The sequence below is a fragment of the Denticeps clupeoides genome, chromosome 2, assembly GCF_900700375.1.
Source record: "Denticeps clupeoides chromosome 2, fDenClu1.1, whole genome shotgun sequence".
NCBI classification, from domain to species: domain Eukaryota; kingdom Metazoa; phylum Chordata; class Actinopteri; order Clupeiformes; family Denticipitidae; genus Denticeps; species Denticeps clupeoides.
The window spans coordinates 3,638,967-3,749,457 of NC_041708.1; the positions used below are offsets into that span (position 1 = coordinate 3,638,967).

Below are 110,491 nucleotides of genomic sequence, written 5' to 3' on the forward strand. Positions count from 1 at the left end.
CGCCTCTCTGCAATGTTCCCTCCACTGATCAAAATACTGATGCTGGCCTACAAAACCAAACATGGAGTAGCACCATCCTACCTCACAGCCCTTATTACACCTCACACTGCACCTCGTATACTCCAAGCCTCCAGAGCCTCCGACCCTCCAGGGTCAAGTGTGGGGGGTGTCAACTGTAGGGCCTGTCAAAGCCCATTGAGACATACTGTATGTGATTTTGGGCTATATAAGAAATAAATGTTGTTGTTGTTGTTGTTACTGCTCGCCTGGTCCCTCCATCTCTGAAGGTAAAAGGCATCTCTTGGTATTAAATGAACATGACACATGGTGAAGCACCTGGTGTGCTCCGCACCCTTTCTTGATCATGGTGTCTCTTCCCTGCCAGGTACGTTTCATAACATGAAACAGGGCAGCCAACTTCATCATATAGCTCTCCAAAACACGAACAAATCATTTTCAAGCCTAAACATTTCCCCTTTGTTATACTTTATTTTTTATGGTCATTCCTAATGGAAGTCAAGGTATGTTGAAGTCAAGGTATGAGGACACCACAGCACAGCATTTGAGGGGAAGACTAAACAATTATCAACTTGTTATATTTGAACATTCATCCATGTTAAAAAAAACAGAAGTATGTGAATATATAACAAAGTGGAGGAAACGTACAAGAACGAGTGAGGATTTCAACACAGTTTATTTTCTGCTTAAATAATTAATTAGATCATCCAGTGTATGTTTTTGTCATACATACAGTATAATACCAGGTCTATGAATGCCGTTCTCATATGAATAGATCAAACAGAAGAAAATTTCATCATCAAAAAAAAAAACAAAAAAACATAAAAAAACCCAAATAAAATGCCCATTTGAACAGCTAGCAGCTTTTCCCCCCCAACCTAGTAAAATTGCTGCCTGAATGATTACAAATGATCGGCTGACAGATAGACTTCTACACCACATAGCCCGGGACACATGATAACAGTTAGATGTTTACAGCGTGCCTATTCTCTGTAATGTTTCAGCAGTCCCACGAGTGTCGGGACCCCTAACTGTGCGTTAGGACACAGTGTACCATTAAGAAAGTTTATTGTCTCGTCCCCCCAAGCCCAATACTGTGAATGATGTGGTATTACACCTCATATAAAACAGCTTTAATGAAAAAAATAGCAGAGCAGTGAGTGTGCACAGACGAAAAAACGCGTCACCTCCTCATCTCCATAATACAGTGCTCGTAATTTAAGAAAAAGAAATTAGGGTAATTAAAATAGTGTGTATCTCATGCAACAAAATATTAGTATTTTTGAGGAAGTAAGTGAACAGAACTATAGCAGACTCTGTGAAGTCTTAGAAGAAAACTCTGTTAAAATCAAGCTAGCTTTTTGTGTCATGTACATTTTTTTTTCAGCTAATAATTACACAAGCCTTCTTTTAGAGTTGGAATATTGGCATTTCATTTCATTTTCATATCTCAAAAACGTTCCTGCCAGTGCATTTTGTGAGCTACGCTTCTTCTGCTTCTTTTTTAAGAATTTATACAGTGTATCTTATATACAAGATGTCCAAAAAAACAGCAACAATCGCCCCAACATCATGGGTCCAGGGGAAAATGTAAGGCTAGTGTAGAAAGTGATTAAAAGTGTCCCTTCCCCCCAAAATCTGCGTTAATCCGATTTTGCTGTTGTGCCGTCTTTGGTCACAGATTTGCTCGGGCGGCACGTTTGTGATTTGCACGCGCCAACTCTGGTCGAGCAGGTAGCCCCAGCCCAACGCCCTCCATCCTCGCATCTGATTGGCTGCTCAGTGCAGCTGACAGAAACGATATGAGTTTGTCATGCTCATGCTAAAATAACACAAACCAGAAAAAAAAATAAAAAATGTCTCCTCGCTCAAAAAAATCATGCATTTAATGCAAAAGCTGCAGACGCATTCTCCTCGCCGACTCCCCCCCCTCTGTTTGGGATTCCAGTGATCTTCGTCCCAGGAACAGAATGATGAGACTATTCTATATCTGCAACACACAAAAAACACCCCGCCAAAAGCATTAACAAGAATTACAGTGCACAAGGTGAAACTCATTCAAAAGGCTTTCTTTGAAATTCGGTCATAGGGATCTCGACCTTTGACCCTCCAAATTCTTATGAGATCATATCCGAGTCCATGCGAACAGTGTTGAACATTGAAGGGCATCGGCCATTCGGCTTGTTTGACCTTTTCACAGTTCACTAGAAGGTCGAGACTACTAAATGAGTGAATGGTCTAGGGAACGTCTCAGAAGCAGGAGACGTACCAGGTAGTGCACACGACGGTTACGACTGACTCTTCTTCTCCTGTTTTCTTCCCTCCCTCTTCGTTCCTTCTCCAGACTGCAATTTGAAAAGATTGACACCGTTAGACGCTGAACTTGAGAAAACGCAACCCAGACGGAACCGGGACGGAAACCTGTAACAGAAAACCACCAAGCAGGTAAACCAGCAAGTCATTAGCACTCGGGAGGTCACGCCAAACCACACACCACTCAGTCTGCTGGGCAGATCTCCGTCTGCAGGTTAATGTGGGCCTTCTAAAGAAACACTTCGTGAGTTTGAAGCATCCACAGCACACCGAGCAACTAGAAAAAGGCGGGTCGACGCGAGCTCCGCCCCGACCTCTGAAGGCCTGGCCGGCTCCTCCTCCTGGCGCTCGGTCCTGCCGGCCTGCCGGCCGCGCTTGCCCCTCTTCCCCCTGCTCCTGCCCTTCTGCTCCGCCGGGGCAGAGCGCCGCACCACCTTCCGGATGACCTGCGGGTGTGGACAGAGCAGCGGTCATGCCAACGCGGTGCCACGCCGCCCTCGGCGGGCAGATTAGGGGCCACACGCGGGGTTCGGTGAAGGTGCTTTGGCGGCGCGGCCAGCATTACTTTTCTGGTGACGACGCTGCCGTCCTCGTCCGTGAACTGCTCCTCGGTCACGGTCTCCCCGGGAACGTTTTTGGCCTGCTCTCCCTACGAGGAGTGGGAACTCATGTTGAAACAGGACTTCGTGCCAAACTCACTCACCTGTTCGTCCACGAACACGGTGGGGCTTTAGGACCACCACCTGATTTATTCCAGTGCAAAATAGCATTCTCAGACAGACTGTTTCACTTCCTTTGATGCAAAAGCAAATTAAGAAAAAAAAAAAAAAAACGCAACATGAACTCATCGTGTCCAGCAGCAGCTAGCTCCACAACCACACGCCACAATCGGACAATCTGACATTACGGTGTTGATGTTCGTCTTGGGTTGACGGCAGGATGAACAGCAACACGGGAATGTCAGATGATCTGTGCAATCACAGTACCGGAATTCGTCGCAGGAATTCCATCTCTGGGAAACATTATTGTACTGTGATTCTGTGATTCTACAGCAAAAAATACAGGCACAAAAAAAAAAAAAAAAAAACGAGTCCAGGACCCTACAAATGAAATGCACACTGTAGCAGTTCCGGACGTGGCACCTCATTTTGCAATTTAGGTTTGCAAAGGCTCCTATCGTGGTAGAGAGCAGAACGACGGCACCGTACAGCAGCGTAAGACATACAGCTCATACTGAGTGGGAGCGAGAGCAGAAACGTGGTGAACGAGCGGCTCAGCTGTTATGGGATCGTTCCATGCCTGCAGCGCACACACACACACACACACACACAAATGCAGCACCAGTGCCCGCTGGTACCTTTAGAATCACCCTCCTCCGATACACCCTCGTGGTGATGGTATGTTCCTCATCGGAGCTGGAAGCATTACCTCTACAAGCACCCTGCTGAAGGCCATTCGACACTTGATTATCACAAAGGAAAGTATGCGTTTTTTTTTGCTGGGTGTTTTAAACTAAGACCACCTTCCAAAGTTGTTCATAAGGAAAACAATAAATGATGTTGAGCTATACTTGTCCTGCAGCGGGCGTGTTCGCTAATGTCCCGCTCATTGGCTCATTGGTTCAGTGCTGATAATCTGCATGCTGGCGTTGGTAGGGGGCGTGGCCACGTGTGTGACATCCACCCACGCACCCTGTGTTCAAGGGGTATTAGGAGGGAAACAGAGGAGAAAAGGAGGCGATACACTTGGGCGTGTTACGTATTGACAGGAGGGGGTTTAAGGCCCCGTCCACACGAGATGGTGTTTTAGGGGCGCCAGAACGGTTATTTTCTGAAACGGATTCTCTCCTCTGCGTCTCTGTGTGGACAGAGCCAAATATGGCTCCACAGCGCATCCCTGATGTATTAAGGCAGAATAATACTTGTTGTTTACTATGTATGTATGTACATACGTACAGCCACAGTCTGTTTTTCTGGGTTCCTTGCGTTGGTTTTTGTGCACATCCTCAAAAATGAATGGAACGGATGCAATACCTGCATAATTTTATAGGGACAGTGTTGCGAGATCTGCACTCAACAGATGACTATTTTAAGATACAGGTATTCATTCATTTATTTAGCTTGCGGCCTCAACACTGACCCCTGCTGGTAAGGAGCAAACACAACCTGACCTACATTTACATTTACAGCATTTACCAGACGCCCTCAACCGGAGCGACTTACCATCAGTAGTTACAGGGACAGTCCCCCCTGGAGACACTCGGGGTTAAATGTCTTACTCAGGGACACTCAGGTAGTGAGTGGGATTTGAACCTGGGTCTTCTGGTTCATAGGCGAGTGTGTTACCCCCTAGACTACTACCACCCCGAACGCGTCAATACATACAACAAAGGTGGCTAACACACATTCGTGGTTGTGCTGCAGAACCTCATAAAGCAACTACAAGAAATCCTCTCCACAGTGGACATTTCTAATGAAAAGACAAGGCTGGAGAATGACAACGCGGAGGAGGACTAGACGAGAAATAAGACGCCAGACGCAAGTTTTTTAGGAGACTGCAAAGCCCATTTTGAAGAAAAGCGTTCTCGTGTGGATGGGGCCTGAATCGTGCAGAAGGAGGAAGAAGGGTGTGTGAGAGCTGTCAATCATTCCTACAGGCTCCTCTGCTGTATAAACGTTCTTCAAGAAAACATCATTCGATCATCTTATTATAATAACTACACAACACCAATATGCAGAAAACCAGCAAGCACTCACTTATTATGATTTTATTTATTTATTAAGACTTTAGTGAACGCACCCTTCTATAGAGCCAGGAAAAACAGGGCCCTTTATTGCTGGGTATCTTGCTGGTCCCATCCTTCTCGTGTGTATCTACTAAATTGTGTGAAGTGCTTTATGAAGTGGGTGTGGCCACAGCACCTGGGCTTGGTGTTCAGATGAAGGCGGCCTCTCCTCTTCCTCTGTGGTGCTTGGTCCCGCAGTGCTGTCTTCCTGAGCATCCCTGCTGGCCTTGGCTTGGCTCTTAACTGCCGGGGCTGGCTGCTCATGCTGTCCGTTCAGCTTGGCTTTGCCTTGCTGATCTTCTAGGGATGAGGTGCCCGGGGTTTTCTGACTGTAAGAGTAGAGGACATTTTAATTTGGTTCCACTAGAGGTTATTACAGTGTAGGACCAGTTGGTTTTGGAAATGAGCTTTTACCCATTCTGTGGACTGTCCTGCTTCCTGTCTGCATCAGAACTTTGCTCTGTGGACGTTGTCATCTGCCCGCTGGTGCTTGAGGCCTCTCCAGACCAACCTGAAATTGAACACATGTCTTTTTCTGCATGCTGAACCTTTGAGAGACCGGCTTGCACTTTCTCCTCCATCATCTCATCACTCCCTGAGCCCTCATCCAGCTTAATGTTCTCCAGAACGGACTGTGTTAGCTCCTCTTCCTCAGCACCACCAGACCCTCCATCCCCTGTGGCCTGGGAGGCCACTTGAGGATGGCTCTCCCCAGCTGTGGCCTTCTCCGCCTCTTCGTCTCTCAGTGCCATGTCCTCCGGTTCTCCCAGGGCTCCATCACGCTCATGATGCTTGGCCAAGGCTGCTGAGACCTCCAGCTCCTCATCCGTGGAGCACTCCTCAGGGCCCCGGACTCCAGACCCCTCCAAGGAGGTGTCCTCGGCCACCACGGTAGGGGGCTGCTCATGCTTGGAGACGAGGCCCATGCTGGAGGTACTGGGCAGGGAAAGGTCACTGGGTCTAACTGGTGGGGTCTGTTGGGGACCTACGCTAGTAGGGCTCAAGCTAAAGAAATCATCCTGCCTCAGCGGGGTACAGGGCTCATAGTTCAATGCTGTGGGGGTCTGAATCTCCAAATCGATGCTGTGGTAACCTGGGGTGAGATAACACAGGGCGACTGAGGTAAACAGACAACCATCAGGGTATGGAACAAATGAAATGAAGAAAGTGTTTTCCATCATGAGTAGACAGATACGAGGTGTTGTAGAAACCTATAATAAATGCTTCAAATGCTAAAATCACTGGGGCAGCTTTATGGCATTTAGGAGTTCAGCCATTAATTCTGATATGCAGAATAGTAGCCGCTAGTATTACACTGTTAATATTCTTTAGTTGGGGGCTTTTTACAATTGTTACGTATTAGAGGTTTTAATTATTAAATGTAAATTTCTGGTACAGAAGGATCAAGGTGTAATATTTTGAGTGTCTTAGTATTCTGAGGAACAAGGGATGGGGAATGAATAGAGGCTGGTGAAGATGGTAAAAGCTGAGCACGGGAAACGCTTGAGGGTAGGGAGCCCTCAGGAATGAGAGCAGGAGCGTTAGAAGGAGTGTCAGGAACTTTCAGGGTCACTAATGGGCAGGATGGGTTAGAGATGAAAACATGTGAGAAAAAAACAGGTTAGAGTGGTGATGGAAACGCAAATTTCTGAAATGGTGAAACATTACTGCTTTTTTCAACATCAACCTGATTAAAATCTCTCATTTTACACCTTCTTTTGGGTGTACTAACACACGTCATCTTTTGCCAAACCAGAAAACTCAAACAAAGGTGTTCATTAGTTATTGAAATGATTTATATTTTCCTCTGGTCTACACCAGACTACAAATTCCAAATATTATTTTATTACAAATGTATGGGACATTCTGAACAAAATTGTACATATATTTTACATACATTTCTCTATGTTCCACAAACAACTTTAAACATTTTAATCAGGTATTTGTTAAAAATGATGGAAATATTTCTTATGCCGGAGCATGGGCTGAGAAAGAGCCAAAGCAGATAAAGCCAGAGCCATTAAAACCAGGCAGGCCGCTAGACCAGAGAGAAAGGGTGTTATTCAGAGGACTAACGCTCGTCTACGCCACGGATCCACGTGGCCTGGAGGTACTACTGAGGTGCCAAGCGGAGGAGAGCATGGTCTGGTTTTGCAGAGGAAGTGAGCAACTCAGAAGGTTCAGAGGATGCAAAGATGCTGAACAGAAAGCTTTCTGTTTTCTTTCAAGACAAGCGCACATTCCACTGTAGCTGTGTCCATGCTAACAGCAGAGCTACATGTTAAAAGTATAACGATGCTGTTGATAGACAAAAGAAGAAAAAGAGCAAGGGTTTAAGCAAGCATGCCACAATAGCAGCTTAGCATTCATAATTATGTTTTCATGTATGTTCTTTTCAATATTACAAAAAAAATACTACTACTGCTACTACTACTACTAATACATTAATATTAATACTGGTTTTCATATACACATAAAACATAACTATTGTTAAAGCATATGAATCAAATCTCAAGCCCATTCATAGAAGCAATGATAATTATTGATTTACATGATTCCTAATAAAGTAATCATTGCTCATATGCCTGTTTAAAATATACAAATTTGTATGTAAAAAGAAAACAACTGTTTGCTTGAGGCTTGAGATCTTAAGCTTCATGCTTATACACAAGAGTCGGAAGATCACGCTGCCTCCTGGCTTGGTTTGATGAGCACCAAATGCCAGGTAAAGAAAATGGCACTGATACCCAGGAACTAATTTAATTGAACTGAACTCTGCTTTGAATCTGCATTTAGCACTAAGACTGGATGGTCTGGTATTTATGAACAGATTTAACAGAGCAGTAAGAGAGGTAGGGTTAAGCTAGATGGGGCTAAACTTTACCATCCGCCTGATCCAGGAAAACTGCGTTATCATCTGCAAAACATCTCGAGCCTGAAATGTTACCATAGTCAAATATAGGCCCTTCCAGTAATGTCACGATATCCATCCGATTGATCTTTGTCAGCGCTGTGGTTAAGGCATCCGCTGGAGGCAAGCAAGAGAAATGCACAGCAAATTAATAATCCTAATTATTTGAAATATATATAAATAAATAAAAATAGAAACGTGACGCTCACTTGTGGCATTTTTACCATCTCGGCTAACCCAGTTCTTTAAGAGCATGAAGCTCTGAGTGGTCAGTGAGTTGGGGTTCTCCACCCGGATGTGATTTATTTCATCAACTGAGAAGCCCATTTCCCTGGCCAGTTCTGCAACGCATTAAAAATAGATTAGCTGTCTCCTCTCTGCCAGACACATGTGCGCAATGCTGCAGTGCAGGCGGCTTGGCTCACTGCAGACGGCACTCCCTGCATCTCCGTATGCCCTGTCTGCCAACATACAATACACTGCATCATCACTTTAAAATGGCCGCCTGGTTGGCATGTTCAAAAATGATCCTAAATATTACAGAGGCCTTGTCTTTGTCTGTTATATAACACTGAGGAGATTTGCTAATAACTTAAGGCAACAGGAGCACAGGCTTGCTAAGGAAATGCAATACATAAATTGTCCTCCAGGTGGCATAGTCACAGCATAGTTTTCTCACCAGTCCAACTCAGGCCAAGATGGTCTGCCACTATGGCCATCCGCAGCTCTGTCCTCTCACATGGACTTTGTGGGCCTGTGGAAAAGTGTGTATGTTGTTAAAATTTGTGCGTGGATAGATAAAGTGCAAATGTAATAAAGAAAGACTGTACCCTTTTCTGGCCAAATAAGGCTTTTAAAACACCCTTCAAAGGGACATAGTATAACTATATATTTGAAAGACAACGTCCAGCGTATTTTATAAAATACAGTGAATATTTAAGACATACATGGTAAACATCAAAATAGCTAAATGTATTTTGTATTAGTAAAATGGACAGTAATGTGACAAGAAATGGGTACATAGACAGTTAATAACAATATGTTTAATGTGTTGTAAGATGTTGTAATATTCTACCGGACAAATAACTCAACTTGGCAAAATGCACCAGAGACAGAATGAAACATATCCCCACAAGTATATCAAAACACAATTCAAATCTATCTCTAAAGCTACAATATGCATACAGTACCAAGTGAACTCAAGGTGTTAAATGAAACTACGCATGCCAGCAACTGTGCTGTGCTAGGAAAGGATTGTGAGTCTGCAGAGCACTGTAAGCTACCCTTGCCCGGCGACACAGACACTGGTACAGTCTACATGGCACTCAACACGAGGCAGTGGACCGGACGTCCTTCCCGGCATGCTGCAGAAACTAGCTGCACAGAAAGTACAGGCCTGGACCCGAGACAGTACACAAAAATGACAATGACAGAATGACAGCTACGGTTAAGTCACATCACAGGCAACCACAACAGCTCATGCACTAAGATCAAGTTGAAAATTTTACAAACTATGCTTGATCTCCACGATGGGGGCCGCGTTGGGCCCCTCAATCTGACTGCCTTCACTTCCATCAGTCCTCCTACTCTTCCTCCTCCTCTCTCTGCCGGCCTGCTCAACATCTGCTCTCACGTCTCTAGCAGACCTGGATGTGTGCGTGGGCTGAGTGGCTTCTGACAGTGAGGTGTTCCTTGACGTGCTGTCTTCATCATTGGACAGTTCTGACTGCATCTTTTTGTCTTCATTGGATCGATGGTCCTTGTGTTTTAATGTCACCCTATTAACCACTGAGGTCTTTCTGAACTGAGCTGGCTGCACCCTTCCAGTCTTAGCAGAAAGGCTAATGCTCCGACTCGTCCTGTCTTTGACAGGTAGTCTGGAGGCCGGCTGTTGTTTTCTGCCTAGCACCTTCACTCCTGAGCTGGTTTTACTTCCACTTACTGCTGACTGCACACTTGCTGGCCCCTGCTCAACCTCCCTGATCGGGATCCTACATTTTGGTTTCACATGTGGAAAGGGATCCAGTCTTCTCCTTACAATTGGTTTGACCACCTGTGTTGGCTTATGCTTACTTCCTATCAAGGCACTGTGAATGGATGATGATGAAGAGGGTTCTCTTATAGGCAGCCTAGACTTGAGTTGCTTTTCGTTAACTTTGCTGGTTGGTGACGTGGGAAAGTGTATGCTTGGAATGATTTTTTCTCCAACCTTGTTTGTGTGCCTGGAGACTGTATGGTCATGTGTGCTAACTTGCTGAAGAGTGCTGGGTTCACTGTCACGGTGAATATAAGTATCTAAAGCACCGAATGCCCCCATGTTGTTGTTGTTATTACAATTCTCTCCTTGAAAACCCTCTCCACTCAATCCTACTCTGTTCTTACCAGACACGTCTTGTGCTATAGATTTGACTTCACCGCCATCCATACATTCAGCAAAAAGTTTCACATCTGCTGGTGCCTCTGTTTTAAAGGTGGAACATAGTACAGACTGTCCTTGGGTCTCCTTTACATTGCACAGGGTGTTTCGTCTATCAGGGCTGATCTGAACAACACTAAACGAAGCTAGAATAGCATCCTCCACTTTGACCTCGACTTTCGCCCCCAACTCAGACATCCCAGCAGTCACTACCCTGCCAGCTTCCCTTTTACCCCCTGACTTGCCCTCACGAGTATGCTCACCAATTTGAAAAAATTGGAGACGTTCTTCTACAAAATCCCGCTTGCTCATGTCAATCGCACCACTGCGAGTCATCTCAAACATCTTCCCTTCGTGGAAGGGGAAAGGGTTTGGCTCACTAGTCGGTGTGCTTTCATCTGTTGGGGTTCTGGGAGGGGTTGTGTCGGGGGTAGTGGTTTGAGACCTGTCATCTACAGCTAGTCCAAAGGGTTTGGGTCCATCATCTTTTATTCTAGCATCAACAACTTCATCATCTTCTCCTTTGCTGGACCAAGGATCAAAGTCCAAGCCCTTGGTTGCAACTGTTTTGAAAGGGGTATTAAATTCTTCCTCTAGTTTGTAACTAAAGTAGGTGTCTGAGAGCTTTTTACGCTCCTTATCATCGGCCCCATCCGCAGATGAGTCTGGTTTTAAATTCTTTCCTTCTTCCACGGGAAGCTTCTCCTCCTCAATAACCTCAAGTTTAGTTTGACTAAAAGAGCGATCGCTTGGCCTCAGCATGCCCTCTGTTGCCCAAATGTCCTTTCGGTTTTCAATGGCTAGGCTCAAAGCCTTTGGATCTTGCTCACTTAAGCAGTCATCCTCATCTTGAAAGTCATAGCCATCAAGGGAGTCAATCTCGGTGGCATCCGTGTCATGAGAAAACTCTGCAGTGGTCGCTATTGAACAGTCCGTTATAGACTGATCGTTACCATTTTGCTCAACATCGTTATCATCTCCTGTTCCTGCCCCGTTGGCACCGGGGTCTTTGTGGTCCCCATTTTTGTCATGCTTCCTGGCTTTGCTCTCCTTTTCTTCTTGTTCCTCTTCCATCTTAAACATGTATTTTTTTGCAAGGGCAGGTTGAAAGACTGACTCGTCATCACTGGAATTGCTGTTGTCTGCCCCAGGTGGCACAGGGGAAGGAGGCTGAATTCGTATTATGGGCTCGGCTAAAAGGTGCTTGTCGTGTTCCTCCTGGAGGTTGACCTCCATCATATCTGTCTCAGTCTCTGGTGATGAACCCTTCTTCTCAGATTGGACAGAGTCTGAATCTAGGGGTGGGGGAGGGGGGAATTCTATGTATGCAACTCGATTGTCTTTAGCCCCTCCTGTGTCATCATTTCTATTCACATCTTCTAGTTTGTCGGGTGGAAATTTCTTGCAAGAAAATGCTTCTTCCTCTGATTCTTCAGACACCTCTGGGATTGGGCTGGGTTTGTTTGGTAAAAATCCAAAGAAGGAATCAGGGGTTCGAGATATAAGGTCATAGCTCACCTCCTCAGAGCTGGGTGTGTCAGGAGTCATGGGACTTTTCCCTGAGCTGTCCATGAAGGAAACCTGTTCTAATGTATCATCATCTGGGCTAACTTGCGGGGAAGTAGGCTGCATATGTTTGAAAGTGTAAATTGTGCGGTTTTCTGAACTGGACACTTTTTTGCTATTTTGCACTGATGAATCTTTATCACCTTGCTTGGCCTGAACACTGACATAGACTGGTAATGTTTTTAGGCCTTTAAAGTTTTCTCTTACTATAGCTGCTCTCTCCTTGCTTTCTGAATGACTAGAATCTGTGATGCTACTTGGCGATGAATCTTTGAACATACTACCTTGCAACGACTCTTGTGACTTTAAACTAGAAAGTTCTGACCTGCCTTGTACTCTAGTTTTAGCAAGGGTTGGTATGTGGGAAGGTCCCTTTTCTGACTGTTTCACTGCTGCTTCTTTCTTAGGTTTCTTAGTTTGTTCATTATCTGTGAGACCTTCAGATATTTGGGAATGTGTTTTTGTTTGAGGCTTAGTTTGCATATGGCTACTTTCAATATCTATTGGTGCAGATTGTCTTTTAAATACAGGACTTGGTGGAAGGTCTTTAGAAGGAGATGTGCTTTTAAATTGCAGCTTTGCTCCTTCAGTCGATAATGAACTCTGGACATCCCCAGCACTGTCCTTTTTTGAGAAATCTCTCAACTGTTCCGATGACCTTTGGATTTCTCTGTCAGTGTGTAAGTCCCCACCACTGCTGCTATGTGTGTGTTTTTGAGGGGCACAGACTGGTGTGGTTTTATCACTTGATAGCTTTTTGGCAGCAGTTGAGGCTCCAGGTTTATTGAGTTGCCCTGAATTTCCTTTACTTTTGTCAGCCTCTGGGCTTTTTTTGGAGAACTTCCCATCTTCAGAGGAGTCTGTACCTTTCGCAGTTTTGGTGAAAGACTGGTAGACTGGTAATTTGCTCTCTGGTAACTTTTTCACCTGGGTTTTTGATTGTGTCAATGGTGCACTTTGTTCTTGTTTTTGCGCCTCAGCTTCAAATTTGAGTCTCACTGAGCTGACTCTGGTGGACTTCACAGGAACAGGTGGAGGTTTCTCGCCTGCTTTTGCTTTGCTGCTTCCAGATTCCTGTTTTGATGTCTCCCCAGCACTCTGGGAGAGAACATGTCTTTCTGGGCTGCTAGGTAAGCTGGCACTCTTCCTTTCAACGGTACTGCCAAACAGCTTTCCCATGGCAAACTCCCGCTGGCTTCCCTTTCCCCATTCATCGACACCCGTCGTCCGTTTTGAAGGGGTTTTCTCTGGACTGCTACACATTGAGCTGGGACCAGATCGGGTCTCACGTGACTCTCTCTTGCTTGGCTTTTTTTCAGGAGACTTGAGCTCATCATTCAGTTTCTCCATTTTGTCACGGAAAAACTGCGAGACCTCACTCAGTTTTTCCTCTGCCTCCTTAACGGTTTGATCCACACGGTCTTCGTACAGAAGCTTCTCTCTGCTTCGGTCTTGCCTGTCCTGGGTGAAACGCATCCACACTGCATGTTTGGGGCTACCAGGCTCTGTGGTATAATGCAATACTGTCAATTTGTCAAATGGCTCATCCTTTTGCAAAACTTTACCTGATTTGTCGCTTGCATCTTTTGATGACTTGAAAATGGACTCTTTCCTGGTGCCAGGTACCTTCTCACCATAATAACCCTCAGCTCTTTGAGTCTCTGTAGCCAGACCATGAGCTTGGTGTGCCACAGAGTCTTCAGTATCAGAATGAGATATATCCAGTTTCTCTGAAAGAAGCATTTTCTCAGCAAACCTATATGATTCTCCTCTAAGTTCTGAAAGCTCATCCTCATGATATTCTATGGAATGCTGACTGAGGAGCTTTAGTGCTTTGTAGGAGTCATCAGCAATAAGCTGAGCTGAACCGGGCCGGCTGTCATCTTCCTGAGAAATAGGCGTATTTACTCTTGATGTCTCCAAATAGCAGGGCAGTGATTCCTCAACAGCAAAGTCGTCATCTTCTGGTAGCACTTCGTAATCACCATCCACCCTGTCCGGTAGCTCTTTTATGCTACGATACTCTGGGTGCTTCTTAGTTTCTCTAATTATGACTTCAGTTGGTTCCAAAGTGTTGCCTTTTTCAATATGAACCTCAATTATTCTTTCTACTTTGGGTTTTGCCTTTGTGTCTTTGTCAAGGAACCGTGGAGACAGCTCGTCTCCTTTGATAGTATCTGGGCAAGTCTTGTGCTCAAACAGGCCAGCAAATTCCTTAGATGGGTCTCTGCCTGACTGAAAGGCTTTCATAATGTCCCGTACTGACATGGTCTCCTCGGAGCCAGAGTCTTTCAGTGCGGGCTTGTGGTAAACCATTCGTGTTGTGGTAGTGATGTGCGTTTCTTCTTTCAGGCACATGCTGTTGCTCACAAGCGAGTCGTCCTCGGAGCTCACTTTCATCTGTAAGGCCTTAACCTTTTCGTTCATGGCAGCTGGCTCTGGCTCGAAGCATGCTGGAGATGCTGTTGCCTCCTCCATGATTGGCTCGCATGGATCATCTGGGTGCTCATAGCTTCTGATTACATGCACTTCAGTCCTAGTCTCAGTTATTACTGGAGGTACCGGCACATCTGTAAACAGAGGCTTAGGACCTGTGCTTTCAGCACTTTGCGGAGCTGAGGGAGTCTTTTCACTCCTTGTTTCAAAGCCACTGTCTGACAGGGGACTTTTATCCTGATCATGTGAAAAATCTTCAGGAGATTCCAAGATGGCATCTGTGCTAACATATGTTTCTGCTAACTTACATAAATCTTTTTCAGAGGGAGAAGACTTCATCCCTGGTGGTGGCATTTTCAGCTTGTGCTCTGGCTTAATGACACGCCGCTGTTTTTCCTCCCCTTCTTTTTTAAGTTCATCATATTTGTACTTGGCATCGGCCATTTTGGAAAGGGAGCTAGCACCAATGTCATTCATTAAATAATCCACCACCTTAGCTAAATTGAGGTCTTTATCAGGCACAGACTGTGGTCTAACTGGGAGGGCTGGGTCAAAAGTGGCAAGAGATCTCAAGGCATTCTGCTGGGCTTCCTCTATTTCATCTTTGGTAAATTCTTCCCATTCCTCCTCTGACACCTTTTCACGTTCTCCTCGCACATCATTAGTGAGGATCTCGCCAACTTTGACAAGGTCCTCCTTTACTCTCTCAACCAGGCTGAAAGGCTCCTCATCCTCCATTTTAGACTCTTTGGCAATCTGTGACTGCAAGCTCTTAGCCATAGAACTGACATCACTTTGTAGGATGGCAGTCATTCTGATAAGGTCCTCCTTCATGTCTGCCACGTCTCGAAGTATCTCCTGGCTGGATGCCAGCGGGGAGGCGGTAGCTGCTTTAAGGGACGTGGGGGACAGGAATAGAGAGGATTTCAAAGACGCCTTTGTTTTGGGCGAGGAAGGCTGTGCAGGAGTGCGTGCCTGCAGTGTGGCTGCTGCTCTGCCGGTTAAAGTGACTTCAGGGGCTTTTATCGCCTGTGGATCAGGTATGACGTTCACCAGGGAATACACAGGCACAGTCATAGTGCTGGAAGATACTGGAGTGGTTGAAGAAGCTGGTGGCCTGAATGATGAATGATAAACCGAGCCGGGTGCACCGGCTCTCAGCGTGGATTTCCGCGGGTCATGATTAGCCGCGGTGCGAGAATGAAACGTCTTTTCTGCCTCGTCGATAGCGGCAGTAACGCTTGTCGTAGCCGCCTGGGTTGTGGCTTGTATCCTCTCTTGCAAGCTGCAGGTCATTCCTGAGAGAATACGGCTTTGCGCGGAGGAGGACAGCGGGTATTTGACGGGTGACACTGAACCGTTAAGCAGAGCCGTTTCCGCTGCGGCAACGGTTGACTTGGCTGGCGAAGAGAGGGCCGAAGTGAAAAGGGATCCTTTACACGACGAAACTGCTTCTGCAGCGGGTCTGATTGAAGACAAACTTGATATGTTTTTTGCACCAGGCAATGAGGCAGTGGTGGTAGAGGCTAAAATGGATTTAAATGGCAATGTGGAAGTGTACATGTTCACAGCTGATTTGGGAGATTCAGGAGGGGTTACGGAAACAGCAGACCCTGCTGATGGGAACGGCGAGGCTCTCGAAGACAACGTGGCAGCAAGCGCCTTCACTGATGCTGGGTCAGTCCCTGTTTTGCCAGATGAAGACATGAGACTTGCAGAAACTGGAATGGGGTGTTGCGCTTGCTGAATGACAGTTTTTATTGGAGATGCAATAGTTCTGTATGTTCGGATAGGAGAAGCCACGTCGCTAACTGACTTGACGGAAGATGTGTTGGAAGCTCCCAGGGTGGATTTGATTGGTGACACAGATGACATTGACCACACTGACTTTAATGGCGAAGCAGATGGTGTGTTGGTAGGTGAGCTGGAGAGGGAACCCAGTCCACATTTTGCTTGCCCAGGGACGGTAATAGGAGCAGTCGACCATGCCTGGTAAGATCTTGTTGAAAAGACAGGTTTGTGAGCGTAACCAGCAGGCAGTGTTCTTGTTGTACTTCGTTCAACTGTTTCTTTAATAAGCAAATGAAATCCAACATAAAATCAACAAAAAATGGTTAAAAACAGAGAGACCAGAGGGAAAAATTGGTCAGTGTATTATAAATGTAAGAGCAATAATTATTGATGAGTTGATGAGACTGATTATGGTGATTGAGCCAAAATGAGCCAAATATGATCCACTGTAAACTCATGGTCCACAAATGCACAGAAGAAATAAAAAAAAGAAAATTTAAATTAGCTCACAGAGTAACACAAATAACACAATCAGCAACTCAACGTTTGAGACGATGACAGACCAAAAAAATAAAAGATAAAAAAAAACAGAAAATGTCAAGACAAATGCACAGAGCCAAGAACGACAGAAAACGCTTCTCTTTTTCTTGACTTTTGATGTGCTACATTCCCCTGTCGCTAACTCTCTCATTCTGACTAAAAGTGCCTTTTATCTGTTTGGTCTTACAAGTTGACTTTTCCCCCTGCAGTTTGGGGTGTTAGGACAAAACAGAAAGTCTGTATACAAGCCTCTTTGCTTCTCAAGTAAAATAAAGGAAAAAAAATATTATGGCAGAACACGGGCTCCAATGCTATTTTATCTTAAATCCATAATATCTCGGAGAGTCATGCAGTATTGAGTGTTCTTGTTGACAGGCAATTCAGTGCAAGCTGTGAGGAACCTAAAAGAAATTCAACTTGCGGCCCTCCATGCAGTTCTGTTTAAAACAAATGAAAACTCTGCACAATCACAAAGCCAAAAAGAGCAAGACTATTTCTGAAAAGAAAAAAAACAAAAAAAAAAAACAAGCAAAATAATTATTTTACTTTGATGTTAGGTTGCAATACCTCAATCAAAGTAAAATATCATGGATGTTGGCAATTTCTCAACAGTGGACTGAGAAGGAAAAATTAAAAACTGTATTTGTGGGCAGGCGCAGCAACACACACACACACAAAAAAAAATCATGCACTGAAACAAGCATGTGAACTTACAAATTGTGTATGGCAAAATGTGCAGACACAACACATATACTGTATATATATGTGCACAGGAACATGTATATGCTAATCTATGTATATATGATCACACAGTAAATGTTCATTTCCAAGCATGTTTTCCCCCAAACAAGTTAGTGAAATTTCACACTCACTCATGGCAGGCTCAGTCAGATAGCTGTAGCGCTTACGTAAGGCTAGAGATGCAAAGGTATGACGTCGTTCGGGTTTTTCAGTCTGGAACAACAACAACAAAAATTCCTATCAGTTCTGCCTCTGCAATGCCGCTATTAACCAAACCTAATCAATGTTCCGGATTTCTAGTCCGGACAAATGCAACCGGCTAATATGGAGGGCTGGTTCTCTAATTAGACGTGGGGGGGGGGGGGGTGGGTCCCACCAGGTGACTGACCAGTTAGTGTCCTCACTCCTGACTCCAGGTAATGCAGGAACAAAACCACCTGATGCCCAAGGATTTTTAGGACTGACCTGAATAGCTGTACAGATTCAAATTTTCTAAAAAAATTTCCCACTCTGCTTATACGTGAAAACAGATTACCTGTAAGGTAGTTTTTAATTTGTTATTTGAAACAAGGGTTCACCGCGGTTGCACTAACTGAGACAGAATTAGTCTTTCATGGTGTTTGATACAGTACCAGTTTCTCTGCAAATTTAGAATTTTGAGCCACATTTTGAATTACTGGCCGTCCGATGAATGATAAGTTACTGCACATAAACATAGCATCAGTGCAACACTAGCATCCACACATCTATCTGGATTTATTTACAGCTACAATAGATATGCTACTTCTAAATAATGGCATCAATTAAAATGGAATCAAGTGCAAAAAAAGAAAGGGGCAAACATGGAGGGGGTGTAACTAAAAATAGTTGCGTTATATGCCAGCATCATGCAGTACTTAAGATGCTTGCGACTAATGTGAAACTGAGCCAATGCAAGGTCCCATCCAATCGGCAGATCTTGTAAGAGTGCGCAAGACACAGCGGCACAGAGCAGAGCCCTCTAAAGAAGCTGCTTGGACACCGACACACCACACGGTCACGTAGGCATGATTATATTACCTCTTCTTCAGGATCTGAATCCATATCCTTTTTGGTTCCCAAGATGCATTGCAGAAACGGGGGTTGGGAGGGGGATAAACGCAATGGAAAGCAGGTAAAAAGAAACATCAGGGTGTGAAAAAGGAGCGTTTGAGAGCACACTCGAGAGTAAGCTAACGCAAAGCCAGCAAGATAACAGAAATAGTACAACAACAAAAAAAAAAAATCAAACATAGCCAGCAATCAGAGCAAACGAAAAGAGCACAGCGAAGCAACCACAAAGTTAGCCACTGGAAAAGCACGACACCCGTGCATCTGCAGCCAGAAGCATACAGCCCAAATCAAAATGGCTGAGTCAGAGGGAAAAGGCCACAAAAAAAAAAAAAAAAAAAAGGCTAGAGAAGGTCTCAAAACAGATAAAAGACACAATTCAGCTATGTTGCACCCTACCGGAAAAAAAGCTGCTCTCTCTTTCCTAAACATGAAGATGACATGGTATGACGGTGATGGCCAATGTGTCCGCTTACCTTTTTCAGCGCTGGCAGTGTGATATTTAAATTGCATACGGCCGTTTGAGGAAGACCCTTAAAAGTCTTGGCTTCTCTGAGGAATGACAGACGGCCACAAGGTTCTTGGCTACTGTCTCTAACCTACAGGTATCCGGAGGAGGCAACAAAAGAATGGTCAAAAAACTGATGCTGAACTGCATATATACTGATCCAATTCAGGCACAAGCTTCTTCCAAAAGGAAATGAGTTCCATATAGGCAATTCAGCATTAAAGCGTAGGACTTGTTGTGCCTTACCTTCACACAGTAGGGGAGTCGGTTTTCTTTAAATGCATAAAAGTTAAACACCAGCTGTTGGCCGGATTTGATCAGGGGAGTCAAATTGCCATAGCAGTCCACATAGATGGGCTTTCCTTCTAAAACCTGCAAAACAGTAAAAAAAAAAAAAAAATTGATGCTTGATGCATGGTCTTGATATATTGAGTTCCTACACTTTTGTTTTGTAATGCAATTTATTAAGATATATTTTGAAGGATGGATTAGAGGAAGCAGAGGAATTAAGATCCCAACTCACCTCGATGTCTTTGCTGCGTGCCACCTCCTCAAAGTTCTCCTGCTGCTCCAGGGTCTTGTCTACCTTATCGTCCGTCATGCAGAAACAGCGCAGGCTGGACTCCACCGGGTCGTTCATCTTGGCAAACACCACAAACTTGGCCATGTAGGGTACACAGATTAACTCCCTGTACAGCTGGGTTGCCAGGCCCACCGTCTCTGGGATCTGGTGGCAGTCGGCGAGCCAGAACCTGTGTGCATGTTACACAGGGTCAGGGTTCGAAGCCCACTGGTTTCCAGTTGTCTGGGGACACTCAAGTTTTGGACGACTGGAACTCACCTGGCTGACACGTTGGTTGTGAAGGAGACAGAGTCATTCAGGAAAGTGAGAGGAGTCGTGCCAGTGATGTCCTCCCACTGTGCTGGTGACGTTCCCCCTGCGACGAAGAAAAGTCACTTCATGTATGGCTCTTTCATTAACAGACTCGTCAAATTAAGGCTGAGAATTATTGAAGTTGTCCTTCTGCAATCTGATTGGCTTAGCCAAGTATAGAACAAACTCTCTCTCAATGTATATCTAAAATACGTGCGGAAAGTATTCACAGCGTATCACCTTTTCCACATTTTGCTATGAAACAGCCGTATTCAAAAATGGAATAAACACATTTTTTCCTAAGAAATCTAGACACAGCACCCCATAAAGTTTACTTGAGGTTTTGGCAAATTTACTCAAAATAAAAAAACGGAGAGGTCTCATGTAGATGAGCATTCGCAGCTTTTGCTCAGTACTTTGTTGATGCACCTTTGGCAGTCTTTTTGAATATGATGCCACAAGCTTGGCACACCTGTCCTTGGCCAGTCTGGCCCATTCCTCTTTGCAGCGCCTCTCAGGCTCCATCAGGTTGGATGGGAAGCATCAGTTCAGAGCCCTTTTAAGATCTCTCCAGAGACGTTCAATTGGATTCAAGACTGAAAGATGAACCGTCGACCCAAGAGCACTCTGGAGCAGGTTTTCATCCAGGATGTCTCTGTACATTGCTGCAGTAATCATTCCATCCATCCTGACTAGCAGTTCCTGCAGCTGAAAAACATGGTATTGACCTGGGGATGAGCAGAGCTTGGATTTCCCAAACGTGACGCCTTTAATCTTTAATCAGAGGACGTCTGGAGCTCTTATGATTGTTCAGTTTAGGTGGCCGGCCAGCTCTGGGAAAAGTTCCGGTGGTTTTGAACTTATGGATAATGGAAGCCACTGGGATCATTGGGATCTTCAAAGCAGCAGAATTTTTTTGTAAGCTTCCCCAGAATTGTGCTTCGAGGCAATCTTGTCTTGGAGGTCTACAGACAGTTCCTTTGACTTCCTGCTTGGATTGTGCTCTGACATGAACTGTCAACTATGGGACCGTATATAGAGAAGTGTGTGCCTGTCCAGTGGTTTTTCCACAGGTGGACTCCAATTAAGCTGCACAAACATCTCAAGGAGGATCAGGGGAAACAGGAGGCACCTGAGCTCAATTTTGAGCTGCATGGCAATGGTTTTCAGGTATCATTACAGGGTGTTGTGTGTAGAATTCCGAGGGAAAAAATTATTTAATCCATTTTGAAATAAGGCTGTAACATAAGAAAATGTGGAAAAGTGATGCGCTGTGAATACTTTCCAGATGCACTACACACACACACACACATACACATTTACAAACTATCCAGATGTGTAGATAATGGCCTCTTGCCTGTGATGCTGCACAGAAGACGCAGGCTAGGGGCGGAGTCACCCTTGTAACCATTGGAGACACCTTCACCCGAGAGAGGTGGTACGGGTATCGTCATAGTGATTGGCTTGTGGAACTTCCTCCGCCGTGGTTCCACTGTCACTATGGGGCTGAAGGTCGCCCTGTTGCCCAGGATCTTCTTCACAGCCTCGTCTGGCACTGGCTGGGCCTGTGGCGAAGGTTTGGAGGGGAAAGCAGGGTGTCCATATTGAATCCAAGTCTATAGACCAGCAAGCCTAGACATGACTCTACAGCATTATAAACCCTGACTTTCACACCTGCAGTCCAACTCTGATCTTCTTGGTGAGCGCCCCCTCTGGAAAGGATGCTTGCACCAGCGGCACAGTCCTGCTGGAAAGCAGCCCTCCCTCCGGGCCCATCTGATTGCTCTCCTGCTTGATCCGCGACACCACTGCAAAGTACTGTGGGAAATCCTTGGTGACGATGCGGCAGATGCGCTTTTTCTCCAGCTCCTCGCCACTGTCCAGTTCTGCAGAGAAATGATCATGGTGACTCAACGCTACAGTAATAATATACTGAATTCACATGACATATATCTTTAATATAGTGTTGGGCAATGATTACGATACTTTAGTTAGTTGAATAAATTGCATTATTGTGCACAACATTCAATAATGTCATTTTAGCAATGAGACATTGTACAATACAATTTTTAGGTGCAATTTTATTTTTAAATAAAAAGGGAATAAAATAAGTCCCAGCAGAAAAACTGCACTATTGCACTAGTTCATTAACCAATGTTAACTGTAGATGTTGTCAGAAAACCAAGTTGTAATACTGGCACACAAAAATAAACTAGGGTGGCCAGATTTGAGCTTGTGGAAAAATAGGGCCGTTTCGTTTCCCTTTTTCTCTTTTCTGTCATTTGTCTTCTGCTCCAGTTCATGTGAAACACATAATGATCAACATATCACCAAGGTTTGTATGTAACTGTTTTCAGAGCTAGACTTTCTAAATAATAAAACAACAATAAAAACTGTGTTAATGCACAATAAAATTATTGTTGCCGTTAAATAAGATGTTCACTTGGCCGGCACCGCCAACACCGAGTTGCATGTGTGAGCAACAAGACTTGTAACTACTTGGTAAATGATATATTGATATGTGAAATCACAATTGTAACGGTCTTTTGTTCAGGGATTTTTCATGTGGTCGCCCTCATACCCTCATCCATGCCATTGAGGAGTGCGTTAAGGTCTTCTGTCCTGCAGTCGTACTGATGCTCCTTCCACGACTCCCCATTCTCGCTCCTCAGCATGATCAGCTCGCGCTCTTTGCCCCGCATCGAGCCAAAATGAGGGATCTCCACTATCACAGGCCTGCAGGGTCAAAAAAAAAAACCCCACACAGGTCTTTTTAGGGAGAACAGCGATCACTCACCGACATGAGTACAGTCACAGAGCTATGAATGCATGGAGGTCGGGAAAGGGATGGGGAGGTGACAAGAGACAAAGGGACTTGCAGAAAAAAAAATAACAAAAGAAAAAGACTGATGAGCTCTGGTCCTCCAGGAATACGTCCGTACAGCGCTGTGGCTGAGAAATTATGTTGCCGAATACACCTCCCGATACCCGTCTGTGAGCTTTCAGCTTCAGCCACCCCTTTATGGACATGAAATAATATACCATCAAGCAGTCTGAGACATGCCACTCAAATAAATCCGATAAATACGATGGTACAGGGCATTTGCACTGGTTTCAATCAAACCAATCTACAATCCACATGTATGTTAGGATGGAGATTTTTATGGCCTTTTGGTAAGACTTACACCGATACAAAGAATAACGTGTGAGACAAACCTACAAAATAAAACCCTGAAATAATATTTAACCATTTCACTGCAGCAGTAGAAGCGGCCCGGGGCGAAACAGCAGCAGGTTTACATAGCAGAACACGGCTTGACCTTCAGCGACCAACCAAACAGACGACTATATTTACTTTCCCTGGGCTATTTTGAGGAATGCAATGTTAATAAAGGTGCCTCCATTTAAAAGACAGCTGTGTGACAGGGCGGCTGAGTTCTGTCTCTTCACAGTGCCTGTGAAAGTCACACTCTTGTCTTATGAGACACTAACTAGATTCCTGAATGACGGACGGTGTGAAAAGCAGGACCTGTGGCACTGAATCAGATACACAGTCCAGACCACATATCACACAACTTTCCATTCCAGCTGCCCAACTAAAGTTTTGTAAGTTTAAAGCTTTAAAAGAGTTGGTTTTAATGGTAGTAAAAAAAATGGGTGTTAGTAGCCTAGTGGGTTAGACACTTGCCTATGAACCAGGAGACTGTAAAGTCCCAGGTTCAAGCCCCACATACTACCATTGTGTCCCTGACCAAGACACGTAACCCTGAGTGTCTTCAGGGGACTGTCCCTGTAATTACAATCCTTTAATATAATGTTCTCTGGATAAGGGCATCTGATAAAATTCTATAAATGTAAATGTACGAAACATAACACATTCTTAAAATTCCTGCATGTATTGAACTGTATTGAACTGAATGTATATAATTTCAAATATACATTCATACATTTTAGCCATGCATGTGTTTCTGGACAACAATCAGTTCAGGTTCATGATGGAAAAAAGTTCTACATTTCTCAGATAAGAGATAAGCTGCTTTAATATTCTACTACTGGACCGGTTTATTAAGTATTATTTTACTGAATGTTTAATTGCAGCTAATGCAACTGCCACCAATGCTATATGTCTTCCTACTAGGAATTAACCATGCATTTTGATAATAATACATTTTTCATTTAGAAATAATACAATTGTATATGCAACTATAATATTTTCTTTAAAAAATATGAAAATATTCATATTTTTTGGCAAAAGGTAATGCATTGTTTTCAGTGGGTTGAGCTTGTGGTGGTTTGGATCCATTTGTGTGTCTCCAAGATGCTGAATAGTTCCCACTGACTATTTAATGTTATATAAATTCCCACCTTGCATCATTTGATATAATTTTTAATGTGAAATAGCCAATTTTCTGATCAGATGTAATCCCCATTATTGCATTTTTTTCTGTGGGAACTGCATGTAGCCTAGCACAGTGAAAATGCCGCCCATAATAAGCTTGGTCCAAATGAAGAGGATGGAAGCTGTGAACGGTGGGATGGGTCCATGCCCTGGCAAGCGCAAACCAGACAGCATAGCCATATGGGGCCAAGCCAACATGATCAGGTTTCAGAGGCTCTCCGGCCATCTGAAAGCACCAAAAAATTCCATGGAGGTGACCAGAAATTAAACGATCATGATAGTAACAATACATATTCAAAGAAAAATTGCATTTGCATGAAGAGTTTTGCGTCTTTTCTAAGCATACGCTCCTACCCAATAAATTTTGTTCCTCGTGGCCCCAGCTGCAGGATTCGGCTAACCAAGTTCTCCCCATCACTAAGCAATGGGAGCTTGCTGGGGAGGTGGAGTTTACTGAATAACGTCCAAGCAGCGATAAGAGACAGGAATTAAAAAACAAAACAAAACAAAAAACGTCAGTCCTGCAGGAGGCCCATGTTCCTGCATGGACTTCACTACACACACAGAGCAACAGAACATCACGTAACCAGACCGGCGCTCCAGCACCATGTGATCAGTCCCGTTGCTTACATTTACATACATTTACTGCATTTACCAGACACCCTTAGACACACAGGGTTAAGTGTCCCCCCCTGGAGACACACAGGGTTAAGTGTCTTGCTCAGGGACACAATGGTAAAGTAAAAAGTAAAGTTAAAGTGGTAGTAAGTGGGGTTCGAACCTGTGACTTAGTGAAGTTCATAGTGAAGTGTCTTATCCACTAGGCTACTACTTGCTCTAATATGCTGACAAAAATCTGGTCCAAGACGTTTGCGGGTGATGAGTTTGGCTCACTGGTTCTGTCATCTCCTCCAATGTTTGGAAAGCAACAAAAGGACTGGTATCATGTAGCGATACAACTCATTGCTTTCTTGTGACTTTAGAGATGGGTTTTATCACTGTCGCCATGGCACCAATGATGGGCAAAATAATTCAACAAAACAAAAGAAATGCACGTCTTGGCAACCTATAACCACGTGGATGGGGTCTCCATGGACAAGCATGACAGTGGGAGGGACGTGGAGGACCTGAAAGGCCACAGAACAGAGGACCCACCCGAGGAACTGGGCTCCAGCCGGGCCAACCTCTACCAGTCGGCTGGCCAGGCCTTCTCCCTCCACCATGGGCGGCGGCGATGCCAGCTTATGGCGCTTGACCAGGCGGCAGGTGATGCGTGTGGGCGCGGTGCACTTGCGCGGCGGAATGATGATCCTCATGCCGTTGTGCCGGCTGCCCCGCATGGACCCGCCGCGGGCGTCAACCATGAAGCTGACCAGGAATCTGGAAGAGAAGAGGCAGAAAGATGGAAGTGAGTGTCAGGGCGAGGGTTGCCATGTCTCAAGCAATGAGTTTGCATCCCATGCTGTGCTTGTAAAAAAACACACCGAAAACCGTCAAAGAGAAGAAAGTGTGTGTGAAAAAAGTAAAGAGAGAAACCATGCTATGAGTTCTCAAGCCTGCCTCTGTGAACATATGTAGCCACACAACAAAAATGGTAAATGAATGGACAGACCACCCAATAGTAACAAGCGATAAAGATTTTCTTGTGAAGCCCTGAGTTCAAAGCGTTTTTCACAGTCATGGTTCAAATTCATATTTTCTGGCAAGAGACTTCCACAGGAGTCTTACCAAATGATTTTGTACAGTACCTACAATGGTTATGTTCACATGGGCACTCTGTCAAAACTAAACTGCGCTGAAACGCCAGTCAGGGATCGTGTGACTGCCTCAATCCAATCAAATACTGATATGCATTGACACATAAATAGCAGTGTCCTTCAGTCCAGTGGTGACCACGACTCCCAGGCAAAGTGGAAGGAATCATGTTGGATCTGGATCCCAGCAGTTAAATAAAAAAAAATGGGTGAAGTTACTGAAACAAGTGCAAAATTCCACAACAAATCTTCAGGTTACGTTTTAACAGGCTGAAGAGTTCTGGCTGCAAAGTGTGTCTAAAATTTTAAATGAGAAGTTGGCATAGACAAAGAAGAGAGGAAACCAGTCATAGGACAAGAGTGTCACCTGGAGTCATACTGCGGAAATGGAGGGGAGCAGCTGTAAAAAAAAAAGAATGGAACCAGAGGGGCAAAAAAAAAAAAATCAAAGAGGTTTTAACAATCAACACAAACGTAAAGCATGGTACTGTACTGTTAAATCACAAAGAGCTAAAGCAAAGAAGGGAAAAGACCGGTATATATTTTCAGCTTTCAGCTGAAAAATATACTTTTCAATCATTTTTAAATGAAAGACCATTACACCAATACACAATAACATTTTGTCCTGATAATTGCAATTTTGCAATTATTACGAGCAATGCTATATAACCAGGTGTATATATATATATATTGAAAAGATTCAAACTAGTCCAAACGAATAACGTTCCACCAAATGACCAGCTAGCACCCCAGATAAAAGACAGCCGTCTGTCCTCCAATGCACATTGAAATACACACACATTTATAAAGAAGGCTTCTTACCCTGAGTGGACGGGGCTGGACACCAGGTTGACATTGTCCAGGGTGTCCGCTGTCCAGCTGTAGCGGCGCACGGAGTCCGTGTCGTGATCTCTGGCCGCCGCCGCGAGGTGCTGCGGAGAGAACGAGGTGCTTAGGTCCCGCTTACTCCCTTCAACACGGGCCCGCCAAGCAGAAACGCCGGCCTACTAACAGCAGGGAGCGTTCATTTGACTGTGCGTGCGTCCAGACAAATGTGCGAGGGAAACAGAGAAACCTAGATGCAAAAAGCGACGAGCAAAACAAGGTTCAAAGCCACGATTCAAAATAAAGAGACACTGAAAAGGAAATCTTGGGTTCCCGCAAAGTTTCAGCTGGATGACCTCGGTCAGTTTTGTCCAGATTTAAGGGACGCTGACCCGCTTGTGTTATCCAGAAAAAGGTGGAACTTAATAAAAAAAGATAAAAAACAACAAGGACAGAAAAGCCAGCAGCCGATGAACGTGGAGCGGATTTGGGCGAAATCAGACGCGGGGATCTGTAAGGTGACAGATTAGCTATACCTTATCATGGGGGTCAGCGAGGAAGGGCATTTCTTTACAGATGCCCTGAAGCATTCGAAAGAGGTAAAGAGGAGACAAAATCTTTAATTATTCTGCCCGCGCTTACTGGCAATAAGGTATAAGGTTACACAAAAAAACAACTAAAACATTGCGTGAAAGTCAAATGTTTAGCTGAAAATGTCATCAACTGGCGGTATGGTTCCGTATATGTGACTGTGCCGTGCAAAGGTTAATGAGAATAATTCATTAATTTGGAATAAATAATTTCAGTGGCATGCCTTGGGACGACGCGACACTGCGTCACAATTGGGAAAAAAAAAAATTCATATCAGATCGTTGAACAGATTGGTTAAACGATTTATGGAACTGTTACTAGTAGGTCTGTTTGTCCTTTTCAGAGGACTGCTTCTGCTTTGCTGAGAAAACGTCAGACAGACATCATTAAAACATTTTTTTTTACAATCTACAGAAGTTATAGTGGTTATGGTGCCGCTAGCGCATCTTTGCACCATACGAGCTTGCAAAATTCAAGAAATAGGGAAAATGTGTTGTTATTGGCAGAATTTATCCTGGGCCAAATTTCTGCCACTGTTTTTATAAACTATCCTTTGTGCTTGAATATATGGTGTGATGGCACAGTGCTGTGTATGGATTCCTTATTTGTTCTGTGGTTGTCTGAGCACGTGTAAAAGTTCAGTGGCGAGGGGTCTTACCATGTCCTTGGTAGGCGCCAGGATCTCCTCAATCATCATGCTGTCTCGGGTAAAGGAGCTGCGGTTGAGCGTGTTGGACCTGTCCGAACTAAAGGAGCGGAGGCTGCGGTGTTTTATGCGTTTACCACACACAGGGGCGAGCAGGGTGGGTCGGGTAAGGAGGGAGGGAGACGGAAGGGCGGGGAGGGGTCGTGATGGTGAGATGAACACACAAAAAACACACGAACACACAAACACACAAACAAAAAAATGGCAATTACTGCATGCAACCTCCAGGGGCGTGGCGCACAGCTCACAAACACAATGTCACATCACACGACAGAAGTGTGTAGAAGATGAACATGGAGATTTGCACATGTGTGTTTCTGTTTGGCTGAAGACACAAAAAACAGAGAAAATGGGGTTTTTAAACGTCAAATGGCTTTTTAAACGAAGGGGGAATTTGTACAGCATTTGAAATGTTCACAAACGACCCTTCCATGAAATCAGAAAAAAATGAATGAGCTGTTATGTATAATGCAAATATAATTTTAGGAGATGTATGTATGTATGTATATGCAATATTTAGATTCTAAAATTATAACATTATAAAATATAACATCATTTTTAAATATGTTATTTATTATTCTTATTCTTATTAAGAGTAATGATCCTAGGGCTACTTTAATTTTTATTATTAATAAATAATATAATATATTTCATTTAAATAATTTTACACATATAATATAATAACAAATAAAACATTTATCTTTAAACAACTCCGAATGAGATCACTTGTTTTTACTGCAGAGACGCAAATAGGTTTCCATTTGCAGCTCAATGCTGTAAGGAAGCAGGGCAGTGCCTGCCTTACATACAAGGTTGCCAAGATGCATCTAGAGTGGCTAAAATAAAACGTAAACTTGTCAACATGTACTTCTTGGCATTTGCATGTGCTTTCTCTCATGAGTACCAAACGCTAAGAAGGCTTTTATTTTGACATGTTCATTCTGTTAGCAGTGAGCAACTGTTCACTCTAATCCCTGGAAGGTACATGGTGGAGCATCTCATCACAACACAAGCCAGGCTGAAGGACGCGACACCTGGAACAACAGAGAATGAGCTCAACCAATCAGCCGAGCCGGACGTTCCACACAATACCAGGGGGGGGTGGTGAAAATTGGAATCAGGGATGGGTATCATTAGGCTTTTCAGGCCCACATTTTGTTCATTTTATTTTTTTAGATTTTCCATTATTATTTAAATTTAAATTAATTTCAAAATATGTTGTATACTATAATATTAATACATATTAATAATTGAGTTTTTATCTTCTATGTTTACCAAAGATTCGCTTCTTTTGTTAGCTGAGCAGAAAGTAAATCGCTAAGCTACCTTTAATTTAGAAAATTTTGCCCCACTTCTGGTTTTCCTAATGCCTCAATGACCCTAAACTGGCTTTAAAACCAATAAGGACCTAATCATGATTTATTTAAAAGCCGATCCTATTTGGTACCCATCCCTACGCAGAATGTAGAAGTCCTCCATGTGTTTTATTTGTAGACTTGATCATTCAGATCATCGCTTATCTCTACAATGTAAACAAAGCAGAACTTCTGCTTTCTGAACCTGAATGAATCCCACAAAAAAAAAAAAAAAAAAAAAAACATTTATCCAACACTGATGACAACTCTCCACAAACATTTGCCCCCCTTTCTGCACCCGGACGAGTTACGAGACACGAAGCACGGCACAAGACACATGTGGTTATGGAGCTGTCATGGGCGGGGCACTCGGGAGCGCGAGAGGGCGCACATCCACGGGCTTGTATGGCTGGCATGCCCTCTTACCTGACTTTAGGGCTAAAGTAGGCAATAGTTCAGAAACGTTCGACAGCGGCGGGGGGGAGGGTGGGGGGAAAAACGAGAAAAACAGGAGAGAAGCAACAAATCAGCGAGGCTTCAAGCAGAAATGCCGCGCTTCTGAATGGGTCTGCATCTGCATTTCGATATTCTCTGTCACAAGGCTCGCATGAGACATTACAAATAATCTATAAATAATCTATAAACAAATAAACATTACAGGAGCAAAAATATCTCTATATTATACACATGAATCGGGACATTTACTGGGTTGTTATGCAATGGCACGGCATTCTTTTTGGTAGTTTTGTAAATTGATTCTTTTTTCACCCACAATCATTCACCAGGAGAGCTGACCAGAAAGCTAAGAACAGCAGACCGTGACAGAGGATCGAGAAAAATGCAGGCAGAGAAAGAGAACATCTGCATGGCATCCATCCAGCGAGGCCTTCATTAGCCCCAAGGATTGTGTACACCAGGTTTGACCAATGCCAGTTGCAAACATTGCTTTCCGGTGAAAAGCAAGTTGACACGCAGGAAGGACCGCCTCGGACCACGAGCTTGTGTCACCAACGCTTGGGGCAATGAAACCAGACAAGACTCTTGATTTCCTGCTAATCCGCTGTGCGTACTGGATTGATTGTCCAGTGCAGACGTTCCGATGGGCCATAATTGTCAGGCGTGGCTTATAGCTATGGAGTCGTGGGGATCGATAAGTCTGGTACCTTTAGACCCCCTTTTTAAAAGTGATTCTGCGCACAAAGCTACATTATTCCAGCATGTCAGGTCCATTACATTACTTTGTGCCATCAAATTGTTACCTTTGGAAAAAAGACGCAAATATTAACATTTTACGACGCTGAGATGCCCTTGCCGCCATCTGTTCAAAAATGACATACATTTTTTTTCACAGCAGTTTGAGGAAGTGAATGCATCACAATGACATGACAACTTGCAGTCCACAAACAGCATGGCAGCATCAGCTTCATCTGAGCAGAAGATGCCTACAATCATGCCTACGCGGCATATGCCAGACTCGTGAGGAACCTTCGTGAATTATTGAGGAAGGAATACTTGCAATATTGATCCACGCGCAGGAACGGGTTCCGTTACCTGGCCGAGCGCGCTCCCACGCTGAAGCCCACGTAGCCCTCCTGTGGGAGCGAATCGTCCCCCAGCTCGCGGAGGTCCTGCGGGCCCAGGTACTTGTCCGTCTCGCCCGTCATCGCATCCTCACCTGCGCGACACAGATGCGGGGTTATCCCGGACGCCACGAGTTTTCTTTCGCGCCGCGACAGCCTTGTGTCAACAGGGCTGCCGGGAACCCTGGGACACCCCCGTTTAAACGGGAAAAACTTCGGAAAAGTCCAGAAGGCGCAGAGGAAAGGAGGTCAAATGTGATCACTCTGAGGAAAGAGGGGATGTTGCAATGGGCCGTTAGAGAGTAAACGTGAAGCAAACGGGAGGTTAATGACAGGGCGCACACACACACACAGGACGTAAGAAAAGGAGAAAGAGAGAGAGAGGGAAATTAGCCTGAAGATCTCCGCCATGACAACCCTCCCCCCAAATCCACCCCCGTTCCCGCTGCACCCTCCTCACTTTCTCTCTGTCTCTCCCGCCACGAATCTTACCCCCGCACCGGACGGAAAAAAGACCCGAAAACGTTCCGTCCCAGGCAGCAAACTTTCCTGCAAGAGTAACCACACACACACACACACACACACACACTCACAGCTCAGCTTTCTCCCGCCTCGTCCGAGGGCCGACCTGTAAGATTATGCGGGGTTCAGCCCCGCTGCTCGGGGTAAATCCCACACAGGAATAGCAGGCGGTGCAACGCGGCGTTCCGTGACGGATAGGGGCAGCCGGGCCCGGGGTGGGGCGGGTCCTAGTAAATCTAGCCTCTCTGCAATCAGCAGCGTCAAACTCCCATGATGCCCTGCAGCCGAAGCTGTCACTTCCCCCTGAGAGACCACTGTGTGTGTGTGTAAAAGCGACAAAGCGAGGGCACACGGCCATCACTGTACAGGACGGGGTCACACGGGCGCTTCTGATTGGATTGGAGGTCTCCCTCTGTTCCGCAGCCACGGCAACCCAGCAGGTGGGGCATGAGAAGGCGGACTGGGGAGGGGCCTATTTCTATGGTAATGCTGCTGATTCTTTAGGTGTGCTGTAATTCAAGCCTTCACGGGCGGGAACAAAGGGGCTTCCAAAGTGGAATGAATGAATGAACACACACACACACACACACACACACACACACACACACACAAGTACAGGGGGTGCCGTGATTCAGGAGGGGTCATCTGACCAGAATCTTTTCTCTTATTTTGAGGGGTAGCTACTTTGCGGTGATTTACATCAGCGTTTTTGTTCAAAACCAACGTATAAACCAGTGTGTAGTGATATCAGACCCTCCGAATCGGGCTGCCGGTGACAGGATCTTACACGGACCATGTTCCTCACATCACCCAGCTAAGGAACTGATATATATAAAAGGAAGAGGAATGGAAAAAGCGGAGAGGAGAAGGAAGGCCAAATGGGGCCCATGCAGTAATGTCACATTCACTAGTAATTAAAGTGATGATAATATGAATTTGGTCCCGAGATGCAAATAGATTGCATTTGAAATACGTAAAAATAATTAAGGGAGTGTAGAGAATGGAGGGAAACGAAGGACAATGGGAGGAGATGGATTCTGCGCTACACCTGGGGGTGTGACATATTGACAGGAGGGGGTTAAATAGTCCAGAACAAGGAAGTAGGGTGTGTGAGGGCTGTCAATCATGCCAACAGGTTCCTCCCCTTTTAAAACAGTGTTTACAAAAATGTCATTAAGGTTCATCTTCTGGTTGGTTGTAATTTGTTGTGTTATTGTCACAATAGTTAGCATAGCCCATGCACTAATGTATTTAGTACTAGGAAAATATGTCCCTTTGTGTCACAAAAGGAAACAACTGAACAGCGCATTGCATAGCATTATAAATGGGGCAGTGTTGGCCCGTAACCAGAAGGTTGCCGGTTTGAATCCCCATCCTGCCGAGGTGCCACTGAGCAAAGCGGCCGCCCGCTGCTCACCAAGGGTGATGGTTAAATGCAAAGGACACATTTCGTTGTATCACCGTGTGCTGCGCTGCAGTGTATCACAATGACAATCACTTCACTTTTACTTTCACTTTCACTATATAGACAGCTAGAAGAGCGCAGCTGTAGGGTCCAAGATGCTTCGGGAAACGCACCCCCAGTACCATAAAAAAGGGTCAACCGCACCCACAGTCCGCAGCCACACCTGCTCCTACTCATTAAACGAAATTCGCTACGGCCCCCCAATTTACCGACACACAGACACGCCACTGCAGTGTAATCCAGCAGCATACTGCTGTTTTCCCGCTGCCGGAAAGAAATGATTATTAATCTTTTTATTTATACACACAAACACACACACACACACACACACACACACACACACAGGCAACAGCTAAACCCAGTCTTTCCATCAGTGACGTCAGTGGAATCTACTGCCCGGGCAGCGGTGTCCTCTGTCGGTAACTGTACACCAGCCACAACACACACACACACACACACACACACACACACACAACCTCACAGCCGGTTCAGTTCGGTTCCATTCCGGTCCACGCACTGCAAACCCGACACCGCCCCCCCCCCATCGAGCCCCCTCCAGGCCCGGGTCTGGGGCGGTGCACATCCAGCGGAGCGTAGTGGAATCTGCCGGGCATCACCGGACCGTGAGCGGCTCCACGCTTTTGCGGCGTGTGCGAAGAACGCATCAAAGAGTCCCGTGTCTCGCTTCAGGTTCTTTACAGTGGGCCGGAATTTAATTTACGGAGGATTATGTTTCCCTCGTTACTTTTATTATTTTGCATGAAGGTTCCTTTGCGTTTTTTTCTTTGCGTCAAAGTCCCGGGGGCCAGTTATCGCCGGTGGAAAATGCGGCACAAACCGATAATGAAGCTGAAACGGTAAACTGCTGTGGGCACGTAGAAGCTTTCAGCCGTTCATGTGTCAGTAAAGGCGGCGCCTGCACAAATCTCAGCGGTTTGCAGACTGTCAGCGGCGAAAAGGTCAAACTGGACTGCTGACTGAGGGGGACAGGGGGAGGGAAAACAGAAGTTGGGCCGAATCATTTATCCGCCGCCAAGCCGTTCGCAGGCCGGCCCAGTCCCATTAAAAGCCCATGAGTCTGGCCGGGACGTGTTTGAACTGACAATGGTCCGGAGTTTGGCCTCTCTGGGCACGTACGGCTCGAGAAAAGACCCCCGGAAGCAGAAAGAACAAAGCAGCAGCAGCACGACATGGATCCTAGGACAAGGCTGAGGATCCATGAGCGTTGGACAGACAAGAGGGAGAATTAAGCTCGCCATTAGTATCCAGAGAGAAGGATGCACTTGCACAGGCTACGGTGAAAAACTGTATAAATATATATATATATGTATACGTATGGAAATAAATACCTTCATCAACATCTGAAATATAGTCTTCAGTGAGCATTTCAGGCACATTGGCTTTACGAACTGCGTATTTGGAATAAATACAGCGTTAGTATTTGGAACTGTATGGAGAGAAGCATGTTATGAGTAACAACAGATGGATCAGATGGTTATGGCATAGATGAGCGTGCAGCCAAGGCTAATAACGGCGAGAAATGAATGCATGGCCCACCTTCATCGTCAGACATGTCCAGGACTTCGTTCATTGTTTCCGGAACGTTCATCTTGTGTTTTTCCGTGACGGTCTGTGGAAAAAGAGGGACAGTTCAGAGGTTGCCCTGCAGCTTGTTGGCACATTTGGTGTCGCTCTCTCTGCCAACCTCCTTCAAGACCCGTCCCAGATGAAAGTCCTGACTTGTTGCTTCCATTTGCAGACCCACTTCATGTTGTTAATGTTAATAAAACTAAATTGCGATTTTTTTCCTATTCTATTCCCTTCGCAGACGGAGAACAGACTTCACTAGAACTGCTCCACGGCTTGAAGTGTCTAATTTATCAAAGAAGACGCTCACCACAGTGGTCTGCGTCTCCTCAGTCACAACCTTCAGCGTGTCCACCACCGAGATGTAGCCCAGACGCCTGGCGATGGACAAGGCAGTGTTTCCGTTCTGCAGATAAACAGCATTGGGTTAAAGGTAAATGGAAAGGCCAGCAAGCAGAACACCAGTACGCCCTGATATAGATGATGAGTTTTAGAACTCATGCCACCTTAGGTCATTGCTTTTTCCTTATTACTTGACAAAGAAATCGACCGGAGGGGGGACCTGGACCCCACATTCTCTCTAGACAATGAAACTACAGCAGGTCTAGCACCACTTCTGGTTGGCTGCAGTAGAGGGTTTCAATTCACATTTCATTCCAAACCATATTGCAGGAAGATATTAATTCTTTCAGCCTAGTGTGTAACACACTCGCCTATGAACCAGAAGACCCGGGTTCAAATCCCACTTACTACCATTGTGTCCCTGAGCAAGACACTTAACCCTGAGTGTCTCCAGGGGGGGACTGTCCCTGTAACTACTGATTGTAAGTCGCTCTGGATAAGGGCGTCTGATAAATGCTGTAAATGTAAATGCAAACAGCAACATGCGTAAAATGTATATTCAAATATTCAAGTATTAGGAAATTACAAGACTGACAGCTTTGGCTGGTGGGACTGGCTACAGCTCCTACATTGTGGGCGGGGCTGCCATATGATCGGGGTTACCTGACTCTTGCCTAAGATTGGGCAACATGGACAAGGCATTTCAGCTTCCTTTTGCACCAGGATGACCATGTTTGAGGTCCCCTCCCCATATCTTCCTGTGATACTGCCACATGCATCCCCTTAAAGCAAAGCGTGATGACAGCTGCCGTCTCACCATTGTGAGTTCGTTAGGCGAGGCTCCGTACTGCAGCAGCAGGTTAATGATGTGGGTGTGGCCCTGCTGTGCAGCCTGGTGGAGTGGCGTGTATCCGTTCTGTAGAACATAAAAAAAAACAAAAAAACACTCATTGCAGAAACGAACTTGACCTTTTTAAGGGAGTTGATGGGTCGAACGTGCGGGACTTCACCTTGGTCTTGGCATTCACTTTAGCCTGGTTCTTCAGCAGGAAATGGACCATCTTCACGTTGCCATAGTGACTGGCTACATGAAGTGGTGTGTATGCCATCTACAGCAACAGGAAGAAACATCACTGTTTGTACTGCTAGTTCCCACATTCGAGCTTCTGAGTGTATTGATCGTGTTGCTGTGTAGATAGATCCATAGATGCCTTTATTGTCACTGTGCAAGTACAGCGAGATAACGTTTGGGTTTCAACCAATACAAATAGAATACAAGTAAAAATGAAATAAAACATACAGTATAGAATTAAAAGGTCCCCTGACATGATTTTTTTTCTTTTAAAATCCTGTATCTGAAGTCTCTTTCTGAAATTTAGCCGTGGTGCAGAGTTACAGCCACTTTGATCCAGTCCCACAATGAGATTTCCCCAGGACGCGGTGTATGTAGCTTTAAATGCTAATGAGGAGTAGAGAGGCGGGACGAGGAGGAACGGCAAAGCAGACCGGCCAAAGCACTCTTTACACCTACCGCCATTTCTAGCCACTGCAGCACCATAGACAGGCTCGGGGAACTCATATTAATGTTAAATAATCTCACAAATTGACATTTTCATGATAGGGGACCTCTAAAGTAAGCAGTGGGTTAAAGTGCAGGTAATATGATGACTGAACACAAAAAGTAAAGAGGTGATATTGACCAAACGTTATTGCACTCCAAAGAATGGGGTAGGACAGTTATAAAGTGCAAGACCATTTTTACCACCATATTAAATAATAAGGACAGTGTGTAACAGCGTGTGTGTGTGTGCTTGTGCCCGTTCAGTGAGTCCTGATGTTAATTCGGAGTTGAGTGTGTGTTTCTGGAGACGCTGTGTACTGATCGATCTGCTCTGTGCTTTTTTGTACTGTTCTCTCGGTACCTTTGTCTCTGGGTCCAAGGTGGCTCCATGGTTGACCAGAACTTCAGCCACGTTCACTTTGTCCTCCTGTGCAGCTAAGTGGAGAGGCGTGAGTCCACTCTGGAACAAGGGGACAGAGAGAGAGAGAGAGCGAGAGAGACCCTTTAAAATGAGAATAGCAAAAAGAAATTGTCCGCTGACAATAATAATCCCTAAATAAACCTGGGTGGTGTTGTGGATTATGTTATAACGTATAATTCATGTGATTATAAATGTCTGTGTATATAGATCTCTTTAGTATATATGCTGTCAGTAGCCTAGAGGTCAATGAAGTACAAACCAGCTGACCCACATAGGCGTGTCATTACACTGTGACCGTGTAATCGATGACTGGAAGTTCCCAACGCTGCAGGCTCCAGCGCAGAGTCCTACTCTCACCTTGTTGCCCAGGTTGATGGTGGTGTCCCTGGCCAGCAGGAGGGTGACCATGTCCACGTTACCCTCCTGGGCGGCCAGGTGCAGTGGGCTGATGCCCTGGCGCGTGACGGCGTTGGTGTGGGCGCCGTACTCCAGCAGGGTGGTTGCGATCTCCATCTGGTTCTTCTTTGCGGCGATGTGCAGCGGGGTGTAACCGTTCTGACGGGGCAGGGAGGGACACGTCACTCATCGCGCATGCTGACCGGAAGGGACCGTGTCCCATAATGTCCTTCACCAAATAAATTACGCTTGTGATCGGAAAAATTCTGTGTCTGTGACACCACTGTAAAACTCATTTTGTAAAACCAGAAGCACCGCCGTTCACCGTGGACTTTCCGGCAAAAAGGTGCAGAGTGAGAGGGTGTCCCGCACTGGGCGGCCTAGCCAAGTCGGTCTAGCCAATCACAGGACATTATGTGGGTCAACTGTATGTGGGACGGACCCGTAACCGGAAGGCTGCGAATACGAGTCCAGTAGCCGGCACTGAGTCGACCTCCCCCACAAAAAATACATTAATAATTGGGGCAGTGGTGGCCTAGCGGTTAAGGAAGTGGCCCCATAACCAGAAGGTTGCCGGTTTGAATTCTGGTCCGTCAAGGTGGCACTGAGCAAAGGACCGTCCCAACACACTGCTCCCTGGGCGCCTGTCATGGTTGCCCACTGCTCACCAAGGGTGATGGTTAAAATTTTTGTTGTGTCACCGTGTGCTGTGCTGCAGTGTTTCACAATGACAATCACTTCACTTTCACTGAAAGCATGTTGTAAGTCGCTATGGATAAGGGCGTCTGACAAATGCCTTAAATGTTAAATGTAAATGAGAAGCAAACTCCTCTTTTAATACAATCTAGTGCATCTCAAAAAGTCTGAATATCATGAACAATATCACTTAATCTAAAAAGGCAAGGTGAAATATTTTTTTGTTTTATGTTGACGATCACGTCACGAAAACCAAAAATCCAGTATCTGTAATTATTAAAATTCGAAATGATTTTTGAAATATAGTGCTTTTTCACAATATACAAATTCTCTGAGCTGCACTTAAAATTGAAAGATTTGAAGGCCCAGACACTGTGACCCAGTATATATGCATTGGTGTGTGTCTGTCTTGGTGTGTGATGGTGCATGGCTCTAAATGTGTGCATTTGTGTGTGTTTACGCTGTTTAAGTCTCTCTGTGCATGTAACAGTGAAACATAACCTGCCGTTTGCTTTGTCTGGCCTCCCATTATGCCTGTGTGGCTCTCGGACAATTACCCTGCCACTCTCCATTATCCCCCGAGAGAAAGGAAGACCGCAGCATTGCCGGCAGCGACCAAAACAAGCCATTCGTGTCGAGAAGTGGGCAAGCCTTACAACAAGCCTCCAAAGCATCACTCTCAGAGGCCTTACGGGAAAGGGTTGCTTCAGCTGGAGGGTCAAATCATCTCTAAAACATCTAAAACCTTTTCAAAAATCCTCCGCAAAAGCCTTGGCACGACATATGATTGACTTTCCAGCTTTATCTGAATTCATCGCTAAATGCGTCGCTCACAGAAAGTGCAATGGTCTTATGAAAACTCTCGTAGTCGGTACAGATTAATGATCAGGTGACAACCGGATTTTTATGGGCTTTAATCTCATTTTAGGGGACACGTACGGAACCTCAGGGAGCCACGGTGTGTACCGTGGTTTCCCATGACACCATTTTTAAAAATGGCACATGGAAGAGAGCGAACTGATTTTTTAAACGTGTCATCCTGTTACTAAAAGGCAATGTTCCAATTAAACTACTGTAATAGTTTAATATTACATTTACCCATATTATATCATATTACATGACCTATAGAGCATCACCACATATGTTGAGTGAATTGACATAAGTTTCATCCTTTAAAGTCACACTATCAGCCAATAGTCACAGAAAGTCCAGTGTAAAAATGGACCCACGATCTAACGGGTTAAGTTAATGTTGTCAGTACAGAACTAGTACTCATAGTGCACTAGGTGAGGTGTGAGTCTGTGCGGGGGGGTCGGAATATGAGCGGCCCCATGAGTGGTCCCGCATTACCTTGGCAGCTGCGTGTGGAGAGGCGCCCTGGTCCAGGAGAAGCAGCGCCACCTTCTGGTTATCGTAGTGTGCAGCCACGTGCAGCGGCGTTAGACCGCTCTGCAGTTACACACACGCACAAACATAAAGCAGGGGACACGTGACAGCGTGTTAAAAGGGGTTCGTTTCTCAGTTAGTTCCAGTCTCTCCCTGTGACTAGGTGAGAAGCTTGTGATACAGTTTTAAGTAGTAATAACCACAGTAGTAATAACCACAGGAACCTTATTATATTATGCATATTGGGAGAGCGTTGATTTCTGATTTGAGTGAAGAAAAAATCAAGTCCTGCGTCATGGATCTAACAATAAAGTGGATTTTCCACCGGGAATAAGCCTGCATGGCCTAATGCTGACCACAGAGCAATTCAGAGTGGCTGATGGTAGGCCATTAGTGTTCGTTAGTGCATTCTTTATTCACTGTGAGCGAGTCTGGGTGTGCATGCAGCCCGTGATGTTATGAAGTTCTGGAGTTCTTTCATTGCTCTGATTGAAATCTAAGATTCTGAGCCCCGAGGGTCACATCAGCTCCCTTCTGCAAAATGAGAGCACTTCTGGGAAATAAAGTTCAGGAAGGAATGATGTGAGGCTGACCAGACGGGTTCTTTTCTTTCTCTGAGGCAGAATCTTTCACATGCTTTCTAAACCTTGCCCCCCTTGGTACCTTTCCTGAGGTGTCTGGAGAGGCTTTTTTCTGCAGGAGGAGGCTGACGACTTCAATCTTCCCATATTTGGCCGCTACATGGAGTGGCGTGAAGCCCTTCTGCAAAAGCAACGATAGAATGTGTCAGAAAATTCCTCTTATTCCACACAACCTGCCTAACGTGAGGTCCTTTTCAGAGGTCACATGGCCACTGATGCACATTTGTAATGTTGCAACACCATGACAGGGAAAGTACTAAATTATTGCCCAAGTTCCGTTCTATTAAGAAATCCAAAACCACAACTGTTTCACCCCATGCCTTTCACAGGCCATGCAGATGGCATGGTCCAATAAAGTTTACACTAATTAAAGTTAATTAAGGACAATTAAAGAGACTTGCATGTGTGAGGTTCACACAATGTGACAATTACCAATTAAAAATCTGATGAGAGTTATTATTATCATTATTAAAGTAGGTTCTGCATTTCAAGGCTGCAGTAAAAGAAAGTGGTCACATTTACAGCTTCAGAACCATTTTTAGCTCTGTATGGACCCATTGCATTGATTTACTGTTGTATGTTAACACATTCCTATACCATGGCCCTAATTTCAACACCAACCTGGTGATTGGATGAGAGGTCAAAGAGATCTAGGTCTATTTAACAAAAAAAACCTCAGAGATCTTTTGCACGTGGCTCAGATTGCTGCCATAAATGTGTGTGTGTGTGTGTGTGTGTGTGTGTGTGTGTGTGTATCATTGGTCCCAACACCTTTAAAATGGCTCCTCGTCTGAAATCACCCACTCACGTACTATCAAGAATTCCACATGAATAAATCTCTCTACAACAGCAGCAGCGTTGGTTGTAACCTTCCCACAGTCCTTTCTCAGAGGTGTGCCCTTCATCGCTATTCACATCACAGCAGATCATAAATGATATATAGGGTGGTAGTAGCCTAGTGGGTAACACACTCGCCTATGAACCAGAAGACCCGGGTTTGAATCCCACTTACTACCATTGTGTCCCCGAGCAAGACACTTAACCCTAAGTTGCTCCAGGGGGACTGTCCCTGTAAGTACTGATTGTAAGTCGCTCTGGATAAGGGCGTCTGATAAATGCTGTAAAATGTAAATGTAAATGATGGCCCTTGCTGCTCAAACCTGCAACATCTGGGGTGTCTATGCAGCCGTGTGGCTTTAAAAAAATTGATCACAGCCAATTTCAGATGCTCCATAAATGCAGGGTAAAAATACTGTAAATGTACTTCATCAAACAATGGCATTATACAAAAATACATTCCATGCCAAATGTGCCCACGAACGCGTGGTCCAATGGCTGCCAACTTGTTCAAAGCAAAAGCACAGAGTCCAAAACAAAAGCTGTTTCATAGACAAGGGTCGCCATACATGGAACAGACACATAGTTATCTCAAGGGCGAGACAAGAGTGCACTTCACAGCCCAGTCGGGAAACATGGCTCTGTTCCACACCCGCCGCAGTTGGCACAGATGCCAGGGTCCCTATGGTCTAATAGCCAAGGATCGTAATGTACAGCTACGGTATTACCAGCCTTAATTAAATCGACTGATAAATTACCATGAAACTAGGGCTGCAAATAACGATTATTTTAATAATAGATTAATCTGTCGATTATTTTTGTAATCGTAGAATCGGAAAAAAACAAAACAAGAAAAGCATTCGTCATTCAAAAACAGAACTAAAATCTTTAGAAAGTGCACAAACATGCTTTTATAATAATAAAATAAATAAAAAAATGGACTAACACAAAAAAAAAGGCTCAGTCTTTTCTTTGAGGCCATGTTGCCTGCTGCAGAAAACAGCCGCTGAGATGGTGCTGATGTGGCAGGGATGCAGAGGTAAGAAGTGAAGTGGTTGTCATTGTGATACACTGCAGCACAGCACGCGGTGACACAATGAAATGTGTCCTCTGCTTTTAACCATCACCAGTGAAACAGAGAGGGTAGAGTGAGCATTTACCAATTAGAATTGGTGTCAGTGCAGGGTTGGTGATGATTTGTACTACAAAAGAAAAAGTCCAACAGGTATTTTGGTGGAAATATCCAAAGCGCAGTATAGAGCATCTGTTTCGAGGTACTGGGGCAGTGGTGGCCTAGTGGTTAAGGAAGCAGCTCTGTAATCAGAAGGTTGCCGGTTCGAATCCCGATCCGCCCAGGTGCCACCGAGGTGCCACTGAGCAAAGCACCGTCCCCACACACTGCTCCCCGGCTGCCCACTGCTCACTCAGGGTGATGGGTTAAATGCAGAGGACAAATTTCAATGTGTGCACCGTGTGCTGTGCTGCTGTGTATCACATGTGACACTTCACTGGACAGTGCACTAAACTTGCCTTACAGTAAAAATTAATAAATTATCACGACCCTAGAGCCAAAAATATACTTGCTGTGTGTGTCTCCGTAGACAGTTACGTTGTTAACATTTGTTAACTACATTTGTGCTGATATACATGCATCCGTACTGTGTGTCATAATCTGTAGTGAGTGCTCCTTACCACCTTACCATCAGTGTCGAGGCCGCAAAAAAAAAAAATAGTTGAGTGCATGTCTCGCAACACTGCCCCTATAAAATTACGCAGGTATTGCATTCGTATCCGATTCATACATTTTTGAGTATGTGCACAAAAGAACAGCAGGATACAGACGGTGGCTGTATGTACGTATATATACCTTAACTGTGGGCTTGGTATTCAGTGTTATATAAGGAAGTACGACTAGATGGAGCTGTCCGACTGGGAATATGCAAATGAGGTCTTCATGTGTGAGGCTGAGGCAGCTCTGAGTTCTACTCAATTTCATTACGGGTAATAATGTTGCATTGGTATCTGTAAATGACAATCAACCTGAACTTGAAAGTTGTAATCACCCATTGGCTAGACCGTCTGATTTAACAAAGCTGGTAGGCTGCAGCTTTCGAAAAATGTCCTCTGAAGGACCTGTCCCCCAAATTGAGACTAAACTGCAACATACAAGGTGTGATGTTTTTTTCTTTGGCCTCTTGTGAGCTCCAAAAGCTATTATTCAATCCAAATAGTCGTTACCAAAGGCCAAGAGAATTAATTAAATACTATAATCAATATGTCAATATTTTATGACTGCCAGCTGTTTTTTGGCTTGCTCTAGATAAATTCAACATCTGAAGCAACACACATCATGCATGAACTGCAATGAATGACTGCATGAATGAATAATGAATGAAAGTCCATCAGGTCACTGTCAAATGACATCAATCAGCTCAACATCACTCAATGTGATATTTAGACAATTGGCTTCCAATTCCATGTAATAAACAATGTAAACTTCCCAAAACCTCTATTAGCTATTATCATATAATTTTTCCCAAACTGATATACTTTCACAGTGTTGCAGTAGTCAGAATTACAAGACCTGGAATGGAGGGCCAGATCTGGCAACCTAAATGTGGCATTTTCAGGCTAGCCCTGACAAGCTTGTGACAATCCTCACCTATACCGTCCTCCAAACACATACGGTAGGGTGTAAATTATGGTTGTGCATTACAGCAAACTGCAAATACTTTTCTGAAAATTTGGGGAAAATCTGCACATTTACATCCTTTGTCACCTTAGTGATGGAGCTGAGGCAGGCGCCGTGGTCCAGCAACACAGATACCACGTCCTTGTGCCCCTCGCGGGCGGCCAGGTGGAGGGGAGTGTAGCCTGAGGTGGTGCTGGCGTCGGGCACGGCGCCGTGCTGCAGCAGCTGCTGGACGATGTCGGGTTTGCCCAGACGACTGGCGATGTGAAGCGGTGTCTGATCGTCCTGTAAAAAAACCCACAAATTCCTTAATCTAAGCCCACATTCACAGTTCACCTCATAATAGCACCCACACAGCAAAATCAATTTCATGCTCTTACTCCCGGATTCTACTAGAATCACTTCAAATGTTACCAGAAACAACTTCAAGCCACAGTGTAAAAAGTGTGAGTTCCTGCAAAGTACAATAATGAACCAAAATTAGACACAACCACTACCTTGGCCTGGGCCTCCACTTGGGCTCCACTCTCCACCAGGTACCGCACCACGTCCGCCTGGCCGGCCCGAGCTGCCATGTGGAGTGCCGTCTCTCCCCTCTGGAGTGCACAGACAGAACGTTCCGGAAAACAAAAAAACAGAGGCTCCTGTTTGCACAGAGGCCATTCATCCGTCCACAATGACTGCGTGTCAGTCCACGCGTGTGTGTTTGCGGGGGTCGACGCGCACGCACGTACGGCACCACACGCTCTCCGGGGGCTTTGTTATGACTGGTTCGGGAATGAGACAAAATGGACGAGCGCCTCTGTATGCTTTACTCTTGTCCTACCTCATGGAAAAAAAGCGATAACGTGTACTGATTACAGCGTTGCTGTCATCCAGGCCAAAGACTCCAAAGGTAATAGTTGTTATGAGTCCACCCTGAGCGCCGTGACTCAAGCCTGTCATTAGCCTCCATGTGCCGCAGGACAGACTTCAGCGTCCCGCTCTCGGCTTTATTTACACTTTTCCAACGTGTTTCCCCTTATGTAAGTGTCAAAAGGTGTCAAAAAGCTCAACACACTGGGGACTCACCACGTTGGTGGTGTTCGGGGACGCTCCGTGGCTCATCAGCTGAGACACGATGCCCTCGTGTCCCATGAAAGCGGCGACGTGAATCGGCGTGAGTCCCGACTGGAAATGAGAGACAAAAAACACGCAGCGCAACGCGCCTGAGCGGAAGAGGAAAAAAAACGAAACTTGTTCTAATACTGCAAACAGTTTATAGACTTGGACTGAGAACGGGCCGATGGCATGAACGCAGCGAGAATGAAGTATCCCATGAACCCCTGCAGTCCTACCTCGGTCACAGCCTGAATGGACGCCCCGTGCTTCAGAAGCAGCTCCATCACTTTGATTCGGTTCTTCTTGCAGGCAATGTGGAGCGGTGTGAAACCATTCTAAAAAAAAAAAAAAAAAAACACACTCACAAAGTTTCCCTTTCGGAAAAAAAAACAATTCCGTAAAAAAAAAAAAAAAGGGGGGGGGGGGGGGGGGGGGGGGAGGTTTCCCCTTGTTTCTCTATTTTTCCTGTTTTCAGAATCCGGAATGCGCGCGGAGCTCACAGAGCTTTATTCTGCCCACATGTGAAGCTCCGTCCAGCGCTGGCTTTGAGGTTTTGGCACAAGTTGCGATTCTTCACTTTTCCTGTTCTGCTTCCCTTTTCTCCCCCCACGTCTCAATAAATTCCAATGACACGCCCATTTTGTTCCAATTACTTAAAACTATGACAGCACGCGAGCCGGCCAGTCTCCAAAATCACTTTTCTTCCCCCTACAACTTCCCTATAGGCGCAGGCTGGGAGATCATAGCAAGAAAATCCTGAGTGGAACAGAAAGTGTGTAGTTCTCAGGGTCAAATGTGTGGTAAGAATTACATGAAACGACAGCATGTAAAAAAAGAAGAAGGGGAAGTGGCAAAACGCTGGTGTTTTTGAGGGATCAACGGATGTTTCTGTGGGGACGGACTCTCGCTCAGGAGCTTTTGCGGGGTGGGGGAGGGGTCGTCTGAGGGCCCTCGATGGGAGAATAATGCAATTACATGGCGTAATAAAGCTGTCTTGGTGGTGAGGAAACTAGGGCGGGGCACAGTCTGCAACAGGCAAACATGTGTTGGAGTGTTTAACTGAGTGAGCTCTGTGTGTGTGTGTGTGTGTGTGTGTGTGTATGTGTGAGCTCACCAGGGCTTTGGCATTGGGGTTGGCTTTCTTGTCCAAGATGACCTTGGCCACCTTGTAGTGGCCGCAGTGAGCGGCGACGTGCAAGGCGGTCAGGTAGTCGTTGGTGATGTCGTCCACCGGCACGTCGTGGTGCAGGAGCAGCTGGACACAGTTTAGATGGTCTCCCTGGGTGGCCATGTGCAGCGGGGACAGGCCATTCTGTGCACAAGGACGCCACAAGGTTAATGGAGTTGTCCATTATTACACCACTGTACAGAAATCTGTTTTCTGATTGGCTGAGAGCAATCCTGGGAGGGACAATACACACACACACAGACTGACAGTAACGTGGATGGCACCTTGGTTTTGGAAAGAATGGGAGCCCCCCTCTCCAGCAACATCTCTACCACCTGCTCATGGCCACTCCGTGCGCCACAGTGCAGAGGGGTCAGGCCATCCTGCAGTAAACACACACACACACACACACACACACACACACACACACAAGGTGACAGGGGGTCAATGGCTAGGTGTCAATCATCTTTGCACCCGTATCTTTAACTAATAGCTCTAAATGTATCAATAGGCCAATTATCATATAATAACAATGCATTAAACGATATTTTATAATAGGGATCTTTTTTTTTATTGACGTCGGATCTGACCTTGGTTTTGGCATCGATTCTGGCTCCTCGCTCCAGCAACAGCTTGACCATGTTCGTGTTTCCCCGTTTCGACGCCACATGCAGAGGGGTGATGTCATTCTGGGGGGGTGTGGAGAAGTGGAATGAAACACACCCTACACCCACCGAGGGACTCTGCTCTTGGTCGCAGAGTCAAAACATACAAATCGTCACTCGTCACGCGTATTACTTTTATTTCTCAGTTTCTTCGCTGCTTCACAATAATGCTGCCATAACAAACTGTAGGAGACTGCATGTCTGATAGTGAGTTTGACATGATATGACATTGCAACATGTAACATGTACATGGAATTGACTTTGGAGAATGTGAATGAATTTGAATTACTGCGTATTGCAAAGTACTCACATGACTTTTTGGGCATAATCGTGACATCTTTCCTTTCTAACTGCTAATCCTGCTTCTGTTTGTTTTCTAACGTATTTAAATGCACACACGTGCACACACATACAGTGACACCTGCGATGTGCTGATGACAGGTTTAAGGTGCCGGTGGCCTTGGTTCGCTGTTCGCTCAGTTGCCATGGCCTCGAGGGGGTGTGTTCTTCTGATTTAACAGCAGTGAGTGTGTGTCTGTGTGTGTGTGTGTGTGTGTGTGTGTGTGTGTGTGTGCAGGAGAGTGACATCAGCAGCTGAAAAAGCCCGTGGCTCAGCAACAAACATCCAGGCTTCCCCCGATTCTGCTGTCCCAACATTTAGTGGCGCGGCCCGTGTCTGGACCAGACCTTCAGAATCTACGAAGTGCCTAGGCCATTACGTGATCTCTAAGGAGAACGGCTCCTATTACATGCTTTTGAAAACGAGGCTACAGAGTGACCTTTGCACTCTAAACCGTAACCAGCCACGCCATTGCCGTTATAAACGCGCGCACCTTGGTCACACACGTTCATGTGTCTGTGGTTCCTGTGTGTGCAGAGCCTCACCCTGGCCTTGAAGTCCACAGCCGCCCCGCGGTTCAGAAGCAGCGTTGCCACGTTGACGTTGCCGTAGTGGGCGGCAATGTGAAGGGGGGTGAATCCGCTCTGCAGGAAGGGGACAGAGAGCACAGGGGGGACGTTATTCATCAGAGGAAGACTCTGGAACTGGCCCAGGCAGCACAAGAACCCCCGGTCCGACAGAAAAGACAGATCTGGATTGATGAGCTCAGCATTAGCCAGCCTTCAGCCACTAAACCACAAGAACGCCTCAAGCAAGCCCCACGAGAACGCTGCGTCCTTCAAACACAAACCTTATACATGTCCACTCATTCTTCTAAAACTGAGCACCGCCATCAGCTCAGCTCAGCACAGCTTAGAGCTTTACTGTTTTATCGGGATAATCCGCAGCGGTAAGGATGCTTTAAAGGACGCATGTTCCTCAGGCTGGTTAAGCCAACTCTGGGTAGCTCTGGGTAGTGTGGACAGGCAGTGATCTGGTAGAAACAGACCGGCAGTCAGCAGCCCTGTGCAAACTGTACATGCATCAGATGCAATGTGCATTAGTTTATACAGAGACATACAGCACAGTGTGTGTGTGTGTGTGTGTGTGTGTACATGTGAGTCTTCATTTGGTCAGGTTACCAAAGCTACGATCTAAATAACCTGATTAAATTCAAGGCATTCAATGTAAAAAGACCACTGGCCACTTTATTAAAGACAGCTGAGAAGTAAACTAAACTAAATGTTTCATAGGCAATTATGAAACATTAGAAATGATTTTACTCATTTTTCAACATTTTTACATCACATAATTGGCCACACTCATACATAAATATTCATATCCACTAAACTTACAGTGTATGTTACATTACACGTCAACAACCAATCACTCCCATTTTTTCTGCTTCGGGTGTTTTATTGTACATTTTGAACATTTGTTTTTACAACATGTTGTATTTCATTTTTTTCATAAATATATTTTGTAATAAAGTGGCCATATGGACAGGTTTAGATCATTTCTAACCTACATGTGTGATGTGTTTCCAATCGTCAGCTAAATAATACAGTGTGGTGAAGAACCGTGTCTCTGTCGCAGGCAGACGTCAGGCATGGAAGAGGTCAGATTAAGTTTGGCACAGTTAGCGCGGTGTTAGTGCTCCTCCGCCTTCTCGCCGTCCCCGTGCAGCACTGGTGCGGGCGCGGGTCCGGCAGCCAGGCTGACTGTGGAGGAGGAGAGAAGCAGGCGGAGTCGGCCTACGTCAGCGGCCACCTTGATCTGCTCACACCTGCGGGGGGGGGAAGGGTCATGCACCGGGCCGCCAGTGCCCGGGTGTGAACCGACTCTCTGCAGCAAAGGCCCCGGGGCTCCTATACGCAAACCGACTGCACTCTTAAAAATTCAAACTTCAAATATGTCCGTGTGGAAAAGCATTCTTCTGGACAAAATGTTTCCAAATGGTTACACTTAACTCTTTTATTAAAAATATAAACCAATTATAGTTATTAACTGTATAAGTTAATTATTGACTGTATAAAAGTAATTTAAAACCAATTTTTGACCGATTGTAGGTAATGTACTAATAATTTGAGTTTTCTGTTTCTTATGCTTATGAGCTATCGACCATAATCACCAACATAGAACCAAAAATATTTCACTTTTGTGTAACGAACATATTACACTGTATATGAAAGTTTCATTCTACCCTTTTGAATTAAATCGTTAAAACAAACCAAGGGAGCCATACGGGCATAAGTGACATTAGGGAAAGTTTGCTTTTGGATATAATATGAAATATTGTTCACTATGTATATTTTCATCCATTTGCTTTAGTTTTTTTTATTTTTGCTTTGGCAAAATGTCACTTATGCCCATAGGTTGAAACCCCTTGAAATGGTCTTTTCACAATATTCAAATTTTCTTTTTTTTCAGTTCTTTTCTGTTGCACAGATTTATGTAGACCTAATGTGACTGCTTTCCCAGAACAAGGACGAGAAAGAAGAGTGCAGCTGCTGCAGCGCAGGGACGAATCGCTTGGACAATAGGCTGCGTTGTGCAAAAATGTATTAAAAATTGATGCAAAATGGAATTTGCTGTCTCGCACGGAGCCAGCTGGAACCCCCCACTTCCTACCACCCAAAAACATTTCTTCTCCATTCTGACTTTCATATACACACAGATGCCCACCCGCCAGCTGCAGAGACCCCCGTTCACTTTTTTCCGTCCATGCTAGTGCCTATTCCCTGGAAGTGCCAGTCAATGAACGAAAAAGGGAGGGAATTAGAATGAAAAGATAAAAAACAGAAGTGATGCAATAACAGAAGAACGTCAGAGAGGAAGCAGAGACAGCAGCGCATCTGTAGTGAATTGTGTGTGTGTATGTGTGTGCATATATTCACTGGGAACAAGTATACCTCGGTCGTTCTATTCACCATCATCTAGGGGAGGCGAGCAACCGCCGGTCAAGAGAAGAGAGAATGGCTGGTTAGTGTTCACAAAACGTCACAGTGGGAGAGCCAAGCTGTTGGAGGTCTACATGGTGACAGATCGCCCTGACGACCACACCTCAAACAAACACAAGCACTAAACTGGATGGTGCATTGCCGTCACTTTGAAGATATCTTGGCACCTGGGGTTATCCTTCATTTCTCATGCTATAGTAGGGCTGGGTCATATGCCCCGAAATGATATTTATTATATTATTACAATAACATGACATTCGTCGTATTTTAAATAAACTGCCTATGACAATCAAGACACGTTCACAAATATTTCACAATAATAACCTGAATATTCCCAGTGCATTTTAATATGTATTATATAAATATTACCCAGCCCTGTCAAGGATTATATACGCTATAGAATTTGAGCATTAATTGTCGCATCACATCATGTTACAGCACCATCCAGCACCACACCGTAACATTCAACTGGCGTCCAGGCGGAGAAAGGCATGCTGGGATACCTTGGACTCCACATCTGCGTTGTGGTCGTTCTGCAGGAGCAGAGCGGCAGCTTTGGTGTCGTCCTTGCGGGCGGCGATGTGAAGCGCGGGGAGGCGCACTTTTCCCTTGGTGTCATTCTCCAGCAGCAGTGAGACCACCTGGTCATGGCCCTGCTGCAGAGCGACGGCTAGAGGGGTGAAGCCATCCTTTAAAGGGGAATAAGAGACCAGATGATCAGCTGAAATGCGACAAAATGCGACCTTGGCTATACAACATATAGAAATAGGGTGATAGTGGCCTAGCGGGTAAAACACCTGCCTATGAACCAGAAGACCACAAAGTCCCAGGTTCAAATCCCACTTACTACCATTGAGTCCCTGAGCAAGACACTTATCTCCAGGGGGACTGTCCCTGTTGGTCATGCTGGATAAGGGTGTCTGATAAATGTAAATTGCCGTTAAAGCTGAGCCCCCTGCATAAATCCCGAAGACAAATCTGCACATGATGGGTTTCCTTCTGAACAGAGCAGTCACTCATGAATCTTTCATTCATCCTGTTGGCCCTGTTCCATCCATCAAGAGAAAAAACTATGTGCCGACCTATAAAAGCATCCAGCACTAAGCAGGACAGGCATTCTAAAAAAAAAAGTATATATATATAATATAGATATCAGATGTTGCTACCAGCATTAAATAAATATTTATCCAAATGGTGGTATAATCTTTGCATGTTCAATTTCATACATGCATGCTCCTGCTGTCAGGGCCATGGTGGAGTTCTATCAAAGCATCCGCCACAAAGCTATAACAGGTTATGAAAGACATATCCAACAAAGCCTACTACAAATGACTGGGCCATCATGAAACAAGGTGTTTCATGAGTCACCAAAAATCATCTTGGCCCGTTCCCCCCCTTTTATCTGTTACATCACAAAAGATGCATTTGATGAGTGCTGAGCTCCACTTCAGCTCCGCTGTCGCTACGCACTCCGGCACCGGGCCTCCCTTTCCACTGGCAGCGGTTCAACAACAGACGGCAATGCCAAGCGCGCTACGATTGGCTGACCGGTGGGAGCAGCCAACTTGGGAGCTGTGGCCACCAGCATCTGGTCGACATCTGAGTAAGCCGTGGTAGGGATTGCACATGTTGTTGTGTGAGTGTGAAGAAGACGGTGGCGGGACGCTGGCCACTCACCTCAGTGGCGATGCTCTGGCTGGAGCCGTTGTCCAGGAGGAACTGCACCACATCGAGATGGTTCTCCTGAGCTGCCATGTAGAGCGGTGTGAAGCCATTCTGTAAAGTTCGTAGAAACATCAGCCTGTTTATGCAACTGGAGGTGCTGGAGAGTGTTTTAATCACAAGTTAAATATATGAGCTTATGTTAAAGCCAGATTGGGGTTCTGGGCAAGTGTTAAGTGCATTGTGGGAAAACTGCTTTGTTTGCTGAATTCCTGTTTTTACACTGAAAATGAGAGACAGGGAAGTGTTCCAACCACTGAGCTTGTGGTGTATGTTTATGTAGAATGTGCCCTTAAGGAGTATTACAGGCTAATTTAATGCTAACAGCCATTAACATTGCTAAAGTGTGTGTGTGTTGAAACAACATGAATTAGTTTAATGGACTATTATGACTGAGATATCACACCATTGCCAAATCACATATACATAAAACATTTTTTTTTCTTATGTTTTATGCACTTAAGGCTGTACATGCAACACAATTGAACAAAACAAACATAATGTATTAATATTTTTATGCTATTATGGTTAGCAAAATGTTTTTTAAATATACTGGGAAATATGTTCTAAAATGTAAAATGTACTCTGGTATCTTTAAAGGTCCTTATTATGAAATTTTCTTGAGATTTTTAATGATATTTCCCCAGGACGCACCGTTTGTCATCATAAGGGGACAAATTCCAGATCTGACTGTCTGAGCTGCCGTAGAATAACCAAAGCACTCTTTACACCTATTGCCATTTCTAGCCACTGCATAAACATAGATAAGTTAAATAATCTTACAAACTGATTTTTTGGATATCATTTTGGATATCTTCTGCATCTGCAGATGCAACTGCAATGTAGAAAAAAAAAACAAAAAAAAACAAGTAAAGTGATTGTGAAACACTGCAGCACAGCACACGGTGACACAACGAAATGTGTCCTCTGCATTTAATCCATCACCTCAGTGAGCAGTGGGCAGCCATGAAAGGCGCCCGGGGAGCAGTGTGTGGGGACGGTACTCAGTGGCACCTCAGTGGCACTTTGGAAGTTCAGGATTCGATTATGGGTCCGCTTCCTCACCCACTAGGCCACGTTTAATTCAGGTTAATTCAGGTTGGTATCAGTGATACTGATAACTTATACAAAAATCTAAATATAAAATGTATGTCCTGTGGGGCCATGGGGCTGGGTGTGTCCCTCATTTGGGGTTGAAAAAATTGGCAACCATAGTTCAGATGTATCACTGTGCTGTAAAATGTTATTCAAAGATGCATGTTTCCAATCTTTCTCACACAGCTAACCAGCTTGTAAAACCTATTCTCACCAGCTATGTTAATCCTCTTGACCAGCACAATCCGTGAAATAATATGATATAAAAGACATGCATAGGTTTTACTGTTTTCCCAAGTGTCCAAAACCCAACAAAACATCTTGGACACCCTGAAATCTGTAATGCTGGCCACTACCGACCGGGGTGTGTTTGACATGCTCGATGTTACCTGTGACTGGGCGTTGACGTTGGCCCCGCTGGTCACAAGCTCTCTGACCACGTCGGCCTGTCCAGCTAGCGAGGCGATGTGCAGCGCCGTGTTCCCCTTCTGCATTCGGAGAAGCAAGAGGAGAGGTCAGCTCACGTTCTACTCCAGCTGGCGCTCTGCTGGCTGTGGCAATTCTAGCACGGACTGTCCTGCCAGAGGCACGCGAGGCGCTTCCGGTGTCGTTTGCTATTAATATGCCCCGGGCTGTTCCCATGGCTCGGACATCAGCCCGCAATTAGGCTCAGGCATGTCAAACTGGGTGCAGTTACACGAGGCGTGTAACCAGTTTTCACAAACAAGTTTTCAGTTGTGAATGAACTTGTGAAATTCTGCCAAAACACACCACTTGCATCATGATCTTTTCATACAAATACTAGGGGGCAATTTTCATATAATAAATAATAAGCCATACTATAATGGTGTAGACTGGCACAAAAAATACAGTATAGGCCAAAAGTTGACACACCTTCTCATTCAATGTGGTTTCTTTATTTTCATGACCATTTACGTTGGTAGATTCTCACTGAAGACATCAAAACTATGAATGAACACATGTGGAGTTATGTACTTAACAAAAAGTGGAGACCTGACCTCCACAGTCACCAGACCTGAACCCAATCCAGATGGTTTGGGGTGAGCTGGACCAACAAGTGCTAAACACCTTTGGGAACTCCTTCAAGACTGTTGGAAAACCATTTCAGGTGACAACCTCTTGAAGCTCATTGAGAGAATGCCAAGAGTGTGCAAAGCAGTAATCAGAGCAAAGAAACTAGAATATAAAACATGTTTTTTTTGTTAAGTACATAACTCCACATGTGTTCATTCATAGTTTTGATGCCTTCAGTGAGAACCTACCAACGTAAATGGTCATGAAAATAAAGAAAACACATTGAATGAGAAGGTGTGTCCAAACTTTTGGCCTGTACTGTATGTAAAAAAAATATGTACCATCTATGGAACTATTTTGGCATGCCATTTAAAATGATAAAATTAGTTTTTTTGGAGGGACACTCCGTACCGTGTGCCAAAACACACTGTGCAAATACATTTACATTTGTCACATCTGCAGACATTGGTGCTTTCGTACTATGAACCCCTTCAAATGATTGAAAGTGTCATTTTAGTCCTTGAATGACTTTTATCCTTCCACCCCATGAATCTCCTCTTGCGTCAATTTGCCCTTTGGAGATTTGCTGAGGCAGCAGGCAGGGGGCTGGAGGGACGGTGCGCGGTCCTGCGGAGTCCATTATGTCCGCCATCATTAATAAAGCTACACTGTGCACAACACGGGCCAGAGACTGGCTGGCTGGAGCGCCATCCCAGGCATAGGGCCCAGTCTGGTGAGCGTTACGGGAGAAAGGGGTGTGGCCAGAGGACTTACCTTGGTCGCTGCATCCACACTGGCTCCCTGCTTGATCAGCTCGGTCACCACCTCTGTGTGGCCCTCTTTCGAGGCCAGGTGAAGGGCATTCAACCCATTCTGGAAAGACAGTGGGGCGGGGTCAAGAGGGCAAGGACACAGCACTGCCACATTACAACAGATAACATTCAATCTCCTTCTGTTTCTTCATCCAAGTGTGTGTGTGTGTGCGTGTATCTATATATACACACACACACACACACATATATCCTCACAATATTACACTACAACATTTCACAATAAAAAAAATAATTTACAATTAAGCCACAATGTCAGCCTAAATGTCAATTTTCACAAAGGAGTAAAAATTCATTAAATCAATTTATTTTTGCATTAAAACACTGATATTTTTTATCTTGATACTGCATATTATTGTGTTCATTAGATTTATTTATCAAGCTAGGGTTCTTATAGAAAGGCATAAAAAATATTTAAGCATTTAAGCATTTATCAGCATTTAAGTCTGTGATATTCAGACCTGGTTGCAGATGTTGATGTCGACCCCGGACTTCAGGTATTCAAGGGCCTTTTCCAGGTTCCCTGCTCGTGCCGCTCGAAGGTAACTGGCATTGCTGTCAGACTGCAACGGGAAAACGATGGGAATGTCAGTCTAGTAGATCCCTAGTACAGCGGTTAATGTTCTGCCATGGAACAGAGGAAAACTTTCATGATTTCATCTTTCATTATTTAAAAAGTGAACAATAAGACTGCAAACGCATCTCAGCTCATCTACTCTACTGGTCAAAAGTTTTGGATAAACCTACTACGGTGGGGCAGTGGTGGCCTAGCAGTAAAGGTAGCGGCCCCGTAATCAGAAGGTTGCCGGTTCGAATCCCGAGCCGCCAAGGTACCACTGAGGTGCCACTGAGCAAAGCACCATCCCCACACACTGCTCCCCGGGCGCCTGTCATTGCTGCCCACTGCTCACTCAGGGTGATGGGTTAAATGCAGAGGACAAATTTCACTGTGTGCACCGTGTGCTGTGCACATGTGACAATCACTTAACTATGTCATTTATGGGTCTTGAATTTTTTTTTACATTTATAGGACAAAACTGAAGACACAAGACTATGAAATAGAACATGCGAGGTTATGTAATAAGCAAAAAAAAAAGAAAAACATGGCAAAAGAATATTTGCATCTCTCCAAATTATGGATCTTTTGCTGTGATGGCATCATTTCACACTTCTTTCCACCACCTTAAGTTGGACAACGAGGACGGTCTCCAACATTCCTGAAGGTTTATTATGCTGAACACTTTCTTATCATTCACTCGTGTTAATGAGCATCTCGTCAAGCGGCTTTTGATGATGACAACAGTGAACAAATCATCCATGAAGTTAAAAAGAAGCAACTCTGAAAGTATCTCCTGATACAACAAATACTAAATATGTTTCTTGCATTGGATTCTTCAAAATGGCTCCATAACCGCCACAGAGTAGGTGCAGCCAAACTTCCACTGGTAGTATACACGTAAGGCATGGGAAACAAAGCTGAAGAGCTGGGTGGCAGCAGTTGACATTTGTTCTGAAGCAGCACCGATAGCCGATTCTTATGTAAGCTGTGGAAAATGTCAGAGCAAGAAGAATGAATTTATCTCAGAGCGGCCCAAGGGGTTAGGGGATATCGCTGGATTAGCGTGGAAAATGTCTCATGGCCGAGGGGCTCACACTACACCGCACTACACAGTTACGGTTATAATGTCACCGCGCTGGGAGGTGGACGACGCCCTCCTTTTAAGCTCTCTTAGACAAACGGCGGCTAGTGTTCGTTATAATGGTGGTGACAGTCACAATCTGCACAGCCCTGTCCTGCCAATCCGGGGGGACAGGCACAAATCTGTCCCCCATGGACCCGGCCCAGCCCTCTCTGCCCCTCAGCCCGGTAAAGGCGCAGCCATTTCAGCAGCTCAGAAGATGCGCCCAACAAATACCCAGCATAACGGCGGGAAACGGAAACATTACGCAAGTGACATTTCACTGGACTGGACCAGAAGTTATGTAAAATATAAAAAAGCGATGCTATATATGATATACACATTTTAAGGAGACAAAATCCTTAGTTTAATATGTAATGCTAATTCAAGAGATATTGCCATATGTTTATTGTTATTATACATTTTGCACATAGAAAATTTCATAGTATCGTAGATTTTTCAATATAATTAAAATGGCAATGAAAAGTACATAGTGAGGGATTTTATTATTTCAGCACTGCTGCATGCTGCATTCAGACGTTTGTGTCTGAGCAGAAAGGTGTGGCCGGACCCTCAAGAGCAGCTTTTTATGAGCCAGACGCATCGTGAGAGCGGGGTCAGAGAGAGAGAGAGAGAGAGAGAGAGAGACGTAGAGCGGGCGGGCGGGTCGGCCTGATCTTGCTGCAGTGCTGTAACGTAGTAAAGATTTCTGACACACCCAGACACACAGAGCATGAGCATGCATGCTGGCAGGCACGCGTGTGTGCACACACACACACACACACACACACACACATTAAAACACACATCCAAGTCAACAATGATTACATAAACCAAAATAGTTACATTTAAATGATTACTAACCAAAGTTGTTCCATTTATATTAGCATTGGGCGTGACAATTCCCCCCATGAAGAGCATCAAGAACTTGATGCTGATAATAAGCAACCTGCCTCCAATTCAATCTGGCAGTGTTTCTTTGTTTCTGTCCCCCTCTGACTTGACCCAGACAGGAGCCTTGAAGGTGGTCTGGACAAGAGCACATCTGAAGACGTCTTCATCGCCGGACCCCCTCAGGGACCCATCGATTTCTTTTAAGCCCCCACGAGGCATAAATCTTACGAACGCTTAGGTGGGCTATTTTCCTAAAAGTTCCATGTGGCTTTTCTGCCAGAGCAAGCCCGGCTTGAGGCGACGCAGCGATCGATTTTTCTCTCTTTTGCTCTTGTCCTTGCCTGCCTCTTCATCCTCGGAGATGAATCTGTTCTACATGTGGGCTCATGATGGATGTGTGTATAGCATCTAAATAAATATCCATCGCTCTAAACTGAATGGACCTTCCAAAGACCGCAGATAGCCGCTACATTCATATATGAAATACAACAGCAAGAAATTACCTTCATGATTTAATCCCTCTTAACAAAATTGCACTGATATTGACTTTGTGAATCTCATACAGAGCAAATCCTCCTCATGACAATTAATTTGATGAAAGCCCTGCACACCAAGTGGGTTCTGTAGTGTCACCACTAAAATGAAGGTGCTTTTTTCATCAAAAGTCAAGCAGATTTACCTTCATGACTGCTTTCGCACCTTCATGAGATGGTCATTTACACGAAAACAAGAAAAAGCAGCAACAAGGAACAACACAGGAACTCTGGATTATTGCAAACGCATTCCAGTTGTCTAACGGTTTCAAGAACTTTTCAGCAACTTTGGAAGAATGCGTTATTCCAAATTAATTCTGCAATGTAAAAACGGTCAGAAAAGAAAGTAGCTGTGTAAAAACCTCACACAACACTGTCGTAGAAAACCTTGCCCGCTTCAGATCTATGATAACTGAACTGACTTCTGATGTGTATAGCTGCATAGGTCTTTCAATCGGTCACTTTATACTCTACACCGAGGAGGACGTCTGTCAAAGGGATGAGCTGATCAGGGTCAAAGCGATAGAGTGCAGTGAAAACCAGTGGATTTTCCCACCTTAAAATATAACAACATTTATTAATTGTATAGCCCAAAATCACATACAGTATGTCTCAATGGGCTTTGACAGGCCCTACAGTTGACACCCCCCACACTTGTCCCTTCTGCACACAAGGAAAAACTGGTGTCAGTGCAGGGTTGGTGATGGTTTGTCCAATAAGAGAAAAAGTCCTACAGCTGTAGAGGTGGAGAAGTCCAAAGTGTAGTATAGACCATCTGTCCATGTTTGGAGGTACTGGACAGTGCAGGGGAGGTTTTAGTCCAGCAGAGTAGGTTTTAGTCCATTGTCATGGTGTACATTGCGTGTCCAATATGATGCTACTGGTCCATTTGAAAATAAAACACGATGCACGTGCATCTTTCTTACGTTGTGCCACACGCACTCACTTTGACATCAGCCAGCCCACCAGAGGCCTGGCACACGCTCCGATAAGGAAGCGTCTCTGTTGCAGAGGCGGAGGCCACCTCGGCTGACCGTATCAGACTGGCCTTTTAGGGCTGTCCCCTGACACGGGTTCAGCTTGGCTCTCGTTCCTGAAACCAGCCCGTTTGCTGAATTTAATGGACGTTTGCCACCGACACGGTACCATTTACCACGTATTTACTGGAGTTGACTCAGCGCTTCTTGAAGGGGATGTTTAGTCACCCAGCCCATCCAGGCCGTTCTCAGATAGTGTTTTTGTCACTGTGCATCCGAGGGCATCTCTGCTCCAAAAAACAGTAGCCTTGGTGACAGTGACAGTGTTTGATTAGAGTAATTAAGCTTGTGGGTTGCCAAGTTTGTCACAAACTCCCAGCATGCTGCTCTTCGAGGCCCATGTCAATGCACTATTACCAAAGGCATCCTGCTCCCATTGAGCAGGATGCTTTTGCATTGACATGGGCCTCGAAGAGCAGCATGCTGGGAGTTTGTGACAAACATATATATATATATATATATATATATATAGAGAGAGAGAGATAGATAGATAGATAGATAGATAGATAGATAGATAGATAGATAGATAGATAGATAGATAGATAGATAGATAGATATTTGCTGAATGTTTTGTATTTGCAAAAATATACTATGGCCACAGAGCAGTGGTTGAATACAGCATTCCATTAATATTCATTGTAATATTATTTGTTGTAGGTATTGAAGAAAATGGCCCATACCACAAAATGTTTACTTGTTAATTATGAGTTTAGACTATTAGAGTTGAGATTGATTTTTTCTATTTTCGAGAGTACTGTGGTTGAACTGGTTAACTGTCAATTAACTGCTTCGACTCGTCAATTTACCCTACGAATAAAAAGTCTCACCTTGAGTCATTCAGCCTCGAACATTCTTGTCCCGAGAACCCAAACCTTAAAAGGACAACCCCCTTCCCCCATTGCGGAGTGATAAAGTGCTCGACAGTTAGTGAAATGCGGACCGCCTGTGAACCGGGGCTATTTAAACTTCTTGGGCACGTTTACTACTCGTCCCACTAATGTGACAGGGACACAAGGTAATACCACACAGGGCAAGAGAGAGCGTCCAGGTTTTCCCAAGGTCAGCGCATCCAACCGAGCGGGAGGGGAAGATCGCCGTTTGGAAGGGCCGGTTCTACCACAACCCCGTCTTCATCGGGTCACATGGTCTCATTTTAAACACATTAGACACATTAGCCATTACAGCATGAAAGGGTTTACAACGATTTTTAATAAAAAGAGCTCTTACTGATTCTTCTAGGAAGTCCGCTATTGCCATTCCCGCTGCAGTCCGGCGTGAAACCCGAGCGTTCGATTGGCTATCACCGACAGAAGCCAAGGGGCATTATGTCAAGCCTAAAAATACCTGGACTGGAAGGACAAAGCCAGTGAGACTTCCCGTGCTAAGCTCCGCTCAGCGTGAGCAGCGGAAGATGTGTATTTATATATATATATATATATACGTGCAGGACAGTCCCTCGGTCCGGAGCGACGCGGTGACACCGACTCCTGTCCCCCCTCCTGCCCACAGCAGCGATGCCCTGCCCGCCAGCTGCCCGCCCAGCCGCAGAGCTGCGATCTCCGCTGCACTTACCATATTTGTAGGCGCCAGCCCCTCACAGGTCCATGTAACGGTGATACGGCGGGCACGGCGACGGAAATAGCGGCGCAGAATCAGATGCTACGCTAAGGCCCCACCGGCCAGGCTGGGCTGGAATGCGTCCTGGCCGAGCCGCCGTGTTGTCATCCTGCTTATCAGCTCTTTTTCTCCCCCCCCCTCTCTCTCTCTCTCCCTTTTACCCTCCACAATGCGGCGCGCCGGCTGCCGGCCTGGACCCGGCCGTCCGCCGCTATTGGGAGCCAGTCAGCCGTGCTCCGGAGCGAGCCGAGGCGACTTAGCGGGATTTGGCCGCATTTCCCCGGGATATCAGGATGCAGGGGGGTCCCTGGGGCTTTAGGGCTCCGGTGCCAGTTCCGCTTTCGGCCAGCCAGCTCGAAAGTCACCTCACCCCGCCAGTCTGATTCATTCGATCGATGCCGCATGCTGTGATTTACTCCCAGGTTTTATGGAAACGCCTGCTGTTCCTTTCCGATGTGGCCTGCCACCACACCATCAATAAAAAGGCACATTTCTTAGAATTTAGATCACAAAAAACGCAGCTTTTAGGGGTGGGACATGTGACGATCCTCGAAACGTAAAAAATGTAGAAAAAAAAACCCAAAATATTCTTCACTATGTATACTGCCATACTTAATTACTATAATACATTCTTAATACATGTGCAGATATCAATAAACATGGCTAGAGTAATCACAAATACTGGCACCCTGTCCCGCCACTAATGCAGACAGACATTTAATACCCCTTCGGGCTTGAGTTTGGTCCTCAGGTACTGTTTTGGTGTGTCTGGCTGAAAATATATAATTTCAGCACCAACAACAGACTGGACAGGTCAGTACTCATTTAAAAGCGTCGGGACAAATCCCCACAGACATTTAATATTCTGTAATATTTGCACTTTTACTTGTTCTAGTATTGATGGGTACTCAGATAATGTGGAGCATCATTTAATTTCAATGTATTTGGCATTTGAAACACGGTTACCTCTCACAATGTAACATTTTTACTCATTTCAATGAAATTCTAGGCAAATTATTATCATAGCCCAGACATTCTAAGTTCAGTTTATATATGTTATATTGAATAGTGAATCAAGTCCCGTGCATCACACCATCTTGGTCATTTTAGTGCTGAACAATTTTGACACCCATTATACATTGTGACGTGCGGGTACAGCTCAGTGATAGCGCATTTGATTGCAAATCAGGTTCAAATCCTGGTGACCCCTTAAAGACTGCAGGTAATTTAAAGAAACAATTTTTGGGGTGGTAGTGGCCTAGTGGGTAACACTTAACCCTGAGTGTCTGCAGGGGGGACTGTCCCTGTAACTACTGATTGCAAGTCGCTCTGGATAAGGGCGTCTGATAAATGCTGTAAATGTAAATGAATTTGGTGCAATAATTTTGTCTGAATGCTTGTAGAGTTTGGAAGTTGTTTTTAACAAGTGAGACTAGTTTTCTGTGTGCCGGGCATCACATGGTAAGTTTGCAAACTGCTTGTGTGGCTTTTGTCAGAACTTTCTATTGCACGACAAGTACTACAACATGTCACACAAGTTGTGTTATCAAAATGTCCAGTGCATCACGTAGAAAATGGTCCCAGATCTCAAATTTGAAAAGCATAAGGTGCATCAAACGTTGTCAACAGCGATGGCCTAGCTGGTAAGGAAGTGCACTCATAAGGGTTGTCGGTTCAAATCCTAAACTGCCAAGGGTCCACTGAGGTTGGAGGTCCCCTTGAGCAAAGCACCGTCCCCACACACTGCTCCCCGGGCGCCTGTCACGGCTGCCCACTGCTCACCGAGGGTGCATGTTAAAAGCAGAGGGCACATTTCGCTGTGCACACCATGCGTTGTGCTTGCTGTGTATCACAATGACAAAAGCAACCACTTTCACTTCCACAACTCAGTTCCAACACCCTTGCCCTCAGCTCAGAAGTGCAGCGTTACCATGGCAACACAAACCTCACGTGCAAGCCCAGGCACAGCCCTATACATTCGGTAGGAAAGCACCCAGCAGACCGGCTGAGAAGCTTGAAAATACTTATTTCTAGGCAGCACTATGTCACGCTTTGCTCTGAAGCCGATCTGCAGGAAAAAAATTGACATATCATGTCAAAATTCTATATACTATATCAATAGATATAAATTTCAAACCCTAAGGGCCCATATTTCGCAGATTTGCTGAATACCCACCCAGCCCCTTTGTTAGTGTGCAATAATGTCTCACACTCGGAAGATGAACATTAAGAAACATGATGTTTATTTGTTAGTATGACAATGTTAACCAAACAGAGGAGCCGCGCCCTTCATTCTGGAGGATATAAGCTCCTCCCTTTCTGTCCCACCGTGTCCTTTGCCCATAATCGGTGATGGGAATAACGTACTTTTTCAGTTCCATCGTTAAATGTCTGTTTTCTTCTGACCAGGCTCTCAGCCACAGGAGCTGAGGTACGTGCAGAGGTGGAGTAAAACATCAGCGTGGGCCAACCAACAAGCTCGCAGAGGAGAGACACGGCAATATGCAAGTTCAAAAGAAGAGTTTTAAGTTAAGGCAGAAAATAAGACTTAAATGGCAAACAAACAAAGATATAAGAATATTTGTTAAATGTACATTATGTCCTAAAACTTTATCTTTATCTTTGTCGGTAATGAAAAAGTCAGTGATTCTGCTCCTCTCATCATCTCAGGCTTCATCAAAACTAGTGGCCAAGAACTTGGCTCGGCTAATGAAGAAAAAGGAGATGGAGCCGTCCTCATTTTTAACGCAAATGAACATTTCAAGTTACTTGCCCTGTTAACTAGATACCTTCGTAACGCTGTAACCGAGTTACATTTACTTTGTGACTTACTTATGAACAGGACAGTTACAGTAAGGGCCGTGTGATGTGATATTGTTTCATGCCTGAACATGTAGAGTAGAGATATAGCTCAGGGTCTTCAGGAAAGTGAAGTGATTGTCACATGTGATACACAGCAGCACAGCACACAGTGCACACAGTGAAATTTGTCCTCTGCATTTAACCCATCACCCTGAGTGAGCAGTGGGCAGCCATGACAGGCGCCCGGGGAGCAGTGTGTGGGGACGGTGCTTTGCTCAGTGGCACCTCAGTGGCACCTTGGCGGATTCGGGATTTGAGCCGGCAACCTTCTGATTACGAGGCCGCTTCCTTAACCGCTAGGCCACCACTGCCCCTGATCAAGCCATTGGGGAAACGTTGGAAGCAGGGAGCTGGTCTTGTAAGCATCACAGCTGATCTCAAATCAGTCAAATGGCTTGATGACAGGGAAATAAAATGACTCCGCCACCAAATCAAAGCCTTCTGCATGCATCTTTGCAGCAAGGAGATCCAGCTCAGACATTTTTATTGGCTGAACCTTCTTCTTTCTTTTTTAACTGAAAACAGTTAAAAAAGTGTTTTTTAACACCGAAAGTTATTAAATGGCGGGTAAGATGGAAATCCCAGTATCGGCGTGAGAGTCTTTTAAGCGTCAATGGGTGAGTTCATTTCTGTACCAATTTCAAGAAAATGAACTGGGGAAAAAATGCTCAGTGTAATGGTTCAGTACTTTACAGAGTACCGTTACACCCCTATTACATGCTGCCTTAAAAAAAAAAAACTTACTTAGCTCCCAGAAAGTAGTTTGGTTTAGTGCTAACATATAAAGAAATAGTCTTGCATTTACATTTTACATTTACATTTACAGCATTTATCAGACGCCCTTCTCCAGAGCGACTTAAAATTAGTAGTTACAGGGACAGTCCCCCTGGAGCAAATTAGGGTTAAGTGTCTTGCTCAGTGACACAATGGTAGTAAGTGGGATTTGAACCTGGATCTTCTGGTTCATAGGCAAGTGTGTTAACCACTAGGCTACTACCAGTCTTGCATGATGCATTACACAGACAAAACACACACTTTTTTCTATGACATGTTTACATCATCAAGCCTTTCGGCTTTTGTTTGCACGCTTATTTTGCCCTCTGGATTTTCGGTTCATGCCCTGTGTTTTGCACCGATGACGATGGGTGACGATAAACCAAGCCTATTTATTACAGCCACCAGGAACACAGCGACATTTCATGCTGAGCATAAATGACGTGCAGCCACAGCACATTTTTCACACCGGGGGGAAAGTGCAATTCAGCACGGTGATTATTAAACACGTACAGCAGTCACACGCCTGCTCGATGGGAGCTGCAGACCCAGGTGGCCATGCTGGTGTGACCAGTCACCACTGTCCATCTGCTCAGCCTTTATCAGAGACGACTAGTTCTCTCTCACCGAGCCGAGCCAGCAGTGCCGTCCAGAGGAAGCTTGAGCTATCATAACCTCCCCTCAGATGCAAAACCGTTGTCCCCCGTCCTGATCGGTCCCAACCGCTTAGTGTTTTTACACCGGAACACAGCAGGCCAGTGGTGAACATTTCACTGCCCCCATCTGGGCGAAGGTGCGAATAACAGGCGGTACATACAGTCACGCAGGGAGACACGCATAGGATTGGCTGGAGGCATTGCCCCTGCTCTCTTGTTATTGGTCAGATTCTGTGTTGCCGGTGGCAGCGGCATCGGCTGAAGCTGCACAGTAGGCCTTAAAGGAAGTCACTGAGCGCAGATTATTATGCCGCTCTCATATTTCGCGCCGCTGAAATGATATACGCTGCACTGGCAACCTCCACCCGCACCAAAATATACCTACATTCGTTATATTTATATTACTGCAATTCATTCACATTCACTGCATCCAGAGCAACTTACTAAAGACACAGTGGTAGTAAGTGGGGTTGGCCACTCCACCCCCATCCACGTCCATTAGCCTATTATGAAATATCCTGGAAGCAAATTTGCATGAAGTGGTGCACACGGGCACACACAGTGCTGTACTTTGGCCGCATCCTGATTGGTCCAGAGGAAGGAGGCAGATGCTGCTGGGCGCCGTGTGTTCCAGGCGCAGGAGGCGCATCTGCAGCGGGCTCTCCCGAGGCCCCCGCCTCGGCCCGCAGCTCGCACCCATGGCCCCCGTTCGGACCCCCCCAACCCCAGACTCTGCGCAAGCCTCCACGCGCCAGCACATCCCGCCGGGAGAGGCTGGAGCCGAGGACGAGGGAAGGAAAAAATGACTGGCCTAAATGTGCAAATCCCTCTTGGGTAGCAGCAGGACGCCGTGTTCGCTGAAACGAAAACCCAGTACCTGACTCAGCCTTTTCTAACCGACTCTGAGTAAATCGTTTACTCATACTTTACCAGTCATTCAAGATGTCCTGCCTACAAACAAATATTCGCTATTCAGACTATTCATATAATAATAATCATATAATAATCATAAAACACATGTCCATTCAAGTCAGTAGATATAACAGAACTGCTTAAAATAGAACTAAGTTGCCAAATAATGGGGTGGTAGTAGCCTAGTGGGTAACACACTCGCCTATGAACCAGAAGACCCAGGTTCAAACCCCATTGTGTCCCTGAGCAAGACACTTAACCCTAAGTTGCTGAAGGGGGGGACTGTCCCTGTAACTACTGATTGTAAGTCTCTCTGGATAAAGGCGTCTGTTAAATGCTGTAAATGTAAATGCAATAAAAAGTGGCCTGATCTGTGGTTCATATAAGAGGGCATGAACGAGGGGGGGGGGCGGGGCCAGTGCTTGGCTGCCCCTCCCCAGCTGTCAGCTGCGATTAGGCCTCGGTCACGGTGAGCCGTGTCCATGCGGAGTTGGGCTGGCGGAGCCCCTCTTGGCCCAACTCGGAACGCACGCCCATGTTCTTTAATTCTATTTAACTCTATTCTTGCAGTCTCCTCCTCCTGTCACACTGTCATACATGTACTTGTATATGGAAAAAAGGCCATATAAAAATAATAATTATTATTATTAACTGGTCAAACATAATTAGACCATAAAAGACTCTATAAGACTTTGTTAACATACAGTAGGGCTTTAGTGTAGATGATCTGGACAATAATAATGTAATAATTTAGCTGTGCTTCTATAGAAAGTATGTGCCATAGCACCTCTCGTGTTCATGAGCACGGTGCTGTGGCCCGTTTCCGAAGACCGCAAAGCTGGACCCCGTTCAACTGCTGTCCTGTCTTAATGACAGTGTCGTCCTTGTTCCATCAGTCTAACTCGGGGTAGGAAGACCAGGGCGGCGGCGTGCGACTGCGGGGAGGAAAGTAGGTCTGGGCTCGATATCAATAAAATACCGCAACGTGAGCGGTGGGAGAGTTTCGCAACTCCGACTGCTATCCCTGAACAATTGAATTACACAAGCCCTCGCTGTTTAGGGGGACAAGCTACGTCTTGATGAGGTGCCACGGCTGCTGCGATAAAATTCAACGTTATCATATTAGTATGTGTGATGAGCAGACGTTCTTCCTCGATGTAAAATAGGCACAGCCAAGATGTTTAAATATATTCTGCGGGATTAGGATGCAAATCCCGGTCTGTCCCCATGGGGATCCCACCACCCAGCAGCTAATGGAATTAGCATTTTCAATTATTCCCGCCGCATCTCGCCACATTTCCCGCTTATCTGGTCATGCTCGTAAGAAAGACCCGATCGAGTGCCGGACTCTCTCGGATACGGGCAGGAGATGGGAGATAAACGAATGCCCATCTGTCCCCAGCTTTTAAAAAAGCGTCCATCTGTCTCGCACTGATAGAGGACAATATGAAGCAGGCAAGAGCACAAGCGAGACACACCAAACCTCTCAACACGTACGCAGTTTTTTGCCGAAGAAATCGTGCTCTGGGCACTAGGAGGGTGTGAAGAGTTAAATAAGCCGCGCCTGCCAAGGTGGTGAGTTTGAACCCTGGCAGGGACCTCGTGTGGGCGGAGCTTCTCATGCTCTCCCCCCAGTACGTGAAGAACGGACTCTGATGTTATTGAATGTCGGAATGTCGGTACGTTACTGATTGTCAGTTTTCATCACTCACGGCATGCTGCTACCTCTCTCTCTACATATGGCACAACACTATGTCACTTTTCATAATCACTCCATCTAATTACTTTACGATACCTGCCATACTTATTTATTACGTTGTTAGGGTTATTTCGAGATTACATTGAACTGTTCTACTTTTTTATAAACTGTAGTGTATATCGAAATTCCCTCGGGATAAATAAATTAATATTTTAATTAATAATTTTTGCTAATAAGACAAGTGTCCATATACCAAATAACAATGCTCCCATGGCTCCCATACCGAGAAAAAAAAAAAAAAAACGAAACATATACAGACAAGAGAAGAACAAACTATTAAAGTTATACAAAGTATTCTGTAATACATGTAATATAAAATTGTAAAAAAAAAAAATTTGGTTAAAGCAATTTAACGCAGCAATCTCTATTATATTCAGCAACTACTCGTCTAGTTAGACCACAGAGCGCCACTGAACGACCTTTTACTGAACATTCATATTCCAAACGCTCGACATGAAGGAAGGCAGTTGGAGCAGCACGTGGAAACTGGGCTAATGCAAATCTCCCCTCAGTCTGCACTGCTCAGCAGAAACATGGGTGGGGTCGTGACGCCATGCAGTCGACAGCTCTGCGGCCCACTGGGGATGCATCGACACTGAAATTCCTGCTTCGCCTCTGAATTACAGCGTCTTAGTGACGCCCGGGTCACCTTCGTTGGAAAGGTCTCAGGTCCTTGGCATTTTGGTTCCTGACCAATTCATTTTTTTCATATGAGTACCAGAGTTCACGTCCAGATGAACTCTGCCAATACTAGCCAATCTCTGCTCTGGTTCAGATGCTGAGCATGCAGTTCACAGTAAGTAACGTTCTGAGCACGTCTTCATCATGAAATAAGGAAGTGGCCGAGGGTGCTAGTGAGACAACAGCCAGAAGAAAATGGCAGACCATCAGGGTTGGCTCCTCATCGAATGTCAAACTTCAAATGAGTGAAGCCACGCCCTCATCCAAATACAAAAATGCAAATACAGCATAAGGAACATAACTACAACATAAATAAAGAGGTAAGACCGATTAACAGAAGTGGCATTCATGAGCGAAATGAATTTGATTTGGGGTGGGATGTGGTATACACAGAAATCCTGAGCATATTGTAATGACGTTGCGACCTTTCATTTAGGTTCACTAGGGTAGATGTAATGTGCACGCGTGTGTGCGAATGCAGCCCCTGCAACGAGCCTGTGTGAAAGTGCCGCAGTGAGCGCTCCTCTCCCACGACATGCGAGAGAGAGAGGGAGAGAGGGAGAGGCGGAGTATCGCAACGTGGGAGTAAAGCGCTTCCATCCCCTTCTCCTTTCATCTCAATCCCTCTGTCCCGGCTTCTCGCCCACCGGCCACCAATAACCCCCCCAACCATTTCCCTCCTTGTTTTCAACACTTCCTCTCGCGGATCTCTTCTTCGTGTCGAGTGCCCTCTTTCCGTCTCCCACTTGAGCGCTCGCTTTCTTGCAGAAGCAGCCTCTGCACCAATCAGAACGCAGAAGAAGTCAGATGGCCCCATGGTGGATAATTGATGGCAGCGTTTCAATCACCTGAGTGACTTTGCCCAGCACCGTCCTCAGAAGCGGAACAGGATCGTCTCATCACTCAGACACAAAGTGCTCTTTTCCGGCACGGAAATGGCTGCTACTCTCCACGAAAAGCAGTGATTCCTACATAAATATAAAGTTCTTACAGCATTAAGAGCGCTTATGGTGCTTTACTGCTGCCTTTTAAAGTGAAGTGATTGTCATTGTGAAACACTGCAGCACAGCACACGGTGACACAACAAAATGTGTCCTCTGCTTTTAACCCATCACCCTTGGTGAGCAGTGGGCAGCCATGACAGGTGCCCGGGGAGCAGTGTGTGGGGACAGTGCTTTGCTCAGTGACACCTCGGTGGCACCTTGGCGGATCGGGATTCAAACCGATAACCTTCTGATTACGGGGCCACTTCCTTAACCGCTAGGCCACCACAGCCCCTGCCCCTTTTAACCACTTCAGCATTCAGCACCATGTCTCCTGACAAATATCCCAATTTTTTTTTTGATTTTATCTAATACATAGTGCTGTTTTACACAAGAGTGAATGGCCAGATTGGTAGTAGCCACAGATATGTGAGGAAAATGATTGTGTTTGAGTCCTAGTGAACCAGAACTGATTACGTCATTGATGGTAACATGAAAGCAAGTTGTAAGTCGCTCTAGATAAGGGTGTCTACCAAATGCCGTAAATGTAAATGCAATGTAATATGTAAGACATTCGCCTATGAATCAGACAACCATAAAGTCACAGGTTCGAACCCCACTTACTACCATTGTGTCCCTGAGCAAGACACTTAACCCTGAGTGTCTTCAGGGGGACTGTCCCTGTCACTACTCTCTGGATAAGGGCGTCTGTGAAATATATTGGATTCATGCTGTAATTTCATTTTAATAACGTGATTTGGATGTAAGCTAACAACATGAAAATGTATTTGTGTGAAAGTCACGTATGCTGTGCATAATCTGCGGACGTCTGAGGGCCACCATCAATATGCGAGAGAGGTGGGGTGTCTACATGACCACAGCTGATCCTGCTCCTTATATTTAGTCACTCAGCAGTAGTTTTGTGTTTTATTGTATCAGCGTTTTCCCCCACACCTTTTCTTCTGCAAAGCCGCATGAACGCTTCCACCAAGTGAACAGGCTCTGTTTAACTACTTTACACTTGCATTTATGGCATTTATCCAGAGCGACAGACAATGTTTAGTCATAGGTACAGGTGCCTGAGCAAGACACTTATCTAACTTAATAATGTGATTCATATGTGATTCTCCAATCCAAGGTTTACAAAGCAGCACGAAGAAAACTCAAGCCATACACTGTATGGTTAGAAGGAGATTGAAATATTACATATATTGTGTAAACATACAGCAGGTGCCACACCCGGATTGCATAATAAATTGCAATGAAAGTGACTGGGTGCAATAAATAAATAAATAAATATGGACATTATCTACGTATGTTATTTGAGATTATTGCTGCATATCTGATACAGAAGGACTCGAGGGACAGTGATGCAATGCCTAAATGTCACAGTCTCTGTGCAGCAAGACATACCGAGCGCTCTAATGCACACCGTGTGGACAGTCCCAATTCACACAACACAATCAGGAAGTGGGGGAGTACTGCATGAGTCGTGGGCGGCGTCTGGTGACGGCATCGAAATTATAATTGTTTTTGACGACCTGTCTATATTTCAGCTTTAGTCTAGTCTTTGCATCAAGTTGTCATTTTGGTCATTATTAGTCTTTTTTCATCATTTTATACATCTTTTTTTCATCTTGTAAAGCATATTTAGCATAATTTGTAATACACCGTAAAATCTAAAATCTAAAAAAAATTTAAGGCAACCGACTGAGAAGTATTTTTAAGTTCTTGTACTTGCGGTTTCGCAGCTGGTTGCCTTAAAATTTCAAAGTTTTCCCAAGTTCTTTTTTTACAGTGTAGTTATCGTCGCATGACCAGCATTTATGTATCATCTCGTCTTCATCGCGTCAAAAAGGTTCGTTGGCGAAGATACTTCGTCATAAATTTTCTTGACAAAAACCACACCAGCCGGAATCTCCATTTTGATGGAAAGGGGAGGCGGGGTGTATGACTGTGATTATTTTAGGAACGTCTTCGGGGACATCATACTTAAGCCATTGATTTCACCATGAAAGCACACGGAGTTCGCCGGTCACGGTAAACGCTGTATTTTCGTGATTGAGTCCGTATTAAAAATAATGGGCTGCTGAACGCTGCTGTCAATTCCATCAACGCATTCGCTGAAGATTAAAATAGCCCGGGCTGGATGAAAAACAGCCAAGAGGGGGTTCCTGGGCTGAAGCAGACGCCGCGGCGATAAGCCGTGGCTCCTGAGTAATGAGGGGGCGTGGAGGGCAGTGCGCTGTCCCTGGGGACACCCCCCTTTTCACGAACCATCCTATCACAAAGGGGAGCCGGGCACTTTGGGGCGCACCGGGGCCTTGTGCTCAAACAATGCCGGAGCTTCGGGGAAAGGGGGAGGCCTGGAAAAAACGAGGCTCGGCCGTCATACGTGGCAGGGGACTCATTAAATGGCTTTGGCAGGTTTGATGCACCCACCCCCACGTGCACGCAATTGCAGGGGATGGAGCAAACAATACAGCGGGACAGAGTCAGGGAGCAAAAATTAATTCGATGTTATTATGACATATTACGACGCATTCCTTCCCGCCCGTCATATTTCTACTTTTTTATTTGCTAACGGGCTGATATATTTGCCAAAGTGAGCTAACAAATCTTTTAGTGCAACGTTCTACAACACAGATTAAATCCAGTCAGCCTCCTAGAGGAACAGTCAGGAAGAAAAAACAACATTTAACACATGCAGTTGGTAGCGATTTATTACAGTTTGTAACAGCCACAGCATCACATATATGTGTAATGTATATCACACATACATTATACCTTGCTTCATTTAAATTGCTAAATAAAAAAAAAGGCCAAAAGCATAGCATAGTGCTTTTTGTTATAATGCATGACAACAGGTATGTCGTCGTAGTGTCCGCTGTTAGCATTACAACACTAGAACAACACCAGCACGGTTTCTCTGCCGTTATTAAGAACATTTTTGTTACTGATTCCTGTTCTGTTATTGATATTACACATTGTATTTTGTTGAGGGACGAATTCTCTATTATAGCACGGTAAAGTACTAGATATTTACTAGCATAGCACAAACATGGTAAGGAAATGAACATTCTAGAATACAAAAAATCATTTGTTAATGTTAACAGTATTCACGGTATTGTATTAACTTTTGAAAACAATATTTAGACACTGTGCTGAGGTCAACAGCGCTCGATAATGAGCCAACAGTTTCACAGTCACACTTTGTCCCTCTACCTGACACAACAAAGGTCATGACCTTTGGCCTTTGTTTGTTCTCCGGCAGTGGTGCCCGTGGTCTTTGGCATTAGCGTGTGTTTGCATTGGAAATTGGGAGTGAAACGCTGCCAAGCAGCCGGAGCAGCAGACTGTAGTATGGATTTTTTTTTTTTTTAATTCAACAGTCAGGCTGAGCGTGGGGCCGACACCTGATACCCCCTACACACACACACATACACACACACACACATACACACAGCTTTTTCCTGCTAGGACACACACATCCCAAACTACAAGAGAACATGTATACACACAAACACACTTAAACACGCATGCAGCTTTTATCTGCTAGGACACACACACGAGAACACGTACACACACACACACACACACACACATACACACACATACAGGTCACCTTCAGAACCAAAACCAAAAAAATCCCAATCGGTCGTTTTCACTAGTCGACACTTCTGTTTGCCCTTAAGCCAAATGAACAATTTCCCTCAACAGCACAGCAGTCAATAACCTGTGTCTGAGCAGCGAACCCCTGACCAAGCACCGCGGTGTCACACAGGTCTGCACACGCTGCCACACAGCCACACGCTGACGTGGCCTTTCGTCACCAGTCGCAGGCTCCAGAATGACGCAAAAATGGACTGAACGTAACTACTTGTTAATTTTCCGACCCAGTCCGGGCACGGTGGCCCAGTTCAATGATACTCGGAGGTCACAGGGCGCCTGCGTAACAGGTCCCGATCTCATTAGCTGCGCTTTGTGGCACTTCTTAAGGCGCGCGGGTGACACGTAGACACACATGCAGAGAAATGTGCATTTCCTGCGGTTGTCATAGTTTCCTGCCCGGAGGTGATGTTGGACGTCAGCAGTTATTTCAGTTGGGGTGTACGGTGACTGTCACGGGGACACCTGATGACACCCCCCTCCGAGAGAGAGCGCTTATGTAACCGCCGTCTCCCGAAGGTTCCAAAATCATTTTCTTTCATTATTTAGGCTAGAGTTTTTTTGGGGGGGTTGTGGACGTTTCTGGAACATTCTTCGTACAACTGCCGCTGAAGGGCAGGTGGAAGGGTGTTCTTCTGAGAGGGGAGTGTACATTTTAAGATGAAGGGGTGCGGGGGTTGGGCGGAGGAGGATTGTCCCGCCACCTCCCTTGTGAATTGTCCACCCGCACGGCTGCGTGACTGGGAGCATCCGAAACGAATGCACATCTCAAACCGGCGAAGAAAGAGAAAAAGACTGCAAAAAAAATAAAAAATCTACCACAAATATAGCAAGGTGCATTGCATGTACTGTATCTAACCAAGTCTTGCAATTAAAACAAAGAAGCTAATTCTTTCATGTTTATAAATGCACAGATCAAATCAACACCCCTGCATCAACCAGCATGTTACATAATTCCACTTTTACAATTGAAAGTGCAATTTTTGGATAAATAAGAGACAAGGTACGGGTCTAATGTGCTTTGTGGCACTGGGAAATGTTGGTTGCGAGCATGGAATAATCAATATGTGTCAATAAATAAATGATATGTTCTCTCATATGTCTGCGCCGAGGCACAAGCCTGTCCTGTAAATCAGGTTCCCCTCGCCACGAGGAGTCAGCACTGCCATCAATGCAGCCGCCTCAGACAAAAGAACCGCAGCACCCCCCTGCCCCGAGAGCCCACCGGCCATCCCAGAACAGAAGCGGAAGGACCGCGGCTACCTTTTTCTTCAGCTCCCGATTCTTCCTCCTGTTCCTCCTCTTCCTCTCCTTCTCCTTCTCCTCCTCGAAGGCGGTGAGCTCAGCGTCCGCTTTCTTCTTCAGCTGCGAGGCTGCGTGTGCCATGTTTCCAGCCTGCTGGAGGGAGTCCTCTAAAAAAAAACCGAGGCCCCTTCAAAACGATCAATAATTAAAAAAAATTATAATAAAAATTTTTTTTTTGTTTTTTTACAGGATGCTTGGGAATAAAAAAAATCATTGAGGAGATCCTCTGGAAAGAGTCTCAGACAGACATCTTCACACACCGATTCCTTTCATGTCCGATATAAAAAAAAAATATGCACCTTCGCCTCTGTGCAGTTATATCCGGCAGGAAGTAACCTTGGTCGGGATGCTGGGGGTCCGAGGCATCGGCATGGCAACAGGAGCTCCGAGGTGCACTTGAACCCGTCCCCCCGGCAGGTGCGGGCGATGCGGCGCCGGGACGGCGAGGAGGCGGGAGCGTGTGTGCGCGCGCTCCTGACGGGGAGAGTCTCCTGGACGGACGGGGCGGTCCTACGGCTGGAGCCTCCGACACCAGCTGGAGGTGGGTGCGTGTCGGGAGGGGCGGGGGATGGGGTGTGGGTGCTGGCGATGGCGGGGTGCCGGTAATAAAACGCCGCTGTCATACGTGACGCTCCGCTGCTGATGGGATTGAGCTGTGGTGAAAGGTGAGCCGTTATTCCGCTTTCCTCGTCTTTTGACGAATGACCCAGTTTTAGCTCCCGGCTCTCATTGGCGCGAAACAACAAGAACCGACACTGTGTGTGTGTGTGCCTGTGTGTGTGTTTTTTATTGAGTGTGTTCATACGTCGTGGCACCGCAGTAGGTGAATATTAATGAGGTGAGGAACGCGCGCACTCATGGTGTTTCTCCCACCGTCACGACTGCGTAGTTACGCGCCGTGTCCTGCGATCTGCCACCTGTACAGAGTGTACCGGACAGAAAAACAGGCAGCAGGATACTGGGACCACCATAAACCATACGGCCAAATACAGTCAGACAAACAATAATACACACATTCATATGTATATGACCTACTACTGATGTGAGGTTGTATTTTTGTGCGATTGAATGAATGAATCTAATCTTCTGAAAATTGCCATGTAATGATTATTAGGGCCATAAAAAAACAGAATTAAAATTATTCCATATTTATGTAGATATTATGCATGTTGCTACAAATGTACACAAATGAAAAACACTGGAAGCAAATGCACAGGGAGGTGGGTCTGGTCCACCAGAAACCGTTACATTACCATGTGCCATGATCATATCAGAGCAGACTCATGACTTCCCCCGGGACCGTATAACGCAACACTACAGAAACGGGCCGGGCAGAGGGCCCCGGCGCCCCGGACGGCCCGCCATTGCTGAACAGATTTCAGAATTAACACGAGACACAAGGTCGGTTTGTGAGCCAAGGCGACACTGATGCATCGCGCGGCCGCTTGCTTACAACTCGACTCCTTTTGCCCTGGTGATCTCACTTCGGCTGGAAAAATGGCTTCTCCCCTCACTCACACTCGCAAATAAAATACATATTTAGAAATATTTGTGTGGGTAAACTTCCATCAGTCCAACATTTCGATTGTACAGATGAATTGACCATCAAAGTAGCGGTTAGTTTCAGGTCTAGTCGAGCTTCCTTTCTCCCTCTATATGAGGGGTACCTGATGCCAGTAATCCTGGGGTAATAATAATATGACGCTTTTAAAATAACGACGTATAGGTTTTTTGATGATTAATCGAATAATCGGTAGTTTAAAATTAAATATGGCATGCAATATACAAAGGAAGCCAGACACCAGTAACACACACACACAGCAGCCCAGATCAATGCTCTAATGTCAGATGTCTTCAGGTCACCTTCACATGGCAACATTAACACACACTTTTCTCTGAACACGGATGGTCTGGTGATCTAACCAGTGTCTTCCTATAAAGATCTCGGGTACATTGGCTTGCCCATCAAGTCACTCTTGCAATAAATTCACAACTGATGATGTATGAGACATGCAAGGAGAGTTCATAGAACCAATGCAACCTTATACGTTCTCACAGTCTTGTGTCTGTAATATCTAGTTCTATGTGAACTGCTGCTGGAGCCTCTCTGGTGTCAACAGAACATGCCGAACCGGAGGCCGGACATCTTGCCGCCGCTGTCCTCTGGGGGGCATTTTTATTCTGTCAAAACTACACTTGCGTAAACGAAACTTTAGACGCTGGCGCGGCATCTGCCGTGTCACTCGGGTTACGGTTCGTGTTTGTAAATACAGGCGCGCGCAATTACCCACTATCCTCCTCGGTCACGACGATCAGATGAATGGCGCTCGAGCCAGGTCTTAAAATAGCTCCGCCGTGACAGGCCGGCAAACTCCACATGATAACTGGCAGTTACTACAATTAATGCGACTACGGCCGTAAAAAAAAAGGTCTGGAATCAAAGTCTCGGTTCAACACATCTGTGCTGGAAACACAAGCGCCCTTCGCTGGCTCCTGGCCTTAGTTGACGTAAACCACCGCGCCCATGTCCTCCTTAAAAGGGGTCAATGCTGAGGAATGAGTCCTCTCTGCCCCCTGCTGGCCGATGGGAGTCGCCGCCGTGGCCAATACGCTTCACTGCCAAACGTTGTGTAAACAGACTAATATTCCTTCATTACATCTTGCCTTGTCACTCATGCACATAATTTTACTAATATTGGAGGAGATCAGAAAATGTAGACCTGATGTATTACAAATATTACTGTTCTCAGTTGCAGTGTGACAGAGTGCACTATTAACGCAACAAGACAAAAATATTTATCAAGGCATAAATATTGAACGGCCTCTTTAACTATAATGCTACATTTTGGGTTTTTATTGGTTTATTATGTCAGGTTTCTGACCAATAAACTCTTGAAGTGAAGTGAGAGTGAAGCGACTGTCATTGCGATACACTGCAGCACAGCACGCGGTGACACAAACGAAATGCGTCCTCCGCATTTAACCATCACCCTTGGCAGGCGCCCGGGGAGCGGCGTGCGGGGACGGTGCTTCGCTCAGTGGCACCTCAGTGGCACCTTGCCGGGTCGGGTTCTGAGAATATTTATCTTAGTGAGACACATAGGCTGCGGTCTTGGACATTAAGTGAATGTAATAAAGGAACCATGTTCCAACCTTTGCTCCAAATATGCAAAGGAGCAATGTGTGTGGCAAGCGCTATGTAGAGCATGCCGGCCGCAAGCACGCTGCGCAACTCACCCCGCCACATACCAGCATGCCGGCTTCCCTGTTACCAGTCGGCAGCAGGCGGTGGGGACACTTGTCACGGTGATACGCGACTTCATGTCAGCTCTGTTATTGAACCAGCTCAGGTACGTCGCGGGAAGGACCGGGTTACGCCGGCATGTGTGCCAGGATCAGTCGAGTCGGTGGTCACTGGGTTGGACCGGGCAATCAAAAGTGCCGTAAATTCGGCAAGGGTCTGTTCTGCAAGCGGCCAATCATCGCTCACGCCTTTGCGGGTCAACAAATGTTAGGATGCCGGGTGTATTATATTCTGGCCTGATGCAACAAAACAGTGCTGAATTTATCTCAGTCATCTCAGCGTTAACATTTTTTTACACAGTGATAGTAACTGATCAACAAAGACAGCTAAATAATAATAAAAAATAATAATAATCAATTTAAAGCACAAAAAAAATGGAAGAAGAAAATGACAGAGCATTTAGTGGAATTAAAAATATGCATCTTTGTTTACGAGGGGTGCCGTGTTACGATCACTATGCATCATGAGTCACAAATCATGACTCAGATTTCCAGTGATAAGTGACATTCAGAAAACCCAGATTTAGGCCCTTTCCCGCATTATTTGCACTTAACATGAACTGTAGCGTCACTACAGTCACTGAAGGGTCTGTGTGTGTATTTTAAAGTGCAGTGTTCCTCAGGGGTCACACGCCTCTCATCATCGCTTTTAGTGACGACACTGGATGTGACAAGATGGAGCCTTTTCAGTTCCCATCACCAGCAAAGAACAAAGGGCCTTCATGTGAACTTCCAGCGCTCGTCCACTAGATGGCAACAACACACTGGGTGTGACGGACCCCACCTTTTGTCCAACCACAGCTTTACAGTACGGACTGCAACGGTAAAGACACACAAACACGTTCTGTACTGTTTCAAAGGTTGTAATGATTAAAAACAACAAACTGTATGATAGGGGACCAATTGAAACCAATCAGAAGCTCCATGTGACTAAGGCTCATGTACAGTAATAGCATGCACTGCATTTATTCTGACAGCTTGACGTGTCTGATTCCGTGGCATCCATATCCTCTCCTCGGATGAAGTTGGTGCACATCGCTCAGAGAAGAAGGCGCGACAGCAGTAAGCTCCTCCTACAGGGATTTACAGAGCCTTAAACCACTCCGGGGGGCGCTGGGTACTTCAGATCGCTCTCCACCAGCATTATCAGCACTGACCATGCCCGCCTTTTCAACGTCACCCGACACACACACACACACACACACACACACACACACTCCGTCTCTCAGGCCCACAGGGTTCAGGGCATTCAGGCGGCTTTCCCTAATACCTCCTCACCATGGCAACATTTCTCTCTTTATTATGGATCACAAACTGCAAGCTGTATTACTTCAGTATGTGATGTTATGCATGATATTCTTCTAAAAAATTATGAATCTGCTGGATGCAATTCATCCAGGTATGGACCCTTTCCATAAGTTAAATGTATTATGTATTATGTATTAGGTATAATGTATCATGAAAGGTTTTAACATTGATCGTGATGATGTGAGATACCGATGTGAGAGCTCAAAACATAAAAGAATCTTCAAATAAACAGTATTTATCTGCAAGCAGAGATCCGCAAGTGTGAAAATTGAGATCTATGTATCAATGAAAGGTAATGATCTGCTCTTTATACTGGCAGAAAATTGATTTGAATTAATTAAACAGCCAGAGGACTTAACATGGACACATAGAAGCAACTTGTGCCAAAAAAGCACTTTTAAAAAATGTAGGAAAGCAGTTTTTTAATAAAATATGGGTCACTATGTCATCCATGGGTTTAAGATGATAATAAAACATCATACAAATAGGGTCACGATTTATTTCTTCTCTGCTGCAAAGTTGACGAAATGTCACTTATCCTCACATGGTTCTGATTTTGAAATGAGTGTGTGCACCCAAACAATGACTACACGAAGGCCCAAAGACAAACAGCGTTTTTAGCAGCCCCGACCATTTCTGCAAAGGTCATTCCCTTCACGCATTTACCAGAGCGAAACTCCCACCTTATCTTATTCAAACATTACAGGCGAAAACAGCCGAGTTGAGGGAGCCCGTCGCAGTTTTAATTCGTGCTACTCTGATCCTGTGATAACTCCATGAATCTACGCTTCTTCCGAGTATGATAAAAATGGCACATAGCGTGCCGTATTTACAAAGGAAGGACTCTCGGAAAACAGAACGGCGGGAGACGGGCTGACGAACAGAGGGGCTTTTATGCCGGCGAAACCCGGCACTGAGCTGATTCTGAGGCTCCGGAGGAACGTGGCGATGGAGCGTGCGTTCTCACATCTCCCCTCTTTACCACGCAGCAGGCCCTGCGACGCGTTGCCTAGTTTTCTGCCAATGGGGCGCTGATGGATGAGGGAAGTTTCTAGAAGTTAGACAAGTGCCTGGTGTCAGAAGGTCTAACGCGGCATTCGCCTCGCGCACGGCGACGGCCCCGTCAGGCAGAATGCCGGCGTCACCCTACACGCACGTTGTCCGTGGCGACGGCTCATTTTTACGACAGCTATGTCAATTCCGCCCTTTCCGTTGTCAGCTGAGGCACGATGTAAGCCGGCACAGGGAACACAGCGAGGGTAAACAGGCCGGACCCCCCGAGGCTACTGTCACACAAGCAAGACCTCCACACTCGCAACCTCCTTCTGAGCAGCTTTCTGAATCCATTTTTCAAAACATTAGTCAAGGACTTTTTTTTTTGGTGTAAATTAGCTTCCCATCTGCAAATTTATCAGTGTTGAGGATTAATTAGTACCTTTTATTTAAAGATGATCCATACAGTCCGAGGAACATATTTTCCTGGCACAACACAAGACGTAGCGCATAGGCTATGTTTGGTTATGTCACAAGTCTTCGGGATCCACAGAAATAGTTATCTGTATGTTGGAGGAGAGGAACTAACTCCCCGCCCAGCCAGAGCTGTAATCGGGCCTATAAAGGTTAGGCTGACCGAGTCCAAATCGACCCGAGCCCGACCTGGCCCGAGTAAAGAACAGCTTTTTAACATCCTGGCTGGACTAAGTGGGAAAGCCTCCGTGTCACCTCCTCAGTATCCATTTTTGCATCTCTCTCATGATTGCGATATGATAAAGGGCACTTGCTTGTATATCGATGAAAAGTTGCATACAAATTACTAATAGTGAAATGTTTCATTTCAAAGTGAAACATACAAACTGCTTATAACAACTTGAAATGCCCAGTGCTTTCAAAATACAATATTCTACAAAATGTAATAATCACAAAAAACTCTTTACATTACTGTCGAACGACAAACCCTGGTAAGGCTAAACAACTGTTTTGATTATATTTGGCCATTATAAAATCCCGTATTATAGTTCTTACGTTTAACCAAAACGTTGTTTGGAGGCTGACTTGAACACAGGGATGCATAGCTCTGCTAGCTTAGCTAAGGTTAAGATTTGTAAACTGAGGTGAATTTCTTTAGGAAACCTTCAAAGTTTGAGAAAAGTTAACTAAACAGCTAAGAACAGTCTAAATAGTTAATGCCTACGTTTAGCCAAAACGTTGTTTGGAGGCTGACTTGAACACAGGAATGCATAGCTTCGCTAGCTTAGCCTATCTTAGCTAAGGTTAAGACTTATAAAACGGGATTTTATAATGGCCAAATATATTCAGAACAATTGTCCAGCCTTACCTATGAAATGTAATCCCCCGGGATCTGGTTTGGAGAGCGTACAGCGGTTTGTACAGCCCCAAACAGCACAAGAGTGAGGCATTTTTATGCACTTCTCTCCATAGACATGTATATGCGTCACTCCACAGCAGAGCCTATCGCAATATGGCGGCGACGTTGACGTACGATGCAGCTCGTCATGTGGCGCCTACCCATATGTCTCCGCATCAAACGTCATGTGACCAAACACGCCACATTCGACTGAAGTGAGACTTCAGTCAGCTCGCAAACTTTGAGAGAATGAGTGATATGTTGCCGATTCAATCCATGTACTTATCATTTAAATCGCATCTTTTTGCGTTCATGTAATCGCACAGACTGACATCGCGATTACGATTGCGATTAGATTAATCGTGCAGCACTAAAAAGTACCAATACAAACCAGAGTAAACAAAACCGCTAGTTGTCTAAAATGCAAGCAAGTATCAAACCCCTCCCCATGTCAAACATTGACCAAATATTGATTTGTTTAGATACTGATTTGTTCCGTATTTTCCTAAAGCAATGACTCCATTATCCTATTGTTCTCTTAGCAGCAATACAATTCTGTTCTCCATCTGCAGACTTTTGCTTGTAGGAGGTCATTCACTCGTTTACAGAGTTGGAGGAGACCAACCGGTTCTTCTAGCACATCAACAGGAACATTATCCCCGCTTTCACTTCAGGGCTGTGGACACTGTGGCAGCACGTGGGTGTAACGTAACGGCGCCTCAGCATGGGGTTACATCACACGGGGCGCAACCATGACTAGCAGCACCTCTCAGGGAGATAAAAAAGAAACACACCACGGATTTATAAGCGCCTCGCGTAAGCGTAAGCAAAGTACGGGCCACACGCTCTCTGCACACACAACCGCCATGTCCTGCGCACCAGACCCTCGCTCGGCCCCATGGGAAAACAATCCCCTACATGGACACAGCTCACTGCCACGGATGCGTAACTGTCATGCCAAGCAAGTGCGTCACTCTGGCACTCAGGGAAAAGTCCAATCAGAGAAGTCCGGCAAAATAAATAAGCCGGCCGATTACGAGGCGGCACAAGCGCCGGCATTAGCGTCTTCTGTCAAATACTCAGGTACATTAGTAATTGTATCCCGACGTTTATTGGATTTTATGTGCTGAAAGCCGCTTTGGCCGGAGCCGGGTCCAGCGTGGGGAAGCGTCGTGACGCTAGCCCAGAAATGAAAAGTATATACCTGCGAGGGGCGGGTCTCCAATCGCGAGCCTAATTAAAGTGGTTTCAGTAGGCCAGCGGGCACCACACGGGCGAGCAATCAATTTCAGACGGACAAAAAGCTCCGTCCAACTTGATTATGGTGAAGCCATTAGCCAGTCTGCTGATTGGGCATCCCTAAGATCCGACGGCAGCTTATTGGCCGCCTGGTAGGATGCCCAAATAAGCTGCCGTGGACGGGACGGGGCTTGGAACGGAATCCAAGTTGGCCACGTCATGATGCTCAGCTGACAGTAACCGGCTTAAAAACAGCGGTCATGAGAAAGTAGGAGTTAAGGCGTCTCTCCACACATCTAGGAATCTGATAAAGCGATAAAAAAAATTATTTTATGCAATAAGAACTTTTATTTGAAGGACCGCTAATCTATCTTTACTTAGTTATCTTTAATATCTAGCATGAAGCATATTTCATTACCTTTTCCTCTGCCAATTGTCCTTTTTAACATGTAATAAATCCATGTTCCACCTTTACAGAGAAGATGAGACGCAAATCCGTGAAGCGCGCCCTATTTTTATGGGGCAGTGGTGGCCTAGCGGTTAAGGAAGTGGCCCCGTAATCAGAAGGTTGCCGGTTCGAATCCCGATCCACCAAGTGTGCACCCCGGGCGCCTGTCATGGCCGCCCACTGCTCACCAAGGGTGATGGTTAAATGCAGAGGACACATTTCACTGTGCTGTTGTGTATCACAATCACTTCACTTCACTTTAAGTAAAGTCTCATAAAGTGAAGCAGGCGAGACAGTGTATCTGAACATGTCAGCATCTCCATACGCGCTTTTATTTCTAACTATTTTAAATGCAGAAACGCATATATCTAACTTATTACTTTTACATTTTTAAAAAGAAGACAACATAATGTACTATAGTGAAACTGCGGTACAGGGTCCTGCTGGCCCTTCCTCTCTGGGGTGGATACGTTCAGTGGACTAAAATAAATTGAGAGAATTGGCCCGGATGTGTTGGCAGAATTGCTGACGGCCCCTTCGCTCTCTCGCCTTTTCGCCTAATTTCCCTGGCAGGTCCGTCTCAGCACCAGAGCTTTGCACCGCGCCTTCACATATTTATCGATTTTGATCTTAAATGTGTGCAAATCCGTGGCATCCGCCGGGGGTTTCTGTTCCAACTCTGCAATTTAACTACAGCGTTCCAGTGCTCGCAGGTCACGTCTTGCCGCTGGCCCCCTTCGGCCAGACTTCCTGTCTCTCCCGTCTGTCCTGCCACTTATCTGACGCGGCAGCGCCTGAGTGTGTTCCCCCCGTCCATCCAACGGGCTCCTGGCACGCTGGCATCAGCGCCTCTCTGTGCGGTTTGACTTCCCAGATTCCGGAATTCTCCACAGGGTTCTGTTTCAGCCGCACGACGGCGAAAACAAAGATCAGCAAAGCTTTCCCACTGGCTCTCGTCTGTCCAAGTCTGGACGAGTTCTAGCCCAACAGTGGGCAGAAATATCCAATAATGCAACATCTTACATTGCTGACTGAAACAAAATCAATGGAAAAAATATAACCAAAATTACACACAAGCAATCAGAACGAATCAGAATGGCGGTTAAAGCGTGCCTGTCCAAGCGAGGCCAGATGGAAAGGACCTGGGCCAACCCGGACTAGGTTCTCCACCATTCCACATTAGCGCCGAGATCTTCCACCAAGCAGTGAAATTTGACGAAGCGTGACTACATCAGCGCGGCGCGGTAATACCATTATGCCCGGCGAGCCCTCTGACTCACCCAACACGCGAGAGCGCGTAGTGTGACTTACCATGGCCGATAATGCTTACATGACTGTGCAGGGAGAGGATTACTTTTGCTTTTCCTATGCAGTCCTTCCCATGTTGTAGTTCTGTAAAAGGATTAGGCGGGGGGTGGATGGATGCCCGGCACCGTGCGTGTGTGTGCGTGTGTTTGCAAGGTGTGTTCAGGGCAGGGCCACGCCTCGTTCCACAGAGCAGCAGAGGATAACAGGGGTCGAGTTAATGTGTCACCAGGGCGCTCTATTCCGGTGGACGGATCAACAACTTGGCCGGGAGTTAAGGTGGCATCGGCACCTGAGACACAGGCTGTTCGGCTCAAACTGGACTCTAATTTACAAAAAAACAGGATTTTTTTTTTTAAAAGGCTACCATGTGTGCACTGTGCACTGGAACACCCACAAAGGCTGAGCGTTTGTATTCAAAGAGGTTAAAATAGTTCACTTCGCGATATTCTTTTCCCACACAACATTATTTAACTCTAAAATGAACATTTTGGACATGAAACCAGGAGTATGCAGGGATATTCATGTCTGTGCTGGTGGTAGTAGCCTAGGGGGTAACACACTCACCTATGAACCAGGTTCAAACCCCACATACTACCATTGTGTCCCTGAGCAAGACACTTAACCCTGAGTGTCTCCAGGGGGACTACTGATTTAACTACTGATTTAAGTTGCTCTGGATAAGGGCGTAAATGTAAATGTATATTCGGTCTGTATGGGACATACCCCAGACCCGACACACACACAAAAACAGGACACAGATTTATATAACCCCACAAACGCAGACACAGAACACTGTTTCAGAGGAGAGCAGGTGTGTGAACATCACTAGAAGGGAAATCCAGGGAGGACAGCGACAGCTCCATAACACACACACAGACGAGTCTTACGTCTGCCTCGATGGGTGAGGTCAGCTCCAGTCCCCCTACTGGGACTCAGCCAAGGATCTCCTAGGCAACTGACATGAGCACACACACACACACACACACAAACAGGAGCTGCAAATAGCATGCCGTGCGCAAAGAGAAAACAGCTCTCCATGCTACGGCTTTCGCCGCAAAAACACAGACGCATTATGTTACATGAGACACCCGTTCCTCTTCTAGGCTGTGACGTCACGGCATATTTTTGACTGAGCTTGAATAATTCCTTTCCATCGTCAATAACCACTGCTTTTCATATTCATATCAGTGGAGCGGGGGTCTTGGTGAAGGACTTCACAAGGAACTCTGGAGCCCCTGGCTCACGTCTGGGAAACCAGCACAGACATGGAGGTCACGTGGACGACACCTCCGCTGTCATGGAAACGCAGCGAGTGACATGTGGCCGGGAGCGCGGCAGATGTTAGTAAACTGGGCCGGGAGAGCTGGGCCCGGAGTGTGCGGGGCTTTTTCCCTGTACCCCGTCCTCCGTCACACACACATCAGCCCGATTCACAGACACATTCACACACTCTAGGAAAATGATTTGTATTCATGTTCAGGGTCCTAGTAAACCAGAACTGATTACTTCATTGATGGTAAGTCTCTCTGGACAAGGGCGTCTGCCCAATGCCGTGAATGTAAATGTACACAAGTAATCAACTCGTAGTCGTACCTGTTGCACAACTGTTAATAAAGTGCAAGTGAAAATATTTCAGAATATCTGGGCAGTGATGTGCATTCCTGGATCAGGAAGCAACTGTGACCAAATTCATTTGGTGGCCAGGTGTCCTGGACTGAAAAACCATATTTGATTTTTTTTTATATCACTTTTGTGATGATTGGGACAAACTATGGGAGAAGGCAATCCAGTGTTCTGCTGGGTCAGCACACCCTGTCATGTTATAAAAATGGTTCCAGAACAACCTGAGGAAAACAGGAACTGGATCTGAGGTGTTGACTGGGAAAAGTAATGCAAGGAGGCGCCACCTCACAACTTATAGGACTTGAAGGATCTGCTACTGATGGCCAGAAACCATAGCGGTCTACCTTCAGAGGTCTGGTATGAAGGGGTGTTGAAATTGATCTCGAAAATCGATTCGTTGCGATGCATGTGTGGATGGTTCTGCATTGATACAATACAAAACTTAACTGATTATATTATAATAACTTTGCTTGGTGATTTTCCAGCTAAAAAGTAGTGACTGTGGCGGCCTGGTTTGAATACAGCGCTGTTCTGGGTGCCGTTTTTGAAACTTAATGTGAAATAATGCAGAATCGATGGATGCATGGAGGCAACAAATTGTTCACATGGCAATCGTAATCGCATTGTACGCATATTAATATAAAGCCTGATTCACTATACAATTTAATTTAACTTTGAACGTCAAGGTTATCAGAATAATATTGAAATTAGTAAAAACTTTACATCATGAGAAACACATTGTGTTACATTATCTGAGTACCCATCTTAAATATTACGTAAAAGAGCAAATATAACAGATTTTTTTGGGGTACTTTGGTTTCATTTTTCAGAGAATCGCCCTATGTCTGTGGGGGAAATAAATTAATATAACGAAACAAAAAAGACTTCCCAGGATCCCTGCCAGATGCCAGTATGGGGTCCTCAGAGAGGAAATAACTATCCAGTCAGCCACCCAGCGCCCACATCCGTCTCGCTTCAAACACACACACACACACACACACACACACCACCATGCACCGACACTTAAATACCCAGAACCATGCCCCATGGACAGGAGGGGGCCGTCATCGGGGTCCTCGGGCTCTCATATGTTTTCGCCGCGTTTCTGACAGAGGTTCGTTTTTCCGCGTGCGGAAAGTGTAAGAAATTGTGGCTGGTGTAACGCATGGATTTTAAGATCTCTTTTCCAAGAACACATGCAAATAATAGATTTTAAACTTGGGCGGAGAAATTAGCCAAATTTCCTGTTTCATTTAGGGTAAAAAAAGATGGCTGGGGCAGATTACAGATCATAGGATAACAGAGTTTCAAAAATGTCCAAATGTCCTTTCATTTCTGACCCCCGAGGGGACAGAGGGGCATATATCGTCAATACACAAGCTCTGGGAGACGTCCACAGTGAGGGCGTGCCACAGATGTGTTATGGAGATCGTGTGCAGCTCAGAAACCCTGCAAAGATCAGGGTAGCGAGGGCGCTCATTGGTATAATGAGCCTCTAAACGTCTACAGAGCTCTGAAGCGGCACTGCATTTCCTTCTGCCGTGAATGTAGAAATGTAGATATCTAATACCTCTTATACCTCTATATAATCTAATACCTAAATTATGCCCAGAAAGACATTCATTTATGCCTTGTTGTCCAAACTTGCGTAGCGCTGCGCTACATGCTAATTGAGGGGTTTGATCGCTAGCGTTAGGCAACATAAATATTAGGGCTGGGAAAATAACTCGATATTGCAATATATTGTTGTGCTCTGTCGCAATAAATAATCGATACACTAACGGCCAATATCGATATTTTATTACAACACAAAATGATTAATTTGCCCGTTGTCAGTGTCACTGTCACTACCCAATATCTACCATTCTGTTTGTGGGGGGCGCTGTTCGAGTAAATAGGGGTAAAGTGGTGCAAAAAGCGGCTGGCGAAGAACACAAGTTAACTAACAAGAACAGAGAAGAAGCGCAGAGAATTGCGGAAAATAAATTTTTAAAAAAATGTAAAAAAATGACCCACCCGCTAGTTTCCACTCTAAAGTGTGTAGATACTTCGGGTTTTATGAGACGGAAAAGGCACTGGATAAAGACTACGCAATCTGCAAGAACTGCTTTTCAAAGATAAAATATAACAGCAGCACTACGAATCTGCAAGTGCACCTCGTTCGCTATCACGGTGAACCACTCTCATCTGAGCACGTTGATCAGTTAGTGTTCCTCAAGAAAGACTATGCCTGGATGTGTCCACTATCCAGGTTAACATAAAGCACTTTACAGGAACTTACTACTGACGTTTCAGTATCATGGTTCACATGTTAATTCATGTTCGTGTTGTTTTTAATGTTCATGCACTTTTATCTGTCAAGCTGTACAGTGTTTACATTTAAGACCAAGAGGCAGTGAGTTATTATGCAAATGCACAATGTTGGAAATATTGGCATTAATAAATGCATAAGATTTCCTTTTTATTTCCTTATTTTTCTTTTTCAGTCACATATATTGTGATATATCATTGATGAAATTTCTTCCAATATATTGAATATCGTAGATATCGCAAATCATGATATTATCATTATCGTGGGCCACATAGCGCCACAGAATTGAATCGTGAGTTACCTGTATCGTCCCACCGCTAATAAATACACGATCTTTAATGATGCTTTAAATCATCGGGCTCCTTCCATTTTAGTCTGTTTATTAAAACAGGGTGATAGAAAGAATTACGATAGATAATTACGTGCAGATAATTAGCTTAGTGTGTGATGCTGTGTTTAGCGAACAGTTTTAAAATAGTGCCCTGAGAGCATGAAACATTGATGAAGAAGATACAAATATTATGTGTGTTTATATTTATTCCGTGTACCATAGGCTTTAACCCAAGGCAACCGAAACGAAAAAGCACTCAAGACCTACAACTAAAGATTGATGCCAGCAGTTATCCATCAAAATGAGCTACAGGAAACAGTGCGGCTGCAATTATACACCAATCAAGGCTATTGAGGTAATAAAGTGCTCCTTGTCGAGGGGGGTTCAGAGCGTTATGCAGGATAGTCACATGACTAAAACCTCGACTAAAGAGCAGAAGGCCGAGTTCCCTCTGGCTGGAGGAAGACCCTTGGAGAGAAAGTGGCACTTGGTCCGGGGGCCAAACGTTCTGCCCGCAGGGCTGTGACGGAGACGCCCAGCGTGAGAGGAACTCGGAGGACAGACGGGGCCCCTCCGGAGGGCACGGAGCCAGGACGTCGGTCAGCAGGGCCCCGGCCCCGGCCACCTTGGCCCCCGGCCGTTCCGCCGCAGGCTCTGCCGGCCTCAGCTGGCACACCGACCGGCCACGGAATGTTCGTGCTGCGGGTGGCGGGGGCCAATGCGCCTCCTGCTCCCAGTCCGTTCCCAGCAGAACTACAGGAAGGACTGCAGAAGGATTCTCTCCACCTGAGTCTCACACAGCAAGTCAACGGAGAGGACGGTGGCGTAAAAGTTTCAGCTCCCCTCGACTGAGAATCACATACAAGTCTGGATTCAACTACCAACTGGCCTCCGGTGAACAATTTCGGTCAGTGGCCGTTGGCAACTTGCGTTAGGAGTCCCTAGCGCCGCTTGAACTGTAGATCTGCTGCAATTCTGACTTGTAGTTTCCCCATCGATCTGTGAAAAGTGTTTGTTTCGTGAAAGTCAAACTTGACCAACTGCCCACTTCTTACATATAACTTTATTAAGTCTAAGCACTTGGAACAATGCAATCAGACTACTTTGGCTGAGTGAAAAATGAAGTTTATACATCTCAGCGGTCTTGAAGTGACTGGACTGAGTGAACCTGAGCAAGATGTCTACAGACATAATGCAGGCAATTTCTTTGGTCTTCGCCGCAATTACCTGTGCTAAAGTCTGGTATTTAGCACATTGTATTATTCTCCATCCACTTTTTAAACTCACTTATCTTGTCACAGGTTGTGGAGATGGTGAATACACACACACACACACACACCTACAAGAGCCTATTAAACATCACTTGTTCACGTGACTGTAGGAGGAAACCAGTGCACCCACATTTAACTATGGTCCTACTATCTTCTCAGTAGCTTCTTCATTCCAACTCATGGATTTGCAGCAGAGGACTTCAGTGATCTCCAACTCCTGGAGACCAATCTGTTAAAGCGGTTTCTCACTTCGTTTCTGCATATCGAGCGCAATTGTCCCTGGCCTGCTTAGTCAGTTACCATTAGCTTGATTTGAGCCATCTCAGTGAGAGGGAAGCTAGAACACACACACACACGCACACACAAGCTCAGCACTTTTATCCTCCTGACAGACCTGCAAACTTAAAGTAATGCAGAAACCCTGGCAGTAATGGTCCAATACAGTTGTATAAAACTTTAAGCCGATGTGCTCCTGTACTTGACACCCCTAAATACAGTAACATCTGAACACAGTAATGTCACAGGTACTCTTCCAGGGTATGAAGATGTGGGTGTCTTTAAAAACAAATGGGCAGTAAGGCTCAGCTTGAACTGATATGCCTCCTCGGGGTTATAAATCTTTGAAGAGCTCGGAAAACAAAGGTTCGCTCCGTTCTGCGGCACTACATCATGCCGTTCCTGATTAGGTCAGCACTCAGGATGTAAGAAGTGTGGACCGCTATCAAGTGGATGCCTGAGTAACCTTATTAATAAGGCCAAAGTGCTGAATATTGCTAAAACGGCCAGAATATCATCAGTGTGGAACGGCAACTGTGAGCCTATCAATGTGAGGGTGGCTTGATACGAAAAGGTGTGCTGATTAAAAAATACGAGATACAAATACGTTACACATTACTAGTTCAGTTGTCAAACCGTAGTTAAGCCTTGGTTGCACGGTTACTAGGCAATAATTATTAACTAACTGCTTGCTTCTCTTTTTACTACTATTGTTAGAACCACATAAACTGACAGATATTAAGATTGTTTTCGCATTGTTTGCTGCCTATATGATGATAATTACAATAATTACTTTACTTAGCAATGCAACAATGGAACACAAATGGAAAATTATGATAAATTTAGCATTTTCTGCAATCATTTAAGACCGTACCCCTTTGCATCACAATGAATCCCTTAATAGCTGTATATATAATAAACATAAATAAACTATAAGACTTAAATTAAATCATCTAATACAATGAACACTTAATGATGGTCCCTCCTAGATCCTACTCTCTTACTCCCACAGTTGGTGTGGAGAAACTGCAGCCTCTAACATTACAGTAGGGCTGATTCACAGGGCACAAAGGAGGCTCTCGGTGCACAAAGGACCATGCAGGAGGACCATGCAGAAACGTGCTCTGCCCGGCTCGCGCTTAAACAATGACCACTGTACCTGCAGACGACTGCACCAGTCCTACGGCTCAAGCCTTTTCAAAATGGCACACAATGTCTTTCAGTACGTCTTTTACATTTACATTTACAGCATTTACCAGACGCACTTATCCAGAGCGACTAACAATCAGTAGTTACAGGGACAGTCCCTCCCCCTTGAGACACTCAGGGTTAAGTGTCTTGCTCAGGGACACAATGGTAGTAAGTGGGATTTGAACCTGGGTCTTCAGGTTCATAGGCGAGTGTCTTACCCACTAGGCTACTACCACCCTTCTTCTAGCACTTCTTCTTCTACCACCACGTCTTCAAGCAGGGCAAGCTCAGGAGCTATACGGGTACGGTACAGTCTATCGTGTTGTATAAGGAAGGTAGGAGATAACGGCCCTATGGCACGACACGTGTCCAGGAATTTGGAATGTCATGTTTTAGGCTGTAGCCGGCCAAAGAATCTCCGCTACCCATTCTGTTCCCGGGAATGCTGGCCAATTTCTGCATTATGCGCAGTGTTTGCCTCAGCAAAAACCAATACGCGTGTACAAAATGTTCACGCTGCCATTGGCTGGCGTGATAAATAACTGCCTGGTAGTGTTTTTTTTTTTCGACGTGGCTATATTAGCTTGAATCCGAGGGGATGTTTGAGTATTTAACTACCGTGTGCCAGAATTCCCTGGCTTCCATATTTGCTGTATCAGCTCTCATGCGAATGCAATTTATTAATGAGCTGACATCGGCAACTTGTTCATCTCATTCAATGTAATAATTAACAATCAACAATCAATAAGGGACAGCAATAGGTTTGTTAAAAAGGATCAGCATGGGAAAAGGTCAGGTGAGACGCGCATAAATCATCCAAAAATAAGGGAGGAAATAAATTGGAAATTTACAGCAACTTGCATCTCCTCTGTATTGGCTTTCAGCGTCCAGACTACACACCCATGGCATGTGCAGTGTATGGGAATTTTCTGGAACCTGTTCAAAAACACCGTCCGTCTCAGGTTCCACGGACACCAGAGAGCCTGGGAGAGGCCGGAGTTCCGGAGTCGCTCGGTGGACATTCCAACTAAGATTACAGGATCAAATCTGTCAGGCCGACATTCGCGGGGGCTCCTGACATTAACGTAAATGAGAGCGAAGAGCGCCGACCGGGTCTAATGGATTTGCTGGGCGGCACCCGAGAGGTTCTTTTGAAGCGTCGCCAGCTTCAGTGCAAGAGATTGGTGTTGGAAGAAAAGGAATAGCGCGGATATAAACACATACTCGGCCCCGACGTGGATTTATTGTCTTTGCTGGTCGCTATTGCTCAAGTATACACAAAGTTTTCAGGGAGCTGGGCGGGCGCCATTGTTCATCCTGGAACCCAGAGCACGCGCGGCTGTGCGCCGCTACTGTGCAGAATGTGTGGACACAGCGATTCTATATTATTCATGGTTCAAAGTGCACAATCGAGTTTTCTCACATTTTTCCTTTTTACAGAACGACATGCGGACAAATTGTAATCGTAAAATGCGTGCTGGTTTTTTCTTTGACCGAGTCCCATTCCTCCTCTCGATATGAAAAGATTCGTTTCTATCCAAATCAATTTTAGTCCTCGTTACATCCCTACCAGCAACAGTCATTCATTTTTCTGAAAATTTTTGATTTTTTTTTTTTTTGTGCAACCAGCAAACTTACTGAATTACTCACACATTTGACATTTGGCCTAATGTCCCACACCCCATAAAGCACTAGAGGACCATTCACATGAACAAACAAGCCTGTAAAGAGCGGCGCATCCTAATTGAAGCCGTGCTGCTGTTATGCTGATTAAAGTGCCGAGCAGCCAGTCTCTAATGAGCACGAGGGGGGAATTATTGCAGCGTGGGAGAAAGTTGTTGATCAAGTGGGTGGGTGGTGGAAAAAAAAAGGTTTGATTGGCCTCTTTTGTCGGCCACTTACGGCACCACCACCTACTGCAGCATCCAGGGCAAGATGGAACGTTCCAGAAAAATGCATTCTGGACGGCCATCACGCGGCAACCTAACGTGCACTGTACCCTAATATGCAATTCGTCCTCTTTATTCGAGAAGGCACAAAATGGTGCCAGATGTGCTGAAATAAACATGTGACAAGGCCAATTTCATGGTCTGTAAAGAACGCAGGAGAGCAAATTCGTCAAATTCATTCCTGCTTCTGTCACGTCGGCAGACATGCTTTTAGTTGCATTTTTTCAAGAGTTTGGGTTTGGGTAACGGGTTTTTATTATTTGCCATACCCAGTATTCTTATATTTGCTTTGAACCTTCCATACTTGAAGCTATGTTTAATAAAATGTTTATTTGTGATATCGCTGCCATACTTAAAACTTACTTATGTTCTGAGGATGCTAATTAGAAGCAAGGGGGTTCATAAAACATATCTTTTCATAATTCAGAATTACACAGATCACCTTCCCGACATTCAGACAAACTACAGTTGCCAATTCTTTCATTCCAGAGCACTAACATATAATAATATAATGCCATAATGGCATGTAAATTAAAGCCCTAGAACAATTGAAACAAATTAACAAGTAATTTAAACAAGCTGACTCTGAGAGAAACTCCTGTTCGGATAATTATTGTCTATTGGTCATCTGATAGCGTCAATAATGCCGTAAGTACTTTGCGCCAGTACTGCTGAGGCATTGACTCCGAAGCAACAATTTAATTCTGCTTTAGCCCAGCTTCACCAGTCACCCGACACACACATGAACAGCCGGGTTCCATTATTATTATTATAAAGTGAAGTGATTGTCACATGTGATATACAGCAGCACAGCACACGGTGCACACAGTGAGATTTGTCCTCTGCATTTAACCCATCACCCTGAGTGAGCAGCGGGCAGCCATGACAGGAGCCCGGGGAGCAGTGTGTGGGGACGGTGCTTTGCTCAGTGGCACCTCAGTGGCACCTTGGCGGATTCGGGATTTGAGCCGGCAACCTTCTGATTACGGGGCCGCTTCCTTAACCGCTAGGCATCCACTGCCCCCTGTTTCCACCGTTTATTCCACCATTCTTGAGCTGTGCCATTCTGGGGGACGGGGAGAGTTCTTCCTGCCACAAAGTAATTACTTCCTGTCCTGAGATGACTTAATGGTATCCCCAATGCAAAACACGGACGTCTGTGAGAACGTGGGCATCTGCGAGGTCGGTTCCAGTGGTTACGGTGTGATCTCCGGCATTCAGACCTTTGAGGGCTACATCATCCCAGTTCTGATTTAGTTGGGAAGAAAACCTTCGCTTGAGAGAATACTAACAATGACCACTTCCTTGCCAAGCATTATGCAGAAGAAAGGCTAATGAGAACTTGGGCTACACTGAGGAGTGTTGAGCATTAGGGCTTAGAAATACAGAGGAATCAGGCCATTTCTTTCTTTATCATCACTGAGGTCTAGACACATGAAGCCAGAAGACACGAAAGCAAGTGGTTTTCTTCCCAAGCATGAAATGATAGTAAACGCTTCATCATTAATGTCTTAGTTCAGTATTTTAATAAATGTAACAGTGGTTATATTAATATGCAGACTGGTTTTAGATGCTGGAAGAGTCACACGGGGCTAGGCTGGCACACTGGAAAGTGGCAAGGCTCACTTCCTGCCCTGATTAGAAGTGCACGTCCGCACTGGCTTTCACTACTCTGCAAATGTCATCCTAGCTAGGGGGTCGGGTTCAGGTTCACAGGATGTCGCAGGCATTTACTAACCTAACAACTGTCACTGCCAAGTCCGGGCTGAGAGGCTTGAACCTTGCGAGTCAATACGGGCAGGCTAAAAAACGGTCTGCAGTACTTGGGTTTTCGTGTGTTTTAACTTCCGACTTGTATGCTCCTTGTTGTTGTTCCATGATGTTACAGCACTAGTACGTTTCGCTGTCTATAGTATCGACAGTGCTGATATTTCTAGGGTTAACACCGGTAACCCATGCATGAGGGTAAAAGGTGACTAGATCAATCAGAGAGAAGAATGGACCATTTCTTTTTGCCTGGTGTTCCTTTTTGCTATAGGGAACCTTCGTCATCCCAACAAAAGCACTCCGGCAGGAGGTCGTTGGTAACCATGGTGATGGCCATTAACACACCTGATGTGGCTGCTGGTCCCCTGTGCATTGGCTGGCTTGTGCCGGAGATACCCATCGCAAAGTGCATGTATTACCTTATATTGCAAAGCGATAATACCTCCATTTTTACAGTGATGATACATGTGTTTGCACAACGTTCTTTTTTTTTTCTGCATAAACAAAACTTCAGTCACCTCGAGCCACACTAAACTAGTCATATTTTCATATCCAATTACGATTAGCTGGGATTGCAGGAGTAGCTAGTCATGCAAAATGTTGCAACACCATGCAAGGTTTTCTGCATTTTTTATTAAAGTAGCATTAATAGTTTGTTAAATACCTTGCACCAAACTTCATAGTTTTTTCCCGAGCATTTCTAGGAAGCTTGGCTTAAGAACTGCTTGAAGACGCCGGTTGTTAATATCGAGACACATTCCACACCACAAACCAAATATGCCATAAAGACAGGAACGCTTTACGATCTGTGACCTCATTCCCCTGCCGTGAATAAAGATGAAATTGGCCACTGCTTTACGTGCACAGCGGCCACAGTTTCTTCCCTCACGCAATCAGCCTTCATGAACAGCTACGGATGTTCCATAGTCGCTGAACACTTTACAGTTTGTTGCACATTATACATCAACATACTGTGCGGTCTTGTTTACCATCTTTATCCTGATTGTAACCTATGTAGTTGTTTTTTTGATGCTCCTAATATTGCTCATAATGTTGCCCTCTACTGCATTATATTGCTTGAGAGACATCAACTTGGATAATCTGATACTCGGTTCTGATAAAAACCTGTAAGTAAATGATAGACATCAATACTTTACAATACAGAGGACAACGTGGAATATTACAGCACGAAATGCCGTTTGAACGATCCACAAGGAAACGAGTTGGTTGAGTGAAAGGCTTTTCGGACCAAGTATTCGGTAAAATGAAAAAGACTGAACCGGCACAGACTGTCACACGTTTAATGGCTGTAGTTCCTGTCTCTCAGAAGATGATGGGCAGGCGCCCCCGCGCCCACGACGACGCGCGATGATGGAAGTGAGGTCGCAGCCAGTCGCCATCGACAGCAGCCATTTTTTTTAGATGTTCGATCTTCAACGTGTCCCCAATTTCACATTTCTGGTCAGACCAACAAATGTCAGTGATTGAAAAAATGTTCTGAATTCATTTTGGATTAAAAGCACATGCAGAATGTCTCCAAAATGATGACCCTTTACTGCGTCCGTCCCTCCCCGCTGTTAATACAGAAGTAATAAGCTGGTTTTAAGCACTTGTGTAATGTCAACTAGTTCATATCGTACCAACCCCCCACCAACGCTCCTAATGTCATTCGTTTTCAAAGGACGGCGAAGTCCTCCACCCCTCGCGTCTCGTGCAGATGCTTCGCGCGCTTAGCAACAGGTTGGAGGAAAATAGACGGCGAGCCGAACGAGCCCGTCTCCGCTCCGTGGTCGCGCCTGCGAGAGCCGGTCCTCCGTCTCGCTATGGCAGCCACCCCGCCCGGCAGCCCTTTGCCAATAAAAGCCAAAGACTGTGTTGAATTCAAGTAGATTATACAGAATTTATAAAAAAAAAATTTGAATAAAAAAGCTATATTTCCATTTAGAGATTTATTAATTCCCCACAAAATGAAGGAAATTGGTCAAAACCTCCATGATCTGCCGTCCCTGGGAGTTGAACAACTAAAGACGTCTAAAGAACGGACTTTCCCGTCCAACGTCTCCCCTTTAAAATTGCTTTGTTAAAATCCCCTCCCGGGTGAAGCGGCTTTAAAGCGAACCCCCCCCTCGCCAAGAGGAACCAAGCGCGCCTTCCACTCCACGCTGGAACAAAAGAGGACATTCTGCATCCCTCGCATCACAGGGCTTTCGGGGCGTGACGTGCGAACGGCGCTCGACCAAACACGATTTATTCCAAAATACCTTCTTCCCTTTCTTCTTGCGGTGGGTGGTCCTGGCGCTGCCCTTTTCCTTCGCTTCCTCGCTCATCTTCGGGCGGCTTCAGGTGGTCCCTCTGCCTTTTATTCCGTCATGGAGAGTGAAGTGACGGGGGGGACGCGGGCTCGCTTCGCCCAAAAGTCCACGTGAGGGGAAAGGGAGAGAGTTGGAGAGAACGGAGCCGGAGAGGCTCTGTTCCAACTGGATAACGCACGCACACACACACACTCGCACAAACACACACGCGCTCGCACTTTCAGCCTTTTCTCCCACACACTTTTTACACGGCGGAGAGAGAGCGGGAAGGACCGGAGGAGCGGCCGCTCCCGCCGATCGATAATCCGTGGGCTCGGCTCTCGACTGCTGCCGCCGGCGCTCCGTTCGCTCTAAACGGTGCTGATGGAGACGCACGCCGAAGACAGGGAGGGAGGGAGGGAGGGAGAGAGAGAGAGAGAGAGAGAGGGAGAGAGTGGGGGGAGAGACACCACCAAACAGAGAGAGGCAGACGCTCAAATGGTGAGTTCTAGAAAGAGTGCACAGGGGGTTTAATTAAGGGCTAATTGGCGCTTTCTTTGGGGCAGCCCACTCCTCTCCGTCTAGCCCCGTTCCGTCGCTCTTTGTCCCTCGTTTTCTCCGCTCGGAGCGACTCTGCGCTAGTGAGATGCATCAGGTCCTTCCCGAAAAGGAAGAGGCTTCCCTGCGAGGCCCGGCCGAGATCAGATTACCCGGGTCTGCTGCCACGAGCAGGGTGGAGGTGCAACAAACAGAGGTCCCCTGTTTTCTGGCCCCGCGTTCACTTCCCATCGCTCGGAAAAAAAAAAAAAAAAAACCCGGAAGGTTCCACCCAGAGAGCCGCGCGGCCGAAAATAAAGGCTCCAACCAGGCCGGAACAATGGAGATGAAGCGCGGGGCTGCGGATTCACCTCACATGATGTGACAAAGCCGGGCTTCACAGCCTGCCACAGCCGCCTCTGTCACCACAACCAACAAACGAGATCGGTGTGGAAATGCACGGGACGGTCCCTTTATTTCCATCCGTATGGACGGAGTAACATTTCCCTCAATGTACATCAGGAGGAGACCACACTGGAGACATCTTCATTGCCATTTTTTTTCTTTGCAACAAAAGGCCTCGTACTTCTGCCCTCTGGTGTTCGTGCCAAGCAACAACACAAAAAAGAGGCCACCCTCACAGCCAGATGTCACCGGAGCACCAAAACACCAGTTTGGTCAGCACCAAAACTGACCTTCATTTTGCCAGAGGTGACTCCTTACAACCCACACATACATTTACAGAAGAAGAAAAAAAACTATGCAAATTTTACACGCCCACTTCTACTAATTAAGGATTAATGAGGGGTGGAGCCTCTCAGGTTGGGCCAATAACCAGTTAATGTTCCTCATCCCTCTATCCCCGGCACCACTCGCCCACAATTTGCTTTGGCGGCTGATGCAGGGCGGGCCCAGAACGTTTTCACACCCAGACATTGGTGGCGATAGTAGCCTAGTGGGTAACACACTCGCCTATGAACCAGAACACCCAGGTTCAAATCCCACTTACTACCATTGTGTCCCTGAGCAAGACACTTAACCCTAAGTTGCTCCAGGGGGACTGTCCCTGTAAATTCTGATTGTAAGACGCTCTGGATAAGGACGTCTAATAACTGCCTTAAATGTAAATGTAAATGGCGGATCTGGCACTGCTGGCTCTCAAACGTCCCGCTTTCCTCTCGCTATGTGATGTGCTTCACCGATGTGTCTTCTCTAATCCACCGTGCCTAATGTGAGTCGCCGCTGCCATTCCCCACTCCATGACACAAAATGTTCATTCAAAATTACATGCAGGGGTGTAGACAAAATATTAATATTAATATTAGTGCTGCACGATTAATCTAATTGCAATAGTAATCGCAATGTCAGTCTGTGCGATTACATGAACGCAAAAAGCTGCAATTTAAATGATTAGTACATGGATTGGATCGGCAACATATCCGATCCATTCTCTCATTCTCTCAAAGTTTACGAGCTGACTGAAGTCTCACTTCAGTCGGATGTGAAAAAAAAAAAAACTTCAGTCGGATGTGACGTGGTCACATGACTTTCGATTCGGAGACATATGGTTAGATGCTGCATGACGCGCCGCATCGTATGTCAACGTCTCCGCCATATTGCGATAGGCTCTGCTGTGGAGTGAAGCATATACATGTCTATGGAGAGACGTGCATAAAAATGCCTCACTCTTATGCTGCTTGGGGCTGTACAAACCGCTGTACGCTCCAAACCAGATCCCGGGGGATTACATTTCATAGGTAAAGCGGGACAATTGTTTTGAATATATTTGGCTATTAGAAAATCCCGTTTTATAAGCTAAGCTAGGCTAAGATAGCGAAGCTATGCATTCCTGTGTTCAAGTCAGCCTCCAAATAACGTTTTGGCTAAACGTAGGCATTAACTATTTACACTGTTCTTAGCTGTTTAGTTAACTTTTCTCAAGTTTCCTAAAGAAATTCACCTCAGTTTACAAATCTTAACCTTAGCTAAGCTAGCAAAGCTATGCATCCCTGTGTTCAAGTCAGCCTCCAAACAACGTTTTGGTTAAACGTAAGAACTATAATACGGGATTTTATAATGGCCAAATATAATCGAAACAGTTGTTTAGTCTTACAAGGGTTTGTCGTTCGACAGTAATGTAAAAGAGTCTTTTGTGATTTATTTAATTTTGTAGAATATTGTATTTTGAAAGCAGTGGGCATTTCAGGTTGTTATAAGTAGGTTGTATGTTTCACTTTGAAATTAAACATTTCAGTATTAGTATGTGACTTTTCATTGATATACAAGCAAGTGTCCTTTATCATATCGCAATATTGATCTCAATAATCGCAATATGTCTTTTTCCCCAAATCGTGCAGCCCTAATTCTTATAGACAAAATATTAATATTAATAATTATTCATAACTTGCATGTAAAAAAACACTTAAACAATGCTTTTGGGAAAAAGCAGGTCATGTTGAATTCATTCAAAACTCATGTTGTACACTCTGAAGTCACTATGTGACTTAGTGCTTCTTTTCCTCATTACAACTTAATTCTGACAAACATTCAACAGCGATGCTGTCATGTGAAAAATGCGCAATAAATAGACCAAAAGAAAAATGTCTCCTGGATAAGACAGACGACTCGACTCTACCAAACGCTGGGACAGTTTTTTTCTGTCACTGCTGGTGGGGACTTGCCAGGCCCCTGAAATGTTTCATATTCGTTAGGCGATGAAGCAGGTTTGTTGTACTGCACTTCTGCATAAATGACAGTCTGAGCTGGTTTGTATGACATCACAGGCTCTAAAGTGGAAGATATGATTAAATCATTATATATTGTGTTGTACATACGCTACAGTTTACTGAAAACGTAAAAGCAGAGCTGACATACAAGATGCCGTGTACGATCTGTGTGGATCACATTACATTAATAATTCAGCCAAAACAGCATAACTCAGAACTGAATTTTGGACTAAATTTGTATACAAAACTCTCAATATTCGATGTCCCTGTATCGTTACAATATCACCACGTAAATAATCCCGATATATTGCTGTATCGATGTATTTTCTAACACACCTACTAGTAAAACTTACTATACACACACACACACACACACACACACACACACATACATGATATATACTACACACCCTTATTCAAGGTGTAATGCAGAATGCATTAAAGACCATTTACAAGCTGCATATAAATATGTCCCACTCATTCAAAACTCCCATGCAAAGTATAAATGGGGTGCTGAAAATCAAAATTAAACATTTCCCCTGCAGAGTAGTGTCACTTTACCCATGGATCTACTCTCAGATCAGCTGATGTAGCGAGATTTTTTTTTTCTCTGGTGCTCATTGATGTTTCTGCACATTGGAACGTTCACCCAGCTCCTCTAATTCCAAAGAGAGCCCACATGCATTTTTTTCCTGGCTGGAGATCCATCTTTCCTAATGGGGTGAACGGCCAGATTTAAACAGCGCTCTGGGTGGAACGAAGGTAAACACCAGCTCATCCATGAATCCAGGTTTAACGATGGACTGAAAGGAATGACTGTGCCGTGCAGCCCTAGAAACTGAAACCATTCAAACAAAACTAGTTCTCTCTTTTAATTACACATAGAGTACTGATAGAAACGGCTGAAAAATAAAACCCAAGCAGAATGACGCATCCTCAAAAAGCTGGTAATATAATAACGTGTGTTTACTTTTTTTAACTAGTCCCTAAATAATGTACATGTTTGATTTTATTCATAATTACACACAGATATTCCAACTGTTGAATATGGAACTAACACAAACACACATTTATATGCAGAAAATTTTGCATAAGATCGGTGTAATCTAATTAAAACCTGACATTTTTTGACGAACCAGATAAAGGCAACTCTTTCAGCTGCGTCCCAGCTTGTCCGAGGATTTTGACGTGTTGTGCTCTCTCACTGTGAGACTGTTGATTGGGAATTGTCTTCAAAAGCTGTTTACAGTTTAGCTGTAACTGACAAGCCAAGAATTCTTAAAATACTATACAAGTGAAAGTAAAACAAACACAATGATTCGCATTTAGTTGCAAAATAATATATGTTACAACAATAAATATATAGAACATAAATAAGTGCCTTGGTTGCGCTGCATAGTAACTTTTCAGAATCCATTGTTAACACTTTCTGAAAACATCACTTTTAAATGAATCATGCTTCTCTTTAGAATCTGTCACAGGGGGAATTCGATGACGTACTTGCAGACCTACTTTGGGCGTGGGGATAAGCCGTCGTACCGGTAGAGGACACTGGGCGAGCGGGGCAGGAGGACCGGGGGCGCCTGGCCAGCAAGGAATGAGGAAGCAATGGACGCGCTGCAACGCAGCGGGGAGTCAGTTCGGGATCTTGGGGAAGGACCGGGGCAGAGGAGAACCGGAAGACGGTGGGTTTCAGGATGGTCCGGGATCTTGGACTGGACGGGAGTAGGTCTTGGGCGGCAGGACGGTAGGGGAGCATGGAATCCCGTATTAACCGATGGGCCAGGTAGGTTCAAGGTCAGGGGCAGGTAGAGGTTGTAGCCAGGAAGTTCCGGTCGGGGTTCCTTTCGTGGTTTCCATGGGGTCAGGCAATTCTCGAAGTCGTGGGCAGGCGAAGGTCGTATTTCAAGAAGGTACAATTATCTTGGGTCGGGGGTGAGAGAGCTAGCGTCTCTGGCGAGTAAACTCATACAACTCATACAAAGAGTGGGCGTGTCTCCTTGGGGTTACCTCACTTTTATACTTGCCACCGCCCGCTTCCATTTCCTCTTCCGGGTCGTCGTCTCCCAGGCTGGTGAGGTGCCCTCTAGCGGGCTGGAGGCGCGTTGGCCATGACAGAATCATATGTTTCTCTTTAGCTGAACTTTGTTAAGTTGGTCGTGTTACATTTCACCGATTATATTTTATTGTCACTTCCCTTCATGTTATGCTAGCGTTATGTTAGCTATCGCTTAAATGCAAGATCTACTTCGTTATTATATATCAGCACACTGTTAATGACACCCCACCTAGATATTTGAGTCATTTTCGATACTCCACAAATATCCAATTTACTACTCAAAAATGTAAAATTATACAAGCAATAAACCAAAAACATTTGATATATATACACACACACACACACACACACACACACACACACCTTTGCAACTTCCTTTCATTAGATTTTTGGTGCTCCGGCAATGTGCAATGCCTGATGGGTATTTTTGCGGGTAGGGTGTTGGAGTATTAAAAAGTCTTTTGATGGAAGTGATTTTTTAAAGAAGATTAGGCAACTGTGTTCCACACTGTACCCTTCAATCCGGCTTTCAGTAGTCTTCAAGTCTGTTCTGATCTCCAGGCCGTCTCCAGCTGTCAGCTTCCCCATCACCACATTTTCTTGTGATGATGGGGACACAGAGGGATCAGTCGCAGTGACAAGGACGCTGATTGGCTCTAATGAGATAATTAAGCTGGCCCGGCGTGGAACGAGAGTGAGCTGAATGAATCTGACTGTGGAGATCGTGCTGCAAGAACGTCAGGAGGAGTCAGCTTTAAGCCGGGGGTCACATGATAACGGTGGGCTTTTAGTACTCTCTTCCTTTGAAAGCGTGTGAGCGAATACAGACCATGCACACAGTACACTAACACGGTGAGTCATTCGCTCTAAAACCAAAAAAACTTCCATTTCCCTGGGAACCATTAAATCCAATTTTCATTAAATCCATTTTAACATGCCCGATATTTCATGTAATAAAAAAAAACCATAAGCAATAATTAAAGAGCAATTTCACACTCTTGCTGTGACTTGAAGGAAATTTGATTGCGCGGTGTGATAACACATCACATTTAGTCCAGGGACAAAAGTGCGGCAGGACCCGTACCGTACATCAGACATGCCCTCATTCTCACCAGCAGGCTCAAACAAGACTGATGGAGACATTGTCTCTTGTAATGAAAAGCAGGAGGCCACAACATCTAGAACATTTAGCACAGGGGAAACAAAAAAACAGAAAAGATTCTATTTCACTGCTGATCTGTTTACATGGCCTGTCATTCATAGCTGCCAAATTTTGACAATCATGACCTCAAATTCTACAAATGGCATGCAAGTTGGCACGCTCTGAGAAAGTGGTGTCATCTTACCAAAAAACACCATACAGACAGGAAATACAATATCTATACAGGGGTTTTAATTAGGCCTGTTAATCGCTGTGGTTTGTGGGATTGCATCTATGACATGGATGTGAAATTCAACCAAGCAAGAGACCACGCCTGCATAAAGACGGAGACGGACAGCGAAGGGCTGATTTACGTCCAATTCAAATACCATAAAAAAATGCCACTGAGAACACGAAAGTAATCTGCACAAAATCTCATTTCCATTTTATGGACCGTCAGAGTGTGTAGGGTGTTTCATTTAAAGAAATGACCAGATCATCTCCCTGCCACTCCCAGTCTGAGCCTCTTTGAGCATTAGCTTTAGCTTTAAGAATGAATTGTGACAATTAAGTAATTGCATTGCAGATTAATCAGTATCGGCTAACAGTCCTAGACTGACAGTCCTAGTTTTAATTACTCTTGCAAAGGACATATTTCGGATGGCTTAAATTGGGTAAACAAGCCACTTACTAAATTCTGCAATTTATTATACACCACCAATGTTTAAGACCTTCTCCGTATAAAAAACCTTGGCGGAAATTCCCAATGGTAACAAGCAAAAATGGCACGATTTCTCCAAGACAATCACTTCTCCATTAGAATACCAACGTATGCTGGAAATAGTGGAAACTCTTCCATCCCGTGGCTTGTTGTGAGGTCAATCTAAAGCATATAAAAGACAGTAAGACACAGTATACGTGTGTATTTTTCATGTCACCGGTATTATGCCAGAGGTCACACTGCAGGCGTTTCGAACGATACTTACAGTGTACATGAATAATATTAACTGGCTACACATTGCAGAGTCGAGCCATGTTTGGCCTTACAGTGAACACTTACAGGCCTTGCATTAATGTTTCTTTTAGTTTTTGCTCAATGTACTGAATACATAGAAAATACAGTGCATCCGGAAAGTATTCACAGAGCACGACTGTTTCCACATTTATTTTACAGCCTTGTTACAAAATGGATTAAATAAAAACATTTTCCCTCAGAATTCTACACACAAAACCCCATAATGACAACATGAACAAAGGTTTACTTGAGGTTTTGGCAAATCTATATAAAGGAAAATCTGAGAATTTACATATAAGTATATAGGGCTGCACGATTTGGGGAAAAAAGACATATTGCAATTATTGAGATCAATATTGCAATATGCGATTGTGATATGATAAAGGGCACTTGCTTGTGTCGCATACAAATTACTAATAGTGAAATGTTTAATTTCAAAGTGAAACATACAAACTACTTATAACAACTTGAAATCCCAGGGCAGGGATTCAGGGAGGTGACCAAGAACCCGATGGTCATTCTGTCAGAGCTCCAGATGTCCTCTGTCAACAGAGGAGAACCTTTTAGAAGGACAACCATCTCTGCAGCCTGTATGGTAGAGTGACCATACGGAGGCCACTCCCTATTAAAAGGCACGAGGCTGCCTGCCTGGAATTTGCCAAAAAAGGCATTTGAAGGACTCAGACCACGAGAAACAACATTCTCTGTTCTGATGAGACAAAGATCGAACTTTTTGGTGTGAACACCAGCCGTCATGTATGGAGGAAACCAGGCACCGCTCATCACCACAGGAGCCAATACCATCTTTACAGTGAAGCATGGTGGTGGCACCTTATATAACCCAGAACTCTTCATCTTTCAGCAGGACAACGACCCTGAGCGCACAGCCAAGATATCAAAGGAGTGGCTTCAGGACAAACTCTGTGAATGTCCTCGACTTTTTACGAAAATGGCCGTCCATCCAACCTGATGGAGCTTGAGAGGTGCTGCAAAGAGGAATGGGCTAGACTGGCCAAGGATCAGTGTGCCGATGTGGCATCATATTCAAAAAGAATTGAGGCTGCTTTGGCAAATACTTATATACATTTCTCAGTTTTTCTATTTTTAACACATTTCACTAGTTATTATGCTTACTTGTTGTTACATGCGAAATGGGTTTCTTCCAGAGATTCCAAATTCCTGCCGCTCATGAAATACACTATGGCAGAGCAGTATTTGGCACGACAGCACAAACCTTCACAGTCATGTCTTGTGATTTCACACCCTTGTCCCCGTCCCCCTGGCATGCAGACGACGTCCTTCAAGCGGATATATGTTCAATTATCAAATATCTTACAAATGTATGTTTTGTTTTTTTTAACATGGCTTCACGCAACCCAACACCAGTGAACATCTGCACATGCACACAATGAACAAGATGCTTGACTAAACTGTCCCCGTCTTCTTAAAACAAAAAAACGCAATTTCAAGAAATGGTTTCTGTATGCAAATGTGATTTTATTTCTTCTTTTCCATTTTCTTACACTTCGCCTGAATATTGCATTAGTGGAAGAGTGATACCAAAAATGCAGTGTGTAGAGGCTGATATTGGTAGTGGTTGAGGCAGCGGCCCCGCAATCAGAAGGTTGCCGAATCCCGAGGTGCCACGCGCTGCTCCCTGGGGTGCCTGTCAATGGGTGACGGTTAATAGCCGAGGACACGTTTCTTTGTGCCACCATGTGCTGCGGTGCAGTGTTTCACAGTCACATCACTTTCACATTTATATTTTGGTGTTTTAAGCTTTTAGCTGCTAATAAAACCTACCGCACAGTGTTATAATGTTCTGTGGGACTAAGGGTCCCACGAAAAGCCCTGATAACTCAGCTAAAAATGTCCTTTGCTTTATGGACCATGGTCCATTACACCAGGGTACCAAATAGTGTTACTCAGTAATGAAAAAATCTAAACATGCAGCAAATTGCTCATAAAAAAAAAAAAATGTCCTTCCGTTGCAACTGTCCAAGCGCAAAGTCCAAAAGAAGACACAAAGGTCCCGGGTCAAATTTAATACACAAAACCGACCCGAACAGAACAGTGGTGTGTGTTACATGAAGACGTATCTCTTGAACGGACGCGTAAGCAGTGAAAAGCTGATCATTAATGGCACCATTAGGCCGTCGCTTGCGCCGGGGACCCTCGCGAAAAATACGGCGCCAAGGGACGCGGCTGAGAAAGCGCGGGGCCCAGACAACGCAAGCTGCGATGCCAGCGCTTCGCCTTTCCGTAATTTATGTGCACGGAGCGCAGGAGCCGGTGAAAGGGATGCCTCAGCTCCTAAAATGGTCGCGCGGCGAGGCTGAAAAAGGGGGCGAATACATTACCAGGGTTCCCCTGCAGGCCCTGCCCGCTTGTTTATCTGTTCATTCCGCCGGGATACCTCTGCCGGGAAAAAAAGCCCCGCCTCGCGTCAGACGCGCAGTCGTCCTTCACCGGGCCAAAGTAGATGGCACGCAGGCCACAAAAATGCCGTGCGGACCTCACATGCTCTCCCCGTGGCGCCGCGGGTCTCCCCCGGGTTCTCCGGTTTCCTAAGCGGCGTCGGTGACTCTGAATCGTCGGTGGGTGTGAGTGTGTGTGTCTGTGATGGGCTGAGTAACAGGACTACGAACAGGCAGAAGCGAGGGCAGCTATTCGCGGTGGTCCTGACCCTCCTGCCTACTTGTCTGGGATCAAATTCCACCAGCGATGGAGCCCGACTTCTCCTCTCACACGCAGACGTCAGGAATGGAGTCACGGGGTGAATAGAATTCAAGCAGAAGAGAAGTAAAGCGAGAGTACATGCTACACAGTTCCTCAAAGGCCGTCAAAGTCCGAGACGGTGCAGTGCAGCGTCTCACGAGAACGTCCACACAAACGTGTGATGCGACGAAGGAGACTTCACGGGACGACGCGTTCCCCTCGAATCCACGATGCTGGTACCATCAGACCATTTACCCACCCCGCATCGCACCCTCGGTCGAAATTTTGCCATTCGCCCGTGTAAATCGCAGACGAGCCACGACTCCCCTTTCAGTGGCGAGACGAAAGTTGCTCAGTTCCGCCACCGTTGTTCATTTGCAAACTGACTGAAGCTGAAGACCGGACTCGTAATCACAGCGGGTAACACACTCGCCTTTGAACCATAAGACCCAGGTTCAAATCCCACTTACTACCATCGTGTCCCTGAGCAAGACGCTTAACCCTGAGTGTCTCAAGGGGGGGACTGTCCCCTGTAACTACTGACTGTAAGTCTCTCTGGATAAGGGCGTCTGGTAAATGCTGTAAATTTAAATGTAAAAACGAGACATAAATATTCACACGGTCACATGACCTCGTCGCTCAGCAGGGGCCGAAATTTACTGCACAGAAGGGACAGGGAGAGGGTTCCAACCACGATGTCGCACCGATCGAACCCGCGCCAATCCGGGCTATAAACCGCGACCCTTCCAGGCCCTTCTTCCAGGCCGGCAGGCTGTCACCCCGGTCCCGACCTTGGGACACCTCGGGGCATGATGTCCAAAAGTCCCTCCGGCCACAAGGCCGCACGACACAACTAAACCAGCAGCACGAGGCTGATCAGTATGGTTATTATAACGCGACAACACGTCATTACGTAGCCGGAGCGTGGTAGCAGCAGGTGCGTAACCCACGCGCGGTTTCCGTGATTTGCACGCGCGGTTTCCGTGATTTGCACGCGCGGCCGAAACTTTCGCTGAAACTTTTTTTTTTTTTTTTTTTTTTTTTTACCGCGAGTGGAAGTGAGCGGAACGTCGGGGTCTCTCACCTGCGCGAAGTCGCGTTCACCTGCGGCGGAGAGGGAGGAGGAGGAGGAGGAAGACGAGGCCATGTTGAACGCGGGCTGCCCGGAACAACCTTCTTCTCATCGGCTCAGTATTAATGTCCTCGTTTTATAGGTTTTTTTTTGGTTGTTCTTCTGCTTTCCGTCTTCAGCGGTCGGGCAAGGTGAGTCGGCGCAGGTAGCGCAGTTCACCACAGGGCTTCCTGCAAGTCCCGGTCCGCGGGGCGCGGCGCCGTGGCAAGTTTCCACGCCACGTCACGTCACGGCAACTTCGGAACGTGCACTTCACACCTTGCACCGTCGCAAAGCTTTTTAAACGACTTTTTTATTTTTATTTTATTTATTAATGTATTTTTTGTAGCTATCCTAAAACGACTTAACCGGCGCACGAACTACCTTGCGTGCGGCTTCGCCAGTTTAAGCATGACTTTTGGCAAGTTTCGATCGATTAAAACCTGCAAATATATGTCGCGTTCACTGTAATTCACTGTAATAACGAGCTGCGGTGTAGTTATGCTGTTGTTGCGCGGTGTCTGCAAAAGAGACAGCAGGGGGCGCCACTGGTCCAACTTTAAAAATACAAAACGTGCAACTCAGACAAATAAAACTCGTAAAGTATTCAGGACACGTTGCATTAAACAAAAATATATTCATTAACATGTGCTTACCACAAGGCTCAACCGTCTGATGTATAATTATTGCACATGTGCAATAATTATATTGCATACTGCATTATGTATAGTTGCACGTGAAAATACAATTATAGCAATTAACCAACATTTAAATTAAATTATTATTAATAGTTTATAACAATGATAGTTACAAGTTGAAGGGCAGTGGCTTCGTTTGTCCGCTAGATGTCGCTATTGTATAGTGGACGTGTAGAAATGAAAGCTGCCTATATTTCTTAAAGACTGAAATACATTTACATTTACGGCATTTATCAGACGCCCTTATCCAGAGCGACTTACAATCAGTAGTTACAGGGACAGTCCCCCCTGGAGCAACTTAGGGTTAAGTGTCTTGCTCAGGGAAACAATGGTAGTAAGTGGGATTTGAACCTGGGTCTTCTGTTTCATAGGCGAGTGTGTTATCCATGTATTTATTATATGTATACATTTGCTGACAGGCATGAGTAGACATAGAATAGATTGTACTTCGAAATTAGATCAGTTTATTTGCACTGAAACACTCATCTAGTGAATATGAGAATGTTAACTTTTTTCAGTTTTACACCCTCTGCGTATCTGCTGTCCATTCAACCCAGAGCCCATCCCTCGCCAGCCTCGTCGTCCCGGCAACTCCTGACAGACACTGGGCTGGACCGCATATGATGATCATTCCACTCACCCTGCCAAGCCGGGGCATTAGCTGAATCCTGAGCTGACACACAAACTCATCCCCATCACACAGCTCACGGCTGCTCTCGCACAAGTCAGGTTACATAATAGGATATTTCGTTCAGTTTTTCTTTTTTTATTTGGCTATAGAAGCAAAAAAAAAAAAAAAAAAAACAGGAACAAGGGATGTACAAAATGGTTTTTATAAGTTCTATAATTACATTATAAAAGAGTGGCCTAAAAAAACTAGACTAGATCTAAGGCCATGTGGACATGGTTCTGGAGCAGTGTCACGTCTTGGGGTTGCAGAATGAGGCGCAGAGGTGGGACATCAGAAGCAAAAGGGATTTATTAATAACAAAGAAACTGGCGCCATGGCCAGAAAAGGAAACAGAAATAAAATAACACAAACTGACCCAAAGACATGTGATGCAGTCATGCCAACATCAATGCAGCCGTGTCGACTGGGCGCTGACTGCCTGTTCTTATGGCCTCCTGACCAATCCTGCCTAATTAATTTCAGCTTGGATCGAACAGGATTCCATAATCAAGTGCCATGACAACAGCAACTAAGCTCCATCACCGGCGGCTGGGCGGCAACCACAGGGCTCCGGCACTGTAGGAATTGAGGGTCCTCCCTGGCCCTGGAGGACCCGCACCCTCTGGCTGACGGTTTACCATACCGCAGGGTGGTGGCGTCTGGGCTCGTGCAGCCCCTGCAAGTCCACGTCCCTGCTGAAGCCTTCAGCATTCATCCCTGCCACCATCCTCATTTCTCTCCAACCTTTCACCCACAGACCAGCCCACTTACGGGG

General features: G+C 45.3%; 1 protein-coding gene across 42 annotated transcripts; it reads right to left on the minus strand.

Moving 5' to 3' along the window:
* Positions 1-675: 675 nt before the first annotated feature.
* Positions 676-108,564, minus strand: ank3b (ankyrin 3b). Of its 42 annotated transcripts, none has more exons than XM_028963360.1 (50): positions 108,322-108,564; positions 55,161-55,262; positions 54,644-54,742; positions 53,224-53,322; positions 51,695-51,793; positions 50,521-50,706; positions 49,970-49,993; positions 47,564-47,662; positions 46,604-46,702; positions 46,298-46,396; positions 45,960-46,157; positions 45,082-45,180; positions 44,816-44,914; positions 44,242-44,340; positions 43,832-44,029; positions 40,238-40,336; positions 39,539-39,637; positions 37,454-37,651; positions 37,037-37,135; positions 36,125-36,223; positions 35,932-36,030; positions 35,083-35,178; positions 34,743-34,815; positions 34,535-34,594; positions 31,170-31,293; positions 30,045-30,056; positions 28,216-28,318; positions 27,503-27,547; positions 26,964-27,073; positions 25,543-25,767; positions 22,570-22,724; positions 21,663-21,874; positions 21,346-21,553; positions 19,956-20,052; positions 19,638-19,866; positions 19,361-19,486; positions 19,083-19,205; positions 18,577-18,603; positions 17,649-17,730; positions 10,707-16,514; positions 8,707-8,781; positions 8,237-8,368; positions 8,001-8,144; positions 5,531-6,209; positions 5,253-5,445; positions 3,689-3,775; positions 2,897-2,980; positions 2,646-2,777; positions 2,288-2,363; positions 676-2,008 (listed from the first exon to the last, which is right to left on the minus strand). In XM_028963360.1, exons 1-49 carry the CDS (start codon positions 108,382-108,384, stop codon positions 2,307-2,309), a joined length of 11,853 nt encoding a protein of 3,950 aa, XP_028819193.1. In that variant the 5' UTR covers positions 108,385-108,564; the 3' UTR covers positions 676-2,008; positions 2,288-2,306. The 42 variants fall into 42 exon arrangements, with proteins under 42 accessions (XP_028819193.1, XP_028819176.1, XP_028819320.1 ...); XM_028963343.1 differs by lacking the exon at positions 108,322-108,564 and adding an exon at positions 97,012-97,440; XM_028963487.1 differs by lacking the exon at positions 108,322-108,564 and adding an exon at positions 84,035-84,124.
* Positions 108,565-110,491: the final 1,927 nt, after the last annotated feature.

Coding starts and splice junctions, on each gene's coding strand:
- ank3b (XM_028963245.1), bottom strand. CDS start 74,141: ATGGCACACGCAGCCTCGCAGCTGAAGAAGAAAGCGGACGCTGAGCTC. Junction 44,030..44,241: donor AAGTGGAGGCCCAGGCCAAG/GTAGTGGTTGTG, acceptor GTTTTTTTACAG/GACGATCAGACACCGCTTCA. Junction 19,206..19,360: donor GACTCCCCTACTGTGTGAAG/GTAAGGCACAAC, acceptor GGATACCTGTAG/GTTAGAGACAGTAGCCAAGA.